Here is a 144179-nt window from a genome sequence, read left to right as displayed (position 1 = left end):
ACTAGTTTGTTGTGGTTTTCATTGATGATATACTGGTCTATTCGAGGAGTTTTGAGGAGCATGAGGCACACCTACGGCTGGTACTTCAGACACTTAGGGAAAAGAGATTATATGCCAAGTTCAGTAAATGTGAATTTTGGTTGGAGAAAGTGGCATTTATGGGGCATGTAATTTCAGGGGATGGTATTTCAATGGATCCTAACAAGATTAATGCAGTAGTAAATTGGATCAGGCTGAAGAACGCTCACAAAATTAGGAGTTTCTTGAGACTGGCAAGTTATTACCGTCGGTCTGTTGAAGGATTCTCAACATTATCAAGGCCTCTAACACGTTTGACTAGGAACAATGTCAAGTTTGAATGGGATGACAGTTGTGAACAGAGCTTTCAGGAACTAAAACAGAGGTTTGTTACTGCACTAGTGTTGATCATTCCGTCAAGGGGTGACGGTTATGTAATTTACAATGGCGTGTCTTTGAAAGGGCTCGAATGTGTATTGATGCAGCATGGTAGGGTTGTAGCTTATGCCTCCCGACAGTTGAAAAAGCATGAAAAGAACTACCCTAGCCACGATCTGGAATTGGCTGCAGTGGTACATGTGTTAAAGATTTGGAGGCATTACTTGTACGGTGAGAGATGCAAGATATTCTTCGATCACAAAAGTTTAAAGTACTTTTTCACTCAAAAGAAGCTGAACATAAGGCAGAGGAGGTGGTTGGAACTTATTAAGATTATGACTGCACTATCGGTTACCACCCAAGGAAAGCAAACGTGGTAGCTGATGCTCTGAGTAGGAAATCAGTTGGACCAACACTGGCAGCAATGGAGGTCCAGCATCCGATCCAGATGGATCTGGAGAGACTCAGTATAGAGTTGGCAGAGAGTGATCCTCAGGCATTTATTGCCAACCTGTAGCTGATGCTCTGAGAAGGAAATCAGTTGGACCAACACTGGTAGCAATGGAGGTCCAGCATCCAATTTAGATGGATCTGGAGAGACTCGGTATAGAGTTGGTAGAGAGTGATCCTCAGGCATTTATTGCCAACCTGGTAGTGGATCCTACTCTACAGGAAAGGATTAAGACAGCTCAGAAAGATGACACGGAATTAGTAGAGTTGATAACTAAGGTGCAGGATGAACAGGGGGAGGAGTTTAGTATTTTAGATGACAGAGCTCTGCGGTTCGGTGCCAGATTATGTGTACCAGTAGATGCTGATATCAGAAGGACAATTTTAGAGGAGGCTCACGGGTCTTTGTACATGGTTCATCTAGGTAGTACTAAAATGTATCGGAGTCTTATTGGTGGAGCGACATAAAGAGGGAAATTGCCGAGTTTGGGCAACAGTGTCTGACGTTCCAATAGGAAAAGGCTGAGCACTAGAGGCCAGCAGGTCAGTTGCAACCTCTTTACATCCCAGAGTGGAAGTGGGATCATGTATCTATGGATTTCGTGACAGGTTTATCGCTGGCACCGCATGGTCAGAATGTTATTTGGGTGGTCGTTGATAGATTGACGAAGACCACTCACTTCATTCCTATTAAATTCAACTACTCTATGGACAGACTGGCGAAATTATATATTTAGGAGATAGTACGATCACATGGTGTGCCAGTGTCTATAGTATTAGACCAAGACCCACGTTTCACGTCACGATTTTGGAGGAGCTTTCAAGAGGCTCTGGCGTCTCAGTTATCTTTCAGCTCGACGTTTCATCCTCAGATTGATGGCCAGACTGAGAGGATGATTCAGATATTAGAAGATATGTTGCAAGCGCGCGTGCTGGATTTTGGGGGTAGTTGGACCCAGAATATGCCGCTGGTAGAGTTTGCATACAATAACAGCTATCAGGACAGCATTGGCATGGCACCTTATGAGGCGCTCTATGGTAGGAGATGTCATTCTCCTTTATACTAGGATGAGATGGGTGAGAGGCGAGTGCTGGGACCAAAAATAGTGTAGCAAGCCTATGAAAATGTCCGGCTCACTTAAAAAAGAATCAGTACTGCTCAGAGTCAACAGAAAAGCTACGCCGATATGCACCGCCAAGAGTTGGAATTTGAAGTTGGGAACCATGTGTTTTTTAAGATAGCGCCATTGAAGGGAGTTATGAGGTTGGGAGGAAGAGTAAGTTGAGCCCTAGGTTCATTGACCCTTTCGAGATTCTTGAAAGAGTAGGGTTAGTTGCCTACGGGCTGGTTTTACCACCAGCTTTATTTAGAATTCACAACGTATTCCATGTTTCCATGTTAAGGAAATACATCCTAAATCCCTCCCATGTCATCAGTTATGCCGAGTTAGAACTCAGTGATACTTTAGCTTATAAAGAACTCCAATGCAGATTCTGGACAAGAAGGAACAGGAATTGCGCAATAAGAAGATTCCTCTAGTGAAATTCCTGTGGAGAAATCATGTGGTAGAGGAAGCCTCATGGGAGCTTGAGGAGTAGATACGATAGAAATACCCGCACTTATTTAGTGGAGATCAGCACTAGGTATACAAGTAAAGTAAATATAGTATGGTTTAAAGTTATAAAAGCAAGATGATATATGTGTAAGTAGTATTGTAGATTATAAAATAGGTAGTATTTTGGTTTTGGGAGAATTTTATTTATGTATTTGTAATCTCCCGGGACCCTGAATGTAACCACGGTATTCCTCTGCCACAAGTGAGGTTAAGTAATAAAATAAGTAACCCATTTTCTTTTAAGGATGGTGTTAATACAGATAATTAAATTTTGAGGACGAAATTTTTATAAGGAGGGGAGAATGTAGAGACTCGAAGAATTATAGTAATTAAATAATAAAAGAAAGGAGAGGAAATGATTTTTAAAAAAGGGATTTAAGTAGGGTCTCGTCGACAAATGAAGAAGTGCTCGTCGACGAGCAGGGTTGTTGGGCTTGTTGAGGGGGTCATATGACTCGTCGATGAGATATTACAAAGAAAGATTCTTTCAGAGCCTGAAACTCATCGACGAGAAGAAGGTGTTCGTCGATGAGACTATCGCTTGGACTCGTCGACGAGGCCACGTGGACAATAATGCTATAAAAGGCCAAGAACGCACTTGTTTGCGGGGAAAAATTTCAGAAACCCTCTCTCTCTCTCTCTCTCTCCTATGATTCTCTCTCCTTCTCTCTTTGATTCTAGCTCCATCCTTCGCCGGTTTGACAATCCTAAGTCGCCACATTACTCATGGGAAGATTCTGTACACATCTACTAGAGTGATTTGTAGGTCTGGCCAACTTGGGAACCATCCCAAAAATTGGGTAAGTTAGTTAATTTCGGTTTTATTGGGTATTTGGTGCTTCTAGACTGAGCAGAATATGTTAGGAAAGATAATACTGAAGTTTTGTTGGGGAAATGTTACTTTTAGGGTGTTGTGCTAGGAACACTGCAGGTGTAAGATTAGGGTGTTTTGTGAGATTCTCAGTAAGGCAAGTAAGGAGATAAACTAAGTCAGCTTTTTATGAAAAATATATTTATTAATTTACAGCATTTAATTTTAGGTAAATATGTATATTGTAGAATTATGTTTGGAAATACTGTTGTTGATCAGGGATATAATTTTAATGTATTTTACCATAAATATGATTTTAGAATAGATTTTATGTTTTGAATATTACCCTATTTGTGTGGCGTGAGTAACATTTACCATGAAATTAAGTTAATGGAATATTATGTTTTCCCAGAAAAAATCATGTATTTTCAGCTTTTAGGAAAAACCATAAAACAGGGCAGGAACTATGTTCTAAAATATTATGTTAAATAGTACAGAGGTTTTATGATTCAGTATATTAGGATATGTCAGCACAGATGTCGTGATTCATGTTATGTTATGTCGGCGTAGATACCGAGATTCATGCCGGCACAGATGCTGTGATTCATGTTGGCGCAAATGTCATAATCATGTATGATAAGACGAAATTCATGAAATATAATCATGTCAGATATTATTATGAAATATGAAACAACTATGTTCAGTATATGAAACTTATTATATATGATACCATAACCATAATGGTATGGTTTAGTTCAGTTTTAAGAGCACGGCACCGTAGCTATATGTTCAAAATGTTGATAGTGCTACCACACGACCAGTAGTGTGGGAGATGGCAGTCTATGTGGCTTCAGTGTAGAGTGGAGTTGTTCCCCTGGCAGTTCGGTACCAGGTGGGAAAGGCTCATCGTACTTATAGACTTATGATTGATCTAGCATGGTTGGCCAGCCATTGCTAGGTCCTGCCTTCGGGCTACACAACCTAGTTATGTGGGAGTAAGACATGACATCGGCTAACTATCCATCATGAATATTATTTCAGTATTGTACAATTATATAAGATAATTTTCATGTATAGAAATCTAGTATGCTTTATTATGATATGGCAAATCATGTTTTACTCAGTTCCGCTACAGACAGATTTTACCAGATATGCTATTTATACTATTTATATGTATAACATGAAAATGCTCATAATGCCACACACTGATATTAGTTTATTTCCCTTACTGAGAGGTGTCTCACCCCGACTATATAAACATTTCAGGAAATCCAGGTAGAGGAGCAGATAAAGCTCCGCGACAGTAGAGTCCGACCAAACTTCCCTGTCAGAAGGGTGAGTTGTAGAGCCAGGGTTGGATTTATTTTTGGGAAGTGACCCTAGGCTACTTTTGGTCTTTTGTGAATGATTGTATATATATATATAATAGTTTTAGTTGGACTCTGGTATTATAGTTGGTTGTATGGTATGTTTGTAAATTACGTTTCCTGTTGCTTAGGTATCAGAGTTGCATTTCCGGTATATCCTTGGTACCCATGGGACTAGGTTGATTATGTTTTATCAGCTGAACAGGATATTATGATTATTACATTAAATGTTATTATGGAAAAAGAAAAAAAATTAAAAATTAAAAAAAATTATTATTTACGGTAAAATAGGTAGGTCGTTACACCCACTCAGTTTGGACCTCGTATACTCGAATTGGACATTTGGGTGCTTAAAATGAATTAAGTTTACTAAGTTCGCCTCTAAGCGCATAATTTTCAATCGAAGAGGAGTTTTTGGGCACCGTTAGCTCCGACACGTCCATCTCAATGTGATGGACGTGTCGAGACTGATCCCACTCGGTTTGGACCTCGTATGCCCAAATTGGATACCTGAGTGTTTAAAATGATCTAAGGTTACTATATTTGTATTCTAACTTTGCTTCTAAGTGGGGAAAAAGCTCCCGAGGAGGAGTTTTTGGACACTGTCAGATCCAGCACATCTAAGTCAATGTGACGGATGTGTCGGGACTAACCACACTTAGTTTGAAAAAATGAGACACAAAACTTGATAACATGTATCGAAATATTCAACTTTTTGAATATATAGATAATTATATAATATCTAGTTACATAGACCCAAGTGTGGAGAATCAACTAGTTGAGAAAGCGTTCAAGCTTCGACTGTATTTCCTAGCAAGATTTGATAGGAAGATCATTATGCGTTTTATGAACCAAAAATCCATGTACAACAAGTACAAAAGTATAGACAAAAATTGGGACATTGATCGTTACCATAACATAGGTATAGATAACACATCCACAAGAACTTAGGACAGTTAATCACGTGAAACTAGGTGAGATGGGTACAAGATTTTTCTTTCTTCCATGCAAGCTTCTTGTGCAGTCGCTTATGATGATCTGCAAATTCCATGAATAAATCCCTTAGTCACTTAGCTATCGTGTATTCTTCAGTTCCTAACTGATAGAGCTTTAATTCTTTGCCAATTCTAGTATTTGTGCTCTGTAATTCCTTCTTCAAGATGAGAATCATAAAATCAATTATGCAATTTCACAACAGAGCTCCAACACTAGCACAAAATCTCACTTTTATACTTGATGATATTTCCTCAAAAAATAATAAAATTAAAAATGAAAGATTTATTTAATAGCCCTTACGAAAAGTTGTTGTGAGAACAACAATAGGGCAGAAACACTGGAGTAATGCAGAAAATCAATAAAAAGCATGTCTTTATTTATGTCCAACCCATGCTACACAAGAAAAACACATGCTTTCTAAGCAAATTGTTATGGTCAACAATACTGAAATGCAGTGTCATGGCACACCAAAACATATAACCTTTTTAATATTACAAGATACAAGCCCTTTTATCTCTTTTGCCCTTAAATATGCATAATATAGTAAGCTAAGAACTTGCCAGGGATGTGACGACTAGAAAATTTTCATATTTAAAATTCTCTGATACCACCTGAAATAAATATTTTCATACAGTGGAAGACCTCCAATACACATCACCAAAGTACTAATTATCCTAATATAACAAAATCATTTTCAATATCACAATTTACATATCCCTAAAAGAATAGACTGAATATATCAGAAACATAATACAATAAAACATATATTCTAAATTAAACCTTCTATCCCACTCATGCTTCGCTGCGTTACTTTGGTTACTGTCATACTCTACAGGGCATCTGAAAAATGATATATAATGATGGAGTGAGACACCTCTCAGTAAGTGGGAATAAATTATTATCAGTGTGTGGCAAATGAGTTTTAGAGTATCATATCATGTTCATATAAATATTAATTTAACTTAAAATTCATAGTAATTATACTCATATCTATATACATATATATATATATATATATTTCTCAAAAGTGTGATCATACTCAGTAAATATCTCTATGTACAAAATAGCATATCTTCCAAGTACAATCATATGAGTGTATCGCGTCTACAATAAGGAACACATTCATATCACTGTCATGTAATAACCCCACATGATCGGGTTGTGCAACTCAAAGGTGGGACTTAACCCTAGTTAGCCTACCAAGTTAAGTCAAAATACCTCATCGTAGTACGATTGGCCCACTGCAGCCTGGTCCGGACCTAAGGGCAGTTAACATCTCTCCAAAGGCTCAATCGACTTCCATTACCAACACGCTCCTCGGGCTGTGTGGTTGCACTAACTCAATCACTAGCAACAGTACCGTGCTCTCATATCATTAACCAACCGGGTTCTTATTTCCACCACTCAGTATACATAATAATATCTTTCCAAAAGATTTTATTTCTCATAAATAAGCTCAAGCTCATGAGTATCCATGTGTAAATAACACATCTCGTCTGTAACTCATGGTTGTTCATCATATTTTATCATGTCTGTGTATATCTTATTTTAACATATCAATGAAATTTGTGTCTGCATATATATCACATTTGATCATATCTGATAAAACTAGTATGTATATATCTCATCTCAACATATTTGTATTAAGCATATATGTATATAACTCATATCATTATATCTGTGTAAAACATATTTGTACATATCTCATATCAACATATCTATTTAAAACATATCTGTTTTTATCTCAACATAAATCACGTCTCATCACATAATATATTCACATATTCATTTTGCAGTAATCAAAATCTTTTCTCATGCCACACAGGTTTTTCAGTAATATTTAACAATATAATAATTATCCAGTAAAACACAGGATAGCCCCAAAACTATTATTTCTTATATGTCTGATAAGTCAAAATATCACATATAATATTTTCATACCATACTTTAATTTAATCGATTAATTTCTAGAAATTTCTAACATAATTTAATTCCCCTTACCTGCTTATTGGGAACGTGCCTGCAAGTATCCTAAACCGACGCCCTCGGCATTCGCACAAATCCCTATATTCACATACCTAAGTTTAATAAACTCAACCTTGAAATTATAAATATCTAACATTCCTAGGCTCACACGGTCTCGTTAACCGGTTAAATTCTCAAAAAAAACGCGGGTATGATCCACTTCCCATATTTAAATTTAATTTCTAACATATTTAAAAATATCAATATGATCAAATTCTCGCAGTTTAATTTAATTCCAAAATATTTTTAGAAATTTATTTTAATCAAATCTCTGCAATTTAACTAAATTCCAAAATATTCCCCAAAAATTCTATTTAATCAAATCCCTGCAATTTAACTTAATTCCAAAATATTTCCCAAAAATTCTATTTAATCAAATCCTTGCAGTTTAATTTAATTCCAAAATATTCCCAAAAATCTAATATAATCAAATCTTGTAGTTTAATTTAATTCCACAAATATTTCCAAAAAACTAATATAATTCAATCCTACAATTTAATTTAATCCCAGGAATATTTTCGAAAATCTAATATAATTCAATCATGCAGTTTAATTTAATCTCATAAATATTTCTAAAAAACTAATATAATCAAATACTACAATTTAATCGGTTAAATTTTTAAAACAACAAACATAATTTGTACTCCTCATCTTAGCCTTAGAGCAGTACCTAAGATCCCCAAATCAAAAATCTGCTCCAATTAACTTGCTAAAAATCGAAGTCGGGACCTCGTGGTGATGTTTGATTGTCGATTTGGCTTACGGATAGGAAGAAATTGAAGAGAGAGAGTGAGAGTTTGATGAGAGAGAGAGGAGAGAGTTGAAACGAAGGGAGGGAGAGAACTATGAGAGAAAGGGAGTAAATGAGAGATTTTATTTAGGGGGGGTGTTAAAGAAATGGAGAGATCAGGATGCTTCCTGATCTCTTAACATATATATATTATATATTATAAAATTATTATATTATATCATATTATATTATTTAATTAATAATTATTATTTATTTAAATAATTAATTTAAATTTTTATTTATTTATTTATTTATTTTTTACACTCCCAAGCACATAATTTTCTGGGGTGTTACAAGTGACTTTTCTTTCAAGTTCCCAATTAATGGTTTAAACAATTCATGCCTTGGTATCTTTTCAGTTATCATCCATGGCCTGCAGAAAAGGAACAAAGCAATGAAAGCTAACTGTAGAGACCCAAAAAATAAGAATAATAGAAAAATAAAGAGAAAAGGGAGAAATGGTTCAGTGAAGGACCAAACCGTCGACGGTTTTGTGGGAGCTCAGAAAACCATCAACGGTTTTGTGTAACCGCGGCCTAGTAACAGTAAAACGGTGAAAAAAGGAAGGGTTAAAACCCAAACTATCGACAGTTTTGGGAAATCCATCGACGGTTTTGTCTGGCAGTAGCTTGAATATAAAGCATTCTGCAACTCATTTTTATTAAGGAAATCAAATCTCTCTCTCTCTCTCTCTCTCTCTCTCTCTTTCCAAGGGCTTCGGCCAACTATCTCTCTCTCTCCTCAATTTATCTACGAATTTCAGCTTGAATCAACTGATAAACGTGTTTTCGGGATCCCGGCAGCAATTCTCCACAATTTAATTGGAGTAATTTCGTGAATTGGGCATTTCAAGCATCACTCCAAAATTGAGGTAAGGAAGTTATTAGTTATTGGAAATATGTGGGCCTATGTATGTTGAATGGTTGTTATTCTGGGGTTAAGTCGATTGGATAACAATTTATGAATACAAGGATTTTGCACGTACGCCGCAAGCGCAAATTAGGATCCCTATGGACTTCGCTCCACGAATCAGGTAAAGGGACAAATTATATCAGGTATTTTCAGCTGGCTCAGATGCCATGATTTTTTAGCCGGCCCAGATGCCGTGATATTTCAATCAGCTTAGATGCCGTGATATTTCAGTCGGCTCAAATGCCATGATATTATAGCCAGCCCAGATGCCATGATTTTTCAGCCGGCCTAGTGCCGCGATCAGATATATATAAAAGTTTATTCATGAATGTTAACATGACAGACTTTACATAGAAACATGAAACAAATTATATTACAGTTATTTATGAAATGTACTATATGATAGCAGAACCCTGATGGCTTTATTTAGTTTCAGAGTACGGTACTGTAGCTATCAATTTAGATTAGTGTCACCACACGTCTCAAATAGAGTGTTGGTGAATGGATAGTCGATTGAGCCCAGTGTAGAGTAATGTGCCCCCTGGCAGTCCGGACCAGGCTGGGCAGGCCAATCGCACTTACAAATGAGTCAGTTTTGGCTTAACATGGTAGGCTAACCATTGCTAAGTCTCGCCTATAGGCTGCACTACCCAATCATGTGGGGGTAATACATGATAACAACTAGTTATCCATTCAGGAAATAATTTTAGCAGACGATTTAGATGTATACAAAAATTTATTATGACACAATATGTTTATGTTGAAATATGATTTCTAAAAACTTATACAAAATAGATTTACTTGATTTATCAAAAGCAATTAATTATGTATAGTATATGTTTATAATACAATAAAACTCATGTTTCCACACACTGATGTTAATCTATCCCACTTACTGCTAGGTGTCTCACCCCAGAATTCAAACATTTTAGGAAATCCAGATCAACAAGCAGAGCGAGCTCCGAGTTAGAGGAGACTATAGTACTGCCCTAGTTGCAGGGTAAGTGTTTGAGTTGGGAGATGGATTTTGTGTGTCCCTAGAATATTCTATGGCTTCTTTTTGGGGATGTATATGTATATTTATGGAGACAGTAGAACTCTGGTATTGTGTATGAGGACAGGTTCATTATGTATTCCGCTGCATAGTTAGTACATATGTATGGACAGGTATATCCCTGATATCCACTCTGGGTCCAGGTTGACTTTGTTTATAGTTTATGGTATCAGAGTAATAAATATAAATATATAAAAAAAAAACAGCAGAATTTTTGGGTCATTACAATGTGGTATCAGAGCCTAGGTTGTTAGGTTGTAGACTTAGTTCACAGCGAAAAAAAATACGAGAGTATAGTAATAGATCTTAAAGAGGATAGGAAATCGGTAGATTAGGATTATAGTGAGTCAATGTTGGAAGTTAAGATGATAATTTAGGGTTTTGTCTTGCAACCCAAAGGCAGGAACTTTGTGGTGGTTTATGAGCTTTTCCTAGAATGACGATTTTAGGATAACTATGGTAAACTATTGTCGAGTTTTGTTTTTAAATTGCATGATTGAATCTTAAATTGAGAATAAGGAAGTTAGGTTAATTGGTTATTTGAGATTCTTAGTGAGATTAATGTATTAGTCATGTTATGAAGTTAGGATTTTCAGGATGGACCCTGGGAATGACAATACGAATGCTGGTGGTGGTGATGGTGTGGGGCCTTCCAGTATGGGTGGCGGTGATTCTGATACAATATTGCGCAATGTTTCCCAGCAAGTAATGACAGAAATAGCACGGAATTTTAAGGAACAGGACTGCCCACCAGCTGATCGGGGTTGTACGATCAGACAGTTCACTCGTATGAACCCTCCAGCTTTCTGAGGAGGAGCCGACCCAGCTATAGCGGAGAATTGGATTCAGGAAATCGAGAAAATACTGATGGTGCTGCACTGCATTGATGAATAGAGCGTTCTCAATGCCACATTTAGATTGACTAGTGAGGCTGAGCGATGGTGGAGAGTTGTGAAATTACTGGAGGAGCAGAGACCAGTACCTATAGTCATAACCTGAAGCTGGTTTAAGGAGATGTTCTTCGACCGATATTTTCTTGCCACCACTAGAGAAGTTAAGGTGGAGGAGTTCCTGAATTTGACTCAGGGGCACATGACAGTTAAGCAGTACACAACAAAATTTGTTAAACTATCCCGCTTTACCCCATACATAGTCCTAGATGAGGCGAAGAAGGCAAGAAAATTTGAAAGAGGCTTGAGGCAAGAAATTTATGAGTAGGCGGCAGTTTTGAAGGTGCAATATTTTGTTAAACTGGTAGATAGGGCCTCCGTAGCAGAGACGAGCAGGCAGATAGGTGTCGAGGTGTAGAGTTAGAGGAAGAGGCCCATGCCTCCTGGATTTCAAGCAGGTACTAGCCGAGGCCTGGAGAAAAGGCAGACATAGCAGGGGATAGAGACAGAAGACGGGAAACCATGGGTTTTAGGGAGAGCAGACTTATCCTATTTACCCTAGATGTGGCAGGAGGCATGTGGGAGAGTGTCAGGCGGGAAGGAATGTCTACTACTAGTGTGGTACACCGAGTCACTTGGCACGAGACTGTTGTGCGTAGCCGAGCGATACTCCCGCTCCCAAACAATTTTGAGGGAATATCCAGGCACCTTGAAGTGGCCAACAGAGGAATACCGCGCAAGTGCAGGTCTATAGACTGACCCCAGGAGATACTGAGGCAGCGGACGATGTGGTGACAGGTATTATTACTATGCTTTCAATTAAAGCTATTATTTTGTTTGATTCAGGGGCGATACGCTCTTTTGTGTCTATGGGGTACATCAAGTTATGTGGGGTAGAAACTCAATTGTTAGACACTGAGTTATCAGTAGCCACATCGATAGGATTAGTAGTGAGGTGTTGAAGGGTACTTAAAGGGTATCCAGTGGATATTCAAGAGATAGTGCTACGAGCTGACCTCGTAGTGTTAGATATGCATGGGTTTGATATGATTTTAGGAATGGATTGGCTAGCCACTAATTATGCCAGCATCGACTGTCATCAAAAAGAGGCGGTATTCAGACCTTGTGAAGAGTAGGAGTTCATATTTGTGGGGTCACGCGTGCGTTCCTCACCATAGCTAGTGTCAGCTATTCAAGCAAGGAGGCTACTCTTGGACGGATGTCAGGGGTACATAACTTTTGTGAAGGAAATGCCATAGAAAGAATTGAAACTTACTGATATTTCAGTAGTGAAGGAATTTTTAGATGTCTTTCCAAAGGAGTTATCTGGATTACCTCCTTATCATGAGATTGAATTTGCCGTTGATTTTCTTCCAGGGACGGCACCGATTTCTAAAGCTCCCTATAAAATGGCTCCAACAGAATTGAAAGAACTAAAAGAGCAGTTGCGGTACTTGTTAGATAAGGGATTTATTAGACCGAGTGTATCACCCTAGGGAGCACCAATTCTATTTGTAAAGAAGAAAGACGGGACAATGAGGATGTGCATCAACTACAGAGAGATAAATAAAGTTACAGTTAAGAACAAGTATCCTATTCCCCGTATTGATGATTTGTTCGATCAGCTTCAGGGAACACGGGTTTATTCTAAGATTGATCTACGATTCGGGCACCATCAAGTGAGGGTCAAGGCGGAGTGTGACGACCTGCTTAATTTTCACTTTTTTTTTTATATTATAAATACAATATCAAAAAATTGAGCAGATCATAATCTAATTGGACCCGTGGGTACCAGGGATACATCAGAAACACATCACGGAAGCCTATGCAGCAGAAGACATAAATCATAAACACCTCATTATACCATACTTCACAATACTAAAGTTACTACAATCATTGTATATATACACAATACTCAACCCAAAAGATATCTAGGGTCATCCCACCAAAATACATCTGATCCTATCAAAACACTTACCCTTCTGGAAGGGCAGACCAACCGTACTAGATCAGCGGGGCTTGACCCACTCTCCTATCAGGGACTCCTAAAATGTTTATAAAATTCGGGTGAGACACCTCTCAGTAAGGGAAATAAACTAACACTAGTGTGTGGCAACATGAGCATTTTTGTGATATACATATAATCGCAACATAATCAGTAAAACTGTATATACATCATTTCTGGGAAAACATGTATAATCAAACATGGCAAAACATAATGGTTTCCATAGCATAATTTGTGATACCCCATGGATGAAAAGACTTAAAAAGATTAGATGTTATTACCCATATCAACAAGATGTACCTTTCTTTTCGGGAGCTTTCCCATAAGAACTCCACGGTTAAGCGTGCTTGCCTTGGAGCAATATTGGGATGGGTGACCTCCTAGGAAATTTTCTCAGGAAGTGTGTGAGTGGGGACAAAACACACTAAAAAGGACACGTGTTGATCTGTGGGGCCAGTCATTAGTCCGATAAGGCCCGCCCCCTATTGTCTGGTCCAGGTGGAGGAGGAGAGATGCAGTGCTCCCTGACAGACCCAGGTTGGGGCGTAACAAATTATAGTCAACACCCAGCCGGAAGTGTGATGAGATTCACATCACTTGGGTTTGGAAAAGTGGGTTCGCGTTCTATAGGCGGGGGAGAATGTGATACCCAATGGATGAAAAAACTTAAAAATATTAGATGTGACTATCTATATCAACAAGGTGCACCTTTCTTTTCGGGAGCCTTCCCATAAGAACTTCATAGTTAAGCGTGCTTGGCTTGGAGCAATCTTGGGATGGGTGACCTCTTGGGAAGTTTTCTCAGGAAGTGTGTAAGTGAGGACAAAACACACTGAAAAGGACACGTGTTAATCTGTGGGGCCAGTCATTAGTCCGACAAGGCCCCCCTGTTGTATGGTCCAGGTGAAGGAGGAGAGACACAGTACTCCCTGGCAGACCTAAGTTGGGGCGTTACATAATTCATCTCATATAAATAATAATATGAAAACAATCCTGGTAGGTTAGCTAGCGTTTGTCATGTATTACCCCCATATGACTGGGTTGTGTGGCCCGAAGGCGGGACCCGACAATGGTTGACCGACTACTGCCAAGTCAAAAGTACAGTATGTAAGTCTGATGGATCTGCTAGACCTGGTCCGTACACCAGGGGCGCTCACACACTTCTTAAAAAACACATCGACCATCCAATATCACACCATTTCGTACAGCGGCGTTAACACAAATATCATGATCATGGACACATAACAACTGTACCGTGCAAGTGCTAGCCTAGACCAAGTCAACCAGGTTCTGATATCATATAACATATACTGAAACTGTGATACATGGATATTTCGTATCATTAATTTTCAAATCAATCATATCATTTTACATATATACGTATATCATGAAAATCATCGGCTCGTATGCCAGTATTTCACATTTTACCATAGCTCGGCCTGTACGCCGACAAACCATATCCACAGCTCAGCCTGTATGCTGGCAAATCATATCCATAGCATAGACCGTACGCTGGCAAATCACATCCATAGCTCGGCACGTACGCTAGCAAATCATATACATACCTTACCCCATACGCTGGTAAATCACATCCATAGCACGACCCGTATGCCGGCAAATCATATACATAGCTCAGCCCATACGCTGGCAAATCACACATATAGCACGACCCGTACGTCGACAAAACATATAAAAATCTTGGCCCATATGCTAGTTTTCCATTATAAAAATCCGTATCATTAACACATTCCCAGAAAACAGTTTTTCATGACAATTTCTACTTATGTCACACTAAACAAGTTTTTCGTATATTCAACATACCATCATCATTTTCAACAGTGTATTCTAAATATAAATCATATATATAAATGTATTTATTTTCCTGAAATCAAATGCTATAGTAATATACACATTTTTTATAAAATACTAGTTTAGGTTATCCCCTTACCTAAGTCCTGAAAAGCCCCTAAAAGAACTACTCCTTCACCCGTAGGATTCCCCGTTCAACACCCTGAAAACAACATTCCCCAGAACTAAAGTATAGTATTTCTATGCCTACAACACTTTTTATTACTGTCAAATAACCAAATAGTGAGTAGAAAGTCTTACCCTAGATTTGGGATGGTTTCCAACTCAGCCCCACCGACGATCCGCTCTGGCAAACTTGTAGAGAACTTTCCCAAGAGCGTCGTGGTGACTTCAGATCGTCAAACCGGAAAAAATTCGACCCAAAATCTTAGAGAGAATGAGGAGAAATAGAAGGATGAGAGAGAGAGAGAGAGAGAGAGAGAGAGGTTTTGGGCAGGAAAATGTACTGAAAAATCACGTTTAATGCTATTTATACTACAGGATTCATCGACGAGTCACGTCACCTCGTCAAGGAGTCCTGTAGAAAGTTCGTCGATGAACTTCAACCCTCATCAACGAATTTCAGGTTTCCACAAATCCTCTCTCGGTATCTTCTCATCGACGAATCCTATCCTCGTTGACAAGCTCCTCTTATACCCTCGTCAACGAGTCCCCTGTGTTCATTAACGAGGAGCTGAAAAATTCCTCTAGATTATCCTATCCAAAATTCACATTCGTCGACGAAGTCGACTGCCTCCTTCTGTTCCTGTTTCCATTTTTCTTTCTTTTTATTATTTAAATACAATTATTCTTCAGGTCATTACATTCTCCCCTCCATATAAATTTTCGTCCTCGAAATTTACTATTCATGTAACTCATCATCCCTTAACAGGAAAAATGCCCACTTATTTTATTACTTACCCTCACTTATAGCGGAGGAATACCGTGGTTACATTCCGCATCCTGGGAGATTATATATACAAAATAAAAATTCTCCCAAAACTAAAAATGCTACACTAATTATACCAGTATGTACCTACAAAAGAAATATTACCTAACTACTTAAGTTTCTTGAAATAGCTGTGGGTACTTCTGTTTCATCTGCTCCTTGAACTCCCAAAAAGCCTCTTCAACTGTATGATTCCTCCATAGAACTTTTACCTGAGGAATCTCTTTGCTACGTAACTCCTGCACTTTCCTATCCAGAATCTGTACTGGTACCTCCTCATACACCAGTGAATCACTGAACTCTGATTCACCATAACTGATGATATGAGAAGGATCTGGGACGTATTTCCTCAACATAGTAACATGGAATACGTCGTGGATCCTGGACAACACAGGTGGCAAAGCTAGCCTGTAGGCTACCGGTCCCACTTTATCTAGAATCTCAAATGGACCAATAAACCTTGGACTAAGTTTACCCTTCTTCCCAAATTGCATAACCCCTTTCAACAGAGCTATCTTCAAAAACACATGATTACCTACATCAAATTCCAGATTCCTGCGGCGATTATCAGCATAACTTTTCTGTCGGCTCTGAGCTGCACTAATCCTGTTTCTGATAAGTCGAACTTTATCAAGCGCTTGTTGTACTAGCTCTGACCCCACTACTCGCCGCTCACCCATCTCATCCCAAAACAAAGGAGAATGACATCTCCTACCATATAGAGCCTCAAATGGTTCCATGACAATGCTGGTCTGATAACTATTATTATACGCAAATTCCACCAATTGCATGAATTGAGTCCAACTACCCCCAAAATCCAACACGCACGCTCGGAGCATATCCTCTAATGTTTGTATCATCCTCTCAATCTACCCATCTGACAAAGGATGAAATGTCGTGCTAAACGATAATTGAGACCTTAGTGCTTCCTGCAAGATTCTCCAAAAACGTGATGTAAAATGTGGGTCTTGATCTGATACAATCGATACCGGCACCTCATGAGAACGAACTATCTCCTGAATGTAGATCTCCGCCCAACGGTTAAGGGAGTAGCTAATCTTGATAGGTAAAAAGTGGGCAGTCTTAGTCAAATGATCAATAATCACCCAGATGGCATTCTGACCATGTAACGTCGTCGGCAGTCCTAACACGAAGTCCATGGATATATGATCCCACTTCCACTCTGGGATGAATAATGGCTGCAACTATCCTGCCGGCCTTTGGTGCTTAGCTATTACCTGCTGGCACGTCAGACACTGGGCTACATACTCGACGATCTCTCTTTTCAGACCACCACCAGTACAACTCTCGCAGATCTCTATACATCTTCGTACTAACTGAATGAATTGTATACAAAGATCTGTAAGCCTCCTCTAAAATAGTCTTTCTGATCTCAATATCGGCAGGAACGCATAATCTAGAATGGAACCACAAAGTCTCGTCATCTGCAATACTGAATTCCTCCCCCTAACCACTCCGTACTCTGTCTATCACCTCTGCTAACTCTGGATCTTCCTTCTGAGCGACTTTAATCCTTTCAAGCAGAATAGGCTACACCATTAAACTGGCAATGTGAGCCTGAGAACCACTTTCAACTAACTCAATGCCGAGTCTCTCCAAATCCATCATAATCAGATACTGGACCTCCATAGCCACCAACGCTGGTTCCCTGGATTTTCTTCTCAATGCATCAACTACCACATTTGCTTTCCCTGGGTGATAACTGATGGTACAATCGAAATCCTTAATTATCTCCAACCACCTTCTTTGCCTCATATTCAATTCCTTCTGCGTGAAAAAGTACTTTAAACTTTTATGGTCAGAGAAGATCTCACACCGCTCGCCGTACAAATAATGTCTCCAAATCTTCAAGGCGTGTACTACTGCCGCCAATTCAAGATCATGTGTAGGGTAGTTATTTTCATATTCTTTCAACTACCTGGACGCATACACCACCACCCTGTCATGCTTCATCAATACACAGCCAAGTTCCTTCAAGGACGCATCACTGTAAATGACATACCCCTCACCCCCTGATGGGATGCCCAATACTGGTGTTGTGACTATTCTTTGCTTCAGTTCTTGAAAACTCTGCTCACAGCTGTCGTCCCACTCAGCTACCACCCAGGGAAGGCTAATGTGGTAGCGGATGAGTTGAGCCGTAAATCAGGGTGCGCATCTATATCAGCAATAGTAACCGCACCTCAGATAATGATGGATTTAGAAAGACTTAGTGTAGAGCTGGTAAAGGGTAATTAACATGCATTAATTTCTCATTTGGTACTGCAACCGACTCTGCTTGAGAGAATTAAGATGGTGCAAATGCAAAATGCAGAATTAGTAAAAATCGAAGATAGAGTGCATAGTGGACAAGAAGCTGATTTTATTATTTCAGTTGATGGAGCTCTGAGGTTTCATAGTAGGTTGTGTGTACCTGATGACACCGGAATTAAAAAGACCATTTTGGAAGAGGCGCACCTTTCCTTGTGTATAGCACATCCAGGAAGTACAAAAATGTACATGGATTTGCGAATATCCTTCTAGTGGAGCAACATGAAGAGAGAAATTGCTAAATACGTAGAATAGTGTTTGACATGCCAGCAGGTGAAGGCTGAACATCAAAGACCGGCAGGACAACAACTTCACATCCCCGAATGGAAGTGGGAGCATATTTTTATGGAGTTCATATCGAGGTTACCGTCGGCACTTCATGGACAGAACGTCATCTGGGTTGTTGTTGATAGATTGACGAAAACTACCCATTTGTTTCCCATCAGAGTTAACCACTCCATAGGTAGATTAGCATAATTGTATATACAGCAGATAATTAGATTGCATGGAGTGCCTTTGTCCATCATTTCTGACTGAGATCCATGTTTTACGTCTCAGTTCTGGAAAAACTTACAAAGAACTTTGGGATCCCAGTTGACTTTTAGCATGGTCTTTCATCCTCAAACCAATGGACAGACAAAGAGGACTATATAGATTTTGGAGGATATGTTGCGTCCTTGTGTACTAGATTTTGGAGGCGGCTGGATTCAGTACTTGTTACTAGTGGAGTTTTCTCACAACAACAGCTATCAGGCAGTATTGGGATGGCCCTGTATGAAGCATTGTATGGTCGGAGGTGTCGATCTCCATTATATTAGGGTGAAATTGGTGAAAAGCAGATATTGGGGCTAGAGATGATACTGTGGGCTTCTGAGAAAATCAAGCTTATTCAGAAAAGAATTAAAACAGCTCAAAGCCGATAGAAAAGTTATGCAAATACACGCCGACGAGTGCTAGAATTTGATGTAGGTGATAATGTGTTTTCTTGCAAATTGCACTAATGAAAAGGGTAACGAGATTTGGGAAGAAGGGTAAGCTTAGCCCTAGGTACATTGGGTCGTTTGAGATATTGAAAAGAATTGGCTCAGTTGCCTACAGGTTAGCATTACCCCCAGCGCTATCTAGAATCCACGATGTATTTCATGTGTCCATGTTGAAGAAATACATCCCAGATCCATCACATGTAATAAATTATGAGGCACTAGAGATTGGTGATACCTTATCCTATGATGAAGTGCCCATTCATATCTTAGATCATAAAAAGCAGGAATTACGTACCAAGAAAATCCCATTGGTGAAAGTACTCTGGAGGAAGCATGCAGTTGAGGAAGTCTCGTGGGGGCTAGAGGAGGAAATACGTCAGAAGTACCCACATCTATCTAGTGGGGTCCAACATTAGCTAGAATGAAAGGTAATAATTTAGGCAAAAATTTGTTATATGTAAGTAGATTTTTGTGCAGGTTAATTAGTTGAATGTAATAGTTTTTCGTTTTGATTGGTTTTGGGAGAGTTTTGAATTGGTTATTGTAATTTCCAAGAACTGTATATGTAACCATGGTTATCATCTGCCATAAGTGAGGGTAATTAATAAAATTCCAGAGTTTTTCCTTAAGATTGGTACTTCTTCATATGACAGGGTATCTCTAAGCTCCAGTGACTTATGAATAATCACATGCAAAGGGTCTCGATCTGACATGATGGACACTGGCACGCCATGCAATCTGACTATCTCCTATATATACAGTTCTGTCAATCTACCCTTGGAGTAGTTAACTCTGATGGGAAGAAAATGGCTAGTCTTTGTCAATCGATCAATGACTACCCAGATGGCGTCCTGCCTATGAAGTGCTAACGGTAACCCTATGACAAAATCCATAGAAATATGCTCCATCTTTCATTCAGGGATGTGAAATGGTTGTAACGATCCTGCTGGTCTTTGATGCTTAGTCTTTACCTGCTGACATGTCAAACATTGCTCTACATATTGGGTAATTTCTCTCTTCATATTGCCCCACCAGAAAGGTACCTACAAATCCCTGTACATTTTCGTGCTTCCTAGATGTATTGTATACAAAGAATGATGCGCCTCTTCTAAAATAATCCTTTTAATTTCAGTGTTATGGGGTACACATAACCTGCCACGAAACCTCAAAGTTCCGTCATCTGAAATATCAAAATCGGCGCCTAGCCCACTCTGTATTTTATCCACAATCTTTATTAACTTTGCATCTTTCATCTGAGCAGTATTAATCCTCTCTAGCAAAGAGCTGAAGTACCAGATTAGTAATAAATGCCTAATAATTGCCCTTTACTAGCTCTACCCCAAGTCTTTCTAAATCCATTATGATCTGATGCTACGCCACCACTACTGATACTGAGGCACTCACTGCCTTCTGACTCAAGGCATCAACTACCATATTAGTCTTCCCTAGGTGGTAACTGATGGTACAGTCATAATCCTTTATCAATTCCAGCCACCTCATTTGTCTCATATTCAACTCCTTCTGCGTGAAGAAATATTTTAAACTTTTATAATTTGTAAATATTTCACACTTTCCACCATACAGATAATGCCTACAAATTTTCAAGGCATACACCACTGCAGCCAACACTAAATCATGCATAGGGTAGTTCTTCTCATATTCCTTAAGTTTTTGAGAAGCGTATGCCACAAATTTTCCCTATTGCACAGAACACACCCTAGCCCCTTCTAAGACGCGTCACTATAAATCACAAATCCACCCTCTCCTGATGGAATGGTCAAAACTGGGGCTGTGACGAGTTGTTGTTTCAGTTCTTAAAAACTTTGCTCGCAATCATCAATCCACTCAAACTTCACATTCTTCCTCGTCAACCCTGTCAGAGGACCTAATAGTCTATAAAATCCTTCAACAAACCGCCAGTAATATCCTGCCAAACCTAAGAAACTTTGAATCTCCTGAACATTCCTTGGTCTCGCCCAATTCCCTACCGCTTCTATCTTGTTCGGGTCCATTGAAATACCGTCCCTAAATACTACGTGTCCAAGGAATACAACTTTCTCCAGTCAAAATTCACATTTCTTAAGTTTAGCAATCGAAGTACTAGCTTCAAATGATTTTCATGCTCCTCAAGACTCCTCGAATAGACTAAAATATCATCAATGGACACTATTGCAAACTGATCCAAATATTCATGGAAAACCCTGTTCATCGGGTCTATGAATGCAGTAGAAGCATTAGTCAATCCAAACGGCATAACCAAGAACTCATAGCGGCCATACCTCATTCGGAATCTTGTCTTTGGAACATCCTCTGCCCTGATTTTCACCTGATGATACACTGATCAGAGATCAATCTTAGAGCAAACTTGAGTTCGCTAGAGTTGGTCAAACAAATCATCAATGTAGGGAAGAGGATACTTATTCTTAACTGTCACTTTATTTATCTCCCAATTATCTATACACATCCTCATTACCAATCTTTCTTTTTAACAAATAACATTGGATGGACCCAAGGTGACACATTGGGCCTGATAAACCCCTTATCCAATAATTCCTGTAACTACTCATTTATCTCTTTCAATTCCACTAGTGTCATTCTATAAAAAGCCTTAGAAATTGGTGCCATCCCTGGCAATAAGTCTACAGCAACCTCAATTTCACGATTAGGAGGCAATCCACGTAAATCCTCTAGAAACACGTCAGTGAACTCCTTCACCACTGGAATATTTTTAACCTTTAGTTGTACCTCTGGTGCTTCCCTTACACAAGCTAGGTACCCCTGGCATCCCTCTAGAAGTAGCCTCTCTGCCTATATAGCTGACAATATTTGTGATGAGGAACGCACACATGACCCCACATGTAGTAACTTGAACCAAAAAAATAAAGAAATAAATAAAAGAAAAGGAAAAGGAAAGGAAAAAAAAAAAGGAAATTGGTTTGGCTAGGAGAAAATCGGTGCCGGTTTTGTGAGGATCAGAAAAATCATCAACAGTTTTCCTATAGGTAAACAACCGAGAGTGGGTTTAAGGCCAAATCGTCACCAATTTGGTCAAGCCCAGAAAAATCCGTGACGGTTTTCCTACAGGATTGTTTATTTAAGGGCTAAGTTATGTGTTTTATTTCATAATTCTCACAATCCTCTCTCTCTCTACTTTTTGGAAGGCTCTCTCTCTCTCTCTCTCTCTCTCTCTCTCTCTCTCTCTCTCATCTCTCTCACTCTCCTAAGCCTCCCAGATCATCTTTCGGTGTTCCTCAATCCTCTCTCCCTTCTTCCAGCTCGTAAGATCTCATTTTTCTGTTGGTTTGGAAAGCTAGGATTTTGGGTTTTCGGTCATTTCGAGTGGTTTTTGAGAAAACAGGTAAGGGGTTATATTATGTTAGTTGTTTTTGAATTATGAACCGATTGAAATGTAGTATATGCTTATGTACATTTGATTACAACTTTTACTTTCCAATCCAACCGTTCAAAATGAGGTTTTCGAGCCTAGGGTTCGGTTAATAAATATTATTTTTGAAACCAACTGATTAAATTTGAATATGAGACTACTGGATTGAAGTACTGGATTTCCTAAACGTGTTGACTAGTTGGAATTGTTGGTTTCAACTTGTTGTATGTGTTTTATTAAGGTTCAAAGTGAGTAGGGTTGATTATCTCCATTTTCCTTTATATACATACATATACATATATATATATATATATATTAATCAAATTAAATCAATGGAGATAATTAAACCCGTCGTTTCAACAAAGCAGATATTTAATATAATATAGCACGTTTCAATCAAAAATATAATTATGATTTATTATATGGAAATTGTGTGGCCTGAGAATGGTTTAAATGACTTATATAAACAGAATGTTTTTCCACTGATATTATACAGTATGATATGACAGCTATAAGTCAACATTTGATATAACGGCTGGGAGTTGGGTTTGATATAACGGCCGGGGGCAGGGTTTTATATAATGGCTGAGGGCCGGATTTTACATAACGGTCGGGGCCAGGTTTTATTTTATGGCCAAGGACTGGATTTTATTGAATGACAGATTTTATACGAAATGAGTTGTAATACAGTTTTTATTGTGTAAATTGTCATATATGATTCTAAAACCCTGTGGATATGTGATATGTGATATTGTGAGACGGTATAGTAGCTATATGTTGGCAGTGAGTGCAATCACATGGGGATGAAAGTGTGATATGTGATAGTCGATTGGAGACCTGGGCCGTAGTACGACTCCGAGGTTTGTGTTGAAGGCCCCATCCGAGGCAGTTCTAGGTGACCATAGGTAGGCACAATCATACTTTCAACCTTATTTCTAACTCAGTTATGGTCAGCCTACTGTGAGTTGAGTCCAGCCTTCGAGCCGCACAACCCGTCATAGGGGAAGCATGTCGTATAAGTATGTGACAACGTGACAACACTAATTTGGCAGTCCAAGTTGTGTCTTTTATGCATATATGGGCAAATTTACTATAAAATGGGTTATATTGAGCCAAAAGTTTACTATTCTAAAATTATGTATTTTTAGATATATGTTGCAGTACAGTTTTAAAATGTCATTTTTATATACAGTGAAGTAATGGAAGTTTTATATTCACACGGGAACTCATGCTAGCCACACACTGATAATAATATAATTCGTCTTACTGAGAAGTGTCTCACCGCATTATACAAATCATTTTTTAGGTCCTTCGGGAATCATGCTTAACTTTCTACAAGACAGTGTTTAGACATTTTGAGGGTGATAGACAGAGCTGGTGAGCCACCAGCTGTTTCATTTTGTTGTTTTGTTGGGTTGTATATATAAACTAGTAGTTGTATGTATGTATTTGGGAACAGTTAGAACTATGGTAAAGTGTTTTGAGATTTTAGCATTTTCCGTTGTATGGGTTAATTCCATTAATGATAGGTGCATCCGAGTTTCCCTGGTTAGGGCGGGTTGCAATGTATATATATATATTTGTATGTGTGTGTGTGTGGTATCAGAGAGTATTTGATATATTTAGCTGGTTAAAATTCTCGGGTCATTACAAATGGTATTAGAGCGATTTATATGTTTTACTAGCACTCTAGGCCCACATGGTGGGTCGGAGCGTTACACCACCTATCTGTACTCTTATTCCCCAAGAAGTCTAAATACTATCTTTTTCTTATGACAATCGATGCTAGCATAGTTAGCGGCTAGCCATTCCATCCCCAAAATCATGTCAAACCCATGCATATCCAACACTACAAGATCAGCTAGTAGCACATTCCCCTAAATATCCATTTGATAGCTTTTAAGCACCTTCCTATATACCCCTACTATTCATATCGGTGTGGTTATAGACAAATTTGCATCTAATAGTTAAGTTCCCACCCCACACAATTTTACTATACTCTAGAGATATAAATGAATGAGTTATTCCAGAATTAAATAAAACTATTGCTTGCTTTGAAAATATGAAAACGTTACCTGTCACCATGTCATCAACATTTTCTGCCTCTCCTAGTGTAAGTACATAAACCCACGCCTGGGCGGTGCTCCTCTACTGGTTACCTCGAGGTGCTTGGTTATCTCCCCGAAATCGATTAGGAGTGGGCGCATTACTTGGCGGCACATGACATTATCATGTCATATAGGCGTGCCTACCACACCGATAGCAAGCATTCGTCTCAACTCGACAATCCCCCTGATGCCTCCTGTTACATCTAGGGAAAGTAGGGTATGATAGATTACCCCAGTACACTTGACTTCCCATCTCTAGTCTCTGATCCCCACTATTTATGCTCCTTCTCCACTGACCATCATTGGTACCTCCTTGAAAATCAGGAGGCATGGGCCTCTTCCTCTAGTTCAAGTTCATAAACTCCTCTACCTTGACATCTCTGGTGGAAGAGGGAATGTATCGATCATAGAAAATTTCCTTAAAATGATTCCATGTCAGTGTTGTTGGTTCTGGCCTTTGTTCTTCAAGTAGTTTCACCGACATCCACCAACGATTGGCCTTCCCAGTCATTTTAAAAATGGCATATGGAACCCTCTGCTCATCCGCATGGCAGAGACTTGCTAATATTTCCTTCATCTTAACTTCTCTAGTGGTGGCGGGAAAGTATCAATTGAAGATTATTTCCTTAAATCGGCTCCAGGTCATGGCTACTGGTATTGGTCTCTGCTCCTCTAGTAATTTCACAGCTGTCCACCACCGCTCGGCCTTACATGTCAACTTGAATATGGCATAGAGAATTCTCTGTTCATCGGTGCAGTGCAGCACTGTTAGCATTTTCTCAATCTCCTAGATCCAGTTCTCTGCTATAGCTGGGTCGGCTCCCCCTAAGAAAGTGGGAGGATTCATACGAGTAAATTGTATGATCATGTAGCCCTAATCAACTGGTGGGTAGTCCTGTTCCTTAGAATTTCGTGCTATTTCTGCCATAAATTGCTAAGCCACACTATGTAGTACCTGATCAGAGTCACTGCCACCCATACTAGAGGCCCCCACATTGCCACTACCTCCAACAATCATGTTGTTACCTCCAGGGTCTATCTTTAAATTAGGGTAGAAAACAACCTTAGAATCATATATCATAACACGATCCGTGCACTTATCTAACTAAGAAACCATAAAATATTCTCATATATCCATGATCCCAATTTAAGATTTAGTCTTGCAGCTGAGAAACAAAACTCGACGATAGCTTACCATGGCTTTCCTGAAACTGTCGTCTCAGAAAAATCACAGAAACCGCCATAGAATTCCTATCTCTAGCCTGCGAGACGAAACCCTAAATTCCTCTTTATCCTCCAATAATGGTTTACTAAAATCCTGATCTACCCATTTCCTACCCTTATTAAGATCCATTCCTATACTCTAGTATTGTTATCCACTGTCTACTAAAGTCTACAGAACCTAGCAACCTAGGCGTTAATACCAAACTGTCATGACCCAAAATTTCTACTATATTTTTCTTTTTTTATCATATAAAGCTCTGATACCAAACCGTGTCGCCCAAAAAATTATACTATTATAAATATAAAAATACTCTAATGTTGATAATAATATCCACACAGTCAACCTGAACCTAGGATGGGGTACCGGGTATATACCTGTCCATAAGTACATACTATTACTGCAGTGGAAAATATAATGTATCTAAGTCTTCTATACAATACCAGAGTTCTACTGTCTCCAAATATATATTCATCCCCAAAAATCCATAAAATACCCTAAGGATTACACAAAACATATCCCCAACCCAAAACACTTACCCTGACTATCACAATACTAAGATCTCCTCTACCTCAGAGCTCGCTTCGCTAACCTATCTGGATTTCCTGAAATGTTAGAATTCTGGGGTGAGACACCTCTCAATAAGATGGGATAGATTATTATCAGTGTGTAGCAACATGAGTTCTAGTGTGCTATAAACATATATTGTATATAGTCATCTATACTGAAATAACTGTAATTGATAAATCAAGTAAATCTGTACTCATATTGTTATAGATCTAGTAAAATCATATTTTTCAACATAAGCATGCTATATCATAATAACTTTCTATATACATGTAAACCATCCACTACATCCGTATAATACTAAAAGTTTTCCCCTGGATGGAAGGCTAAGTCATGAATTAATCCTGCATGATTCGGGTTATGCGCGGCCCAAAGGCTGAACTTAACTCTGGCTAGCCTACCAGGCTAAGTCAAGCTATGTCTATATCTGTAGCTATAACTGTAACTGTATGCTTGATTGCCTACCCAGTTGGTTCGGACTCGAGGGGGTAACTATACTCTTCTATGGCTAATCGGCGTCCATCCACCTACACTATGTCTAATAGTGTGGCTGCGCTGGATGTCTATTTTGTATAGCAACGATACCGTGCTCTGTATCGAAACGATCCATTAGGGTTCTGCTATCATATAGTACCTTCATATAGTATAACTGTAACATAAACTTTTCCTCCTAAAATGTATCATTTGCATATTTCTATATAAAATATGTCTTATCATGATTTATGAATAAATTGTCATATTAATATTGTTTATGGCATCTAGGCCAGCTATATTTTCACGGCACTGGGCTGGCTATATTGTCATGGCATCTAGGCCGGCTATATTGTCACGACACTGAGTTGACTCTATTATCATGGCATCTAGGCTGGCTATATTATCACAACACTAGGCTAGCTATATCTAAATTATCATAATGTACTATACAATATCATAATTTCTGTACTGTTTATAGTTTTTTCTAAAAATCGTTATCAAATCATGCTTATGTTTGTTCCTCGTATTCATATATTTTAGCTAAATCTTGAAATAATTACTATCCTAACATCCCTAGGCTCACACGCTCCCATTAACCGATTAAATTCTAAAGAAAACACGGGTATGATCCACTTCCCATATTTAAATTTAATTTCTAACATATTTTAAAAAAACACCAATATAATCAAATCCCCACAATTTAATCTAATTCCAAAATATCCCCAAGCTCAGGCATATATTTAAATCATATAAATATAATTAAATTCATATATTTATATTTAATTAGGAATATTTTAAAATATGTCTGATATAACCTATTCTCCTTACCTTATCCCAAGAGTGGTGCCTACGACGCCCAAATGACAAATCCACTCTGGTTAAAATGTTGGTGGTTGAATTTGGAACCCAGGGATATTTTCCGTTCTTCAATTGGCGTCAGTTTCACCGAAAAATCGAGGAGAGAGAAAGTGATGGGCGGAGGAGAGAGAGAGAGAATCATGCCTAGGGGGGTTCTGTTTCTCAGATGAAAGCAATTTGATTTCAACTTCAGGAGACCTCAAAAAGGTTTCTTTATATATATATATATATAATTTAATTAATAATTATTATTTAATTAATTAATTTTAAATTTTAATTATTTAATTTAATTTTTCTATTTATTTTGTTTTGGATCACTACATTTTAACTTGGTTTTCAAGGCTCAAGTAAGAGATGAATCACCTGTGGTAATGGAAATCCTCGAGCGCTGCTTTGGAAAGTAAAATGATTTTGGAGCCGGGATGACACCCAGATAGATTTTTGAATCTGTTTAGATACCTAACCAAATCCTAGTTTGAATCATGTATCGCCCGTCTCTTAAATTACTCATTCAAAATGTACATGATTTTGGGTAGCATTGGTTTTGTAGTGCATGCATCTTGGCCACTTAGGTGACTTAGAATACTAATGGGGCTGACATGTTTGTCTGGCACGACACGGTGATTCCTTTGCCATCTCTGTCTCTGTGGGAAGATCTTACCTTTAGGTTTGAATTATTTGTAAGCTAAATTACTTGTTTTAATTATTATTGATGGTTCCATAAACTGTTATTAATACAAGACAATTAGTAATAGTTTAACAAATTTGTCGCTAATAATAGCCTATTAGTAACGGTTCTCATAAACCATCACTAATATAGTTGACTTTTTTCCAGTCAACAAATGCATTATTAGTCACGGTTCCACAAACTGTTACTAATACCAGCATATTAGTAACGGTTTCCATAAACTGTCACTAATAACAGACTATTAGTGACGGTTTTTCTAAGTCGTCACTAATATAGTGAAATAAATAAATTTTATATTTTTTAAATAAAAACACTATTAGTGACTGTTTAGCAAATTCGTCGCTAATAATAGGCTATTAGTAATGGTTCTAATAAAACGTCACTAAGATTGTTGACTTTTTCCAGTCAACAAAAATATTATTAGAGTTGGTTATATAAACCGTTACTAATAAAACATTATTAGTGACGGTTTATAAGAACTGTTACTAATAATGCATTATTAGTGACATTTTTTGGGACTTGTCACTAATATTGTTGACTTTTTTACAATCAACATGCATTATTAGTAGTGGCTTATAGAACCGTGACTAATATAATACTATTAGTGATGGTTATATAGTTGTCACTAATAAGTGGCTTTTAGTGATACTTTCAATTTGTCACTAATACCCCCAAAAAACGTCGCTAATATATTTCTGGGATAGTTTTCGTGTGAAAAGTGGTTTCCTACGATGGTTTGAGCGGGAAAAGTGGGTTTTATTGACAAAAGTATTAGTGACAGTTTCAATTTCGTCACTAAAAGTTCCTTATTAGTGACGGTTAGGAGCTTCACTAAAAACCAGTTTTTTTGTAGTGTGTGGCGTTACCAATGCTCTACAAGTCACATATATAAGATTGTACTACTATCTTATGGCTTGAAGGTTTTCATCCTAAATCCCAATGGTAAAGGTTGCTTAATCACCCTTTGATCAACCAAGTACCTTCTTACAAGGGGATGTATTTTTTTTTTTTTTTATCTATCTTTCAACTATTCTCTTTAATCTTAAAGGCTTATTTTTCCAATCACTTATCAATAATGGGGTTCATTACCAAGTGGTGCTAGGGGGTGTTTGAGGAATCAAATCAAGCTATCATGTTGGGATATTTGCCTTTAGTTTAGGGAACCAATACAAAGTGTGCATCTTGCTACATGTATGTATATTCTATGCTAAAATTCTCATATTTTATTGTTTGGAGTGGAATTGCTCTAGTGAAAACTTGACATGTCCTTATGAGCCTTATATGGGCATGATATTATCACCACCACCACCACTCCAAGGTGGGAGAAAACCAAGTGATCATCACCACCACCTTGAGGAGCTTGGTTGTTTGAATTATTTTGGTGAACCAAGGGAAAATTAGAGCTATTCTTCTAGTTCCATATACCACATCAAATTAAAGATGGTGTCCCAAAAAAACTCTTTGACTCCTAATTCAATAATAGGAGTAGCGTGAAGAAAGCAAGAAGTGAGCTTAATTCTTAGGTCTATATATATATATTTGTGAGAGACTCTCCTTGAAATAGAGGTAAGCTAAAACTAGTTCCTTTATGGCAATTGTGCGATGAGGGGTCCTAATATGGGCTTATGATAGTTGTGGCTATTTGAAGTAAATGTTAGAAGAGCACCAACATGCTTAATCTTTCTCAAATATTAGATACACAACTCTTTGCCTTAAAGCCACATGAAGTTGTTTCTTCAATATGAGACAGCCCACATTAAATACTATTTCGCAGTGACAAAAGAGCACGTTGAAGAAATTCCTTTATAATTGTAATTTTTTTTAATTGAGGTGATTTTGCATAATTGTGATCATTCTTATGAAAACCATTTTTTAATGGTAGGCTTGGAAGACTAATTGCAACTCCTAAAAGAAGATTGATGTTTTTTCCTTTAAAAAAAATAATTAAAAAAAAACCTTGAGCATGTATATGCTAATTCCTTCCTTTATTGAAGGGGGCAAAATGTGTGTCCATATGTTTAAATATATTTGAAAATTTATCTAAATGTGCGCGACGACCATGAGACTAATTAATCCCATATCCTTATTTTAAGTCCTCTTTGTAAAGGGTTTGTTATAGGGTTTAAATGAGCCACGGGCAATAGATAGTGTCCATACACATTAAAAAGAGGGTGACATGTATAAAAATAAATGTAATGTATATATGTATACAAGATGTCTCCAGAAGAGATCTAAACTTGAATGCATTCCAACCCCTAGGCTTTGTTTAGCACAAATAATTGGGCTTAGAACTAGTGACTTAAATTGATTGAGTAGCATAGTTTCATTTATTTTTTGGCACAAATTTTGAATCTGAAATTTAAATTTCATGTTAAATTAAGTAAAACGTAACATTTACATGCATGTTTCAAAGGAGGGAGATAAGTGCGACGCCCCGATTTTTCGTACAATTTTTTTTTTCAATAATAAATGAATAATCACGTCATCTACAACACACAAAAATCGGCCACGTCAACAATCCTACTATCATTCATACAACCCAACCCGCATTGGGTACCGGGTAAAAAGTTATTTTATTATACAACCTAACAGCGGAAGACAATATACACATATCAGTTAGAATATAATACCCAGAGTATCAATATATACAAATACATAATACTATCTCATACCCAAAAATAATACAACCATAGGGAATCACACCTCCCTAGTCCAAACTCACCCTGTATATTAGGGTCTCAGCTCCCTATGATCACGGAGCTCTACCACTTGGCCTATCTCTGTCTCCTAAAAAATTTAGATAATTTGGGTGAGACACATCTCACTAAGAAGGAATAAATTATTTACAGTGTGTGGCAATATGAGTACAATTATAATACACTTTACTTTTCAAATCACCATTTCATCTGAGAAAATACACTGATATACACATTCTCATAATCATATAAATATACAACACAAGTTTTTATAAGCTTTAAAATCACTTCTCAAATTCAGTAATTTCCAAACACATATTTACCGCGAAGTTCCTGAGAATAGGGAAGATTACCCGCCTATACAGGTAGCTTTCCTCTGCCCTAATATGTTATGCAACTGCGTATGGCCACATCTGATACCTATCAGGGCACTCACCTTACTCAGTAAGCCCTTAGGTGGAGAGTTTCACTTCGCCTCAATTATATATGTCATTAACTCACACAGTTCATTTCTCAATTTCAATTTTTTCTTTCATTTCTCATTTTAGCCAATTTTATCATTCTTTCACTTTTCATTTCCACTTTACTTTCCGACTCATGAGTATCCTCAGTATCAAATACCAACATCGCGTCTGTAACTCATGGCCACCTCGAGGATCTTTCTATACACGCCATGCTTCCCCTCATGGTCAAGGTTGTGTGGCCCGAAAGCTGGATCTAACCGCGGTTGGCCGACCCGATTAAATCAAATATCATATCACATATCGTGTCTGTAGTACGAATGGGTGGCCTATAACCCTGAACCGAACTCAGGGGGCCAACAACCCTACACAATGGCACAGTAGACTGTCATGCCACACGCTCTAAGAGTCCGTGTGGTTGCACTAACACCACTCGCAATGGTACCGTGCTCAATATCATAACCATCCAACAAGATTTACCACCACATACCCGCAATCATTATGCGGTATTGGCATTTTATCATTCATATTTCACGTATTTCCACATTTCTCATTTTCATATTGCAAAATTAACATTGCAATATTTTCATTTCACATACTCACATTTCAATATAAGTATTCTCAACACATTTCATCATTTAAATGATATTTTCTCAGTTCATAATTCATCTCATCTCATACTATCATATACATTTATTATTCACAATTACTCAATATTTCTCAAAACACATTTCCATATTTCACCTTTCTTCATTTTCTCAGAAAATACATTTCTTCAGAAAATACATTTCTGCACATTTTACTTTCATCATTTTCCCACATTTCAATTCTCATATTAAAACACATTTCCAGTATCACATATTTCACAGGATAAATCATCAAACTCAGTTTAAACATTTCTCAATATAAATCATATGCCACACAAATTTCATCTGATATTTATATCATAATAAATTTCAGGTAAAATAATATATGCAATTTTCACATATTGCTCAATCCATAGTTTTCATAAAAAGATTGTTATAATTTATTCCCCTTACCTGACTTACTAAGAGTCTCGCTAGAATCCCAAATTCTAGGCCATTGGCGCCCGAAATTCAACTCCTGTAATTTGCATTTTTCCAGATTAATTAATTTATTTCTCCAAAATAATACTCATTTAGCCTTCCCTAGGCTCCATATACCTCAAATAAATATTTAAACTATTATTTAACACTCCCACTTAGTTTTCTGAATTTTGCCTACGGGTCTCAAAATTACACCCGCGACGCTCACTCGGGTCCTAAATTCCAGAAATCCTACTTCAACCTCAAATACTCAATATTTTAGCTTTTCTAAATTAATGCTAACTAATTAAAAATAAGCCCCTTAATAACGTCCGCATCCCAAATTTGGGGTTTTAACCCGACAGCCCCACGAGAATTTCGTCCCGTTAGACTTGTAGAGAATTATCCCTAGATTCTCGTGGTGGTGTCCGTTCGTTAATTGAGCTTATATTTTGCAAGAAATTAAAGAAAAAGGGAAAAATAGCTTATCCCAGGGAATATGCCTACACCGCTCCTAGCACCGATCCGCTCTGGTAAAAATAACGGCAGCAGCGAATAGAGTCTAGTGGTATCTTCAGATTTTCGATCGGGAAAAAATCCGTCATGAAATCGAGAAGAGAGGGAGAGAGAATGAAGAGAGAGAGAGAGAGAGAGAGAGAGAGAGAGAGAGAGAGAGAGAGAGAGAGAGAGTTCAGAGGTGCGTGTGAAAAGAAAAAAAAAAAAAAAAGAAATGAAGAAGAAGAAGAAGAAGAAGAAGAATATAGGGGGGGCGTGAAGTATAATTGAAGAAGTCACCTGAAGCTTCTTTGAAGCTTCAAGTGATTTAATATATATATATATATAATATATTTAATTAATATTAATAATAATATATTTTATTAATAAAATAAAAATAAATTTTAATTAATTTTTTTCTTTTTCTTTTAAATCCGATTAATTAATTAATTAATTAATTTTTTTAAAATTTTAATTTTTAATTTTTTGAAATCAATCCACTAATTTTTTATATCTCTTTTTGAGGTTTTTACAATAAGAGTTAATATTATGTGACTAGCACCATCATCATCAACTATACTAATTGTTATTCCACGTCGCTGCTTGCTACCAATATTTAGTCACCATAATTGGTCGCTACCATTGATAAAAACAACTATCACTTGTGATAATTGTTAACCATCATGACCTTCACTGATAATCATTCCTTGTAACCTTGTTTACTTGACCACTAATTCTTATTATTAATTGCCTTCGCCAACTGGCACCATTAATGACCACCACTAATCATCATCACCCTTTCTATTACTAGTTACTACGTATTGTGATCACAATCTTTGATTAAATATTGGCCACAATTGTTGGCCTTAGAGTCGAGTCTAGAGGGGGGTGAATAAGCTCTTTTGCGTACTTTCGCTTTTCTCTACAAAATATAAATCTTGACAAGATACAAACAATTATATCATAATATATAAAATATAAATCATGCAAAAGACATAAATAAAAGAATAGGGAAGAAAAGTTCGACAAACAATTTTAACTTGGTTCAACCTCTTACCTACATCCACACCTTGAGACACACTCAAGGATTCCACAATCCACTATCAACCTCCTTCACTGGCAGAGAAGCCTTTACACGTTGCTCACCTAGAGCCTTTCAGTAAGGTTCACCAAGTGTTGGCTTTTTGAGTCTGATCCCTATTTTGATACTGGTAAAGCACCAGTATCTTATGTGAGCATTTAGTGTGTGAGTAGTTTTTCATTTCAGCACGAACATAAGGTATCAAAAAATAGAAGCCAAGACAGAACTTAAGGCCCACATAACAGCTTGGCGTATTCAATGAAGAGAAGAGTAAAAAGAAGAAGAAGATGTTTATTCTTTATTGTAATTGCATTTAAATTTCTATTATCTAGTCTGTAATAATGCATGCATCTGCATGATATGTTTGAATGCTCAGACAAAACCGTATACTGACCGTAGGGAACCAAAGGTCATAGACAGACCTTAGGACATTGAATTTTTCATCGAAAATCTATTTCATAAAAGTTAACATCATACAAAGGTTTTAAAATGTCCTTAGGGTTTAAATTGGGGCCAAAACAGGTCTTTAGTCAAGTGAAGGTCGATCGACATTGGGTTTTTAGGCTTAATTAAAAGCTTCGGGCGACTGACCAATTAATGTGTTATAGCCCTCGGTCGACCGAACACACTGTTGGCTAAAAAGTCAAATAGTGACTAAAGCCTCGGGCGACTAAACTAAAAATGAACGTAGCTTCCATGATTGACCAAACCCTGGTCACTGACTTTTCCACTTTCCCCGGGCGACCAAACTTTTAGTTCAAAAAGGCCCTAAGCGACCGAACCTTATGAATTAGTAGACCGAACCATGCACTGGGTGCCCGAACCTACGAAGGTTTGGGAAATCGCCTTGTCCCAGCCAACCGATTCTCCCCATAGTCACCCGATCCCAAAAACAGCTCTGTGTTTGTTCGGTCGACCGACCCTAAGGATTAGGCGACCGAAACTCTCGGGTTGCCAAAAAATAATAGCGGTAATTAGGGTTAAATTCTAATTAAATTATTTCAAAAAATCCCCAATATGTCCCCAATGGTTATATTTTTCAGAAAAATTATAAATACCTCTTCCATTTGTTTAATTAGCAACTTTGATTAATAAATGTTTTCCCTCAAATTTTTCACTTTATCAAAGTTCCCCCATACACACTCTTATTTCAAAAATCTCTTTGGGGTTAAATTTTTACACTCACCAACTCTCTTTATTATTCATTGGCAAATCTTTTGAAAGAGAGTATCTTTATTTTAAGGCATTTATTTTTTCATCCATGCTTTCATAGATAAAGTTTTATATTGCAAAAATCATTTGAAAAACCAAAACCATATGGTCTCCTACTTCTCATTGAAAATATTTATGGAGAAATATTTTTATAGGGTTCAGATCTTTGAGCATTTTATCGTATACATTATTTTTCAAAGATTGAAAATGTTATTTGATAGCACCCTTACTCTACTAAGCATAATGCATATCATTAGAGAGTGCATGTATTTGATCTTTTAATGTGTACATCCATGTTTGTATTTAGAAGCGTATTAATATGTGCAAAAATGTTTTCATGTATCGGTTGAGTTCAGCCTATTAATTGAATTGGGGAGTCTTAGCCTCATAAGTGAGACCGATTCGATTCAACCCAAAAATTGAACCGGAGAGTCTTTGCCCCGAAAGGGAGACAAGTTGGGTTCAACCTTGTAATTGAGCTAGGGTTTGCCTTACCCCCTAAGGAAAGGTTGTAACGGTTTCTGCTCCACCCGTTTAAGTGAGCAAGGATAGTGTAATCCTTGGGGGGTATGCCCAAGGTGGGGACATAGGCTGGTTTGGCCAAACTTCGATAACAAATATCATGTGTGTGTGTGTGTGTGTGTGTGTCTCTCTCTCTCACTCATTTGCTTTCTGCACTTTAATTTTCATATGTGTATGCTTATTTATTTACTATTATAATTATTTGCATGCACACATTTGAGTTAAATGAGATATGCCGCACATGTATGTTTGAACGTATGGCTTTATCATTTTTCATTCACGCTATTATACTGAATGAGATATGAACTGTGGTGAATCAATGTAAACATTTAAATTAGCCGAAATATTTTTAAAACCCAATTCACCCTCCTCTTGGGATCACACCAATTCCAACACCAAGAACACTTGCAATTTGGTTCGCCAAGAACTTTCACACGAGAACCAATCCCTATTGCTCATAAAGAGCCTAAACAAGGGAACTAATCCCTTTAACACTTAATTCACAAAGAACCCTTACAAGATGAAAAAGAATTACAAACAAAGTTCCTTGAATGAGTGGATATTTGATACAACACAAACCTCACACAAATCTCTCAAATAATAAATCAACACAATATTAGAAAGCAAGAGAGATTTTGAGCACTTGAGATGATGAACTAAATGCAAAGTTCTTGTGAATGACATTCTAAAGATGTTAATTACTAATGTCAAGATTTAAACAAGTCTTTGGGCTTGTATATATAGGCAAATTGACAAAATAGTCGTTATATGGTCTTTGGGCATTTAAAAAAATTAAATACTTTGGAAACTAGCCATTTTTCGCTCGTTGGATTTCGAGTCCCGACGCAAGCCGTCGACGGTTCCTCAGGCAAAAAATCATTCAACTCTCAGCCTAAAACCATCAATGCACCTAGCCAAACAGTCGACGGTTAGCCCTATTTGTTTATCAAAATCTTCTCATATGTGAAAATCTTCAACACAAAAGTTATGAGAATTTTTCTTAACTTTCCGTATATACCAAGATCGCCCTTTTTGGAGTTCTCAAGGAAAAGTTATGCTCTAAATACTGAAGGGTATTTCAAGAAATTCGAAAGAGGAATTTGAGTGGGGCATAAATGAGGTTTTAAACCCAATCATGACCAACTCTTTAAAAGATTATAGCATTAATATGATTTAAAACTCGTCTCATATAAAAATACATTTGAGTAAAGGATATTTTTATAAAACTCTTGTTTTGACTTTGAAAATTCATAAATATTGAACTTATGATTCAATGATATCCTATGTACTCTTATGAACTAGTATGTACATGCAATTTGCTCAACTCTTGCTAAATGAACTTGCTCGAATCAAAACTACAAGAGTTTCGTATAATAAACACTACCTCAAACACTCCTCATTATACATATGACTTTACATTTGCTTTGATGGTTGTGCTTGAGTTCTTTCGAGTGATTGTCATATCATAACTCGGGAAAAAAAAATAAGAAAAAAAAAAAGAAGATAAGGAAGCTGAGCTTCCTGCGTAGAGAAAGAAAGAGAGCTCAGGCTCTCCGTCGCCTCTCCGTCTCCACCTCTTTTTATTCCCTCATTTCTTGACGGATATTCGATCAATCGGGAAACAGAAGATGCCATTGGATTCCTAACTCCGCCACTGACATTTCTATCGGAGCGGATTTGTCGTGGGAGTGGCATAAGCACCATTCTTGGGGTAAGGCAGTTTTTCCCTAATTTCTCAATTTCTTGTTAGATCTTCAGTTAAATCGACGATCAGGTACCACCATGTGGTCTTAGTCATGATCGTCATCATTTTGACATAAGTAAAGTTCCAATTGGGGTTTTCTAGGCCCCACTCCAAAGCGAGAGTGAAATTTGGAAAATTTGGTAATTTGGCTATATTTAAGGGTATAATTATTTATTGGGTATTTAAGGGCCTAGGAAGTATTAAAATAATATTTTATTTATGATTAATTTAATGGGATTAAGATTTTTGATTCAGGGTCTGGGTGAGTGCTGCAGGTATTTTTCGGGATTCCTGTTGGCGTAATTCAAGAAATCTAGTAAGGGAAAAATATATATTAAATTAGAATTTTTGGGAATTTAATAGAAAAGAAATTGTGTTATATATACGTGTATATGTTTCGGTATTGGTTTAAAATGCCAACCATTTAAATTATATTTTTCGAGTTTAGGGTTGTTTATTATATATGTATATGCGAAAATGAACTGATGAAAGTGGAAAAATATTTTCAGGGTAATTATGTAAGGAATGTAAAGTATTTTCGGTATAAAAACGTTAAATGTTGGTTGGCGTATTTTACAGGCAATATATGAATTTAATTGCTAAACTGTGTGGCATGAAATTATGTGCAAGTATATGTTAAATGTATAAGATGCAGGTTAAGTAAGTAATGCATTGTGAATAAAACATGATATGGACTACGTTGCTTGTGTGTGTTAATGCAACCATGTAAACTGAAAAATACTAGGTAAATAGTTGAAAAATGTTGGATAAAACAGCTGAAAGATGCTGGGTAAAACAGCTGAAAGATGTTGGGTAAATGTGTAACAGCTGAAAAATGCTGGGTAAAACAGTTGAAAGATGCTAGGTAAATGTATGATAACTAAAAAATGCTGGGTAAAATAGCTGAAAGATGCTGGGTAAAACAACTAAAAGATGCTAGGTATGAAATGAAATGAAATGAAAATGGAAATGAATAAAACGGAAATGAAGTGTGAAATGTGAACAATGTAAAATGGGAAAGAGTCACTTAAAGTGAAATGAAGTGAAATGTTAAAGTTATGAACATGAACAGATGTGAATGGTTGAATAATGACAGAAAGAATAATGTATTATGATATTAGAAGTACTTATGTACGTAGAATGTGCTATGATTTGGGCGGGGCGTACTCTTCGCTTGAGGGCTTACTGAGAAAGGCGAGTGCATTGGTAGCTTCAAATGTGGCAGTAGCTGCAAAATGTATTAGGACAGAGGGAACCTACTTGTATGTGCGGGTAGATTTCCTTATTCTTGGGAGCCTTCACCGATAAACTTTTGTATGAACTATGTGAGTACGAGATCAATTTATCACTTAAGGGCTTACTGAGTAAGGTGAGTGCCCTGGTATGCTTTAACTGTGACCTTTGGGTTGCCTAGGTATCAGAGCAGAGGGGTGCTACTTGTATAGACGGGTAGTCACCCCTATCCTTGGGTGATTTCGTGGGTTAAATCTTTTGCATGTGTTTGGTTAGGATTAGAGAATGATTTTAGAAATTATGTTAACGATTTTCAAATGTTAAATTTTATGTTGTTATACAAACTCATGTTAGCCACACACTGTTCTAATATATTGTTTCTTCCCTTACTAAGATGTGTCTCATTCGAATATAAATGAATTCTTTTTAGGACCTCCTTGAGATTGAGCTTAGAGAGCTTGAGGTTTTATAACATTATTGGGAAATAGAAAAAGGGAAAGGGTATATTTTTATGTTAATTTTTAGATTTATAAATTTATGTTTTTGTTCTATGTTTTAAGTTTTTGAGATAGGAATGGTTGTGAATACAAGTGGATGATTAATTCATTATGGTTGATAGATAGGGATAGTAAACTTTGGTATTATGTTATATGGAGATTATGTTTATGTTTTCCGTTGCGTATATATTGAATTATGGATTATCAGGATTTTATCAGGTATAACGCGCTGAACCCGGGTTTAAGGGTACGGGGCGTTACATTATAGTATCAGAGCAATGTTCAGTCGGAAGTGTGATTAATTTCACCTCGCCTGGATATGGAAATGTTAGAGTACTAGGTTAGGAATGATTTATACCAGAGTATAGGATTGAGTTGCGACAAATATAGGAATGGGTAGATTAAGATACCAATAGGAGTTCTGAGTCGTGTTTCCTAAGTTTGGGGGTAAAAATCCCTTGATGGTCTTCTGTGTCTTTTTGAGGAAGTAGTTAGGTTCAGAAAATCATGATAAATCCATTGATGGTGATGTTTCCGAGTAGAGAAATAAGAACTTGGAATTTGAACTCAAAGGCTAGGTTTATTTATTTGTAGAGGAAAATCTTTGAAGGAAAATAATTTAAGTGTTGTGGTTTAAGTGGTTTGTGGTTAGTTAGGTGTTTGATATTTAATTGGAGGATATGGAAATATATGGTATGAGGTTGGTTCGTTGATTTCTGAGGCTAAGGAAATGATTAATTAGTAAAGAAATTTTGAGGACGAAATTTCTTAAAGGAAGGAATAATGTAATAACCCGGGAAATTTTTTTTTTAAAATTAAATAATTTAAAAAAATAAAAAAAAATAAATAATAAATAAATAAATAAAATTAAAAAATTAAAATTTAAAAAATAATTAATTTAATTTAATTTAATTATTATTAATTAAATAATATGATATAATATAATAATATAATATATTATATTATAATATAATATTATATATATATATATATATATATATATATATAGGTTAACTTAAAGTAAGTTTAAAAAAAAAAAAAAAAAAAGATAAGGAAACTGAGCTTCCTGCGCAGAGAAAGAAAGAAAGCTCAGGCTCTCCATCGCCTCTCCGTCTCGACCTCTCTCTCTTCTCTCATTTCTCGACGGTATTCAACTGATCGAGAAACATAAGGTGCTGTTGGATTCCTAACTCCGCCACCGACATTTCTATTTTAACAGATTTGTCGTGGGAGCGGTGTAGGCACCATTCCTGGAGTAAGACAAATTTTTCCTAATTTTTCAATTCTTGTTAGATCTTCAGTTAAATCGACGATCAGGTACAACCATATGGTCTTAGTCGTGATCGTCGTCATTTTGACATAAGTAAAGTTTCAATTGAGGTTTTTTAGGCCCCACTCCAAAGCGAGAGTGGGATATGAAAATTTTGGTAATTTGGCTATATTTAAGTGTATAATTATTTATTGGGTATTTAAGGGCCTAGGAAGTATTAAAATAATATTTTATTTATGATTAATTTAATGGAATTAGGATTTTTGATTCAGGGTCTGGGTGAGCGCCGCAGGTATTTTTCGGGATCCTTGTTGGTGTAGTTCAAGAAATCGGGTAAATGGAAAAATATATATTAAATCAGAATTTTTGTGAATTTAATAGAAAAGAAATTGTGTTATATATACGTGTATATGTTTCGGTATTGGTTTAAAATGCCAACCATTTAAATTATATTTTTCGAGTTTAGGGTTGTTTATTAGATATGTATATGCGAAAATGAACTAATGAAAGTGGAAAAATATTTTCAGGATAATTATGTAAGGAATGAAAGGTATTTTCAGTATATAAACGTTAAATGTTGGTTGGCGTATTTTACAAGCAATGTATGAATTTTATTGCTAAATTGTGCGACATGAAATTCTGTGTAAATATATGTTAAATGTATGAGATGCAGATTAATTAAGTAATGCATTGTGAATAAAACATGATATGGACTACGTTGCTTGTGTGTGTTAATGCAACCATGTAAACAACTGAAAAATATTAGGTAAATAGTTGAAAAATGCTGGGTAAAACAGCTGAAAGATATTGGGTAAAACAGTTGAAAGATGTTGGGTAAATGTGTAATAGCTGAAAAATGTTGGGTAAAACAGCTGAAAGATGTTGGGTAAATGTATGACAGCTGAAAAATGTTGGGTAAAACAACTGAAAGATGTCGGGTATAAAATGAAATGAAATGAAAATGGAAATGAATAAAACGGAAATGAAGTGTGAAATGTGAACAATGCAAAATGGGAAAGAGTCACTTAAAGTGAAATGAAGTGAAATGTTAAAGTTATGAACATGAACAGATATGAATGGTTGAATAATGACAGAAAGAATAATGTATTATGATATTATAAGTACTTATGTACGTAGAATATGCTATGATTTGGGTGGGGCGTACTCTTCGCCTGAGGGCTAGCTGAGAAAGGCGAGTGCATTGGTAGCTTCAGATGTGGCAGTAGCTGCATAATGTATTAGGACAGAGGGAACCTACTTGTATGGGCAGGTAGATTTCCTTATTCTTGGGAGCCATCGCCGATAAACTTTTGTATGAACTATGTGAGTACGAGATCAATTTATCACTTAAGGGCTTACTGAGTAAGGTGAGTGCCCTAGTATGCTTTAACTGTGACCTTTGAGTTGCCTAGGTATCAGAGTAGAGGGGTGTTACTTGTATGGGCGGGTAATCACCCATATCCTTGGGTAATCTCATGGGTTAAATCTTTTGCGTGTGTTTGGTTAAGATCAGATAATGATTTCAGAAATTATGTTAACAAAATGTTAAATTTTATGTTGTTATATAAACTCATGTTAGTCACACATTATTTTAATATATTGTTTCTTCCCTTACTGAGATATGTCTCACCCGAATATAAATGTATTTTTTTTCAAAACCTCCTTGAGATCGAGCTTAGAGAGCTCGAAATTTTATAACATTATTGGGAAATAGAAAAAGGGAAAGAGTATATTTTTATGTTAATTTTTAGATTTATAAATTTATGTTTTTGTTCTATGTTTTAAGTTTTTGAGATAGGATTGATTGTGAATACAGGTAGATGATTAATTCGTTATGGTTGATAGATAGGGAAAGTAAACTCTGGTATTATATTATATGAAAATTATGTTTATATTTTTCGCTGCGTATATATTGAATTATGGATTATCAGGATTTTATCAGGTATAACGCGCTAAACTTGGGTTTAAGGGTTCGGGGCGTTACCTGTCCACTTTGATCTTTCCTTCTTTGAATTGACCGCTTGATATTTGCCTATGAGAATGTTCGCTTGATCTTTGCACTAAAACTCGTATCTGTGTGATTTTGCCACTTATACCTGCCACAACTTAGTATGCAAAAATTAGTTTAACTTAAAACCGTTAATGAGTTGTTATAATCAAAATACGACAATTAGAATCATGCAGCCACTAAGGCTAACAACAACTATTGCCACTTTTGTTGTTTATGAAGAGGAAACTCTAAGAATATAATTTAAGGTTGAAATTTGTTATGCAAACTAATTTTTATTCTAATCGAATCAAAATTATAATTATAGTTCTATGCTCAATTTCAGTTGTTAGATTCATTGGAACATTTGGTTTTATATGCACATGACAAAATATAAACTTGTCGTTGAATTTAAATTTAGATTATAATTCTACACTAATTCCAATTCTTAAAATCCAAATGGACCCTTATTTGGGTTTAAATATACAAATATAAACTTACATCCACCAAATTTTAGCATTCTTAACAATTTCCATTAGGAAGAGATGTGAGAATGAGTCGTGGTCAAACTAAAATTTTGTCAAAAAGAGTGTAAAAGATTAAAAAATTGTTAGTATATCATATAATACATTATTTAAATATAAAAAAAGACCAATTTTGAAGTAGATATATTAAAAAAAATAAAGTTTATTTAATGAATTGCAAGAAAAAAAATTATAGAATAAATTGGTGGCAAAAAAATATCTTTGTGCTTAGAACACATCTTATTAATTCTTGCCAAATTATTAAACAAACCAATTCAAAAAAAAAAAGCAATTTACACTTGGTTTTAATATTTTTGGATTAATTTTGATACATTTCCAAAATATTTGTCAATCTCATTTCAATTTCAACAAAGATTAAAATTCAGCATTCTCTTCTCTTCTCACCCCATTTTTTAGGCCATAATCTTCCTCTCCAATTTAAAAATTATATCATTTTTGGGGTCAAATACACAATACAAAGTTTATTTCATGCCACGCAAATTTAAAAATAAAGTATAAAATTTATGGTCTAAAAATAATGTTAAAATTTTCATAAATTGCCCTCTTGTTTTTAATATTTATTCTTTTGATTTTAGTTTTCATTTTTTGTTTTCCGCCGAATAGTGTGATAATATCAGAAAACTGATGGTAGTAAATGCTTGGTTTCAACTCAAATGAAGTGTTTGGACCGAGCTTGATTTGAGATTATATTAAGTTTAAACTCAAATTTAGGCTTAAACACTGTATATACTTGTTTGATTTACAAACTTACGAACTTTCTTTATTTCTTGACTAAAATAAAAATATATTAAAAAAATCTATATTTTGAATCTAGTAAATATCCTACTTTCTCACTTTGTATTTACTTTATTTTCCCCAAGCTAACAATAGATAGATTGATGTTATATTTTAGGTATGTTTCTATTATTTTGTGCATATCTATCCCAAAATGAAATTCAATATTTTGCTTAGTTGAGAAAAATAGTTTTGTTTTTATTATTTTTAAAATATATAAACTAAAAAAGTAACATTTTTAATTTTTGTAAAGGCTAAAATTATTTTTTACATATAAATAATATTAATTTAGATTCTTTAAAAAAATACTAAAAATAAGTTGAACCTTAATATAGATATTTTGTTATAAAATAAACAAGTGTATATCTAAATGAGTAAAAGAAAATAACATTCACATTTAAACTTTCTTTAAAGGATCAACACTGGAATGAATGGTAGATAAAAGTTTATTAGACAATATATATTTTTATCTTGAAAAATACATTCACCTCTCTTCAAATTCGCCAAATAGGTGTATACATGACATTAACTTTTCTTAACATTTAAATACGATGACGCTCATACTATTTTGGTTAGCAAATCTTTCATAATGGGATGATTTATTTGTTTTAACAATGAATTTGATTCTCGTAATGATTAGTGAAGCAACTTTATTGTCAAAAAATTTACAGACCAATAAAACCAGATACCACTTAATGCAAAGTTGTATGAACCAATATTTGTGAAAAATATATATTATTGAAGAGATGCATTGAGCAAAACATTTGCTATTGTGTTTATAATTTAAATTCTTCGGTATTTTAGCTACTAATTGCAAAGAAAGAAAAATACAATTGGTTTTTTGTTAATTAAATTAATTTTAATTTATATAGGGAAAATATTCACTTGGGTCATCATAAGTAGAAAAGCTAATCTACATTTTTAATAATTGTGTCTGTGACAAATTTTATTTATTTATTTATTTTTCGGTATAAAGAGAAATGTGATTTATCCATTTCTCCATTTCATTTTAGTCTTCTTTCTCAATTTTATATAAATAATTCACCAGCCCTCTCTCTCTGTCTCTCTCTTCGTTTGGCCCAGAACCCCGTTTGCTTCTGAGCTGCAACACCAAAGGAACAAGACAAAGTTGCAGAGGCACGGACCCCCTTCCGGAGCAGCACCAACCTTCACCGGAGAAGCTTTCGCCCTTGGATCGTCTTTCTTGCAAGGCCTTGGCTCTCTTGCAACTGTGTGGCTCCTCAAATGGCCTTCCATGGCTCCGCCATCGCCGTCTTCTCAGTCGGTGGCCGGAGGTGATTGACCAATCCAGTGGAACCGCAGGGGGCATTGGTTGGCTAATTCTTCTGGAATATTCTGTAAGATTTGGAGTATTTTTATCTATCTTCGCATTTTATTCAAGACCTAGGTTATGATTGCTGATATTGATTTGTAGGGTTTTTGTTTTAACAATTGTAGTGGTATTCTCCTTTTACACAGCATTGTGTTCATTTTATGATTAAAACTCTTGGGTTTTGATGCTCAGTTTGATAGTGCGATGAATGGAGGGTTGATTAGCGTATTTAATTCGTGTTTTACTTCATTGCCTTCGTGTTTTCTCAAGTTTTGTGGATTCTGCTTCTTTTATGTCTGACAAGTTAAATTCATTCATGTTATGTGCTGGTTTTAGATGAAAAATAGTGTTAGGATGTTTGTGTCATTTGTGCTGTAAGGGGGAAGATGCGGAATCAGACATAAGCGCCAATGAGTCTGTGGCTCAAACTGAGTGCGCAAGTTAATTTTGATTGTATCTGAATCTGAGTTGAAACCAGAGAAAACACTTCAAATGGTTTTTCTATTTTCATTTATTGATCAGAAAATGGAGCCTTTCCCCTAATTTTCCCAATTTCTCTAAATACGATGAGCCATTAACTAAAATATTAGTAGACTGGTTGGAGACTGGAAATGAAAGCCTGTCTAGTGTCCATTCTATCACATTGTAGGATTGCAACCTTGAGAATTTCATATGGCATGCAATCTTTGTTTCTGTAATAACCAACGTTATATAGAATGTGGAATATTCCAGTTCATGGAAACAGAACAGGATTATGGCATGGGATATGCTCTAAAATAAAGAACATTAAGGGTAGACTTGTATCAATGTATTGGTGAAAAATTTATAGTGGCACTTGTATATTTGGGAGAGGACGTTGAGGTGTTTTTAGATCTAGTAGATTTTTTCTTTTAGAAAGTAGATTAATGACTTAAAAATAAAATCATAATTCTAGAAAATTCTCTATTTTATTGTTACGTGAAAATATTGAATTAGAACTTTGGATTGTCAGATTTAGCATTCTAGAATGAAAATGTACCACATTTGAGAACATTTGTACCAATTTGTGGTTCACTATGGTGTTAGCATTTTCTGATAAGTATGTTAACGATGATTATAGCTATGTGATACTGTTACTGTGCAGATAGGTTCACCGATTGGCACCTGAAAGGTTCTTTTGCCTTACCTTTTGCTTGAGTTCAACTGTGTTTCTCCCAGCTATTTATGAAAGGAACTGGTAGCATTTTCTTTTGGAGCATTGTCAGATGTTCAGTACCTTTACGTGTACCGACACACACAAAATTTCTATTACGTGTAGAGGAAAGTATAGTCAGTCATGCACAAAAAGTGAGAACAAATATAATTGAAGTGTTTCAAGCGCTTCATTGTTCCATAGCATGACTTTTGTTGTCTTTTTTTTTTTCTCCTTCCCTTTGGGTTATTTTGCTTCTTGATCACAGGTGATTTGGTTGTTTCAGTGTGTCACCCTGTATGTCTTTGCCTTTGTTGTGTTCAACTTGTACATTTTACATTGCATGTCATGATATCTTGTTATTATCCATGTAAAGAAAGGCAGTCTGGGTGACCACTGAACAAAGTTGAGCAAAGCTCCACCTTGCTATTCAATTACACCAACTTGGGATCAGTTTCATGCAATCCTCTCTTTCTCTAGGGTGGGTTTTTGGTTCCTTCTTGAAACCTATTAGTTAAGTACTTCATTTGCACTATATAAAATGGAAAAGTATGAGGAGAGGTGGTTGGACATTTAAACCTGTGTAGTGAGCCTCTACATTCCATTGCTGAAAATTAATTGCTGTGAAACTATGAAATTATTTGCTGAAGAGTACGCATTAGGGCAATGAAAATTCAATATGCATATCCCAATAACTAGATTTGGAAAAGGTAGTTGGACTTGGTAGGGCCACCAACAGTACAAGAAAATTTTTGCAGGAAATGTGAGTCTAGGAAATGGTTGGAACCAAATTGAAAAAAAAAAATTATGCTGTAGATATGATCCTGGGTTATCTAGTTCCAGTTGAGGAAATCCTTGCACGTTGGAGTGAGGTGTTTATTATCCTTATCTTCAAGAAATAAGCCTTGACTGGACTTTCTTTTCACGGGTTTTTGCCTTATATGGGATCATTTCACCCCTTTTTCACTAACAATGAGTTGCTAGATATGGCAGTCCATTTCCAATTTGTGTTATTTGTTGCTACTGAATGTTGTAAGCCTGTTGACAAAAACTATTTTAGGGGATTATCACAATGATTAGGCTGTGTTGCACGTGCACTGGAATCCTAAATGGAAATTCTTAAGGAGTTAATTGATAAATATGTGAGAAGCCTGTGAGAGATGTATATAAAATTGCAGTGAGATATTCTGGAAACATTCTTAAAATGGAGTTTTTTGTGCTTGCCATTTGTGTAGAAGGACTCCAAATTTTGCTCACTAGCAGTTTTTGTAATGCTTCCTTTTTATCTTTCATATCCAACTGTTTTGCTCCAATGAATTTTAGGAGAGAGATTCCAAAAATGTTCTGTAAACATTTTCTTGTTGAATATAGGCATTTATCTTCTTATGTTCTGGGAGAGGTTCAATAGAAAGTTGTATGCGTTTTAGAAATAATTTTTTTTTTTAATGTCAGGAAAATTTATTTCCCCTTTTAACTTAATGAGGCTTCTTGATACCCACTATACACATGATATCTTCTAGGCTTTTTTTTTTTTTTTGTCTGCCTGTGATGTATTTATAATGTGGGCTAGGCCTTCAATGTATTAAAATACTCAAATGGGAAACATTGTGATGTAGGACAATAGGGAGATGGACGAGGAGAGAGAGAAGGAAGAAAGAGAAAGGGAAGAAAAAGGACGAAGTGGAAGAAGAAGAAGTAGAAAGAAGAAGGCTGCAGTATGTTGGGAAAGGGAACAAAGAAAAAGTAGCAAAAAATTCAGATTGATGTCTAAATTTTCATACTCTACATATGACTAGAAGTACATCATCACACATTAACCTTTTAAGTAACTAAAAAAATACAAAACAAGCAACATATTCATTTTTTTAAGATTTCAAAAATCCATTAAAAACTAAATATAAGTGCAAATGGAGGATAAGACATCCTCCACAATTCATCTAACTATGATAATGCTGCCCTTCACTCCCTTTGAAGATCAGACACTGACATCCCCCACAAAATCCCAAATGAATGTACCTGCAAAAGAGCAGGAAAATTAACTATATCCTATAGCAAGAAAAAGAGAAGTCATCTGAACCTTGAAGATCCTCACATTCCCCTCAAGCTGCAGCATCCAAAATATAGTATACATGGCACAAGTCCTTCTTCTTCTACTTTCCCCAAAAATTTGTGATTCACTAATAAGAAACACAAGTTCTGTGAAGCCACCCAGGCTTCACCAAAACAGGAGACAAAGAGTGCCCCAAAGCTTTCCTCCCATGCACCAAAGATGAAAAAAGTGCAGGGTAGTCTCATTGGATTTGTGGCGCAACATGCATATATATGGGCCAAGGGCCTTAGAAGGCCTTTTTACTTGTAACAAGTTATTTGTATTAATCCTGTTAAGGAACCTTGAAAGGACCTTAAAAGGACCCTTTGCTTTCAAACTGATCTGATTTGGAGGAAAAGGACTAGGTTGCAGCCTGAAGGTTTCAAAAGATGATTAAAGAAAGACTTTGAGGGAAAGGAACCTGAACCAAATCCAAAATTCTCCCCTAGTTTGAGGAATGAAAGAATCCAACACACTTAGTAAAGAAGTAAGCTTATCAACCTTTCTTTCATTTAGACTCTTGAAGAAGTGGAAGCCCCAAGATAATGAGCTCCTTTTTGAAAAGTAAAAAGCTATGATCGGTGTATTGTGCACAATGTTTAATCTAAAAAGATGAGGCACCAAAAACTCCAATGAAGTCTCTACCACCCAAATTTTCTCCTAAAACCGAATGCAATTGTTACCCATTTTGAAACGAGTAAGGTTAAACTTGGTAATCAATTAATTAATAGTATTAGTAGATTTCAATGTCTTGGATCTATTATGCAAGCAAAAGGAGAAATTGAAGAGGATGTAATATGTGAAGTTAAGGCAGAATGGGTTAAATGGAAGAGTGCGTTAGGCATGTTGTGTGATCGTAGAATATATTTAAAATTAAAAAGAAAGTTCTATAGGACGACTATAAGGCCAGCGGAACTAAAAAATATGTACAAAATGTAAAAGTTTCTGAAATGCGAATGTAATGTAGATGAGTGGAATAACATTAAAAGATAAATTGAGGAATGAACATATTCACAATAAGCTAGGCATAGCACCGGTTGAAGGCAAGATAAGGGAGGGACGAAATAGATAGTTTGAGCATTTTAAACGCAGACCAAGCAGCACATCTGTGAAGAGGAGTGAGTGGTTTATTGTTTCTAGTATAGAAAGGGGTTATAAGCTCTAAAGCTAGTGGAGGAAAATGCTCTTGATTGGTGGATTGGCAGAAAATGATTCATATAGCTGACCCCACCTTGTGGGACTTTAAGGCTCGTGGATGTTGTTGTTGTTGTACTTTGAAACGTGTAAGAGGAAAATAACAAACAAGCAACCTTGGAAACGAACTTTCAAGGACTTGTATGAGAAACATTGCCACTCCCTTTAATATCCTACCCATTTTGATGAATTTCAAACTTACTTTTAATAGCCTGATGCCATACGATGGTATCCTCTAGGGGGAACCCCCATAACAGTTTTCCAATAAAAGAGAATTTTAGAAACCGCATTTCCAAGCCCCAAACACCTAGTCAGACCTAGGTCTCCTAACCACATCTCAACTAACAAAATGATCCCTATTATTCTCCCCTTGTTTTAACAAATGAATCCTAATTTCCCAAGTCAGACTAAACGAATTTTTAAAAAAAATTTTATTCTTAAATTTAATTCAATTAAAGTATAAGTTTGATTATATATAATAAATAATCTTAACTATATTGATAAAATTAATTTTTATACTTATATATATTTTAAAAATATTTTGGAGATACTCTATCCTTGCAAATTTGTTGATTTAATGCCTAATTTTTTTTTTAAAAAAATATTGTATCCAACAAAATGATATAAACATATGTCTTATACACACAAAAATGCACGTATATATACAATAAAAAATAATATAGAATCTGTTTGTTAAAAGATAAATTATATAAAAAGCAGTATATTCTTGAAACCTAGCTTTATCAATGTTAGAACCAATTTTATTAAAAAAGTATTTTTATTAAGGGGTTATTCCTTATTTGTCTAATTGTAATTTATTGTGATATCATTATAGTGCATTTTAGAAATTTTTGCTAAGATATAAAAGTAAGTGAAGGAGAAGTTTAAGCAAATCATATTTTTGTTATGGTCTTCGCCCTGTTTGCAGCCATCTCAGGCTTGCTCGACGAGGATCTTGGCTAGGCTCCAAGCCTCTTCTCTGTAGAAGGGTTCAATTTAAGCTTTTCTTTGAGTTGTCTCTTGAAGGGTCGAAGTATTTGGGTCTTTGCTTAACCGGTGGCTTCTGCTTTCATTTGGCTAAAATCACCTTCACATGATGGCATCACCATCGCAGGGCATCGAAAATTTTGATCTTCTATACTTATTCTTCTTCTTGATCCTCTCTGTGGCCGCACCGCGAGTCACCAGCATTAGTGCTTGTGGTGGCTGGTGAGTTCCCTCCTTATAATCCTACAATCTTCTGCTGTCTTTCTCTCTTAGTGATTGGAAATATCAATATCGTTATCGTCCTCCGCCAACATTGGACGCTTAGTTTTCAGACGGCTTTGATTTAGGTTCAGTTTGAGCTTCAAATCGAGTGGTTTTGTTCTCTTTCGATAATCTGATCTTGCTGTCACTGGATGCTATTTCTGAAACCTTGCGTTGAAGGTCTTTGACGCTTTGTATCTGAGGATAAAGATGCAGCTTGATCAGTGAAGAAAGATTGATATTACCCAGCAAAAGAACAACTGCAAAATCTTTTCTACGAAATTTTATAGTCTCTGTATTATTTCTTTTGCATCTCTTGAAAGATCCGAGGATTCTAAACCTTGCATCGGGGCCAAGAAAGACGAGGCTTTAGGGCACTGGAGAGTTTGGGGATTTTGTGTGAAGGTTTTTGGATTTGAATCTTGATTTTTGGATTGAAGAATTCTTGCAATCCCTCGTTGCTTAAATATTCTTCAATTAATTCTTGTTCCAAGCATCAATTTTCCTGCGTCAAAGGTATTTTTCAGGCAGTTTTCTTTACCTTTTTAGTTCCAGCCATCGGTGAGGTCTTCTCTTCTCTTGTTATCTCTAGCTGTGGTGATTTTGTGTTTAAAATTTGTAGGCTTAATATATGCATTTTTTTTTTGTTTTATTTACAAATCATGGGACATAACAAATTTTTCAGAAAGTACTATTGCATGGATTTTAGTCTAGCTCGGATTCCCACCCAAATTGTATGCTTCAAATTTTTTTTATGCAGTGTATTGTGTGTGTGTGGTTTCTACTAGTTGTAGGGCGTGACTTAGAAAATTGTCTATGTGCAATAAGTTTGCTAAAAACAAAAAAATTGCAAACGTGCACTTCGCCTGTGTAACACAAATTCTTTGTACACATGGCGGTCCCAAGCCCGGATAAAGGAGCAGGGCTGTGCTAGGTAGCTGACAGCTAACGTAAAATTTTGTCAGATCTTATTATCAAGGATTCTTACCGAATTCACCTAGATTAAGGGAATAGACCGGATCAGTATAAAAGGGAGAGGGTTAATAAGTTAGCATATGAAACTAAGATAAGATTAGCAACTTGGAATATAGAGAATTTTACGGGAAAAATATGGAAATAGTGGAAATAATGTTTAGAAGGAAAATTAACTTAATCTGCCTTAAAGAGATGAAACGGGTAGGAAAGAAAGTTAGAGAAATTGAAAAATCAGGATTTAAACTTTGGTACACTAGTAAAGAGAAACATAAAAACAGGGTGGGTATTATTGTGGATAGAGACCTAAAAGATAATGTAGTAGATGTTGAAAGAATAGGAGATAGGATCATTAAAATCAGGATAGCTTTAGGGCTGGAGAAAGTGAATGTCATCAGTGTGTATACTCCCTAAATAGGCTTAGCAGAAAATCTGAAAAGATAATTTTGGGACGATATGGATATTATTCTACAAGGGATACCAATGTCTGAAAAGACATTCATAGGAGCTGATTTGAATGGTCACATTGGTAAGGATAATATAGGATATGAGAGGATACATGGAGACCATGGATATGGAGATAAAAATGAGGCCATCAATACAATCTTAGATTTTGCCATCTCTAACAATTTGGTTATATTGAATACTTGCTTTATAAAAAGAGAAGATTACTTAATAATTTTCAAGAGTGGGTACAACAAAAGCCAAATAGATTTCTTCTTAACTTTGAACGAGTTGTAAGGATTGTAAAGTTATTCCAAGTGAAAGCTTCGCTACACAACATAGAGTCTTAGTATTAGATATTCATATTAAAAAATGGAAGAGAAGAAGTAGCAAAAATCAACACAAGAGGACTAGATGGTGGAACTTGAAGGGAGATAATATAGTAAAAATCAAAGTTAAAATGAACAAAGAATGTGATTGGGCAGTAAGGGATAAGGTTGATGCAAATACTGTTTGGAATAAAATGACAAATTATATTGTAAGGACAGCAAAAGAGGTTTTAGGTGAGTCCAAAGGAAGGTACTTGGGTAGTAAAGAAAGTTGGTGGCGGGATCAAGAAGTCTAAAAAGTCGTTTAGACAAAAAGAAATTGGTATAAAATATGCCAAAATTGTAGAAATATAGAAAACCTCTAAAAATATAAAGCGAGAAAAAATGCAAAAAAGACTATGAATGAAGCTAAACATAGAGTTTATGATATGTTATATACTAAACTAGATACAAAAGAAGGAGAAAAAGACATTTATACACTTACTAGAGTTAGAGAAAGAAAATGTAAAGATTTAGGTGATGTAAAATGTATAAAGGATGAGAATGATAATGTCTTATTTAGAGAAGAAGACATAAAAGAGAGCTGGTGGAGATACTTTGATGAGCTGTTTAATGAAAACCAAAATGAAATATTGAACTTGGAAGTGACAAATGAAGAGAAGATTAAAAATAGGAGATTTATTCGCAAAATTAGAGTCCTTGAAGTGATTGTGACATTAAAAAAATGAAAAATGAGAAATCTATAGGATTAGATAAAATACCAATTGAAGTTTGGAAATGTTTACGTGATAAAGGAATTATTTGGTTAACTAATCTATTCAATAATATTATAAAAACCAAGAAAATGCTAGAAGAATGGAGGAAAGGTACGTTAGTACCTTTGTATAAAAATGAAGGTGATATTAAAAATTGTAATAATTATCATGAAGTTAAGATTATGAGTCATATGATGAAATTTTGGGAATGGGTAATTAAATATAGAATAAGATAAGAAATGAAAATTACAGAAAATCAATTTGGTTTTATGCCTGGGAGATCAACAATTGAAGCTATTTATCTTTTAAGAAGTTTAATGGAAAAGTTTAGGGATAAAAAGGACTTGCATATGATTTTTATTTACCTAGAGAAAGCTTATGATGGAGTACCTAAAGAAGTGCTTTGGTGGGTATTAGAAAAGAAGGGAGTTTATAGTACGGAGGTCATTAAGGATATGTATGATAGAGTCGTGACTAGCGTTAGGACTATAGGAGGAGAGTCTAGGGAGTTTCTTATCACAATAGGTGTACATCAAGGTTCTACTTTGAGTCCTTATCTTTTTATTTTAGTAATTGATGAAATTACGAGGAATATCCAAAATGAGATTCGTTTGTAGATGATATTGTGTTGATTGATGTTAGTTGGAGCAGAGTGGAATCTAAGCTAGAACTTTGGAGAGCCACATTAGAGTCTAAGGGTTTTAGGATAAGTAGGAATAAGATAGAATATATGAAATGTAATTTCAGTAATGTAGGAGTAGCAATAGAGAGAAGATTAAACTGGATAATCAAGAGATTATTGACACTGTGCATCAGGTGTGTTGTGTGATCGTAGAATACCCTTAGAATTAAAAAGAAAGTTTTATATGACGACTATAAGGCCAGCTATGCTTTATGGTTTAGAATGTTGGGCAACCAAGAAACAACATGTACAGAAAATGAAAGTTGCCGAGATGCGTATGTTAAGGTGGATGAGTGGTTTTAAAATATAAAGTAAGAAATGAACATATACGCAATAATTTAGGCATAGCACCGGTTGAAAACAAGATAAGGGAGGGGTGATATAGATGGTTTGGGTATTTGAAAAACGTAAGCCTAGTAGAGTACCTATGAGGAGTGAGTTAGTTATGGTTTCTGGCATGAAAAGGGGTAGGGGTAGACCGAAAATAACTTGGAATGAGGTAGTAAGGATTTAATAGCCCTTAATCTAATAGAGGAAAATACTCTAGATTGGATGAATTGATGGAAAAGGATTCACGTAGCCAACCCTACCTAGTGGGACTTAGGGCTTCTTGTTGTTGTTGTTTATTCTTGTTCTAAAAATTACTGGAAGATAATTTGTTCCGATGGGCCTTAAAGAACACCACATATATAGATCATGAGAGATGTAAGATTTAAATTTTTGAATAGGATATAGAGAAAGAGGATGCAGTTCTTATTGTGTGATGTTCAATCTCAATAGTCATCTATATAAGGAATAACATAATATTAATGAAAATCTTTAAAAGTTTTTTTCAGCTCCCCTGGGTCCACCACTGTCTCTATGGTACTTAAAGAGTCCATAGAATTTATTTTTTTGTTTGTTTTTGGGAGGGGGTGTTGTTGTTGGAGGACATCTTGTTCTCAAGATTTTATATTTATTATTATTTCTTAATAAATTTCTTTTTTCTGTCTGAACTAATAGAACAATCTAAGGTAGGGTTCTCATGACGCCACAAGGGTTGCATAAGGTGCATTTGCAAGGCCTGTTAATCATACATAAACAAGGCCCCATAGTCCATCCACAATGTGAACTTACAAGTTTATCTTGGTGCCCCATATTGAGTCTTGCTTTAAGATTTCCCTGCCAACTGATCACACCACATAGGAATGATTTATTCCAAGATCGGGCAGCAGGTGCAGCAACAGCCTGTCCATCCGTTGTCGGTGGGACATCATCTCTGTATGGGAACTATAGTTCCAATGGCAGAGGCGGCTAGGGTTTTGTTGGGGGAATGGGAGTGTTGTGAAGATGGGATGGAGTGGGCTGGGGTGCCTTACCATCAATTTGGACTTGTGCTGGATTTTGGGTAGTCTAGGATGTGAGGACTTGGGCCGGATGAATGTATGGGATGAATGTCCAAATGCCTTAGGTGGTGACCTGGCCCAATTTCCAGCCTAATAGACCTTGAATAAACTTGTAAAAGCCAGCATTCTCTTGAAGCTCATAGAAGTTTTGATCTTAACGGGCTTCTTGCCAGGCCCACAATTCTAAGTATAAAAAGGTAATGAGCCCATTGCAGATTTTATAGATGGACTATATAAGCCCATTATGGCCAACTCTCATATGGAGACAGCCCTTCCCCTTCTGCAGAATAGGTTCAACATCTTACTGCTGAAAAGGGATTCAAGCCACTGCACAACACGGGTGATCGGTAGTGTGGATCCAGCGGGGCAGCATCCAACCAGGGACGGTAGCGACTCGGTTAGTCTTGGGAGTTGATTGGTGCTTCTGTGCTTTTGGTTCAAGAGTGTTGCTGCCAGGATGAGGGCTTGATCAAGAAGATGACCTCGGTGTTAATTGACGGAGGGGCCTGCACTAAGGTCCATGAAGGTGGTGGGGATGATATACAGAGGTTTACTGCTGATGAGGGGGATAATTTTTTTTGGTAATGGAAGGAATTTTGAGAAGGTTACCATTCGCCGGGTGGAGGAGTGAGATAATTTTTTTGGTAAAAATGTAATAAGCAATGCTGAAAGTACTTTGTGTGTTGAAAATTTCCAGAATATTCAGAAGGGAGATACTAATATGAGTTGCAAAGGCAATGAAATGGAGAAATGGAGTGATTGTTAAATAATCTGGAACGCCCCGACCTGTCACGTGGGGCCCAGGGTGCTACTTTAGTAATATCTGTATTCATGATACCATAATCATCATATAAAAGAAGTAGAAATAAAATAAACATCCACCAAAACATTACGAGAGTTCTAGACTACTTTCTACACAAAGGTCTCCAAATATCCATATTACAGCCCAACAAAAAAGACATAATCAAACTTTGTCCATACAATCAACGTACATAAACTATACAACCAAACTCAGCCCCTCTAGCCTGCTAAGAACGATCCTTGGTGGTTCCTAAAAAGTCAAATGATCATTGGGGTGTGACACCTCTCAGTAAGACGGATTAAGTTAACATCAGGGTGTGGCCAACATGAGTTTCAGTAGATTTAGAGACAATTCATTTCCCTTTTTAACCCAATATAGCATTTGTGTATTGTACTCACACCAACACAGTTGAAATACACCTTCCTTTCCACAGTATAAACCAGTTTAGTAAATAGATAACACCATTTACATAAATTAACATATATGCATAAAAGACACCCCTTTAGACTTAACGACATGATTAACCCCCATGACGGGTTGTGCGGCCCGAAGGGTGGATGTAGTGTGGGTGATCAACCCAAACTAAATCAAAGTAACCATATCCAAGTACGTCTGTAGGCATCTGCAAGTTCATCTGCAGGTCTGATTGCCTTACCACTTCCTGATCCAGGCCCAGGGAAGGTACAACATCTCTTCCTAGGCCAATCGGCTGAAACCCCCCTACACTTCCACTACAGTGTGGGTGCACTTGGCCAAACAAATCAATAGCAACGGTACTGTGCTCTCAACACAACTGGTCCTCAGGGTTCGTAAACCATATCATGCAATTTAAGTAATAAAAGCTGTAATATATTCTCACTGTTATTATTTCATATAAAACCTGCCATTATATCACATCCCGACATTCAACCGTCAAATAAAAAATTCGGCTCTCAGCCATCATATAAAAACTCGGCTCTCAGCCGTTATATCAAAACTCGGCTCTCAGCCATCTTATCAAAACCCAGCTCTCAGCCGTCATATCAAAACCCGGCTCTCAGCCATCATATCAAAACCCAGCTCTTAGCCGTCATATCAAAACCTGGCTCTTAGCTGTCATATCAAATCTTGGCTCTCAGCTATCATATCAACTCCCAATATTTTACACAAGTAATCCCATTATTTTTCACAACCAGTGTAAATCACTATTCTACGATATATTTTCACAACCATACTCAGTTTTGGTTATACAATAAACAATATAGATTATTCTCATGCCACATGAGTTTAGTATTAAAACATAATCAATTAAACAACCAGGAAAATACAATATATTTAGTTCGTATGACAAAACTAAGCTTTTCACGGTGCATTTTATTCAATCATCGTATAATAAACCCAATATTTGTAAAGTCCATTTGAACGGTTGGTTTCCGAAATAACCTTTGAAATCATAAGTATACATACATATAATGCAGTTTAATCGATTCAATTTTTTGATAAAAACCTGACTTATCTTAAGCTCTTTACCTGTTTCTGAAAAAGATACTGATTTCGTTCGGAAAACGGAAAACCCTAGCTTTTGGATCCTGTCGCCGAAAGCGAACCGGCAAGCCGAGAGAGGAGGGAAAGATGATTGGAGACCGATGACGGGCTCCGGGTGAGCCTACGAGAGAGAGAGAGAGTCACGAGAGAGTGAGAGTAGAGAGAGAGTCCCAAGAGTCACCTAGAAGAGAGAAATTTTTGAGTTATGAAAAATATACCTTGCTTAGCCCTTAAGTAAGCCAGTCCGCAGGAAAACCGTCAATGGTTTTCCATGTGGTCCCATGCTCTCCGTTGACTGTAGCTGTCGACGGTTTTTCTTGAGTTCAGTGAAACCATCGACAATTTTGGGTCATGTCAAACCAATTTCCTCTTTTTGTTTTCTTTTCCCTTATTTATCTCTTCTTTTATTTATTTTTCTTTTCTTTTCGAGGTTCGGGTTCCTACAATCTCCCCCCTTATAAAAATTTCGTCCTCGAAATTTGCTAACTGTTACCGATCACATCCTTAAGTAACGATACATCTTTACAGAAGAGTCGGTAGCCACTCACATAGCGGCCCCATCCCAAGTTTATTAGATACCCTCACTTATGGCGGAGGAATACCGTGGTTACACACAATGTCTCAGGGGATTACAATACCATACAAAATTCTCCCAAAGACCATCTATATACTAAAACTATAAACAAACTGATAAAACTAAACAAACGTACCTTACAGGCTTACACAACCTGCATACAAAACAACACTTACCTGTGCCGCCGTAATGATATGTCTAGCGCTGAGTCTGCTGTGGATATTTCCGTCGCATTTCTTCTTCCAACTCCTAAGAAGCTTCGTCAACTCCACCACAGCACCTTCACTAATGGTATGTCCTTAGTACGCCGTTCTTGTATTTTTCGATCCAAAATTTGAATTGGTACCTCCTCTTAGGATAGGGTATCTCCGACTTCCAAGAATTCATAGCTTATCATCACGTGTGAAGGATTTGGGACGTACTTTCTCAACACTGACATGTGAAAAACATCATGAACTCTAGACAAAACTGGGGGTTAACGCCACTCGGTAGGCGACTGAACCAATCCTTTCTAGAATCTCGAATGATCCAATGTACCTAGGGCTCAACTTATCATTCTTTTCAAATTTCATCACCCCTTTCATCAGAGCAATTCTCAAAAATATCATATCATCAATCTCAAACTCCAGCTCTCGCTTGCGTGTATCTGCATAACTCTTCTGCCGATTCTGTGCTGTTTTAATCCTTTCTCTGATGAGCTTGACCTTCTCAGAAGTCTGCTAAACAAGTTCCGGCCCCAAAATCTGTGCTCGCCTATCTTATCCTAGTACAACGGAGATCGGCACCTTCGACCATACAAAGCTTCATATGGTGCCATCTCGATACTGGCATGATAACTGTTATTATATGCAAACTTAACTAGTGGTAGATTTCGAATCCAACCATCACTAAAATTTAGCACACATGTCCGCAGCATATCCTCTAGAATTTGAGTGGTCTTCTCGGACTGTCCATCAGTCTGCGTGTGAAATGCGGTACTGAAAGTGAGTTGAGATCCCAAGGCGTCCTGCAAACTCTTCCAGAACCGAGAGGTGAACGATCTCGATCTGAAATAATGGATACCGGGACGCCATGAAGTCGTACAATCTACTGCACATAAAGCTCTGCCAGCCTATTCATAGAATAATTGACTCTGATTGGAATGAAGTGCGCAATCTTCGTCAGCCAATCCACTATTACCCATATAGCATTCTGTCCATACACCGTTGAAAGCAACCCCATTACGAAGTTCATAGAGATATGCTCCCACTTCCACTTAGAAATACCAAGTGGTTGCAATGGTCCCGCTAGCTTCTGGTATTCTGCTTTCACCTGCTGACATATCAGACATTGTTCTACGAATCTGGCAATCTCCCTCTTCATGCCACTCCACCAGAAGGATTCTCGCAGATCTCTATACATCTTTGTGCTTCTTGGATGAACAGTATAGAGCGATGAGCCTCCTCCAAAATCGCCCTTTTAATCTCTGCGTCGTTAGATACATAATTGGAATATAGGGACACTTACGGGTAAAAATATGGAAATTGTGGATACAATGATTAGAAGAAGAATTAGTATAATTTGCCTTCAAGAAACTAAGTGGGTGGGGGAGAAAGCTAGAGAAATCGATAAATCAGGATTTAAACTTTGGTAAACTGGAAAAGAAAAACATAAAACTAGAGTAGGCATTATTATAGACAAAAACTTAAAAGATAGCGTTGTGGATGTAACTAGAGTAAGGGATAAAATTATAAAAATCAAGATGGTATTAGGACAAGAGATAATAAATATCATTAGTGCTTATGCTCCTCAAGTTGACTTAGCAGAAAATCTTAAGAGACAATTTTGGGAAGATATGGATAGTATTATACAAGGCATACCAGGGACTGAGAAAATATTTATAGGAGGAGATCTGAATGGACACGTTGGAAGAGATAATAAAAATTATGAGAGGATACATAGAGGATATGGATATGGAGACAAAAATGAGTCTGAGGAGATGATCTTAGACTTTGCTATGTCATATGATTTTAGTATAATGAATACTTGCTTTAAGAAAAGAGAAGAACACTTAATAACCTTTAAAAGTGGACAAAATAGAAGTCAAATAAATTTTTTTTTTAACTAGGAGGGTAGATCGTTTATCATGCAAGGATTGTAAAGTTATTCCAGGTGAAAGCCTAACCAAACAACATAGAGTCTTAGTGTTAGATATATGTATTAAAAAATGGAAGGAAAAAGGATAAAATAAACCAGTGTAGGAGAACTAGATGGTGGAACCTAAAAGGAGAAAATATAATAAAATTTAAAGATAAAATGATCAAAGATGGGGATTGGACCTTAGAGGATGGGATAGATACAAATACTCTTTGGAATAGATTAGCTAGCTCTATTAAAAAGAAAGCAAAATAGATTTTAGGTGAATCAAGGGGAAGATTCTCGAATAGCAAAGAAAGTTGGTGGTGGGATAAAGATGTACAAAAAATCATAAAGACAAAAAGAATTTGGTATAAAACGTGGCAAAAATGTAGAAATAGAGATAACTTTGAAAAATATAAGGAGGCAAGAAAAGATGCAAAAAGGGCCGTTAGTGAAGCTAAATATAGATCATTTAATAGTTTGTATGATAGATTAGGTACAAAAGAAGGGGAAAAAGATATATTTAAACTTGCTAAAGCTAGAGAAAGGAAGAGCAAGGACTTAGGAAATGTAAAATGTATAAAAAGTGATGATGATATTGTCTTGGTTAAGGATGAAGATATTAAAGAAAGGTGGCGAAGTTACTTTAGTAAGTTGTTTAACGAAAACCAAATAGAAGGCTTAAACTTAGAATTGTCAAATGAGGAAAAAACTAAAAATATAAGATTTATTCGCAAAATTAGAGTTAACGAAGTTAAGTTTGCACTAAAAAAGATGAAAAATGGGAAAGCTATGGGACCAGGTAACATCCCAATTGAAGTTTGGAAATGCTTGGGTGATAACGAAATTATATGGTTAACTAATTTATTTAATACAATTGTAAAAACTAAGAAAATGCCAGATCAATGGAGGAAAAGCACTTTAATACCTATATACAAAAATAAAGGAGATAATCAAAATTGTAATAACCATTGTGGAATTAAACTTACAAGTCATACGATGAAACTATGGGAAAGGGTAGTTGAACAAAGATTAAGGTTAGAAACGAAGATCTCAGAAAATCAATTTGGTTTTATGCCTGAGAGATCTACCACAGAAGCTATTTATTTTTTAAGAAGATTAATGGAAAAGTTTAGGGAAAAGAAGAGGGACTTGCATATAGTATTTATTGACCTTGAGAAAGCATATGATAGGATACCTAGGGAAGTTCTATGGTGGGTTTTAGAAAAAAAAGGTGTATGTTGTAGGTATACCGATGTCATTAAGGATATGTACGATGGAGTAATGACTAGTGTAAGGACTATAGATGGAGAAACTAGAGAATTTCCAATTACCATAGGTGTACATCAAGGATTTGTTTTGAGTCCTTATCTTTTTGCTTTAGTGATGGACCAATTGACTAAGAGTATTCAAAAGGAGGTTCCATGGTGTATGTTGTTTGCAGATGATATTGTATTAATTGACGAAACTAGGGATGAGGTAGAGGCTGAATTAGAATTATGGAGAGAAACTTTGGAATCTAGAGGCTTTAGGATAAGTAGAAATAAAACAGAATATATGAAATGTAATTTTAGTAATGATAGGAGGAATATTGGAGACAAAGTTAAACTTGATGATGAAGAAATAAATAGCACTTGTAGATTTCGATACCTTGTATCTATTATGCAAGCTGAAGGAGAAATTGAAGATGGTGTAATGCATAGAGTCAAAGTAGGTTGGGTAAAATGGAGAAGCGCTTCAAGTGTGCTATGTGATCGTAGAATACCCTTAAAATTGAAAGGGAAGTTTTATAGGATAGCTATAAGACCAACTATGCTATATGGATCGGAATGTTGGGCGATGAAGAAACATAATATCCAAAAAGTAAAAGTTGCCGAGATAAGAATGCTTAGATGGATGAGTGGTATAACATTGAAAGATAAATTAAGGAATGAACATATTCGTGGTAAGTTAGGTGTAGCTCCTATAGAAGATAAGATATGGGAGGGACGACTCAGATGGTATGGACACTTGCAACGTAGGCCTTATAGTGCACCTGTGAGGAAGAGTGACTTAGTTATTGTAGGGCGCAGAAGAAGGGGTAGGGGTAGACCTAAAATAACTTGGGAGGAGATAGTGAGTAAGGATTTAATATCCTTGAATCTATCAAAAGAAATGGTCCATGATTGCATAAATTGGCGGAAAAAGATTCATATAGCCGACCCCACTTAGTGGGACTAAGGCTTGGTTTTGTTTGTTTGTTTGTTTGTCGTTAGGTACACACAGTCTGGAGTGAAATCTGAAAATCCCATCATCAGAGACATTGAAGTTTGTTTGTTGTTGACTTCGTACTTTCTCCACAATTTTTATCAATTCTTTGTTTCTTGTCTAAGCGGCCTTAATTCTTTCCTGTAAGGTCGGTTGGATAACCAGACTAGCCATGAACGCCTGGTGATTCCCTTCTACTAACTCCACACCCAAACTTTCTAGGTCCATCCTGATCTGATGCTGAGTTAGAAGTGCTGAGACTGACGCACCCACTGATTTCCAGTTCAAAGCATCAGCTACCACATTAACCTTTTCTGGGTGGTAGCTAATGGTATAGTTGTAGTCCTTTATCAACTCAAGCCATCTATGTTACCTTATGTTCAACTCCTTCTGAGTGAAAAAGTAAAGATCTTGCACATTTCACCGTATAGGTAGTGGCTTCAGATTTTTAACGCAAAAACTACTATTGCCAATTCCAAGTCGTGTGTAGGATAATTTTTCTCGTACTCCTTGAGTTGGCGAGAAGCATATGTGATAACTTGTCCCTGCTGTATTAGGAGTTTAGGACACAGCCGAGTTCTTTCTGAGATGCGTTACTATAGATCACGAATCCATCATCTCTTGATGGAATGGTCAGAATTGGGGCAATGACTAATCGCTGCTTCAATTCCTGAAAGGATTGCTTGCACTCACCAGTCCATTCAAACTTCATGTTCTTCCTTGTAAGTTGTGTTAGAGGACTTGATAGCCTCGAAAATCCCTCCACGAACCGGCGATAGTATCCTGCCAGATCCAACAAACTTCTAACCTCATGCATGTTCTTCGGTCTCGCCCAATCAACTACCGCCTCTATTTTGCCTAGATCCAATGAATTTTCCTCCCCGGACACTACATGCCCCAGAAATGCAATTTGTTTCAACTAGAATTCGCATTTCTTAAATTTAGCAAACAACTTCTTTTCTCTAAGTTCCTGAAGTACCAGTCTCAAATGAGCTTCATGCTCTACAGGGCTCCTCGAATAAACCAGGATGTCGTCGATGAACACAACTACGAACTGATCTAAGTACTCGTGGAACACCCTGTTCATCAGGTCCATGAATGCCGCAGGAGCATTCATCAAACCGAACGGCATAACCAAAAAATTTGTAATGACCATATCTAGTGCGGAAAGCCGTCTTTGGTACATCCTCTGATTTAACCTTCACCTGATGATACCTGGATCACATATCGATCTTGGAGAAAATCTGTGTGCCTTGTAACTGGTCAAACAGGTTGTCAATACGGGGTAACGGGTACTTATTCTTTATTGTCACTTTATTGATTTCCCTGTAGTCGATGCACATTCTCATCGACTCATTTTTCTTCTTTACAAACAACACCGGTGCTCCTTAGGGTGATACATTCGGTCTGATAAACCCCTTGTGAAGTAGTTCCTGTAGTTGTTCCTTTAACTCCTTTGGTTCAGTCGGAGCCATTCTGTATGGAGCCTTAAAAATTGGTGCCATTCCTGGGGTTAAATCAATGGCAAACTCTACCTCGCGATCAGAAGGCAATGCTGGTAAGTCCTCAGGGAAAACATCCGAGAACTCCCTCACCATGGGAATATGTTCCTGCTTAAGTTCCTCCCTTGGTGCTTTTTTTACAACCGCCAGGTACCTCTGGCATCCCTCCAGTAGTAGCCTCTTTGCTTGAATGACTGAAAGGATCGGTAGTGCAGAGCGCACACGAGACCCTACAAATTTAAACTCCTGCTCTCCAGGAGGTCTGAACACTACCTACTTCCTATGGCAATCAATACTCGCGTAACTGAATGCTACCCAATCCATCCCTAAAATGACATCAAAACCCTGCATGTAAAAAACAATCAAACTAGTAGGCAGCATTCTCCCCTGTATTTCCACTAGGTAGTCTCTGATCACCTTACTACACACTATAATTGACCCAGTCAGTGTGACCACCGCTAACTCGACATCTAACAACTGAGTCTCTACCCCGCACAATTTAACCAATCCTCGAGATACGAAAGAGCGTGTTGCACCTGAGTCAAACAATACAACAACACTATTTGAAAAAATGGAAATAGGTACTTGTCACCACCTCGCCGGCGTTCTCCGCATCTCCTGCGTAAGCGAGTACACCTGCGCTTGGGCGGTGTCCCTTTGGTGACCACCTCGGGGTGTCTGGTTACCTCCTTGATACTGATGCTGTGGGGGTGCGTTATTCAACGTCGCACAGTAGTCCCGCGCCATATGTCCAGCCCTACCGCACCGAAAGTAGACAATTGATCCACCTCTGCACTTGCCCCAATGCCTATGGTGGCACTTGGGACAGGTAGAGCGTGATGAATCCCCCTGATGGGCTTGATGTCCCATCTCCTGGCACTGGCCTGCGAAATTACCAGGCCTCCTCCATAAACTCTGGCTAGTGTTGGTCTGAAATTCCTGAGGTAAAGGGCCTCTTCTTCTGGTTCGCTACCCCCTCACCCTCCTGAATATTGGCCTCCACTGCCATGACCTTGTCCACCAGTTCAGAAAAACTTTGAGTCAACGACGCCAGCACCTGCGCGCGTATTCCCTGCCTCAAACCTTTCTCAAGCCTCCGACCCTTCTTTGGCTCGTCTGGGAACATGTATGGGGTGAAGCGAGATAACTCCACAAACTTGGCCGCGTACTGTTGTATGGTCAAGGGCCCTTGAGTTAGATTTAGGAATTCTTCCGCCTTAGCCTCCCGGTTGGCAGCGGGGAAATACTTGTCTAAGAAAACCTCCCTTAAACCGCTCCAGGTAATAACCGGAGGTCTCGGCCACTGTTCCTCTACCAGCTTTACCGCTCTCCACCATCGTTTAGCCTCCCCCACTAATTTAAAAGTACCGTACTGGACCTTTTACTCCTTTGTGCACTGCAGCACACCCAACAGTTCCTTTATCTCCTGAACCCAATCTTCAGCTGCGATTGGGTTCGCTCCTCCTGCAAATGTCGGCAGACTTGTCCGGGTGAATTGCTCAAATGTGCAGCCCCGATCAAACGGTGGCTGATCCTGCTCTCAAGAGTCCCTCCGAATCTCCTTCCTAACTTGCCGCGCTATACCTTGCAGCACTGCCGAGGCATCGACATCCTCCTCACTGGAAGTTTCCACGTGATTATCGCCTCCGACATCAATGTCCTTTCCCCTAGAATCCATCTTGAAAATAGGATAGAAATTGACTTAGAAATTCCACATTTATCATGGTTGATGTAGGTATTGAATGAAAAAGTTAATATAATATATGAATTCTCAGTTTAAAGATTCATTCACACAATCCTGTCACAAAACCGTTGATGGTTTCATAGAGAGTCCCAAAACCGTCGACGGAAAACTTGAAATACAGAGAGCCTATTTTGAAGAAAACCGTCGACGGTTTTATATTTCCCCACGAAATCGTTGATGGTTTGCCTCCTACAAATCATACTACCCTCTGTTGCGACGGTTTTATATTTCCCCACGAAATCGTTGACGGTTTGCCTCCTACAAATCATACTACCCTCTGTTGCTCGTATACACTTAGTCATTTCAAAGTATCGACCTCTAATCACAACACCGAGACTACACACATACTCAACTGACCTAACGTTCCAGCTTAAGTTCCCAAGTTTCAATCTCTCAACCCAGAAACGAAACCATCGATGGATTTACTGTGGTTTTCCTGAAATCATCATTCTAGGAAAGACATAGAAGACCATCAAAGGATTACCGCCTCTAAGCTTCCAGACCAAAACTCAACCTAACCTACCCATTTTATTCTTATCTTATCTCAACCTATACTCTGGTAATCATCCGCTATCAAAGTCTGCAGAATCTAGCAAACTTAGGCTCTGATACCACCTGTAACACCCCGACCCACCATGTGGGGCTCGGGGTGCTACTTTAGTACTATCTGTATTCTTGATACCATAATAATCATATAAAAGCAACAGAATAAACATCCGCCAAAACATTACCAGAGTTCTAAACTACCTTTATTCACAAAGGTCTCCAAATATCCATATTACTGCCCAAAAAAAAAGGCATAATCAAACTTTGTCCATACAATCCACGTACATAAACTATACCACTAAACTCAGCCCCTCTAGCCTGCTAAGTACGATCCCTGGTGGTTCCTGAAAAGTCAAATGATCATTGGGGTGAGACACCTCTCAGTAAGATGGATTAAGTTAACATCAGGGTGTGGCCAACATGAGTTTCAGTAGATTTAGAGACTGTTCATTTCCCTATTTAACCCAATATAGCATTTGTGTATTGTACTCGCACCAACACAGTTGAAATACACCTTCTTTTCCAGAGTATAAACCAGTTTAATAAATAGATAACACCATTTACATAAATTAACATATATGCGTAAAAGACACCCCCTTTGAATAATGACATCATTAACCCCCATGACGGGTTGTGTGGCCCGAAGGCTGGACGTAGCGTGGGTGATCAACCCAAACTAAATCAAAGTAACCATCTGCAAGTACGTCTGCAGGCATCTACAAGTTCATCTGCAGTTCCGATTGCCTTACCACTTCTTGGTCCGAATCTCAGAGAAGGTACAACAACTCTTCGCAGGCCAACCGGCTGAAAACCCTACACTTCCACTACATTGTGGGTGCACTTGGCCAAACAAATCACTAGCAACGGTACCGTGCTCTCAACACAATTGGTCCTTAGGGTTCTTAAACCATATCATGCAATTTAAGTAATAAAAATTGTAATATATTCGCACTGTTATTATTTCATATAAAACCTGTCATTATATCACACCCTGGCATTCATCCGTCATATAAAAAACCCATAAAAACCCGGCTCTCGAGCGTTATATCAAAACCTGGCTCTTTGTTGTCATATCAAATCCCGGCTCTTAGCTGTCATATCAACTCCCAATATTTTACACAAGTAATTCCATTATTTTTCACAACCAGTGTAAATCACTATTCTACGATATATTTTCACAACCATACTTAGATTTGGTTATACAATAAACGATATAGATTATTCTCATGCCACACGAGTTTAGTATTAAAACATAATCAATTAAACAACCAGAAAAATACAGTATATTTAGTTCATATGACAAAACCAAGCTTTCCACCGTTCATTTTATTCAATCACCGTATAATAAACCCAATATTTGTAAAGTCCATTTGAACGGTTGTTTTCCGAAATAACCTTTGAAATCATAAGTATACATACATATAATGCAGTTTAATCGGTTCAATTTCGATAAATACTTGACTTAACTTAATACCCTTACCTGTTTCTAAAAAAGAAACTGATTTCATTCTAAAAACGGAAAACCCTAGCTTTTCAATCCCGCCGCCGAAAGCGAACTGACAGGTCGAGAGAGGAGGGAGAGATGATCGGAGACCGATGACAGGCTCTAGGTGAGCCTACGGGAGAGAGAGAGTCACGAGAGATAGAGAGTCCCAAGAGTCACCTAGAAGAGAGAGAAATTTTTGAGTTATGATAGATATACCTTGCTCAGCCCTTAAGTAAGCCAGCCCGCAGGAAAACCGTCAACGGTTTTCCCTGTGCTTACAAAACCTTCGACGGTTTGGCAGTCCCATGCTCTCCGTTGATTGTAGCCGTCGACGGTTTTTCCTGAGCTCAGTGAAACCGTCGACGGTTTGGGGTCTTGCCAAACCAATTTCCTCTTTTTCTTTTCTTTTCCCTTATTTCTCTCTTCTTTTATTTATTTTTCTTTTCTTTTCCGGGTTTGGGTTCCTACATAATCATAGTGTTGATATTAGTGAATTTGTGTAAGAGGGCAGTTTGCTTTTGGATGAGGTCCGAGATCAGCCATGGCTATGATTCTGAATCATTTGATTTCTTGGGGATGTATTGTATGGCTGCCATCTCGAATGGAAAGTTTGGAGGGTACTCTAATAATTAAGGAGGATGGATTTGGTAAGGAGCAGCAGTGTAAGGAGGGTTGATCCAATGGACTTGGAAGCTCAACAATTGACGGAGATGTAGGATTTTGGCTTTTCGATCCTGAAGGCATCGAAATTCGCTTGGATGGAGGTAAATTGAAATTGACAAACGGACAGTGTGAATTAGAAAATTTGACGTGTTTGGTGAACTACGAGGGCAAGGGCTTAAAGAGGGGGTTTCTTGTGTGACTTTTGATCAGTAAAGAGAAATTATATTTTTTGATAAGAGAAATTATATTAAAAAGAGGCCTCGAGGGGATGCCACCCAAGTGAAAAGGAAAACAATAGGAGAGAATCATCCCTTACTGAAAGTGTCAAGAAAATTAAGGATTACAAAGACGACCCTTCGAACCGGTCCATAATGCCAGCTACAGATCATAGCCATCCACTGGTCCATGACGGACTGAATAGGAGAAATAGTTCCATCAAAGGCTCTTCTGTTCCTTTCTCTCCACACTGCCCAAAAAATAGCAAGGGGGATGAGGGAGAGAGATCTTATTCCTTTCTTATTTGATCTGATCCCTTTCCAAGCCAACAGCGTGAATTAGAAAATTTGAAGTTTTAGGTGAACTATGAGGGCAAGGGCTTGAAGAGGGGGTTTCTTATGTGACTCGTGATCGGTAAAGAGAAATTATATTAAAAAGAGGCATCGAGGGGATGCCACCCAAGTGCAAAGGAAAACAATAGGAGAGAAACATCCCTTACTGAAAAATGTCAAGAAAATTAAGGATTACAAAGAGGGCCCTTCGAACCATCCCATAATGCCAGCTAGAGATCATAGCCATCCACTGGTCCATGACGGACTGAATAGGAGAAATAGTTCCATCAAAGGCTCTTCTGTTCCTTTCTTTCCACACTGCCCAAAAAATAGCAAGGGGGATGAGGGAGAGAGATCTTCTTCCTTCCTTATTTGATCTGATCCCTTTCCAAGCCGACAGCTTATCTTCCACCATAGCTGCAGTGACCCACTTTTGATTTACAATGGAGATGGCTAAGTTCCATAATTCTTGGTCCATGAACAACACAGAAGGATGTTACCAACCAATTCCTCCTGCTCCAAGCATAAAAAGCATCTATTGAAAATATAATAAATTTAGACCAATAAATTACATTGTATAATTATATCTAAGATTTAAAATCATAATACATAATCATAAAAATTATCATTAAATAAATAAAGTATTTAAAACTTCAATAAGAAAATAACTGGGAAAGTAAAGAAGGTTAAAGTTGAAAAATATAGAAAAGAACCATCAAATTATTAATCAATGCATCTCTTGGGGATATTAAAAATAAATTTTGTATCTTTATCATCCTTATTATAATCTCCCTTCCTTTACATACATTATCTAGAATGATTTATGAAGGGGGAAAAAAAAAGAAAAAATGAGGAGATTTTTTTTTTCTTAAAAATATATCTTTTGCTGTAACAGTCTTGTAGTGGTTAGCAGTTGTTACATGACAGCTTTAGTCTGTAGTGGCTGCTATGGCTGTGATTTTTCTTCCCACTTATCTAGTTGGCTGTAATGGTATCAGGAACCCAAAAAAACTGTTATGTAGTGCCTAGCGGTCCCTAACGGCCACTAAGACTCTGATTTTTCATCCATTGATTGAGTGGGGTGTAATGGTATTGGGAACCTGAAAAACCCGTTACGTAATGGTCATGATCACTATTTAAAACCATGATCACTCATCCTATTTTGCTTTGTAACCTCTTTTTCCTCTCTTCTATTATTCCACCCCCCTGGAAAAAGGAAATCATTATTGGGATTTCCTTATGCATTGTAAACCTTTGTGGGATACTAAAGGACATGGCAGTGTTTCCCACACCAGTTCCTGGAAGTTTGTTTCCCAGGTTTTTTTATCTATTTTTTCTTTTTACTGATATAATTTGCTTTTGGGAGGATATTTGGGTGAGAGAGAGTCTGTTGGAGCTGTTGGGGCCCCTTCTTTTTTAGACTTTCTGCCATTCATGTGCACCGATTTTAGCTTTTTTCTTTTTAGGGGGGGTCTCTCTTTCATGGGATGGGCGTTAGGGGGCTTAATGGTAGAGAGGTTGATGAGCTTACTTCTTTATTGTATGTGCTGGATGCCTTTGTTCCTACTGTGAGGGGAGATGCTCAGCCTTGGATTGAGCTTCTATGTCTTCCTTTACTCATCTTCTAAAGCCTTGATGGTTCCTTTTAAGATTTGGGCTTTCATCTAGTTGTTAACTTGATTAATATAAATGACTTGCTTTAGATAAGGAGACCTTATGTGGACCTCAGCCAGATGTTTGTATGCTGTGCTGTGAGTCAGATGAGACTAATGCTCATTTTTTATCCATTGTTGGGTGGCTAGATATCTTTGCAATGCTATGTTTTCTTATTTTAGTGAGGCTTGGGCAGCCATGCAGAATGTGTATGATTTTTTGTTCCTGAGATATTGGGGTTTTGGGAAAAGTGGAAGAGGGAGGGCTGTATGGACTTGCACTGTGTATGTCTTTTTTGGGACTTTGGCTCAAAAAGAACAACACAGGAAATTTTGAGGGTTGGGAGACTTCTCTTGATTTTTTTTTGGAGAAAGTTACTTTTCTTGCTTGTTTATGGGCTCATTCTTTTGGGAATTTTGGGGGTTAACGCTGTCTGATCTTCCATGTGATTGGAAGGCAGCATTATTGTAATTATTTGTTTTTGCACTGGATGCGTTGTCCTCTATCCCTTGCACCATTTTAGTCTTTAGTGGAATTTTTGTCATCTTAAAAAAAAATCATTGTTAGTCTGAACTCTGAAGGTTGGTAAATGAGAAATTTTTTAAGTTAATGAATGTAAGAACTGAAATGCTGCCTGCATTAGTTGAAATTTAGGACACACACTTCCTTTTTTTTTTTTTGTGCAATTTGTTCTTGCCAATTTAGGCCAGGTTTTGATAAAATGCCAATAATTTGGTTTCCTACTGTCCATATTGCATGGAATTCAAGCCTAGCGTACCTCACCACAAACTGCTATAGTTCACAGTTCAGAACATTCTGTGTTTTTCCAGAATCATATATTCATATCCTCGCACCCACACATGTATATTCTTATAGGGAGTATTTTAATTATACTTTCGTGTTAATTTTCCTTTTAGTGCTTTAACAGTTGAATCTACTTCTTGCTTTCATGACTAAGTGATTTTTTTTTTGATAGGATATATGGACTTAAATAAGCCTAACCAATCTTCCAAAAAGTATAAGACTAACTAAATATACCACATTCTTAGAACTTGAATACCCTATATCACTTTTCTTTATTTAATATCATTGTTCTAGAATACATGCCCAAACACGCACATTGTATATATATGTATGTATATATTTATCAATTGCATGGCTGACTGACAAATGACTGTGGCAATAGTGCCTCTGTTGTGAGTTGTCCTTTCGATGTTCAAAATAAAACCTATTTTGTAATTTTAAATGCTTCCGTTTCTGAATTCTGTTGAAACTTATAATACTATAGTTATGTTGATCTTCTGGTTATAACTTTTGCGATTTATCTATGGTTTGATGCGTTCGATTTCTTAATGCACTATTACGCAAGCAAATACCTTCTTACAAAGTTGCAATCAAACCTAGTTTGCTAGACTGAGAAATGATGCTAGATTTACCTAGTTGATGTTGGACTGTCCAATAGATGACTGGAGATTCTTTTTGCTTTAGACCTCACTGGACCATGAAAATCTTTATGGTCATCAAGATCGGATTTTGAGCATCCTATTCTTGTTCTCTGTCAATAAGTATCATGGGTAGCCTATTGTTAAGCTCCATTTCATGCTGAAGGTGTGGTAAGGATGAATGAAAAGATATTAAGAACACGTCTGAGCTCAAGTTAGGTTCATCTGATAAACTAGACCTTGCTTTTGAGGTTTGGTTTGTCCTGTGAGCACTTTGAGCTTGGTTGTATACCTCTATAATAATATATATTAGTTGCATATCTTGTAGGGTAGCATGGGTTTTTTTTTTTTTTTTCTTTTCATTTTTAATCAGTGAAGAGAAATTTTATGAAAAAGAGGCATCAAGGGATGCCACCCAAGTACAAAGGCAACAATAAGAGAGAAACATCCCTTACTGAAGAGTATCAAGAAAATCAAGGATTACAAAGGAGTCCCTCCCAACTAGCCAGTATGCCAGCTAGAGATCATAGCAATCCAAGGTTCATGCCAGCCTGAATGGGAGAAAAAAGTTTCTGCGAAAGCTCTTTTGATCCTTCTCTCTACGCTGTCCAAGAAATAGAAAGGGGAATGAGGGAGAGAGACTTTCTTCTTTATTTGATTTGATCCCTCTACAAGCCCATAATTCACCCTCTGTACCGTAGCTGATGGCGAAGTCCCCCATTTTAGTAATCCATGAATGAAGCAGATGGATGTAATTTTTTCTTGCTCCAGGCATAAAAAGCATTTATTGACAAGAGCCTTTTTTTCCCATGAAGATTGCCCATGGTAAGGATCCTCCCAGGAGTTGCTTCCCATGTGAAGAAAGTAACCTTTGTTGGGGCTTCCATTTACCAAATGAATTTCCGAGCGAAGTTAGTGCTGCAGTTAGCTGGGGAGCTAAGATGTTTAAAGAATTAGTTGACTCTGAAATTTTGATTTTTGTTCAAAACCCATCTGGGCTCATTGGAAGTGGTTTAACACTGAGTGTTATAGAGTTTGCTGTAAAATTATGTAAGAGTATTAAGCTCCCAATCGAATGCATTACTAGTCATGGAATATTCCAAACCATCCCCTGATTGGTATACTCCAGGTGTTGGCTAACAAGGGCATCTTTGTCACAAGCTAGCCTGAATATGGAAGGGAAGGAGGAGCTGAGCTGGGATTTTCCAGACCAGATATCATGGTTGAAGAACATATCCTCTCCATTCCCCACATGAAAGTAAATGTTAGATAAGAATTTCTCTCATCCTCTTATAGTATATCTCTAAACACTTGTGTTGTTAGGTCCTTTTGATTCTTTTGAGTCCAGCCATTGTGATAAAGATTGTACTTGATAGCAATGACATCCCTCTAGAAGTGATTTTTCTCTATCATGAATCTCCAAAGCCATTTCCTCAAAGGGCCTTACTAAAGATAAGAAAGGATTTGAGGCCAAGATCGCCCTTTTGCAAAGGTTGTTTAACCACCCCCATTTAACAAGATGACATTTAAAAACCTCACCCGTGTTTTCCTAAAGGAATCTTCTTTTGCCCTCCAATCTCTTGGCAACAACATTGAGGATAGGGAAAAGAGACATGAAGTAAACCAAGAGATTGGACATAGTAATTTTGATGAGCATGAGTCTACCACCTTGTGAAAAAAAGTTCCTTTTCTAACCAGCAAGTTTCGTTTCAAACCTGCTAGCTCGAGGGTCCTAAACATTTTTATCCTTGAACTTGGCTCCTTAGGGGAGGCTGAGATATGTAATAAGAAAGGCTTTGAGCTTACAGCCAAGGGGAAAGTTGCAAGCAAAGACCCGCGATCACAAGTCCACAAGTCCCCATCAGAATGATTTCACTTTTGCCAATATTCACTTTTAAGCCTGAGACTGCTTTGAAATTGAGGAGAATGCATCTCAGATTAAGAATTTTCCCAGGCTCATCTAGGCTTGGCAAAATGGGTCATGACCCGACGGGTGACCCGTGACCCGCCCGGTTAAGATGGGTTCGGGTACATAAAAATCAACCCGTTTATAAACGGATCAACCTGTGACCCGCCCATTTATAAATGGGTCAATCCGGATTCGGATCGGGCCACCCAGCGGGTGACTCGTTTAGTTGGCTCATAAATTACCCACTAACTAGTAACCCAACCCACCCTACTGACTGCTGTGCTAAGAGATCAATTCAAACATAAAACCCTAATCTTCTAATCCTATTCCTTGGCATCGCGGCTTTGGCTACCTCCTGCTGGTGCACTGCTCCTGCTGGTGTGTTGCTGCAATCCACTACCTGAGCGGCCGAGCTCGAGTCCTCGTCTGATCATCTCCTCCACACTTCCACAGGTGTCAGGCCCCCCAGCTCCACAAACCACTCTTTCCACAAATGCAGTCCGGACGGGGGATCAGACTCGATAATCCTGGTGAACGCAGCGGACGTCAGCCATTTTGGCTACTTCTAGAGGTCTAGCGTCAAGGAGTTCATCGTCTTCGTCGGTCGTACCCTCGCCAAGCGAATGCCTTCTAGCCAGCGCTAATCCGTCTAATAGGACCAACACGAAGGTTTAACCCCCTTCTTCCTCTTCTTCTCCTCCTCCTTTTTCAGGTTTCAACCGAGGGATGAGATCTGGGAGATCTCTCCTCCTTCAATCGAGAGTTGAGAGATGAGAGGTAATTTAATTTTTTTGCTTTAAAATTATAAGAGAGATGAGAAATGTCAGATGAGCTTTGATAATTTAAATTTTTTGTTTTAAAATTTTAAAATAATTAAAATTTTTTTAAGCGGGTAACCCATGACCCGCCCGTTTAATAAACGGGCAGGTTAGGGTTTATACGGATTAAACGGGCGGGTTAGGGTTTATAGGGGTGTGACCCGTTTTAACAACCTGTTTACGACCTGACCCGTTTATGACCCGACCTATTTTTGACCGGCCCAGACCCGGCCCGTGAACCCGTTTTGCCACCCCTAGGCTCATCCTCACAAAAGATGATTGTGTCATGCAAAAAGAAGATGGATGATTTTCATGGAGTCATTGTTCCTTCCAATGCTAACCTCCTAGGCCACCTTCATTGGCATTAGTTATCATAAGACTCAAAACATCCATCACCATGATAAAGAAGTGGGGAGAAAGGGGATGATTTGAAGATATCAAAGGGCAGGCATTTACCAAAATTCAGAAAGATGGGGTAGAGATACACTGATAGATTCATTTTCTCCAAAATTTCCCAAAAAACCCACTCTCCCGAGAGTATACAGCATAAATTCCAGTGTACTTGTTCAAGAGCCTTCTTGATATCCAACTTGCGTCCTTCTCCTCTTTCCCCGCCCTTAATGTAGGCATCCACAACTGCATTGGCAATTAGAGCAGTATCCATGATTTGCCTACTTGAAATGAAGGGCATGCTGGTGCTTTCGGACAATTCTCGAAATTGCATGTTTGAACCTAGCTGCAAGGACTCTGGAAAAGATTTTGTATAGATTACCAACGAAGCTAATTGAGTGAAAGTCTTTGATGTTACAAGCCCCTGTTTGTTTTTTTTAGGAATCAAGATGATAAAGGTTGAGTTGATACTAGACATGAAGCCTTCAAAAAGTATAATGATATTCTGTTTGAGAAGGTCCCAATTCCTTTGTAAGAAAGCCATGTTAAAGCCATCATGACCAGGATCCCCATTGCAACTCTTTAGAGCTTGAACAATTTTCCTCTTCCTCAAAAGGCTTCTCAAGCGTCCAAGCTGTAGAGTGGCTCAGGTTTCTAAACACAATGCCATTTTTTGTTGGCCTTCACGACTGTGGTTTGGTATACAAGGCTTTGAATAAATTGCAAATGCCCCTTTTGATTTCCCTTCATCCACCAAATTCTCTCCGTCCGCATCTACTCTGGTTATCATATTAATTTTGCAGTGTGCATTAATTGTACAGTGGAAGAAACATTCCTATCCCCCTCCTTCAACTAGAGAGCCCTGGATTTTTGCCTCCAAGCAATTTCCTCTGAGCTGTGATGACTTGAGTAAGATCTTTATTGAGAGCAGGTCTTCTAAACCTGTTCTTTGCACTTAGACTCTTACTCATTTCCTTTTCATTAGCTCCTTAATGTTGTCAAGAAACTCTTCTTCCTGAGACTGATGTTGCCAAAAAATTTTGCTCCACCACTTCAATCTTTCTTTGAGCAATTTCAGCTTTGAGGCAACCACAAAGCTGATCTTCCCTTCATTTTGCAGCTCGAGATGCTAGTTATTAACCTGATCATCAAACCCTTCATGTTTAAACCACAAGTTCTCAGTGGAAAGGGGGTGGCCCCACTTGATTTTCATTGTGTCAATGAGGATTGGAAAGTGGTCTGAAATAGGGTGAGGGAGTAAGGATTGGTAACCCTCGGGAAGTGTTCCTTCCAATCAGTGGAAATTAAGAATCTGCCACTCCTTGAGATGAGGGATTCTCCCTCGAGTTTGATCACGGGAAAGGTCCACCAATGAGAGGGGGGGGGGGGGTCAATGACAGCATAAGCATTGATGAAATCATAAAACTCCTGCATGCAAATAAACTCAGAGGATCTCCCAATCCCGTCATGAGGGTATGAGATCATGTTGAAGTCACCCCAATTACCCATGGTTATCCCGTATGTGTTTAATTTCCACAAGCTCATTCTGTAAAAGATGTCTGGAAGGTCCTTCACCCAGACCATAAACCCCAGTGAAGTTCCATACAAAATTGTCTCGTAGACTCTTGATCAAGCAGGAGACTGAGAAGGCATCAATGGAATGGTCCATCAACTCCACAACCAGACCATTTCATATAATGAGAGCACCTCCCACATTATTTGCTGATCAATGAAATCCATTTACAGTTCTTAATTCCCCATAAACTGATGACCAACCAGCTATGAATGGAAATTCACCTTTGTTTCCTTAAAGCAAATGGCATCTCTTTTCAAGTCATTGAGAGATGATCTGATCGCAAATTTTTTGTTTTGTCGTTAAGCCCCCTCGCATTCCATGAGATTTGTTTCCTCAGAATAGGATCAAATCACAACCCAGCTGCTTCCAGCCTCTCCCAAATCAGAGTACCCTCCTGGCTTGTCATAATTCACTGAGCATTCCAATCTCTTTAACTCCCTACTTGTGCCTTTCTTATGGCTGGTACATTGCAGTTTTTTTCCTCCCCCGGAAGTTGTGCCTTCTTTTCTTTTCTTCTCCATATCCTCTAATTAATGCATCACTCTTTAAAGATACCCTGATAGTCTTACTAACCAAATTCATTTTGCAAAGCACCCAATTGGACACCTGCAGTTTGGTGTTGGTACTATCTAGTTCCATCTCATTAAACTCCCTCAAATATATTTTTTTCCTGCGTTTTTTTTTTTTTTGGGGGGGGGGGGGGTGGTGCTGTCGTCAGCATTCAGCAAATCTGTGACTGCAGTGGGGATAATTTTGCCAGATTTTTTACCTCAGAAACTGGATTCAGAGGCTCCTAATGGAACTTTTCAGGTGGAGGGAAGGAGGAAGATCTAGAAAGTGGGAAGCTAAAAGTGAAATCACCTGGACATGGAAGATGAGGGACTTGCAGAAAAGCCTCCAAATCCTTGAAACTTGAGCATGGGATGGGCTGAGGAGAGCTAGGCACAGGACATCCATAAGGAAGAAATTAGGGGCTGTATTACTCTTGGCAGCTTCTCGGACAACACGACATGTCCTCGCACACCACCTCCGTCATATTCATCTCTGATTTGGAAAAGTAAACTCTTATGTAGCCACTGCAGTGCGGGCAGGCACAGTCGACCTTCGAGTGAGTCTTAGTGGCACTTCCTTTGGGATCGACAGGGAGCTTTGATTGGTAAAACTCGAACAACAACCTCGACCACACCTTAGAATGAGCTGGAAGGCTAGGGATCTCTATGAACTAGATCCTTTGCAACTGTGAAGAACTTGGCCCAACTTTTCAAGTCGGGACCCTCTGGGATGATGACGACCTTCCAGCCTCCTCTGTTGATCTCGGTTAGGGAAAGGAACTTGCCAAAACTGTTTTCCTTTAGTTGGAGCAGCAATGTCTTCTCCTTCTATCTCGAATGACGAAGCCAGGAGGGGGAAAGGGGCCTGATGCCAAAGGAACTCCAGAAATCTTCCAAAGCTGCTAGAAGTCACTCCGTTTCTCCCACATTTGAGGAAGATGGAGACCGTTTTGCCCTTGCAATTTTCGTAACCCTGAGGAGGTTGGCCTTCTCTCCGTTAAGCACTAGGTCGATGGACTTCCTTTTGATGAAGATGGCTAACTTGCCATGTTGTTGCATGGTGGAGAGGGAGAGGGAGAGGGAGAGGAGAGGGAGAGGAGAGGCGGGGGGGGGGGGGGGGGCTGAGTTCCAAGTCTGTATCAAAGGGTAAAATGGGTTTTTAAAATGAAAATTTTTTATTCTTACTGCAAGTGTGGCTTATGATCGTGGGAGACCTCCTTCAATTTTATGGTACTTCATTTGCTTTCAGCTCATGCATATACGCTCATTGTATGTAGAAGTCACCTCCTTTTTGGTGCCTTATTTGTTAATTTACTATCAGAGCATAACAAATTGTGGATTACCATTGAAACCATTGAAAATATGTGCTTGATTTTCTATAATGTTTTATACCTATATTTATGGAAGGTTATCTTGAGGATATAGTTTTCATGGGGCAACTGGCAATCATATACTGTATTCCTGGATGATTGATAACTTAACCAGCTTTGATAGATTAGATTCTTTTTATTTATTTTGAACCTCACTTGTGTTCTTGCCTACCATTGAAAAGATGTACTTGATTGGCTATAATGTTTTATACCTATATTTATGGAAGGTTATTTGAGGAGATAGTTTTCGTGGGGCAACTGGAATCATATAGTGAAATCCTGGACGATTTATTACTTAACCAGCTTTGATAGATTGGATTCTTAATATGTTTGCGTTAAATCTTGAGATCATAGTTGTCAAATTGACATTCAAATTTGTGAATCAAATTCCTAATTTCAGGAATTGAGAATGGAGAGTTGAATCGTTGAAAAAATAGGCGAGAATGATAAAAAATTGAAATTTATGATGTTTAATAAGAAAAAAAAATCATATTTCATGCATACACTCCCTCTAACAACTTGACAATAAGAAAAAGTAAATAAAAAAGATAAATAAAACTGATTAAAATTCAAAAAACTAATAAAAAACTAACTTTTGAATCTTGAGAAACCAATCCCAAGCTAACCAATTAGTTGTCTGCCCCTCTCAATGCTGAAGTGCAAAACACTATACGATGGGTTTTCTTCTCCCAAAACATTCTTCTCATTGGTAAAAGAAATGGTAGAAATGCAGAATAGCAGAAGATCTACGAATTGGAAGATAAAGTATTTTCTTGTGTTGTGGAGGGCATAAGTTTAGAGAGGCAATAGTTGGTACTTGTGATCTTGTTGAACTGAACTGCATGAATCATGCAAAACAGTTTAATGTGGTGAGTTGTTTGATTCACCTACAATTCAAGCCATTTCAGATTTGCCTGTGCAATTCGAATATGTATTTTGCAGTAGAGTTGATAAAAATATGGGACAGAAGTTACTTAGAGAGGCAATAGTTGGTAATTATATTTTGCAGTAGAGTTGATAAAAATACGGGACAGAAGTTACTTAGAGAGGCAATAGTTGGTAATCGTGCAAAAAAAGGAATTTTAAAGGGTTTTTTTTTTTGGGTTTGAAAACATTCAGGAGTTGACTGGATCTGGATGTGACCTGACTGTACATAATTGCAATTGTGCGATTCAGTTTAATACTGTGATTCATGTCGTGAATTGTTCAATTTCACCTATGATTCAGGCAATTTCCAATGCTCCCCTGCAATTCAAGTATATTTGGGGCAGAATCAGTGCGAAGGTTTGATTCACAATGATGCTTGAGATCAAATTTTCTTAATGCGTTTGGGAATCTGGTGTAGCTTTCATATGCGCGTGGTTGTTGAACTATTTCCCTAGCATAAATTATTTTAATTTGTTTTTTTGATAAAAAAAGAATTGTATTGAAAGAAATAAAGAATGTACATCAGAAAATTAGAAAGAGAGGAAAAGAAAAAAAGAAAAGACAGCGGGAATGAGAATTCCTCTCTTTACATCAATAGAAACTAGTTACAAAGAATACAAGCTAAACAAAGAACCAACCTCAAAGTAACAGGGCCAACCAATCCCCCTGCAAGTCTTCCAGAGAAACATGATGAAAAAAACATTTGCCGGTACTCACAGCTACGCAAGGTATACCATACAAGGTAACAAGTTTAAATTTGGCAAAGTAGAACCGTCAGGTTTGATTGTTTGATAGTACTTTGGTTTGTTTATGTACAAAGAAAATCTTGAAGAGATTAGGGTTTTGTAGAATTGATGTATTTATTATCTTAAGAAAAGAGCTGATTTTTAAACACATGGTAATGATAGGGTTATGCATGAATCCTTGAATTGTTAAAGACTAAAACAAGTTCGGCATGAATAAATAGTGTTCCTGCCACATTGGGTGGTAACTAAAAGTGCATACTGCCCCCTGTTTCATTATTGACAGCTTACAGATATTGTCGCCTTTGCATATGCAGCCTCTTACACATGTAGGGGTAGATGCTACAGTGAAAAGGACGGATGGTCTAAAGTTCTAAGTTATACTGTGTCAAATCACTTTAGTTTCCTGTTGAGCATCAATTGTTACTTTGTTTAGGAGTTCTGATTTGGCGCCTTGCCTTTCTGCATGACAGAACTGTGACAATTGAAAATTTTCTGAATGGATAGATAATTTGTCTGCCATTTATCATTCTTTTATAAGTGCCACATTTTTTAGTTAAGCTTCTACTTCTTAACAACATATCCTAATATCTTCTCAGTGTTTCACTTCTGAGACTTTGAAAACACTTCTAACATCATTTGAAGTCCATTGCCTTGGTAATTTAGTCAAAATCCATCATTTGATTGACTAGTATCTGCTCAAACTAGCAAATTGATAGCAGTTGTAGTCACTAGCTCATAGAGAAACTTGGAATATCACTAGCTCATAGAGAAACTTGATACTAGGAATGAAGTTAGATCACTATGTAAGTTTGATCTTTGATTTTTGAACTTATTCATGCTTAACTAGAATTTATTAAATAATCAACTCACTGGACTCAGAAATATTATCCTAGGTTCCCATTCATCCTCTATTTGTAAATGTGTTGGTGTGAATGATCAATACATTGGAAGTTTCTGAATTTTTGTTAGTTGATTTCATTCATCTATTATAAAAAAAAAATGGTTAACTTGATATAAGGTCTTAACTTGTTATAATCCGCAAGGTGTAATTTACTTAAATTAAGGTTTCTTTGTCATTTTAATAATTTTTATTTATTCATTTTGGTAATGTAAATTAGGACTTATTTGAGATAGTGACTTCTGTAGTTCCGCCCATAATCTACACAAAAATATTTCCAATGAATATCTTTGTATGGAAAAAAAAAAAATATTTAGAATTTTATGCTGACAATAATTATCTGAAATGAAGGGGAGCTTAGGCGCAACAGTAAGGTTGTCACCGTGTGACCTGGGGGTCACAGGTTTGAGGCGTTGAAACAACCTCTTGCAAAAATGCAAGGTAAGGCTGCGTACTAAATACCCATTGTGGTCCACCCCTTTCCCGGACCCTGCATAAGCAGGAGCTTTGTGCACTGGGCTGCCCTTTTTTTTTTTTAGTAATTATCTGAAATGTTGTGAATGAACTCGGATTTGCATAGCGGAAATTAAATGCAGCAACCAATGAAGAATAAATATGGAACACACACACGCAGTATATTTCAAAGTAAGAAGAACAACTCAAAGAATTACATGGTTCGACAATGCCTACATCCACAGGAGCAATTTGCAAAGTTTCACCATAAGTGTCAAAGAACACAATACAATACTTCTTACAATGATGTTCTCTACATATGTAACATATATTATGTATATATAAGCCTCCTCGGAGATTTCCCCCTGAAACCCAACCGTATTAACGTCCATTTATTCAAAATTTGAAATCTGTTTTGGGCATCCCGAGCCAAATCATCGACGGTTTCAGGCAGTATGTAAATTGCACTGCTGCACCCTGATTTCCTTCGTGCTTTCCATTAGAATGTGAGCCATATTTCACAACATGAAATGTTGCCATTTCTTGACAACTGATGGTTTACTGTTTCTTCTTTTTTCCCTAGGCCTTGAGAACTAGAGAGTAACTGTAGGTTGATGCTGGTTGCTTGCTTTATGGATTTGGCATCTGTTTCCTTAATATTTAGACATTGCATAATTGGTGTTTTGACACTGAGTATTGTAAATGGCATTGCCAACTCGTTATTTGCCCCCCTCTCCCTCACAAAACACATGGGTGCGCGCACACACACACACACACAAATCTGAGTTCACTGTGCATTGTCTGTCATTTTGCCCTCATTGTACTCTTCCGTTTAAATTTTCCTATTGATTTATTTGTGTTTTATTTATTTATGAAGATAAGCTAATTCGATCTTTGAAATTACTTATCTTGATTATTTTTGTTAATGAATATCACATTTGTTTTGCACATTAATAAAGAAAATGTCTGTGCTAAATATATATACACACACACACACACACACATGCACACATATATGGCTTCAGCCTGTTTTCACAGTTTTGGGCGACTTTTAATTGTTGAATTGTGGCAGGGCATTGAATTGCTGCATCTGCAGTCAGATACTGTTTCATACAAGAGGATCTGATGGAGCTGAAAGTTTCGTCTCCAAAACCAGGTCTTTCTCCTTCTGATTGTGTCAGCGATCCTGAAGAGAAAGAAGTCAGTGATGATGATGATGACGATCGCAACCATAAGCATCGCAGGCGGGACACACGGTCTCAATCTTTGGAGAGAGATGCTGCAGAACAAGTTTTCACAAGGCCTTTCAGAAGGCGAAATAAACCCTTTGAAAATGGGCATTCTTTCAGAGAAAGTGATTCTCAGTCTAGTGAAACCTGGAAAAGCTACAACAGTGCGCCTCTGGAGAAAGACTTGTCTGCAAAGTTTGAAAAACGACGCACTGGCCTAGCTACATTAGCTCGGTCATCTTTTGACTTAAATCAAAGAATCAGGGTAAACCAATCATTTTCTGGAGACCCTGGTCTTGGTAGGGGAAGAGGAAGAGATTCTGGTACTTGGAACCAACGTGATTCTAGGTTCAATTCCGTTGATATTGCTTCTCAAATGATTCAGCAGGGATCTGTTCCTCCAAGTCTATATGCAGGAAGGGGAATGTCTAGTGTTTCAAATGCACCGAATGCATCCTGGGGCACATTTGGATTAATTCCAGGAATGCCAAATGGTGGTCTGGATACACTTCATTCTCTGGGTTTGCAAGGAACACTTAGACCACCTATCACACCTTCTTTGAGCATGGGCATTCCACGACAACGGTGTAGAGACTTTGAGGAGCGTGGATTTTGTCTTAGAGGGGACATGTGCCCAATGGAGCATGGTGTCAATCGGATTGTGGTTGAAGATGTGCAGGTAAATTGTGATATTTTGAGCATACATGCTATTATTCGAATTTCAATTGCGAATTTAATGTTACAAGATGCGAGCAAAGACACAGGGCTGGCCGGTAGCAATTTTTTTTTTTTAAAGTAAGTATTTATTATTAATATTATTATTGTTATTATGGTTTTAATAAGTAAAAAATTCAATTGAAGGGCTCCAAGGTGGTTCTAATCCAAGTACAAAGGAAAAGAAAATCGAGTGCATAGTCAGAGGCCCAGAAGATCAAAAAGTGTGTATGTCTGGACGGTTGTGCTCATAGAACCAAGTACATTGGATTAAGACTAAGTCACCTACTTTGGTTCTTAAGAGAGCTGTCTCAATTCCTTCAGTGACCCTTCCATACGTTGTGGAAGGATCAGAGACGAGGCCTTTTTTCTTTGCGTGCAGGAATTTCTGTTTCTTGGATCTCCAAACACAATTCCTCCCCAACAGATCCTGCTAATGCCAAAGAAATGCCAAGAGAAAGAGCAAATTCCTGCGGATGTATGGTCCAAGGACAATATAGTGATTCACTGTTTCTGTAGCGTTCTTGCTGAGAGAATCTGTTCACTAGGACTTTACCCTTCTTTTGGAGGTTATCAATTGTCAAAATTATAATTACTAGAAAACACTAAAACACCCTAGCTAACCACGTACTGGTACAATCATTCCAAAGCAGTGGAACATTTTCATTCTAGAATGCTAAATCTAATCTAATGATTTATAAATAGAATTTGACAAAATGGGAGAGGTTTTAATGTTTCAAGCCTCACTTCCTGAAGAAGAAACAATGAGCTCACCTGTTGCAGCAAAAAGAGAATATATGAAAATTATGCCACTGCACACAAAATATCATGTCGAAAAAGGATGTTGCCACTACTCCCACACCAAAACAGAGTAAAACCTAGGAACACCGACACTTCTAAGAAGCTAAAGTGTTGGTATGGGGCATGTGTTGGACACTGATGCGTCCGACACGGCCCAGTACATGTTGAAAATTAATTTCGATGTTTTTATTTTCGAACATGTCTTGTACACTCCTGGACACAGCATGACAGAGACACTTCTGCGACAAAACATTGTGTTTTGTTTCCTTTGTCCCTACATATAAAACAAAAAAAAAAGAAAAAGAAAAGAGAGACAAGCATCAAGACTTGATATTACTCCCAAATTTGGAGCTTTAGTGCAAGCACAACCAGATCATCCTCATCATTGGCTGTTAGACCCTCCAGCATACTTTGCTGGAGATGTCATTCCCCAGTTTAAATCTTGCTCTGTTTCTACTTGGCTTCTGCTGGAGCCTCAAAGGCCAATGAATCATCGAATCCTCTCAGGCTATGGCTCTTCCTGCTTTGTTCTTGATCAGACTTCTAACCCTGCCTCTCACTGCAGGATATGTGGTAGAGAGAGGTTTTGGGTTTTGACGGAGAGAGAGAGAGAGACGGGTTTTGGGTTTTGATGGAGAGAGAGACAGGTTTTTTGTTTTCATGGAGAGAATAGGTGGGGATGAGGATAGCAATAGATAAAGTTTATGGGTATTTTGGATATTGCTATATGGGTTTGAATGGGGAAATGATGAGATATTGGATTTTGGTTTGGCGTGCTTGGGAATAAGGGGAGGGGACAGGGGAGCAGCAATAAAACAATTTTCTGTTTCTCTTTTACCTTTTTTTTTTTTTTAAAGTTTATTTGTTTTAAAATAATTTGATTGGTGAACTTATGATAAGTGTGCATGCATGATGCCTATATTTCATTTTAAATTGAACTTACTCAACACTTGTCACCTTAAAAGAAGAATATGTCTATATATTTCAATATATATATTATATTAATTAATTAATTAATTAATGTATCACGACCGTGTTGTATCCTCATTGTTTTCAAATTCCCTGTATTGCCATATTAGTATCGTCTCGTATCGGCGTATCCAAGTCCCATGTTAGTATCAGTGCTTCCTACAGTAAAACAAAGATATCATTTCACCCTTTTCCTATCCACCTCCAAACTCCCACTCCATATGGTTCTCTTTTATCATTGGAGGCTTGTTGGTTGTGACTGGAATAATTTAAGGACAATGGCTTTCCTCCACAGATGATCACTGTCAATCATAAATATCCCAAGCCAATTGCTGAGAAGGGCCTCTTTATACCAAGTGAGGGATTTGTATGTCCTTCACTTTTGATTGGTTGCTCAATTGCCACCACATTTCATGAAGTGACATTTAAAAATTAAAATGAAACAAAACAAGCCTTAAGTCCCCCTAGGTGGGGTTGGCTACATGAATCTTTTTCTTCTAATTTACATGTCCATGCGCAATTTCCTCTGACAATTTAAGGGTTTTTAAATCCTTACTATTTCATTCCAAGTTATTTTTGGTTTACCCATGGTTTTAAATCGTGGTAATGGGTAGCGTAACGTAACAGTAACGGGTGTAACGGGAAGCGGGAATAGCGGATGTTACATAACGGGAAGTGGGTGTAACAGTTGTGAATTTTTTTGAAGCATGCACAACCGTGTGCATATTAGCATACTTGCATGTTTTAAGCTTTTAGCCCTTCTTAGAAAGAGTTTTAGTGTATTTTGGATCCTTTAGTTCAAGTAACTAAGTTACATTTGTTTTAAACCACCATTGATAGAAAAATTACATGTGTGTGTATTTATACTTCTCATTGTTCTTATCTGTCATAAATTCTTATGTGTGCTAAATTAATTAATAAAACAAAATACATTATACACTCCATTAATCTATTAGACACATAGACATATGAATAATACAAATATAAGATAGCTAGAAAAGAAAAAAAGGTTGAAGTTGAAAAATATATAACATAAATATGTCATTACTAAAAATAAAATATTTTGCTAACAAGTTAGTATTTTTAAATTGTTAATTAATGCATCTCTTATGAGTATTTAAAGAAATAGTAAATTTTGTATCATTGTCATCCTCATTATAATATTTCCCCCCTCACCACATGGTATATGATTTATGAAAGAGAGAGAAAAAGTGAGAAGAAAAAGTATAAAATAAAATAATTTTTTGGGTGTAACAGTCTTGTAGCGGTTACGTAACGGCCGTAGCGGCCTTTACATAATGTTTGCAGTCTGTAACGGCCGCTACAGCCTTGATTTTTCTTCTCACCGATTTCGCGGTGTGTTAAGGTATCGGTAACCCAAAAAACCGTTATGTAACGGTGTTACGTAACAGTCGCGGCCATTATTTAAAGCCATGGGTTTACCCTTCTTCTTCTGCCACTAACAGTAATGGACTGACATTTGAGATTCTCATCCATATTATGACAAAGGGATCTCTTTGTATGTCTTCCAATCCATTGGCAATGGACAGAAATTTGGAGGAAGACATGTTGAGGATGAGTACTCTTAATGAGAGTTTGTTTACTGCCCTTGGAAAGATATGCCTTTACCTGCAAGCTTCTTTTTCTGTTTTGCCACAATGGCATCACATGTGTCATTTGCCTTAAATTTATCCCCAATAGTCAGCCCAAGCTAGTTTAGAAGAAAGGCCCCAATTTTGCAACCAGCATCCCATTCAAAATGATGCTCATGATTATTATTCTTTTTGTTTTTGTTTTGTGTGTGTGTGTGCATGAAAATTTTCTTTTTTTTAAATGTTTGTTTTGAGGGTGCATCTGGCAGTAATGTGGTCATGCCAAGTCGCATAATGTGCTATTGAAAAATTTCCTTCTGAATTTCTTTTCAGAACTCTGTTTATGGTTGCAGGCTTCGCTGCTAGCTTACTGCTATACCAGATGTAAGTTGGCCTGACAGCCATCTTTGATGTAAGCTGAACGTACAGCGGAGACGGGGATAATGGCTTCTAATTTATTCTTCTTGAATACCCAACCTGGGTTGGGTAGTATATAGCAGAGACGGGGATAATGGATTTTGATTTATTCCTCTTGAATATCTAACCCGGGTTCACTTAACTAGGGTTTTGTTTCTTAATATCAGTTGTCATGGTTATATTTGTGTTTGTACCTGTACCATGACATTTATATGTCAAGTTCAACCTCAATTTAGTTCGGTTAGGTTGGATGCTGTCCAACATGTTGTATATGTTGCATATATTTTAATTCTGTTAGCTGAATAATTCTTTGCAAAATCAACTAAATATATAAATAAAATGACTTGACCAAATCTAACTCACAAACTTTATGAGCTCTCCGGGGTTGGAATGCTTATATTGGAGGTCAGGTTGGCCATGGGCATGACTTCGGATAACCCATAACTTAGTCCAACCTGTCTGAGTTGCAATCCTTGACTGAATTTTGTGTCCATTTTTTGTATGGGTGCATGTGCATACCTTTGGGCAAACGTGCATGGTATCATGCAGGTTTTCCTGTCCTCAAGATAAAATGCTGGTTCTCCTTTACTAGCTTGGTGGCTGGGGGATTGAGAAACCCTTTTTTTTTGGTTTTTTTTTTTTTTGGGTGGTGGGGGAGGGGTAGTGTTAAAGTTCTTTTCCCCTCCTGATTGCAGAATCTTCATCTGTAATGATCTTTAACTCTTCTGAGATGTAATTAAGAAGTCCATGTACAATGTTGCCACTCCTGGATGTCCATGGACAATGTTGCCTCTCCTTTTCATGTTCTGTTCCCGTTCCTGATTGCAGAATTTCATTTTGCAATGATCTTTAGTCTTCTGAGATGTAATTAGTGGAGAAGTCCATGGACAATGTTGCCACTCCTGGGTGTCACGTGTTTTTTTTTTTTTTTTTGCTGCTTATGTATAATGTTTGTTAATAAGTTAAGCGTTTGAGCTGTAAATATGAAGGCTTATGTGAATAGATGATTTAATTTTCCCCTTCATTTGAAATACCAAGTCTTTGCAGGAGGCTCCCCATCTGCAGAAGCCCCTGCAGACAACCCACTCCCTGCTCCCCTTTTTTGGGATGATGTTTCTTGATTTGTTTAAGTTACCTTGTTTTGTGGATTTCCAATGTATATACTTGTTCGTGTTTTGAAAAGTGATGTAGTGCTTTTTTTGGGCTATGATTCCAAATTTTCTCAAAGCAACTGTCTCTGTATTCTTGAGAATTTGTTTAAACTGCTGCAACTAATTTGTTGTTTTGTAAATTGCAGAGCCTTTCTCAGTTTAACCTCCCTGTCTCTCTTCCAAGTGCACACTTACTGGGAACACCTGCTGGACCCGGTCCTTTATCTTCAGTTAGTCCCCCATCAGGTATATTGATGAACAGTAAAGGCTTACATAACAAAAACAACAAGCCAGGAATGACTGAAGATGGAGTAGGCTTAAATGGTGCCTTTACTGGTTCTGCTGGTGCAAGTGGTGCTGATTTATATGATCCTGACCAGCCTCTCTGGAATAATTGTCCTGAAACATCAAGTGCACTCCTTACAGTGCATTCACCAAAGATTGATGAGACTGAGTCCCTGTTGGATGCTGATCTTTCTGCTAACTATCATGGCAGACTATGTGACAGTGGTGATAATGACCGCTCGGTAAGGAGTACCAGTACCACTGTTGGTTCACAGAATACAAGCTCTTCTGTATGGGGAAGGATTGGTGGTTCAAAAAATAGAATGGAACTGAAAGAGAAAATAGACTCTACAGTAAGCTCGTTAAATTTTCGTGAAAATGAATCAATGGAGGATCAAGAGGTATTTGACGGTGTTCAAGGTACTGCTCGTCAAGGAAAGCGGATTATTTCTGAGAGCATTGGTTCAAAAGCCATGGATTTTCCTTCCAGGACACAGAGTGATTCTGCCCGTAATATCCGAAAACCATCTCAAAAGGCATTACGAACCCTTTTTGTCAATGGTATTCCCCAGAAAAACAACAAAAAGGAAGCTCTTCTTTTGCATTTTAAAAAATTTGGGGAGGTTGTTGACATCTACATTCCATCAAACAGCGAAAGAGCTTTTGTCCAGTTCTCTAAAAGGGAAGAAGCAGAAGCTGCTCTAAAGGCGCCTGATGCTGTGATGGGTAACCGCTTCATCAAGCTATGGTGGGCCAATCGGGATAGCATTTCTGATGATGGTATAAACAGCGGCAATGGTGCATCTATAGCCCGCCGTGGTGCATTAATGGGTTCAGTTGCACCCAATTTGTCTGTTAATGCAGAAAAAGATAATCCCCAATATGGAGCTCATCAGGTTAGTGTTGTCCATGCTTCTGATGCACCTGTAGCTGCCCCTGATCATTCAAAAGCCGTTGGCACAAATAGTCCCAGGGCTCCTCCTTTGCAGAAGAAGCTTGATAATTTAGAGCTGTTGAAGGAGGAGCTTCGCAAGAAGCAGGAAATGCTGGATCAGAAGCGTAATGACTTCCGGCGCCAGTTGGATAAACTTCAGAAAGTAAGACCTGGTTCACTTACCATCAAATCTTCCTAAATCCTAAAGATATTATATATATATATATATATATATATATATTGTTTATTACGCATGTTTCCTACATTTCTCCATTGTATTATACACTTTGTTGGTACGGCTATTATGCATGAACTTGCATGCAGATAAGACGATTCGAATGGTTTCTAGTTTGCACATACTGGTATTGTTTATGTAATAGCTGGGGAAAAAAAAAATGTAAGAGAAAAAAAAGGATATTACAGTGACAGCGGTGGAGTTCATTAGATTTACTGATGTGGAGTAGCAATTTGATTGAGGTAAATGGCATTGCTGCTCTGAAGGCAAGAGGACCAAGAATGGAGGAAAAAAACTTATGGCTCATTTGGTTCATGGAGTAGCTATTCCTTGGAATAAGATAGAATATACTGAAAATTTTGTTGAATGTAGGTAATAGCTATTCCGTATATGTTTCTTACTATTTCATTCAATGTGTAAGAAGAAAGGAGTAAACATTTCCATGGTGAAATTTGGGAATAGTTATTCCTTATCTATTCCTTGTTTTGTACTCATAACGAGTCTTGCATTGTTATTTGTTTTATGATATCAACATAATTTTCTGTACAACTAATTGTAACTAACCTATTCTTAATAATAGACTTTCCGTGAACCAAACATAGAGCATGTAAAATCTTAATTTAATAGAAGGGCCATTCTTGAATAATTTTGAATGGAGAAAAAGTTTTATGTATCCGACCAAATACTTGGCATAAGGACAAAAGAGGAGTGGGGTGGGGGGTGTTTAGAGCAAGTATGTACTATTTAACAATATTAGCTACCATTATTTCTACTGGCTATCCTCAAATTTTGGTTTCTTATAGGCCACGGGATTGAAGGGTGAAGTAGCTGTTGAGCAAGCTGCTAAGAAACAAAAGATCGCATTAGTTGGTGGTGTTGCTAAAGATGCCACCCCAAAGCCTGCTGATGCAGAGACTGCTGTGGCTTCAATACAGGCTGAAATGATGATAGAGAAGAACAAATCAGGGGAGACTGTTGCATCACATAGCCCTAAAACTAGTTCAGCTGCGGCACTACAGGAACCTACCAACTTGAAGCAGTCAATTCGTCCATTAGTACCTGTAGGGACTCCATTTCTGACAAATAGATTCAAATTGGACAACCGTCCTACAGGATTTAAAGTTATTCCACCTTTACCAACCGGTTTTGAAAATGTAAGCCTCTCTCTCTCTCTCTCTCTCTCGTGTCCTGTCTACCATCCATGTGCATTTTGCATGTATTTTTGTATCTGCTCATGTTTTGTAGTTATCTTTTCAGACACTGAATTGTTTTCATCTTTCTGGAAACAATGAAGGCAGTGTGTTTTTTGTGATTATTATTATTATTATTATCATTGTTGTTGTTGTTGTTATTATTATTATTATAAACATAAGAGTAGGGGAAGGCTTTCACTGGTATTATTTTTTTAAGAAATTTTCAATAAATGCAGGAAGAGAACTTTTAACTCCCTGTGCCTTTGCTTGTGCGTGTGGTGTGATTGCATTTATAATATATAAATATAATTAATGGTTTGAGCATAAATTTGCACAACAGCTGTGGTTTTGAGTAAATGCCTTGCAATAATATAATTAATGCTTTTTAATGTAAGCTTCTCTTTCTCTGTGCACGTGTCCTGTCCAATGAAGGCAGCGTGTTTTTCTGATTATTATTATTTTTTATACAGATGGAGTAGAGAAAGGCTTACACTGGTATTATTTTTTAAGAACTTTTCAGCAAATGCTGGAAGAGAACTTTTAACCCCATCTGTGTGTGCGTGCATGGTGTGATTGCGATTATAATATATAAATATAGTTAATGGTTTAAGTATAAATTGAAGCAATGAAGGCAGCGCATTTTTCTGATTATTATTAATGTAACCCTCTCTTTCTCTGCGCACGTGTCCTGTCCAATGAAGGCAGCGTGTTTTTCTGATAATTATTATTTTTTATAGAGATGGAGCGGAGAAAGGCTTACACCAGTATTATTTTTTAAGAAATTTTCAATAAATGCTGGAAGAGAACTTTTAACTCCATCTGCGTGTGCGTGTGTGGTGTGATTGCGATTATAATATATAAATATAGTTAATGGTTCAAGTAAAATGAAGCAATGAAGGCAGCGTGTTTTCCTGATTATTATTATTATTATTAAAGATAGAGTAGAGTAGATAAAGACTTACACCGGTATTATTTTTAAGAATTTTTCAATAAATGCAGGAAGAGAACTTTTAACTCCCTCTGCGTGTGCGCGTGCATGTGCGTGGTCGTGTGGTGGTGTGATTACGATTATAATATATAAATATAACTAATGGTCGTGCGCCTTGATAAGCTTATAAAGATGATGCAGCCCCCCGACAACAGGGTGGCTAGCTTCAGGGGCTTAATTAAATATAAATCTTCATAGTAGAATAATCCATAGATAAATTGAATAATGAGCAGCAAAATATAGGACAAACAACGTTTCTTAGGGGTCAAACTTGACTGTTCTTTTTCCAAAAAGAATGAGAGCGCATAGTGGCCGACTTGCTGAAAAGCCAGGTAAAACCCCCACTTGGCTAGCCCTTGATCGAGGAAGTATCCACACAAGATGATTGAATCGGCATAATCTAAAGGATTGAAGTAGGTTAGAATAAGAAAAAGTATAAATTTGCACAACAGCTGTGGTCTTGATTAAATCCTTTGTAATAAAGGGTAAAGATAATGTAACATTTTGAACAAGTTTTTTTTGACCAGTGACATTGAATGTGGCATCACGACCCAAAGCATATAAAAGGATTGTTTGCTTGAAAATAGTGGCTCAAAAAGTGGGTTCAAAAACCTTTAGCAGTACCTTCACTTCAGATTCTAGCCTAGGATGTGCTTGACTTGGTTGCTGCTTGATTAGCACCAATCTTCAACTTTCAGTTGAATCCCTCTTATTTATTATTTTCTATTATTTTTAAGTATTCAGCCAGTATTATCTTTAAGGAACACTGGGTCTTCTCCTTACAGAACCCTCGTACAATTCTTCATCTCCCATGATCATGTTAGCATATGATTTATTTTTTAAAAGTTACACAATGCCTTCTTTTCTAGGTTGCCGTTTTAAAGGAGCATTTCTCATCATATGGTGACCTATCTACTGTGGAGCTAGATGATTTTGAAGCACATGATGGTGGTAATGGTTTAGAGGCATCCAAAAACTGTTCAGCTTGTATAACTTTTGCAACACGTCAGTCGGCTGAGAGGGCTTTCCTAAATGGTAAATGCTGGCAAGGCCACAATTTGCAGTTTATGTGGCTGATGTCTAGTATGGTGAACAATGAGCATGCTATCGGAGAAAAATCTCCTGATGTCATCAATGAGCATGCTGTCAGAGAAAAATCTCCATCTGCTCTTAAGGTGCCTTCAGATGCTGACGTTCCTGTAGGAAAATTAGCATGCACTGTTACCGAGGAAGAAGCTAACAAAGGAAACGGAGAAGCTGAAAGCTCAGAAAGAACTAAAAGTGGCGTTGAGCATATTGAACGGGATGAAGAATTTCAGTCCAGCCCATCCCTAACATCACATGAGAAACAGTTGCCTGAAGGCAATGTTTGTTGATGATGGCTTGTTTGTCTTAATTGTACAGTGAGGTAAAATGTTAAATCTATTGATATCTAATTCCAGGAGTGCTGTTTTGTGAAATTCTGAAGTCTGTTTTTTCAATTATTCTTGTTTCGTGCATGGTACATAAAAAGGAAATAATGACTTCTAGCTATTGATAGCCGTTGGTTAGCTGAGTAGCAAATCTTGTCTTTCCTTTAAATGTACAATTATGTTGAGGACCAGGGATTAAAATTGATAAATTCTATTGCAATGAATCGAAGGGGTTTTAATGAAAATATTATGGTTCTTTATCCTTGCGGTTTTCACTTGATTGTATTGCAATGAACTGTAGGGGTTTTCATGAGAATATTTAGGTACTTGTGTCTACCTGCTAGTTTTACTTGACTAGTGTGTTGGCCAATTATGACTATGAATTTTTCTGTGACTTGGAAATTTGGAATCTTTAATTGGTTGAAGTAACGTTTTGGTTGCCTTTTACCTTTGTGGGCAATTTATTTATTTTAAATTGAACATATTGCATTGGATTGGTTCTTTGATTGCTTGTTTAAACATTATTATGACATCCCAGTTAGCTGTAATGTTATACGGAACTACACTTATTTTTAATGGTGTTTTCATCCATGATCAATTAAGATAATTAATTATGAATACTCTTCGAATTAGAACAATAAGTCATTGCATGTCATGGCTTGAATGAAGATGAAATAGGCTTTTTGTTGTGGGGGATGCTTGGGGGTCTGTATGAAGTTAAAATTTATTTATTAGTTTTTTTACAGTACGATGTAGTACGATTCTGCTTTGTTTTACTTACTTTCCACTACATTTAAATGCAAATAGTGTTCCTTTCATTTTCTTTGTATTGGATTTTATGTTTTTTGGGTAATGTAAAAAATGCTACTAGGAAGTTGGTTCAATATTTGCACCATAAATATGTATGTTTCAGCATTAGATTTATAGCGCTGTAAATATTAGAATGTTTATTGGCAAGTAGTGCACTGGGCCAGGATAGGTGTTTTTAGTTTGAGTTGGCATGCGGCCTTGGTGATTCCTTCTCTTAATATTTGCCTTCTCCATTTATTTTGATTTATTTTATTTTATGATTTTACCATTTTAGGTTTTATCTCTTGGCAACAATGCCTTTGCATCTTTTTTGTTTAATTGAAATTTGGTTTTAATCACTTTGTTTGCCGCGTCTTCTACTTCTTGCACTTCAGGTGTAGTCTTTACTGTTTCCTACTGTTCAGCATCATCATGAACCCCATGCAAACCCCAACCACACAACACCCTCCCCTTCCCCCCCTGCAGCGGTCATGATGGTATCTTGGTCATATGTGAATATGACTATTGAACATCAAGTATTTTCTGAGTAATGTATTTCCTTATTTGCCAGCATTTTCTCCCCAATCTTCCAATTATGTTCTCTATCAGATATTTCACTTGCATTGCATTTAAGTGCCTACTTCGTTATTAGCATTTAGAGACCTTGGAGCCTTTTGGGTTTCACTACCCCCTCTGTGAGATGCATGTCAAATTTCCAGTCTTGTAATTTGATATTTTTGTGTGGTTCGTTTTCCCAATTATATGCACAACAGTTCTGTTAATTCTGTGTTGACATAACTAGTATACACTTACCAGGTAGAGGTTTAATATGAAATATGTGGATGCTTCTTATTCTTGGATTCTCAAAATTATATCAACTGTAAGTTTTCAGATGTTTTGTCAATTTCAGGAATGAAGAAACCATCTGCAGTGATTTCCAGATACTCTTGTTATTAGGGGTTTGTGAGTAGAACAGGAAGATTACCAAACCCTCATTCTAAAATTGTTGAAGAAGTTAGAATTACAGTTTTGACATTGGGATTTCAACACGAGGCCTGGATCTTCATGATTGGAGGAGTGGACAATGACCAATATATTTGCATCAATGAGGTTCACTATCTAACCCTCTTTTATTTCTCTCGAGAGAATAATTGAAATTCTTGCTGTAATATGCACAGATAGCTATGAAGTCAAATCGATGCGCAGTTTTTATAGTAGCAATTTCCAAATTGGTTTTTTGGTTAGGTTGGAAACATTTTTCTTGTTGAAAAATGTGAAAAAAAAAAAAAAACCGATCTTTCCATTGTGCTGCTTGTCAGTTTTGGATTTGCTGTGTTTCTCATTCAGTGCTCTCCTGACAGCTAAGAAGTTGTAAGAACTGAAACAGAAGGTTGGAATGTCATAACAGCCAATCTAGCATGGCCTTTTGTACAATTTGATGTTCTCTTGCATAAGGTTTCAAGTTATATTAACTTCAACGGTTTCTTATCCATAAGATAGAGCATGTTTTACTATTTATTTATTTTTTTTTTTGGGGGGTGAGTGTATGTCGCAGTAAAAAATTTCAAGATTCATCATCTCATAGGGATTACAAGGTTTATTTTTCTCTAGTTTTTCAACAATTTATTGAAGCGTGGGCAAATTGACTTGGTTTCATATGCCTTTTAGAATGAGTTTGCATTGAGGATCTGACACCCCTTGAAATTATGAATATGACACGACACAACACCCCGTGAGTTTTGGGTGAGTGCAAAAAAGAAAGTCTTGAAATGGTTGTAGAATGAAAAGATTAAGTGGAGGGTTGTTTTTGTCAATGAAGTTCTAATGTAGGGGTTGTTTGGTGGTTCTCAAAAACCTGGGAGGGTGGTGGTTGTCAGTTGCAGTGTCAAATGCTCTACATGGAGTATCCGCGTGTCATCTGGTATACGTCGATCTTAAAGTGAAACATCATTCACCAGCCCAGCCCAGCCCAGGTTCTTGTAGATTTGGCTTTTCCCGTTTCAGGATTATTTGCTACTTTTTAAGGAAGATTTTGCTCCATGTTTTGGCCTTTACCCCCTTCTCATGTGCGTTCTGCTGCATGTGGAATGTTTAGTTGATAGTGGCAATGAAATAAATTGAGAATGGCGCAGTTAATGCTTAACACAATGTTAGCACATAATGGGAAATGTATTAATACCATTCTTAGAGAAATAGATCTACAAAAAGTTTGTGTTATTTCCGGTAGCATATAATATAGTCTATTCCAAATCCCACTTAGGAAACGTCTATTCCACTTTGGACTGGTACCATCTTTTTTCTGGTTTGCTGGATAATGGTGCGGCTTTTTTGTTTTGCTTGTGTGTGTGTGTGTGTGTGTGTGTGTTTTTTTTCATTAAATTATTTCTGTATTCTAGTTACAACTCTATTCTAGTTGTTTCTTTCTTATATATTGTAGGTGCTTATATCATTGTGTATGTTTTTTTATTTAACGATGAAAAAACTTGTTCATGTATCTTACACTGCTGACCCCTTTGCCTTTACTTCACTCTTAGCCCATTTATACCAACTGTATTGTCATTGGCATTCCTATATTTTAGTATTTGATAGGGCTTACTCATTAGTGAGTTGCTGGGTCAAAATAGACCTAGGAGAACGTAATAAACTTGGGCCTGGGCTTGGATACAAGAAGTGGGCCTCGGATAGATAGGATAGGAGGTAATCTGACTCCTCCTATTCGATACCTTCCTTCTTTCCACTGGCAAATGTTAGAATTAGACATTTTTAATGCGAGCTTTCTAAATTTCTAACTGTTGGAATAGCCTCTGGGTCTTGTTAAGTTGGGTTTCTTGCAAGTGGGTTTAATCCAAGCAACATAAGATGCATATATAATTTCATGTGTATTTTTTTTGTTTTTGTTTTTACAATTATATGTTAGGATGTAGTTATCTCGTGTTTGGGTTAACAAATTTACTGATTAGAATTTTCGTTTCAAGCAGGACAAGCTTTCTATTTCTTTTTCTTTTTTTTTTTAATTATTAAATATGCACAATATAAGTTTTATGTCATTATAATTAAACCTTTTCCATGCTCTAAAATGCATGAGGCAAGAGTCAGAGCAAGACTAACATCCTTCAACTAATTACTTGAGAAATTTATGTTCTGCTAGGATTAAGGATTTTATATGAAAAAATAATAGAAAAGTATGTCATATATATATATTTCCCTCGCATTCCTTTGTCATAAAAAAATGAGAGGGAAGAATAGGAAAGGAATGGAAATATATATTAAAAAGAAATTGAGAGAGACAAGGGAGAATAGTACATAGTGTATTTAAATTTCTGAAATTTTAAATTAGTGATATGATATAATATTCCAATATAATCTTTTGTTTAAAAAGAAATATTGGATTAATAGTGATATGGTACCATGCTATCTAAACGAAACTTTAAAGGAAAAATGACTTTACTTGTGTAGATATATACAAAATGAAGACAGCAGATTTCATGGACTATTTATGTTCACAGCGTAATCTTTTTCTTCTTAAGGTAGGGTAACAAAATTTTCTCTGTTTTTAAAGTTTGACTGTTTTTTTAGACTACAATAACTATTTTATTTTCACTCCATTCCAATTTACAAATTATATGCAACTTAATTAGCACAAATTTAAACATGAAATATTTTTCTCGTTTAGTTTTTTTATTTTTTTTCTCCCCATGTATCATTTATAAAAAAGTATAGCTAAAAATGTAATATCATGGAAGTAAATAAATAATGAACTAACGAAAATAAGATAAATACAAGTAACACAAATATATGAGTTCATTTTTAATATGCCGTTAGGAACTATTTCTTTTGACCATCAATATCTAATCGTCAATCATTCGCATGTCTTTTGGATTACACCCAAACTATAAACAATAACCCCCTTGCTGGTTTGCGGAATGAGAGTAGAAAAAGGATCTTGGTAGGGATGGAATCAAGGTTGTTGCAACGTTTTGAGGAGGGTTCAGAATGACGAGGAATAATAAAAATAAAGGTTCGATGGAGTCGCGATTAATCTATTATTTTCATTAATCTATTATTTTTTTATGTACAGTTAGTTTACCTAATTATTACTTGTTAAATGATCTCTAGACTAATCATAAGTTAAGAAACTAGTAGTCTCGGTTTGCATTACTAGAGTTGGGATCGGAAGTTCAATTATGCGAGAAGAAGATATTAGTATCCTTTCTATACCCGTTCTATGAACAGTATCTAATTAATCATAAATTATCTCTAAACCGAATTTAGTATTCTTTAATTAACTCAAAAAATAAATAAATGTGAAAAATTTAGAAGAAAATGTGAAATAAGATGCGATTTAGGAATGTCTAATAAGACTTCCAAAGGAGGAGATTGTATTAGATAAACACCTTAGAATTTTACCTTTTGTTTAATCATTGGGATGTACACACATAAATAGAATATATACAAATAATAATCAAACAAATTCATCAAATTTGAGCAAAAAATGTCTTTAAAATATTCGCAGGTTTTCAAATCTTTTTTAAAGAATTTTATAAAAAATTTCAACATTTTTTTTGCAATTCTCTGGAATTTTTAAAGATTTTTTCTCCATTTTATTTTTTTATTATATTTTATTGTTCTATTTTTTTTTTGTTATTTGAGTAAAAAATAACTTAAATAATTTTTATATTTCTTTATGATTTTTTTTTTTACAATTTTCTTTTTTTAAAAAAAAAATAAAAAAAGTTAAGAATTAATTTTTAAATTAAAGAAATGAACTGGGCGATTCAGAAAGCGTCAGACCAGCTCAGCCAGTCTGAACCAGGTTAATGGGTTAACTCAGGTTGACCTGGGTCAAATTGGGTGATTCGTTTGGGAAAGAGGGGTGCCACGTGTTAGCTAGTGGAGGCGACACGTGACGCTAATATTTTATATATTTTTTGAATTTATTGCAGTAGGATGACATCAGCATGACGTCACAGCCCAGGTGGCAAACTACGACAGGTGCTGGACTTTTGGCGCGGATCACTAATGTGGCATCGATCCGACTGTCGAGATAAAACACAACTTGAATGGTTAGGATTGCGCTGCATCGATCCCCAAGCACATGGTCTTGGTTATGCCATGTATCACTATTCGTGTGGTGACACGTGTCCTACTAATTAATATTTATTTATTTATTTTATTTTAAAAAATTTAATATAAATTTTTTTTCTTCTTTTCTTCTCTCTCTCTCTCTCTCTCTCTCTCTCTCATTGTTTCCTTCAGATCTCTTTCTCTCGCCCATTCTCTTGAGCTCTCTACCTTCAAATTTGAGCTTGGATCGGTGATACCAAAGGTGAGATTTTTTAGATTAGTTCCTAGGTACAGTTAGTTCACCTAATTACTACTTATTGATTGGTCTCTAGACTAATCATAAGCCAAAGAATGTTGTCTCCATCTACATTACCATAGTTGGGATTGGAAATTCAGTTATGCGAGGAGAAAGTATTTGCACCCCCTACACACCTGTTCTACGAACGCTACCTAATTAACCATAAATTATCCCTAAACTGAATCTAGTGGTCTTTAATTAACTCCTTAAAAATAAATAAATATTAAAAATTTAAAAGAAAATGTTAAATAAGGTGCAATTTAGGAATGTCAAATAAGACTTTCAAAGAAGGGGATGCATTTACCAGAGTTGAGATTGTGCGTTCAGTTATGCAAGGAGAAGGTATTAACATCTCTTACATACCTGTTCTACGAACGGTACCTAATTAACCATTAATTATCCCTAAACTAAATCTAGTGGTCTTTAATTAACTCCTTAAAAATAAATAAATATTAAAAATTTAGAAGAAAATGTGAAATAAGGTGTAATTTAGGAATGTCGAATAAAACTTCCAAAGAAGAGGCATGTAAGAGATGCTAATTTAGATAAACACCCCTTATAACTAATATATGTGAGGTTTGAAACACTTCTTTATCCTTTGTTTAATCATTGGGACACAAAGAAAGAAGAAGAATATATACAAATAATAATCAAACAAATTCATCAAATTTGAGAAAAAAAAGTCTTTGAAACATTTTTATGCAAAATTTTTTAAGAATTTTCTAAAAATTTTCTAACATTTTTCTGCAATTCTTTTAAAGACTTTTTCTCCATTTTATTTATTTTCGATATTTTATTTTTCTATTTTTTTATTTGAGTAAAAATAATTCAAATGTTTTTTTTTAAAATATTTTTTCTAATTTTTTTGGTTTTTTTTTTTTTTACTATTTTCTCATTTAAAAAAAATAGAAATAAAATTTTAAATTAAAGAAAAATACGTGGTTCAGATGGGTTAGACTTGTTCAACCGATATGAACCGGGTCGACAGTTGACTCGGGTTAAATTGAGTTGACCCATTTGGGGAAGAGGGCTACCACGTGTTAGCTAGTGGTGGTGACATGTGACCTTGATATTTTATTTTTTTATTTTTTATTATTGTTGTTGCCAAAAATTGAATGACTTTTTATCCAGAATCGATCTTCGACCGCGACCACTTGAAAGGGGATAAAACAAGAATAGCTTGGAGAATTCGAGGTGCACTCTGGGGATCACTCTGATGCTTAAGTTTGGAATTAAAGAAGGTTCAGATTGCAACAGTAAAGAAGAATGGATAAGACTGAGATGCTTACCTCCTCTCGAAGTACCTTTCTATAGGGGTAGAGGCATGCCCTCTTTTAATTTAGTATTTATGGGTGCATTATTATGTTTATGGGGGGTTATGGATAATTTAAGGGTATTTATGCTAGGAGTGTAATGGTGGTTTCCTAATTATGGTCCCTTTTGAATATGCTGATTAATTTTGGGTATATCAGTTGCCCCCCTTTTACTCTTGAATTTTTGAAATGATATTCTTTTATTTGAGAGATTTTCAAATCGTTTACCTTGTGTATATGATTATGGCCCCATCTAAGCCACGAAAGTCGATTAGAGGGGTCTTGGTTTACTCCAAGTTGATTTGGGGCTTCCAACTCAATCCAAGCCAATTGGTCAAGGCTTCACTTGAGCCGATTTCAAGGTGCCCTAGCTCAATTCTAGGTGATTTTAGAGGTCCCAACTCATTCTGAGTCGGTTCCAAGATGTTCTAGCTTAATTTGAGTCGTCTTCGTTGGTCAAGGCTCATTCGGAGCCGATTTAAGGGGTTCGGCTCAATCCAAGCCAGTTTCGAAGTGCCTCGACTCAATTTGAGCCGATTTTAGAGTGCCTCGACTAAATCTGAGCCAATTTTAGGAGTTAAGGCTCAATTCGAGCTGATTTCGTAACTTTTGGATCGTAACTTTTGGCTTTATTTTAGGCCATTGGAGGAGATTTTGGGCTTTCTTGGGTGTTCTATGTGGTGGCTCCTATACATATATTTTAAGGCAATTTTTTATCAAGTAATTATACCTTTTTCAGGGTAGCTTTTTGGATGATTTTATATAAGCAACCTTCTGTCGAATAACTTTTTTTGAAGCTACTATAAAGCAGCTCCTTGTTGAGCGGGTGCTGTTATCTACTGTGCAGGTTTTGTAGTGGGATACCATATGAGTTGCGCTCATTAAGTGGGCATGCTTTTAAGCCTCATGAGCAGTACTCATCAGATGGACCGTTTCTGATAAGCAATGCTCACTCTTGGGTTGCTTAATGAGTTTGTGCTCACCAAGTGAGCATGTCTTCGGGCCTCATGAGCGGTGCTCATCAAACGGGTCATTTTTGGTGAGTAGTTCTTACTTTTGGGTTGCCTTATGAGTTGTGCTCATCAAGTGGGCATGTCTTTGGATCTTATGAATGGTGCTCATTAGCTGAGCCATTCCTGGTGAGTAGTGCTCACTCTTGGGTTGTCTTATAAGTTGTGCTCATCAAGTGGATGTGTCTTTAGGTCTCACGAGTGGTGCTCATCAGTTAGGTCATTCTTAGTGAGCAATGCTCACTCTTGGGCTGCCTCATGTGGTGTGCTCATTAAGTAGGCATGTCTTTGGGCCTTATGCGCGATGCTCATCAATTGGGCCATTCCTGGTGAGCCATGCTCACTCTCTCAAGTTGCTTCATGAGTGGTGCTCGTCAGTTGGGTATGACTTCGAGCCGCATGAGTGGTGCTTATCAGTTTAGCCTTTCCTGGTGAGCAGTGCTGATCAGTTGGACATGCTTTTGGGCTTCATAAGCAGTGCTCATGAGATGGGCTACTATTAGTGAGCGGTGTTTACTTTTGGGTTGCCTCATGAGTTGTGCTCATCAAATAGATATGTCTTTGGGCTTTAGGGCGGTGTTTATCGGTTGGACCTTTCCTAGTGAGTTGTGCCCACTCTTGAGTTGCCTTATGAGCTGTGCTCATCAAGTGGGCACGTCTTTGGGCCTCATGAGTGGTGCTTATCAAATGGGCCATAAGTGGTGAGTCATGCTCATTTTTAGATTGTCTTATGAGCTGTAATCATCCAGTGGACATGTCTTCAGGCCTTATAAGTGGTGCTCATTAGTTGGGCCATTCTTGGTGAGTCGTGCTCACCCTTGGGTCGCCTCATGAGTAGTGCTCATCAGATGGACATGTTTTCGAGCCTTATGGTCAGTGCTAATCAGTTGACCCATTTTTCGTCAGCAACGTTCACTCTTGAGTTGCCTCATGAGTTGTGCTCATCAGATGGGTCTATCTTTGAGTCTCATGAGCAGTGCTAATAAGTTAGGCCTTTTTTGGTAAGTTATGCCCACTCTTGGGTTGAATTTTCTTATATTTAAATTCTTGCAAGTGTTAGGCAGTTCTTGGTTGGAATTACTTCCTATGTGGAAGAATGATATTTTTTATTCCCAAGCTAGTTATATCATCTGCTTTAAGGAATGCATCTTCAACATTGAATTGGGTATCTTGCCCTTCCATACTGCCAAAATCTCTCGTGGAGCATTCAGTGGAACTGGATTTGTTCGTCCCTAAAATACTGGGCTCGTCAGATTCCATGGAACTTGGGATTTTAAACTTCTCAACTTCATTTTGATATTTATCTGAAGCATTTAGGTCTTCAACAATAATACTGCCTTTTAATTGCTCATAAAAAAATTCATCTTAGGTTTTAGCAAGAAGGCTGTCATAAGCAAAACCTTCATATGATTGTCTTTCTTTGATGATGGCATCATGCTAGTTAACCTCATTTGTTTCATCCTGTCTACAAGAGAGTTGATTCCAAAGCAATGTAGTTCTATCATCAATGTGAAGTGATTGCTTCTTTTGTGGATTTATCAAAGCTTCGGCTAGTAAGGTAGTGCAAATAATTGCATCATAATTGAATCGAGGCTTTGTTTGGGTGATCTTATTATTTAACTCTTCGAATGCATTTCCAGATGAGAAATGATGGTCTTGAATTCCATTGCTGGAGACTTGGTTGTACACCTTAACCTCGAATTTTGGTGGATGCTACTGGATATAGAATCATTCAAAGCTCGCACTTTCTTCGTCTACAAGCCTCTTCTTTTCAAATCTGTTTCATCATCACACTACATCGAATAATCATCTTCATTATTGAGACACATGGAAAATTGTCCGCTTTCCCAATCCATATCTCTATTTTGGTCTAAAGTGTCTTCACAATCAATTTTGTAATATGATGACTCATCTGAAGACATTGTGTTATTGAGATCTTCTAGCTCTCTAGAGAAATCAACGATTTCCTTAAACCATTCTAGTGTGCCTTCTCCAATATTTTCAGCATTGTCTTTTGTCTTCTTAGTATAAATTTCAATAAAGAAATCCATGCTTACCTTTTTTATTAGAGGAAGGACCGCTGATCTACCCAAATCCCCTTCACCAATAGCCGGTTTATTATCAAGGATCACATGCTCAGTGGTGTCTTCTTCTTTTGTTGTGTTACTCATTGGTTTTCCTCTACATGGAGTTAGACCTCCCAATTTCATACCCTCCTAGGTTTTTAACTGCCGTCTTGTTGTAGACATGAAACACTTTAATGGAGGCAAAGGAGTATGTTGGTGATTGCTACGAGAACAATAAGTATACAAGCAAACCTTTGTAGCTGAGTCTCCTTCGGACTTTGCTCCCCTAGGAACAAGCACAAGATAAGCCAAAAACTTTGAATCCTTCTAGTTTGAAGAGCAAGTTGCTTAGTGTGCATGATTTATATCTGTTTCAAGCTGGATGTCTTTGTTAATGTTCTTACTGGTTTGTCACCCAAACCAGAGCTAGGTGCTGAACAATTTGAATACCTTCGGCCTAAATACTTGCTATCTGAGCTAGTTGATATATTTCGGTTACTCACCTGTGAGTGCTCCTTCCTTGTGGTGATCATTGCCTCCTCATTGGGTCTAGAACACGCTCCATATGATCCTTTCTTTGAGAAGCAAAGCTCTCTAGCAATGTGATTGCATTGAGATCATTGTCAATGATAAAGGCAACAGGACCACTCCTTCCTACGATGCGTTCACTAATACTGAGCATTTGATCGGCAATGCGACTAGGAACCAAGTTGCCATGAACTCCACCAACACTATTTTTTATTCAAAGCATTTGATCGAAAGGAGGTTCAGTGACCCTTCGGCGCAAAATGACATGAAATTGTGGCCATTTAAGGTGAATTTTGGTCTTGGCGACAAGCTAATGATTGTCATCACTTACAAGGGTGAGGAGAAGTAGTTCAATGCTGAGGAGATCTCGTCGACGGTGCTAATGAAGATGCGGGAGATTGTAGAGGCTTACCTCAGTTTGACAATCAAGGACGCTAGCGTAATTGCTAGGCATAACATTATGTGCATAATCAACGAGCTGTCAGTTGTAGCCATTGCTTACAGGCTCGACAAGAAATTGAGCTCTATGGGTGAAAAAAAAGTTTTGATTTTTTATATTGCCAAAAAAAAACCTTCAATGTCTCACTGCTCACCATTGAAGAGGTTATTTTTGAGGACATGGCTACAATTTGGAGACATCCATCTTGATGGCAAAATTTTCATTAATCGGATGGTGGACCACTCTGTTAAGGAGATTAAGAGTATCCTACTGTATCCAATCTAGCCGAAGAGATTCTAAAGAAGATGGAGCAGGTGGAGAATAATGTTCAACATTTGGTAGCAACTGGAATATTCGAACCTTTAATTAATCGGTTATGTGAAGGCTATGATAATGTCACCTACATCCCTTTTATTCAAACACAATATTTTGTGAATTTCAATATAACAAATATTGAGATTTGCAAGCAAGCTTGTTTGAAGAATTGTTCTTGCAAAGATACTATGTTTGAGCATATAATTGGCATTGGCACTATTGGATCAGAATATTCATAGGAAGGAAGATGCTGTTTAGCACTCCATGTCTTCTCATTGATTGAAGGTGCATCAGAAAGAAGATTGATATTTATGAAAGAACTCTTGATGACAGTAACAAAGTTGTCATGAAGCTTCATAATGGTTTCTAAGCAGTCCTTCTTGGCTGAGGTTGAGACAATAGGCAGGACTCACCATTTCACTTTGGCTAGATAAGTTAGGTATTGTGTTGAAATCCGTGTTGGGCTTTAACTTATGAATATATGAGCAATGGATCATTAGATAATTGGATCTTCTTAAGAAGCAACATTTTCTCTGTTGATTGGAATACTAGAAGGGAGATCATCCTTGACATAGCCAAGGGGATGCCCTATTTGCATGAAGGATGCCAATAGAAAATAATTCACTTGGACATTAAACCCCAAAACATATTTTTGGACAAACATATCGATACAAAAGTTTCTGACTTTGGATTATCCCGGTTAATTAAACGGGATTAAAGCCAAGTTGTGACAAAAATAAGGGGAACTCCAGGATATTTGGCACTTGAATGGCTAAGTTCTTTCATTACAAAAAAAAAAAAAAAAAAAAAGTTGATGTTTATAACTTTGGAGTTGTGATGCTGGAAATAGTGTATGGGTGGAAATTTTTTTATTATTTTCAGGCAAAAGGGATGGTACCAGGCTTGCAAGCATTGTATAATTTGTCAGTCTTGAATGGCAATGCATGTAATGCCCCGACCCACCACGCGGGTCCGGGGTGCTACTTTAGTATCGTTTGTGTACATGATACCATAATCATTATATAATTTCCGCGGAAATAAATAAAAGTCTCCGTAATCCATTACCAGAGTTCTATGTTACTAATATATAATAGAGTCTCATGATGCTCATAATATAAGTACAATACCAAAAACTAACTCAGTCCATACACCCATATTACATACTCAGGGGCTTCAAACCCAACTTAAATACAATAGAGTTCTTACTGACACTCACAAAAACTAACTGGCTATCACCTTGCCTCGGAGTTCGCTAAACTCGACCTCGAGATGGTCCTGAAAAGATAATTTGTATATTGGGGTGAGACACTTCTCAGTAAGGTAGATTAAGTTAACATCAGTGTGTGGTCAGCATGCATTTAGTGTTTACAGAAACATCCACCCTCCATATAACCGAAAATAGCTATTTTACATTGTACTCACTGTACATAGTTGAAAATACTCATTTCGTTTCCATAGTATAAACAATTCAGTAAATAAGTAACATCGTTTATATAAATCTACAGATATGCGTAAAAGATATTCTTTGGGACTAAACACCATTTACTTCCTCCATGGTACGGGTTGTGCGGCCCGAAGGCTGGACTTGGCCTTGGGGGATCAACCCAGACTAAGTCAAATCATACGTCTGCAAATACACCTGCAGGCATCTGCAACTTGCTTGTGAGTCCGATTGTCTTATCACTTCCTAGTACGGACTTTCAGGGAAGGTACACCCTCTACAGAGGCTAATCGGCTAAGACCACTCTTCACTTCTATCCAGAGCAGTGTGGGCGCACATGGCCAACTATTGAATTTCTAGCAACGGTACTGTGCTCATAACATAACTGGTCCTTAGGGTTCCTAAAGCATATCATGCAATTTAAGTAATAAAAATTGTATTTCAACTCATTTCGTACAAAACCTGTCATATTATAAAATCTCGGCCCTCGACCGTCATATAAAACCCAGCTGCTGGCCGTCATATAAAACTCGGCTCACAACCGCTAAACATAATCCTGGCCCTCGGTTGTCATATACCACTCGGCTCAGCCGCTAAATAAATCCTGGCCCCCGACCGTTATATAAAACTCGACCCAAGCCTACTACATCAAATTCCTATATTTTTCACAAATAGTTACAGTATTTCACAAATATTCACAAACTCGGTTATACATTAACCTCAAAATATTATTCATCTACCACACAATTTCAATATATAGTATATCCCGTTTATATCGTCAAACCAAACTTTCCACTGTTCATTTTTACTCAAAATACCATATCATATATCCTAGGTTTGAAAAGTCCATTTTTGAACGGTCGGTTTTCGAAATAACAACTGAAAACATAAACATACATATATAGCATTTTAATCGGTTCAATTTTAATAAAATCCCGACTTAACTTAATCCCCTTACCTGTTTACTGAGAGAGTTCCTACAACGCTTCTATAGCCCACCCTATAGCGATACGAAGCCCAAAATCTTGAAAACACATTTCCCCAATTTAATCAACTCAAATCCCAGATTAGCAACCATTAAACATCCTCAGGCCCCATACACCCTCTTTAACTAGTTATATGCTAGACAGATAGCTCATTTCTACCATTACCTCAACTTTGGGGTGATGCTTGGAAATGCCCCGTTCAAAAATTCACTACGCTAGACTTGTAAAGAATTTCCCTTGAATCCTCGTAGTAACTTCCGATCATCGATTCGGGCGACGAACGACAAAGAATCGTAGAGAGAAGGGGTGGGGACACGTTCCTAGAGAGAGAGAGAGGAGAGAGAGAGAGAGAGAGAGAGAGAGAGATATTTTTAACTTTCTTAATGAAGAAGTAACTTAAAAATCTATTTATAAGTCGTTGACCCGGTCACATTCGTCAACGAAATGGAGCCTTCGTCAACAAATTGTAGAAGGGAGTTCGTTGACGAAAAAAAAAAAGGATTCGTCGACAAATCTAAAGCCTAAAATTTCCTGTTGTTCGGGATCTCTTTGTTGATGATGCTTGAACTTTGTTGATGAACCTCAGAAGGGCATTCGTTGACGAAAACAGGGGATTCGTTGACGAACCCTACTGCTTTGCCCTTTTTAAATTCTCTTTCTTCTTTTCTTATTTATTTCTTTTATTTTATGGGTTTGGGTTTCTACAATGCAACCATCCTCATAGATTCTACAACTCTTTTTATTCTTGCAGACGTTCTTTTTTACAATCAAGATGCTCTAACAGAGTTGAAGGAATTGGCTGCATCAACAATTGCAAACATTGTATTGAATCCTAGGCATTGGGAATTAGCACCTATCGATAAGAAAAGGGCATTCGATGCAGTCAAAATCAATGATTTTTAATCTTTTGGGGCTTGTCTCTTGCAACAGGTTCTAACCTAGAATTAGGTGATGTGGCTATGGTCAAAAATGGAAAACCTCCTAGTTCCTACAGATGGCGCCAACTTTTGTTGCCAAAAATTGAATGGCTTTCAAGGATTGACCTTCGACTATGGCCACTTGAAAATGGATCAAACAATAATAGCTTGGAGGACCAGGGTGTACTTCAGTGATCACTTTGATGCTTAAGTTAGGAATTGAGTAAAGTTTAGATTGCAATAGTAAAGAAGAATGGATGACTGAGATGCTCACGTCTTCTCGAAGTACCCTTTTATAGTGGTGGAGGCATACCCTCTTTTAATGTAGTATTTATGGGTACATTATTATGTCTATGGGGAAGGGATATAGATAATTTAAGGGTATTTATGCTGGGGGTGTAATGGTGATATCCTAATTGTGGCCCCTCATGAATATGCATATTAATTTGGGGTATATCAATTTTTTTTTTTTGAATTTACTGTAGTAGGGTGACATGTGTCCTATTAATTATTATTTTTTTTATTTTTTATTTTTTTAAAAAATTAATATAAAAACTTTTTTCCTTTTTTCTTTTCTTTTCTTTTCTTTTCTCTTCTCTTCATCTTCTCGTTCTCTCTCTACTCTTCGAATCTCTTTATGTCTCCCCTCACTTTCTCATTCTATTCTCTCCCTCTATCCTCCCTCTCTGTTTCCTTCAAATCTCTCTCTCTCTCTCTCTCTCTCTCTCTCTCTCTCTCTCTCTCTCTCTCTCTTCACACGAGCGCGTGCGCGCACACACACACACACACATTAATCTCTTTCTCATTCATTTTTGATTCTTCATCCCTTGATTTTTTTTCCCTTTTCTCATCCTTACTTTATGTTTCTCATTTTTGTAGGTTTCAAGAGACTTAGGGAGATGAGCAGAGAGCCTTGAGCTCTTTGCCTTCATATTCGAGCATGGATCGGTCATACCAAAGGTGAGCTTTCTCCAATTTTTCAAATTTTTTTTTTATTCATTTTTTTTGTAGGTCTAAACAAATGAGGAAGACACAAACAGAAAGTTCTAAGATCTTAGATCCAAACCAAAGATAAGTCCTCCTTCATCTCCACTCTTATTTTTCATTTTGTTTGAATTTTCTTCATCTTTCTCGCGATCCAAACGAGGGTCCATGTATTGATCTAAACTTCAACCTAAGTTATGCTAAATTGGAGTTAAGTTTGGGCTGAATTGACACTGGACGTAGATTTAGGTTAAAGCTTTGGGTTAAGTTATTTGGGTCACGGGTAGATGACTTTATTAATTTGGATTTGGGCTGAATGAGATTAGGCTTTATTTCAACATCAATTGGGGCTTGGTTAATTTGGGTTCATGGATGGGCTTAAGTTAAGGTAAATGGGTCAGTTGACCCAGGTCAATGTTGACTTGGGTCTCGGGTCCAATCATTTGAATCTGGGTTATTGGACACGAAAGTGGGTATGGGTATGTGGATCTTGATCTTTCGAATACGAGTGAAATACCTAAGCTGTTTGGTGAATTTTGGGGAAATTTTTAGGCTTTTTCCCTTTAGATCATGTTGAAATCTACTTTAAAATTCTACTCACATAAAATTACGAAATTTTCAACTCAAGAAATTGAAATAAAATGAAATGGAATTTAAAGAACCAACCTCTGTCTTCTATCTCCTCGAATTGGCAATCTTCTCTTCCTTTTGCTTGAACCTCTTGAATTCTTTACTGTCATTCTTCCACCGCTTCTACAATTCAAGCCTCTTGGTCTTCCATCTTTCTTCACTTTCCCAATTCCAAACACATAGCTGTTTCCTCTTTTCTTTCTCTGTCTCTATGTGTTTGTGTTCTACCTTCTATAGTCCGCTATTTATAGATATGGAGGATCACTCAATTAACATTGATTAGATCAATCAATACCTAATTTGATCAATCAAATTTAGTTTGAATTGACTCACATGCTTAGTTTACAATTTCCACATGTAATTGCATATCTTTCTTTTGTGCTTGCAAGTTTGAAAGTGAAGATGTTGACCCACCATTTTATTATTTCATACTTTTCATTTCTATTTTTTTTATTTTCAATGTAAAAATTTCATTTGCCATTGCCATTTTTTCTGTATTTTTCTCATTTTATTGTATTAATGAATATTTATCCAAATTATGTTATATAAGCCTCTGATAGAATAAGGTGTCTACAAAGGTAAGAATGCAATTGCTTTTAGTTTATAATTATGTAACATGAAATGACTATATGCATCTCATTTTTGATTTCCTTTCAACCTTACGTGTTCTTTAATGACGATTATAATAGAATGAAAAATAAGTCTCTTTATATATATAATTTCTGAATCTAGAACAAAATTTCCTTTCTTTCTGCATGTCTTATATACCATAAGGGAAAACATGCGGGCCCCATGTGGGCTTCATAATTTATTATTGCCCTCCTTATGTTTTTCCCCTCCTTTCTCTCCAAATGGGCCCACGTGAGATCCACTAATTTTCAAATAATTTTTAATTTTTTTTAAAAAATATTTTCTTTTTTATGGCCCCACATGGGCCCTACTAAATTCAAATTAGAAATAATTTTTCTTTTTATTAGACAAAATTTGAATATTCCATCATTAAAAAAATTAGAAATAATTTTTCTTTTTATTAGACAAAATTTGAATATTCCATCATTCATGAATTTCACTAAATAATTTTTTTTTAAATAATCCCGACTCAACAACTTTCGGTTACTTTTAAAATTTTTTAATAATTTTGTATTATAAAATCAATTCAAATTATTAGTTTCTACTTTATTCATTATTTGTTTATATTTGCATCTAGTAAAAGTATAGAATTATTTTTAATTTATATTGTTTGAAAATACAAGAGTTTATATATCATGTTAGATTTCTATTTACATACATTACACACATCAAAATTAACATAAATTATTGAAAATATTTTTAAAATATTCTATATAATATATACAGTACAAAATAATTTTTCTTCACTAAAATTATAGAATTAATTTTAATTAATATTATTAAAAAATATAGAAATATATATATATATATATATATATATATACCATGTTACATTTTTGTTTATATATATTATATACATTAAAATTAGAATAAGTGATTGTTTTCTCACTTACGTCCCACCAAAAGGTTTTAATATTAAAACATTAAAATTATATATAAATATAAACTTTTATATAAATCCATAAACACATGTAATTTAAAAAGTGTTCAACTTTCCATATATTATAAAATAAAATATTTAAATTTTACTCAAATATTACATTTTAAACCCTCATTCAATATTCTTATGATTTATGTCTGTATTTGATTTTTCTCAATTAATTTTACGTTTAAATTAATTTTACATTTATATATATGTCCATAATATATTTTAAAGTTTTATGTACAACATACATACTATTATATATTCATATGAATTGTTTAATATTTGTCAATTATGTTGAATAAATAATACAAAATAATGTGTTAAATTATGATATTATTGTCAAAACTAATTATCGAAATACATATATACGACAATTAATCTCACTAAAAACAGCTTATGGCTAAATATTATTTGTACCCATCTTCTTTTCCCTCTTTTCTTCTCTGTTTTCTTTTCATCTTTTTGTTTTTTTTAATACACGACAGTTGGACTCCCAATAGAAAAAAGGCCCTACAGCTAGTCTCCCTTTAGGAGTCATCTTCGACAATTGTTGGTGAAAATTTTTCCTTTGATTAAACAGATTTAATTACTTCTTTAAATAATTACTTCCTATTGTTAAAATTGTCGGTTGATCAAGGAAGTTAAACTAATCTATTTTTTAAGTGACTTAATTAGTAATTAATTACACTAAAAATATTTCAAAAAGTTATATTTAAATATTGTTTATATTTTATGTGTTTCAATGTAATGTTTAGTTCCATGCTAAAATGATATATTGTTGCTTTTTCCAAGTTCTTCGCTAACCGAGAAAGTTAGGTCGATATATTTTTGTCGTGATTTAATTAACAATTAGTGTCACTAAAAACACACAAAATTATACTTAAATATTTTTTGTGCTATATGTATTTTAAAGTACTGTTTAACGAAATTGTCTATTCTAAATATGTTTTTCCTATACACCTTTAATAGTAGTAAAATTGTATTTACGTTTAAGCTCCATGCTATAAATATATATTATTGCAATTTTCATTGGTTTTAATATTTAGATTTATTTTTTAACTTATTTCAGATTTATTTTATTTTTTTGAATTTTTTTTATTTTTATTTGATCTCACACGGCCCCACTAAATTCTTCTCTCTTCTTACCATTAATTTTTAAAAAATTATTTTTAAAAATATTCTCTTTTTATTAGGAAAAAAAATTAAAAATTCCAACATAATAATTTGACTTAATAATTTTTTGCTCATATAATTACACTTGCAAACAATTCTTAATAATTTATACCAATGCCAAGTTTGGGAATGAGATTACGCGAAGGGAGGGTACTATCACCCTCAAACTCCTATTTTATGAATGGTACCTAATTACCCTATGCTTACCTTTGAGTTCAACCCATCAAGACTTTAATTTTTCATTTTTGCTTGCATTTATCTACCTTTTAAGTATCAAATAACATAAGACGATGATCACTCTCATCTCGAGATCCTTGACGGTATGCACAGGGCACCACCTTGAGGTTTGTCTTCATATGTATTTTATCATATGAAGGTGTTTTAGTTTAAGTTTTACTCTCACCTCAACTCTTAAGGTATGCACAAGACACCATTTCAAGTTCTGTTGTTGGATTGTTTTACTGTGGTGTTTTTTGTGTTTTTATTGATTTCAACTCATTCACCACTCAGATATAATTTTGAAGCACATCAAGCCACAAATTCAAGCACACCCACATTTACATGAAATAAAATATCTGATAGAAGAAACCTAAAATGAAGTGAGCTCACATACATACCACAAAAAAACTAAAAATACTTTTATATTATAAAATTAATTCAAATGATTAGCTTCTACATTTTTAATTTTGTTTTTTTATATTTACATCTACTAAAAGTATAGAATTAATTTTAATTATTCTATGCGTTTCAATGTAATGTTTAGTTGTACGCTAAAATAATATATTGTTACAATTTTGTACCGAAAAAGTTAGTTTAATCTATTTTTGTCATGATGTAATTAACAATTAATGTCACTAAACATATATAAAAAAAATTATACTTAAAATATTTTTTTGTGCTATATGTGTTTTAAAGTTACTGTATAACAAAATTATCTTTTCCGAATATGCTTTTCCTATACACATTTACTAATTGTAAGATTGTATTTACATTAAACCTCTATGCTCTAATTATATATTATTGCAATTTTGTATTATTAACATTGATCTAATATTTATATTTATTTTTTAACTTATTTCATATGTATTTTTTTTCCTTTAATATCAGAGTAATCTTTTTAGTTATTATTTAGTTTTGTAAATTTTCAAATGTATGACTTCAATTCAACATTAATTTTATAGTTTTTTTTTCTACATTTTTTTATCATAATTTTTTTTTACATGTATATATATATATATATATATATATATATATATATATAATATTATACATTTTTAAATCATTATTCCTATAGGAATAGCCTAACCAAGAAACTTGACCAGCCTTCTGGATGTCATTGAAGGTTAGAATGGAATGAAAAATCATATATCAAATAGATGTGTAAAATTACGAAGGTCAAATTTTTCTCATTCTTTTCTTGCATACCAAATCAATTCATTAAAATATAACTAATTCAGCTCCTGGAGGTAATCTGGTTTTTAGCTGCTTGGCACGAGTTTTCACTGCTAACTTTTGCTTGAGGTCCCTACAATCAAATTTGCGTCCTTGAAAATCCACACAGCAAGTATCGATTACTAACTTCTCAAGTGACACGGCCCTTTTAAGCAAATGTAGCACTAGCTCGAAATCTAAACCACATCCATAAAACCCACATAGTTCAATCACCTTCACGCATGGATGAATTCGTCCGACTCCCCTCTCATTTGCCTTTTTGTGTGAATTGAAAGACCGCAACCCAAAAATCTGCCACAAGGAAATAAGTATAATAATTTAGCTAGGGGTCTTCTTTGCATGTATAAACATTGAGATATTAGGAACTTAGAATAGTCACCTTTAGTATAAATCTATGCAACAAAGGGGACGCTTTCAGTAGCGAATCACAATAAATAAGGTTTTTAATAGCATGTGCACTCAATAACAATTCCAATTCCTTGAGATTTTTTAACTTAGGAATCTTGGGGAACCTTCTAAAACCCTACCAATTCAATTGAGAATCAAAGACAACACATCAATAAACACTTTATTTTTAAAATAAGAGAGAGAGAGAGAGAGAGAGAGAGAGAGAGATGAATAAGAAAATGGTTAACACTAATATGCCGAAGAAAATTAACAAAATAGTTTCAAAGACAAACCTCCAGTTTCAAGTCCAATAGAAGTGTTTGTAGTTTAGAGAGATATCTTTTGAAATGACAAACATTTTCAACTAGAAAGCAAGCGTACCATCCCTCAATAGATGCCTCAACTAGGTGAGGTAGATTATTAACTAATATACGTATCTTTTGTCCCGAATACTTAAATGACATAAGACTTGTTGCAGAAATCTCAATATACTTTAAGGAAGAGCAAAGTCTTATCTCTAAGCACTTAAGCTTGAGCGAAGGACTGGAAACTTTAAGATGTACAAGGGATTTTGAGGTTGTCACACTTAACACTTCAAGCAACGGGCAATGAGATAAAATGTACTCAACAACCTTGCCAGTGACTTCCACGCCATTCAGATGGAGAACAACTAAAGAATTAAGGTTGTAACTAGCAAGAAACTGAGTTGTAAGAATGTAGCTTCCATATTCAAATTGCCTTTTTAAACTCGTAAAATCCAAACGAAGCTTTCGAACTCTCTTTTGTAATGCAAAGTTGATCCAACTATCAATATTGCATTTAGAACTATTCTCATTCACATAAAAGCAAACTGTGAATTCATCTATACTGGTACCTTGATGCTTTTTCAAAACATTATTCACCCAATTACCAAACCTAGACCATTGAACTTCGAGTGGGTTCGCCCACCAATGCATAGAACTGCCCATCACCAACTGTGAATTATCAAAGTCCAATCTACTCGTAAATTTCCACAAATTCATCCATCTATGGGATAAGATACTAGTTCTTGCAGTCTCTTTCAAACTCAGTAGAGACAAGATAGAAACCAGAATGTCGTCCGGCAAATTACTAAAAAAATCCTCCTCCATTGAAGTGTCACACTGCGTTTTAGGCAAAAATATTTAGCACAAATTAGCAAGGAAACACTTGGAAAGGGAGAAGGGAAGCAAACTCATATCCAAGAACTGAGAAATTTGGAAACACCATAAGAAATATTCTCCAAGATTATAGGAAAAAAAGAAAAGAAATATAATATCATTACGGGGGACCAAAGATTACCCTTTGCAGTGCAAAATAATTAAATGAGGTCTGAATCGCCAATAAAAGAAGTTTATTAAACTTTATGCAAGCTGGAAAAATTGAAAAAAAACCCGAAAGAACATTAATAGTCAAGCTAAGATCAAAAGCTAAGAACATGAGTCATTAACGCAAACAACATATCATATAGCAAATAGGGACAAGATCAAGCAATTAGGGACAAAATGGATCATTGTGCACCAAAATATTGAAACTTGATGGTTAATTTGAGTAAAACTAGAATTACATAGAAGAGCGAAAAAATGTCTTACCATTGCTAAAATGCTTTGCACATGTAACGAGCATTAATATTATGTTGCTCATGTTGAGTGTTGGTTAATGTTTTAAATGGGTAATAATCTATTCACACACACACACACACACATTATAGGCTTATGAGAATTGCCTATATTTGAACTAATTTCTAAATTTAAAAATGGTAAAGCAAGCTCTCAAAAGCTATAAGAAGGCATGTTGATCATAATATTTGACCTAAACTATCAATATGGGACAATATAAAGGAAGAGAAGAGGAACTATCAATTCATGGCTCTACATTTTAAGTGTTAATATGCAATGAGTACATTACTATGATTCAAGTTTAAGGTGTGTTTACAATTGTATGCAAATTGAGATATTGGGATCATGACATTAAAATCACGTATCCACAAGGCAACAGTAAATGAATTAAATTATATGATTTTCCTAAGAATTCATTTCGCATTCTATTATTAATTTTAGCAACTGAATTAATCGTGAGACCATGGCATATATGTAATGTCATCGGACCTATGTTCAATACAAAATTTATGTGAAAGTAATTAATAACAATAAAAAAGTTCTAGCATTATATATTTGTATAAATAATTTTATTTTTTATTTTTAATTTTAAAAAAATTTACTAAAAATGTCACATTATTTTTTAATCCTACTTTATGAAGGGTAGTATGGTATTCGGATCATTAACTTTGATTCAAGTGGGCTGTGAGTTGAGTTTCTTCCAAATCACATAAAACCCAAAAATAGATTTATATAATCTTTAGAATTTTTTTTTAAAAAAAACCTGTCTATTTATAATTATTTTAAAATGTACAAATAAAAAAAATATTTTGTAAAATAATTTTTTACATTTACTACGAAAACTAAAAATCTAAACACAGGCTAAAATTCAAACAATCCTCTAAAATTTTTACAAAAAATAAAAAAATATTTTTCACAACTCATCATTTTCTTTTGCTTGAACAAACGCAGCCTTAAGAAGAAACTACCGAATCAAATGTACCAGCGGGAATGCACGTACCGGTTCAGAAACGGAGAAGAAGAAAAGCGGAAGGCTGAAGTGAGGATTGTCAGAAGAAGAAATTTTGCAATTACTAATTTGCCACCTCTAAGGGCATACTTAAAACAATTTCACAATTATTCGATAATAATAAAGAAAAGCATTTCAATCATTATTTGATAATAATAGAAAATACAATGAACCAAATAAAATATAATAGTAAGAAATAAATCATGAGCACAAACTTACTTTACTTTTTCCTATGCCTCCCGTACCAAAGAGAAAGCCTACAATATAAAACAAACCAAAAAATAATTTTTAAATATTTTTTGGTAAAATGAAAAGATACAAAAAGAATAAAACAAATGAGCAGTGAGCAGGTCGGAGGGTTCGGAGAGAACAGAACCTGTGCAGCCACTAGCCAGAAGAGTGCAGCAGTGGAGGAGCTTGATCTCTGAGGCGGTGAGGGAGCTTGAGGGGCCTGACGACTGTGGTGTGGAAGTGTAGAGGCGTACAGCAGTGGAGGAGACGATCAGAAGCTCCGGGGAGTGGATCGCAGCAGGCCAGCAGCGCACCAGCGGGAAGCACTGAGGCAGACAGAGACGCAGCGTCGCAGAGGAAAAGGATGTGTGGATGACTGGTTTAGGGTTGAGCGGTTGAGGCCTTCAGGGTTATTTATAAGCCAAATAAACGGGTCACCCTAATAACCCGACCCGAACCCGATTTAACCCGTTTATAAAGATTAAAGGCGGTCCTAGAGGTTCCGCTGCAGTACACAACTTAGTATATACATTTTTCTGTGAAAAGTTTTTTTTTTTTTATAATTTCTTGAGATAAATTACTTAACTAAGCTTAAAACCACACATGGACATATATATAAACGAGAAGATTGCTGCGGCGACTCGACTGTTGCTACGGCCAGGGTGCTGTCCAAGACATTATAACAAAATTGTAAAGCTCAAAAAATTGATCCGATGAAAATTAAGAAGAAAGAGTTAGAAACAATTTGATAAAATTTTAGTTCGATCGGATAAGAAATCATTATTCGATTGACTTCATCAAATTGATCGCGCAGCCATCGATGACTCCACTGTTGCAACAATGAGACCAATGTTCAAGGCCAATAAATGAAGCTTCAAAGTTCTAAATAAAGATCCAACTGATGAAAATTAAAATTTGAAGATTGTATTCATTAAGTTAGCTGCACAAACTCCAGCGGTGCTGTGTTACAAAATTCTTTCTTTGATCTAACTCGCTTTCTCCTGTTTCAATCAAATTGTTATTGCAAATTTTCTTGTTCTATATATTCATTCTCTCTCTCTCTCTCTGCTTCCTTGTTGCTTGTTCATATTTATTGTTCTTATCTTCAGAGAAAAATTCATGTTCTAAATTGGTCATTCTTTTTTACTGAATCTAATTAGAAAAATAGGATTGGAAAATCATACTACAATATTGAGATTCCATAACAATTCTAATCAAACATTTTTTAGGACTATCCTTTCGTATAACAATGATCACTTCTATCGTGCTTAGACAAATTAAAATCAGACTTAAGGTTGTAAATGTCAGGAAGAAAACATGTCGTTGGTGTTGAAATATGTCCCACTTGAAAAGGGCAATATGAATATTTTTGGGATTAATGAATTAAGGAGATTATTGGCTTTTAAAATTCAGTGATAGTTAATGAGAAGTGGAAGAGTTTTTCCTATTTATGCCTACTTTTATGAGGAGTGGTATAAGGGTTTCATATTGAATGTAAGAAATTTGTCTTCTCTCTACCCATCTCTTCTTTTCATTAGTTTTCTCCCATATGATAGAAAGGGGGTTAAACGAGAGAAATAATTTCTACAAGTCTTCTTCAAGATTGATTTACGTTATAGCTGATTCTGGTATGTTTGATTATGGATCTTTTATTTTCCGCATAAAGGTGATACATGTGATGATCATGATAGTTAAAGAATTCTATTTCAGCAAATAAAATTAAAAAAAAAATTCTTACATGTGGTATCAAAGTCATGGTTGAAGCTATCATGATTTTCCTTTTAATATAGAGATCAATTTCATTATCATCTTTCAATCTTGCTATTATTTCACATCCCAAATCCTCAATCGGAAGATATAGAATTACAAATCTTTGATAAATTCAAAAGTAAAATTTCTAAATATTATTCATCTCGTTAAAAACTCAAAAGCTATTAACTTTGTTAACAAAATCTAACGACGACAATGTCGCAAGATCCTCGTGAGCGATGGTGCCCCTGGGTGGGCAAATGAAAATGATTTGATGATTTTTGGGAAAATAGGAATTAGAGTCGCTAATAACCTTTTGGAGTGTGGTTAGAAGACATGATTACTACCCAATTAAGAGTAGAATCGGTCTTCGTATACCAAAGTAGGATTCGGGAGTTCGGTTATGTGAGGAGAAGGTACTAGAACCCCCTACACACTCGTTCTATTAACGATACATAATTAATTGACAATTATCCCAAACTAAATTTAATAGTCTTTTATTTTACTCCCTTTGAAAAATTACAAAATACTAAAATACATGCACCGAAATAGGCCACAAAAATATTCACATAATTTATATAATGTAAGTAATCTCTTAAAACTAAGGTACGTAATACTTAAAAAGCCCGCACCCCTTTTTTGAAATCATAAGAATAAAAATCGAGAAAATATTTTACGAAAATAACTCTAGATTTATTTCAAAAATTTTATAAAATTTTTCTAAATATTAAACAATATTTGTCAAATTTTTCTGGGAGATTTTGAGAACCATTTTCTATTTTTCTAAATGAAAAGTGTATAAAAATATTTTTATGACCTAAAAAATTTTTTTCAAAATTTTTTGTGATTTTTCATGATTTTTCTATATTTTTCTGAATTTTCAAATAAATTAAATAATAAGAAAACAAATAAGAAAATACAAGATACCAATTTTAGTGGGTCAAACGGTTCGCATAGGAATAGAATGAGTTTGACTTTCAAATATATAGGATGCAAGGGACATTATACAAAAAATATTAACAGACAATCAGACATTTCAAATAACTCAACATGAAAATAAGAACAAAAAAGGAACAATGAAATAAAATAATAACCAGCTTTTCAAGACTCCTAATGGTAATTTGACTAGTTATAATTAAGATGAATGTGTCATGAAGAACCTGAAAAATTTTCAACTTCATCGGACGAGTAATCGTCGTCTGATCATCTACATCATGAGGACTGCGCAGGTGCCGGTGAACCTGTTGCTGCTGCGGTGAGTCGACTATCAAAGAAATAAAAATAAAGTTCTAAAACTCAAAAAATTAATACAACCAGTAAAAATTAAGAAAAAAGGGTAAAAAAACTATCTAGTAAAATTATAGCTCGATCGGATAAGGAATCTTTGTTCGATTCTGTTCAAGGCATTATAACAGAGCTATAAAGCTAAAAAAATTTATTCGAATGGTTAAAATTAAGAAGAAAGGGTCAGAAATGACTTGGTAAAATTTTACCTCGATCGGATAAGAAATCATTGTTCGATTGGCTTCATCAAATTGATCTCATAGGAGTCGATGACTCCACTGCCGCAGTGGTGAGACCAATGTTCAAGGCCAACAAACGAAGCTTGAAAGCTCTAAATAAAAATCCAATCGATGAAAATTAAAAATTATGAGTCATAACCAACCTGATAAAGATTGAGTTCATTAAGTCAGCTACAAAAACTCCGGCGGTGCTGTGTTGTTGCTGCTGCTGTTATTCTGGCGTTAATGTCGCTGCCGCTGCTGTTGGTTGTGAAATCCAACTGAGAAATTGGAGGAATGGGGGAGGAAGAGAGAGTGTAATCCCTGAAATTTAAGAAAAATTAGAAGAATTGAGGGGAAAAATTAGTATTGACCATAGATCGGACCTAGGTTAGTTGCCCCAATTTCAGAGTAGATGACATGAGTTAGACCTGAGGCAATTGCCCCCATCTCAGAGTAGACGAATCAAACTGCACCTGAGTTAGTTACCCCTGTTTTAGAGTAGATGAATCAATTTGTTCTTGAGTTAGTTACCCCGGTTTCAAAGTAGATGACTTGAGTTAGACTTGGGCCAGTTGCTCCAGTTTCAGAGTAAGTGGATCAATTTGTACCTGGGTCAGTTGCCCCAGTTTCAAAGGAGATGACTTGACCTAGACTTGGGCCACTGCCCCAGTATTTAGAAATTAGTGAAACAAGGATTGCTTTTAAAGAATGAAAAAGGGATGTTCAAAGACTATACAATGAAATAGGTATGACTGACTAGTGCTATGTTATGTATGTTGTATAACATAAGGATATGTATGCACGTCACATGATGTGTATGTATGTTACCTGATAATGATGCATGTTGCATGATATGCATGCATGATGCTACTTATGATGCTAGATCATGGTGATATGTATGGATTTTTTTATGCATTAATGCATGAAGTATGTGATGATATGCGAAAAGTTTTTCTCCAACATGCCTATAATCAACAAACTACTCTGATCTCGGCCATATATATTTTCGAAATCCAACCTGACATGGATGCCCTTAAACTCGTCATGACATCTACCTAGTAAATTCATTTGTGCCTGATCTTGTCCATCTTGCATTTTCTCAATAAGGACCTTCTTTGGATTGCTCCTTAATGTTTTAAAATCAATTTGAATTTTAAATAAATATGCAATCAGATAACTCAATCTCATTAGGGATATGAATGGAATGCTTAAACTTACTTGTTTTTGCATGACTTTCTATGTTTGTTTAATAGGAGACAATTTTACCAGTACTTTGACTCTAATGCAACTTTTTTGCTAGATTTAGAGAATCACATCAATGGGCAAACTTTTTTATTTTTCTCTCTCTCTTTTTTTCTTCTTTTTTATCAGCCTCCTAAACATAGCTCCTCCACTATGTCACCACTCAGAGATTCTTTCTTGCTTTGTATTCCATGACTTATTTCGTACTTTCTATCTTGAGTTATAACTAGTATCTCATTAAGTAGTTTGATTAGTATTCCAATCTCAGGATGGACTTTAAAGACACGAGACGAAATGTAGGCTAAGGATTTAGGTTTCAATAAGAATAAGGAAACTAGGCTAAAAAATCTCATCCCATAATACATTTTCTGCCCCAGTTTGTGGCAAAGTATTTGCAAAGTATTAACTGAACTTGTCATTTGAACAAGTTGCATACGTACCTTTCCAGGATCAGGTCAGTAGTTCAGACTCAACATCAAGTCTGAAAATTCATTTGAGACAACAATTGTAACGCCCCATACCGCCATGTAGGGCCTAGGGTATTATGAGACCAATCTGATGTCTCTGATACCATTCACGTAGCAGAACTAATTAAACAACCTCAAGCAAAATACTAGAGTTCTATATACATATATAAACAAACCCATAAAAGAGTATACCAAATCCTCCATATTACATATCCGGGAAAATTTTAACATAAAAACTGTACATAAACTTGTTCCTTTAAAGACTTACAACTAAACCTCGCCCTAGAGCTTTCTAAGCTCGATCACCAGAAGGACTTGAAAAGAATAATAATTCGACGGGGTGAGACACCTCTCAGTAAGGAAGAAAAAGTTATAAATAATGTGTGACAGAGAGTTTAATATATACAAAAATAATCATCTATTATTCAATATCATTAGCACCAAAGCATCCACATCATCAATTACATCACTGACATTTGATAACCTACACACATTCATAATTATATTTACTGATAATTCCCGAGAATAGGGAAGACTACCAGCCTATACAAGTAACTTCCCTCTATTCTAACACTAATGTTAGGGCACTCACCTTACTCAGTAAGCCCTCGGGTTATGTATCCAGGCAAACTCTCTGAGAATAAGGAAGATTACCCGCCTATATAGGTAGTTTCCCTCTGCTCTGGTATCACAGAATATTATCAGGGAACTCGCCTTTCTCAACAAGCCCTCGAGTAGAGTATTCTATTTTACCATAATACTTATGTAATTAAAGTTACACACATCCAATGCTAACATTTCACAAAGATCCATGTGTATACACATATCACAATCAATCCACACAGGATACACACATATTTTATGCACACCCACAAAGGGTCCATATCCACACAAGTGTCACGATCCACACAGGACTCACATCCACGTAGGATTATTCACACAGTCTTCATTCACACCCACACTGGGTTCATATCCACACAAAATGCAACGTCCACACAGGACTCTCATCCATACAAAACACACGGTGTACACAGGACTAACATCACACAAATTACACGGTCCACACAAGACTATCAACCATACAGGTTATAAATTCACACACACACACACACACACACACACATAAAACAAACTCCTCATTCCACTACCAATGTTTTACCCCTTAATATAAATATCTATGTAACGACCTCCTTATACCACTGCCAACGCTATATGGCGATTTATATCAGGTACGATATAACGACCTCCTCATAACACTACCAACGCTATATCACAATTTACATAAACCACAATACATATCAATAGCAAAACCAACCACTCAAGCACATCCACGCATTTGCCACAGTATACACAATCAGACAGTATTCACAACCAATCAGTAATTTCAATCAAACAGAATTTGCAGCCCAAACAGTAACCACAAGTACACAATATATCATAATCATGCAGTACTCGTAACCATTTAATTATAAAAGTTATTTTCCTAGCCACACGATTTTTCCCAAATACCATATATTTAATTAAAATCATCCTTAATCCAAAAGTCTAACCATTCAGAAAATTATACCTAAATATATATAATTTTATACTGGAATTTAACTAGTTCAAAAATTAATTAAAAGGCCGCTATAACATTTTCCCCTTACCTAATTTCCTAAATTACGCCCACAAAAATCTCAAGACGTCGCTTGCAGTATTCACCCGAACCCTAATTCAAAAACCCAAGTTTATCAACCCAAACTTCAATAGAATGTTATCTTATCATTCCCTAGGCCCTATATATTCCACAATAATAATAAAACTTTAAAAAACCCTACTTACCCTAGTTTTGGAGTGTTGCCCAAATACTCCAAATTGAAAATTTGCTAAGCCTATGTTGTAGAGAATTTTCCCAGGAATCTCATGCTAGCTTCCAATCGTCGAATCGGGCTAAATCCGAGCCGGAATCGAAGAAATAAGTATAGAAACCGAAACCCAGAGAGAGAGAGAGAATGAGAGAGGAGAGAGAAATTAATGGAAAAGGGGTTCCATGGCCTTTTTATAACCAGGCCTTCATCGACAAGACACGTGGGTTTGTCGACGAAGGCAAGAAGAACATTCGTTGACGAGGTCAAAAAGTTCATCGACGAAGCGTTTAAAAACCTGAACTTTCCCTACTCTCGGTAATTCTTTGTCGACGAGACACTTGTACTTGTCTACGAAAGCCAAGAGGATGTTCATCGATGAGGAGAACATATTCGTCGATGAGTCACTGCTTGAAACCCTTTTTAAATTCTTTTCCCTTGTCCTTTTATTTATTTTATTTTACTTTTCCGAGTTCGGGTTATTACAACAATATATACCAATCTATTTGCATTTGGACTATAATGTAGGTTGCAGGGTATATAGGTTAGAGAAGAAAAGGGTTAAATAAGGCTCAAAATTGTCGATCTTATCAAGGATAATCATTGGTCAAAGATCACATATGAAGTATGTCCCTTGTTTCTTTCTTTCTTTCTCCTTATTATTTTTTTTTTCTGCATCTCCTTCTTTTATTGCATCTTTTGCTTCTCTTTTCATGAAGGAATCTTAACTCCATTTTGATTTGGAATCCATTTGGGATTAATATTTTTGAAACTGCCCCAGTGTAGGGTGTGATCCTTTGACGAGTTAATCGAGAATTGAATTTTTCTAGCTCAAAAGGGCTAGCAAGGGACTTATTTTTCTTTTGAATTTCTTTTGGGTAGCAGAAAAATGACCTGTCATCCTTTTGGTAGTGACCATTGCCTCAAATGACTTGTCAAACACTAGGAGTCCCAAACCCAGGTTAAATTTCTGATTAACTGACTTTTAAGAAGAAGCTAGCTTAATATTCAAGCTTAAATTGGTTAGCAAATGGCAAATCAATGTTTGGTTTTTTTTAGGAATACTGGTTGACCAAAGATGGTCACCCCTCATTTAATCAGAATATAACCATTTTACTCTTAAGACATCAATCATAATTTAGATAGCGAGAGGCTTTGTTCATCAATTATATCAAGCAAATGTACGACAAAGCTTGATAAGTCATTTCTGTCTACTTCTTCTACAATTCTTCATTATTTTGAAATCCACATCCAACAAGGCTCCTTGATAACATCTTGAAGTGGCGTCCTTACTAAACTCCAACTTGGAGGCTTTTCCTTCATCATTTTTTTTTTGACCCATTGAATAGATTTCCAAAACCAACTACTCGCTCCAAGTCCTTTGTATTGGCAAAACCGTTCCTTATATTACTTGCACGAAATGCAAGAAAAGATAGACAAAATTTGGCACAGGGTGATGATTTGAGGAGGATGTGATGAGATGAGATTGAAATGCATTCTTATTTCGTTTAGATTCAAAATAATTTAAACAAAAGGATTCATGGATGTAGTCCTTTGGTTATCACCCTTAGGTAATCAAGGACATGATTGACTTTCCACCATAACTTTTGTATCATGTGAGCTTACTTATAAAGTTGAATACCAACCAATCTTCCAATCTGATGGCATTTACTACATTCCTACTGTGATCGGGCAACAAGTTCCAATGATTCTAACATTTTTCTTGGAATTACGAGGATGTAGACAAATGTCTTGCTCTACTCAATGTTGGAACCCCAGATCTTAATTTTGCCACCTTGGCCCACCGATTTTATAGACAATTGGTATGTAATTACTAATCCCTTGGAGAAGAATTCTTATGCATGACTATGCGTGAAATTATGCATGAAACGCATGAATTCAATGCTACCTAAAAAACCATTTGGCTAGAATTCTGGGAATGACTTTGGGATTGATCTATTTTCCCCTTTTATGGATGTAGAGTATCTTGGGAGATAAAATTTGAATCTTTGATGAAGGAATTGAGCTTTTTCAAAATCTTGGCCAAGTGATATGGACATCCAATATGGATGTAGAATATATGACATAAAGTATTTCAAAACATATATACGAATCTTTGATGAAGGAATTGAGGTTTTTCAAAATCTTGGCCAAGTGATATGGACATCCAATATGGATGTAGAATATATGACACAAAGTATTTCAAAACATATATACAAAAGACTTGATTAAATCATGTGGAGAAGGATAAGACGCCTGTCCCAACCCCAGGTAGGTCTATTCATTTGACAAGGTCCTTCAAGGCTTTAACCTAAAGAATGAGATCTGATGGTCAAGTATGTGTGGTTAGGCTCTACTTCTTATTGATAATAGGTTCCTAGTATGAACCCCATCCTCTCCCGAAGGGTTCAGACAAAGCTTAAACTGAGCAGAGTGGTTCACGGGTCCCAACAAGTTTTGCTACGAAGGGACAAATGCTATTACACTCCTTTCTAGCCCTAATAGGTGAGCCCGGGTAGAAGGTTTGTGAAAGTGTGTGAATTCATAAGCTTAGCCTGATCCCACTATCCCTGCATATCATTCAACATTCAAATATTCACAATTAATCACATACTCATAATTACATATCTAAAAATATCTACAATCAAATCTTCACAACTGTATAAGCAGATATAGAAACAAATCTACATTAATTCACAATTATTTCCTTGTTCACATGCTTGTTCAAACAGATACAGAAACAAATATTCACAATTAATCAAAGATATTCACATGCTTATTCAAACAAATATGGAAACAAATATTCACAATTAATCAAAGATATTCACATGTGTAGTGACCTGAATTTTGTACAGCGAAAGACCTCAAATTTATTGGAGAAATTGGTTTGGTGTAAGGCCAAACCATCAATGGTTTTGGTGGAACTCAGAAAACTGTCGACGGTTTTGAGTTACCGCGGCTAGGTAAAGGTAAAACAAGGAAAATGGCATTGGTTAAAAGCCAAACCGTCAACGGTTTTGTCTGGGTACAACCATCTATAAATAACCCTAAGTTCATTTTTCTTGAAAAAATAAAATAAAATCCTCTTTTCCTCTCTCTCTCTCTTTAGGGTTGTGGCCTCCCCACTCCCTCTCCTCAAATTTTGGCCCGATTTCAACCTGAATTGAAGGAGGAACGTCATTTCGAGAACTTGGTGACATTTCTTTGCAATTTAATTGGGGCGAATAAGCTGGTTGAGTATTTCAGGCACCACTCCAAAACTAGGGTAAGGATGATGTTTTTAAAGTTTAATCTATGTTATTTGGAGTGTGTGGGCCTAGGGAATGTTAAAATGGTTATTATGCTGGGGATTGAGCTGATTAAATTAGGTTATATAAATATAGGGTTTTGTGCGAATGCCGCAGGCACGGTTTTAGGATCCCTACAGGCTTTTCTCCAGGAATCAGGTAAGGGGATAAATTATATCAAGTATTTTTAGAAAATTTACTAGTTAAAATGCAGTATTTAATTATAGAAATTATATGTATGATTTTTTTTTGGATATTCAGGTTTATGGGAATGAAATTTATGAATTAATGCATGTTTTTGGGGAAATCTATTGTTTGGACTGAGTAAACCCTAGAAGCAGACTTAATATTATTTTCAGCAAAATATGTTTTCCCCAGACAGTTAGTATATTATAGAATAACACTCATTCGTGTGACATGAGTATGATTATTTTACAATATGCATATACAGACCAAAACATTTTATGATTATACAGAACAAGTGCAGTTTGATAATGATTTTCAGAAATGATATAGACATTAGAGAAAATATGATATTATATAGTATATTATTATAGTTCAACTTGGCCAGTGTCGTGATAGTTTAGCCGGCCCAGTGTCGTGATAATTCAACTAGCCTAGTGCCGCGACAATTCAGCCAGCCCAGTACCGTGATAAGATATATATATATATATATATATATATATATATATATATATATATATAGTTTATTCAGAAATTATGATATGATAGATTTTATACAGAAACATGAAAATGAGTTATATCAAAGAGTACAAGAATGAAAATGCAAGCAACAAGTTCAAGAGTGTCATGGGAATGAGTACTTAGAACCAATGTATTTACATTTTCATATGATTTAATTTGAGGCTCTACATATATCCTAGAATGACCTTAGGACTCATGCATTTCATGAACATCATTAAGGGACTTTCATGGACTTAGAAATATTTTTAAAACCCCGTAAAATATTTTTATAAAAGAACCAAGAAAGAGAGCAAAACATATTTTTTTGAACTAAAAAGGAAAATCCAGGATTTGGTAACTTCAGTAGCTTGAACTTAATGTTCAATAGCCTGAAGAATTTTTTCAGGAGACCGAAGATTAAGTTCAGTCGCCTGAAGAATTAATAGTGAAACACAGAACCTGGTCGAGACACCTTAGTAAACTGAACTCAACTTCAGTCGCCAGAACTTGTCACTTCAGAAGACTGAACCTTAACTTCAGTCGCCTAACCCTGTGTCCAGGTTAAATTTTCGAAACTCTAAAGAATTTCAGTCGCCTGGGCCTTAACCTCAATCGCCTGAACTTGCGGGAAAGTTTAAAAATTTAATTTTTAATGAAAGAACACGCGAGCTATTTCTTTGATCCAATGGTTAGGATTGATTCTAAGGGTAAGACACCTATTTATACATCATCTAAACCCTAGTGCTGAAGCTAAGACTTTTGGAAGAGAAGAGAACAAACCTTTTGTAGAGATTGCACGTTTAGCACAACTTTGAACACACTGCTGAAACCTTTGCCTGGGATTTCAACGTTCTTACATCGAATCTGAGCTAAGGCTATCTCGTTTGTCAAAAAGCAATCTAGCTATCATTGTGGAATCATTTTGGTATTGAGGTTTGGTAAATCGATCTACACGTTGATATTTCTTTTCATAGAGCTCTTCATATAAAATGATTTGTTTGATTGATATATATTTTTCAAAGAACTTCTCATTTCAAAATCTATTATTGAAATAAGCTGAGTGATTGATAGTGAGTATACTTTCATATAGATTATTTAGATAATCTTACTACTTGATAAAGGGTTTCGTCATTGGTTAAATAGTTTGATTCAAGTGTGTATTCAGTTAAAGGATCTGTATTTTAGATATATTAAAACACTTGATTAAATGTCCTTGGTATTCATAAATATTTATTTTATTGAGGGATTTTTCTTTGGAAAACTCTATATTCAGTTTTTTATGTTTGGAAATCATATTATATATATATATACATAGATTTGGATATTACAAAGATTGTGTTGTGATTGAATAGTTGAAAGAAAGTTTTTTGATTTTGATTGATATAATATTCAAGATAAAGTTTTTGATAAGTTCACATTAGATATTCATGCATTTTTGCAAAGTGAACTAGAACCCAAATTTTTCTCCAAAGTTTTTAATTATATCATTACTTGGGAGTTTTGGTAAAAAGGGAAATTGTTTGCTGAAGCATATTCATTCATTAACGAGTGCATCGTTACATACATTATGAGTTTCAAGTTTCATCATATGATTATGTATTAGGAATTTCAATTGTACTCACTAGTTTTGTTAGAAGCTACTTTGAGTGTTTTATAGATTTCATTGTAATCACGGTTCAGGTTGTGAACCGGGTTTGAGGAGAGAGCTGTATCTCTTATAAGAAGCGGAGTAGGAGGAAGTTGTACCTCTTATAAGCAGCAGATGTAAGGGAAGCTCCATCCCAATTTAAGGAGCAGAGATTATAATGGAATCCTTGAGTGGGTTGCTCAAGGCGAGAACATAGGCTTGGTTAGCTAAACCTCATGAAAGCACATTTGCATTCTCTCTTCCCTTATCTTTTTAATTTCCGCAACGCACCTCATTACTTATATTGCATGTATGCATGTTGAATAACCTCATACGAACTTAATAAGTAATTGGTTAAATTTAGAAAGAGGGACTAAGAGATAAATAGGTTTTAAAGAATTTAAAATACCCAATTCATCCCCCCTTTTGGGATTACACCTAAATCAACAACGCTGATGGATTAGTTTAGTCTCAGAGCACGGTACCGTAGCTATTATGTCATATTTGTGCCACCACACATCTCAGATAGAGTATTGGTGATTGGATAGTCAATTGAGCCCAGAGAAGAGTAGTGTGCCCCCTGGGTAGTTCGGACTAGGCTGGACAGGCCAATCGTACTTATAGACGAGTTAGTTTTAGCTTAGCGTGGTAGGGCAACCATTGCTAGGTCCCATCTACGGGCTGCACAACCCAATCATGTGGGGATAATGCATGATATCAGTTAGCTATCCATTCAGGGGAAAAGTTCAGCATTATACATATATAGCAGATGTTTTACATGTTTTTGGAAATTTATTATGATATAGTATGCTTATGTTGAAAGTATGATTTCACCAGACTTATATAAGTATGAGTACAGATTTCCATGACTTATTAGTTATAGTTTAATATATATATATATTATAGGTAAATTACTTGCAGTATATGTTTATAACATGTTAGAACTCATGTTACCACACACTGATGATAATCTATCCCAACTTATTGAGAGGTGTCTCACCCCAATAAATATTTCAACATTTCAGGACCACGGGGGGATCAAGCCTAGAGCTCAAGTCAGGATTAGTTAGTGGGGTTTGAAGATAGTGCTGGTGAGATACTAGTATGTATATGTATATGGATATGGTTTGTATTACTTTGGGTTGTAGTATTAATTGGTTTTTAGGGAGACATGTGTATATATGCTAATGTTGATGGCCGCTAAATCCAACTGAGAAATTGGAGGAATGGGGGAAGAAGAGAGAGTGTAATCCCTGAAATTGAAGAAAAATTAGAAGAATTGAGGAAAAAAAAATTTAGTATTGGCCACAGATGGGCAAGGGAGCTGCTGCTCTTCTTCTTCTTCTTTTTCCTCCTCCTCTTCCTCTTCCTCTGGCTGCGTCTTCCTACTGTGTTCAGCCCCAACATTGTTCAACTCTCAGCTCCCTTTTATAAGCCAAAGAAAACCCTAATGAACGTGGGTATGCAGCAGCCCTTGTATTTAACTTACATGGGCTGCATGGCCCATGCAAAAATATATTTTTTTAATCCCTTTTATTCCTCCAAATATAAAGGAAAAGCCTGGTAAAAAATGTGAACTTAAATTCCCAAGAATAGGAGGGCCTAGACTCAAAAATAAAACGGACTCAAATTTCTTTAAAATAACTGCAACCCAAAAATAATTAATCGAGACTGGAAAAATAAAATAACTAGGACTCCAAATAAAATGGGACTCCAGTTTTAAAATATCCGACACTTAATTTAAAAATACTGGGACTTAATTTAAAAATATCCGACACCCAAAATAAATAACTAAGACTCAAAATAACAGGAATTCAATTGAAAAATAATTGGGATTCAATTTCATCGTGCTCGGGACTCAAGGACTTAATTTTGAAAAAGGGCTCCATTTTGAAATAGCCGAGACTCATTTTAAAAATAACTTAATTTTGAAAAAGACTCAATTAAAAATAACCGAGACTTAGTTTGAAAATATTGGGACTCATTTTAAAAAAACTTAATTTTGAAAAGAACTTAAAAATAACTAGGACTCAAAATTTGAAATAAAAAAGGACTCAATTTTGAAATAAATCGGGACTTGATTGGATCCTCGCATTCCTAGGAATAAAGTCAATTTTCATTACGAAGGGTCTCCTCAGAAAGGCCTGGTTAAAATTGGGGTGTTTATAACTGCCCCTCTTTATAGGCTTCGTTGCTTCAAAGTAACAGTAGGAACTCTTTTATGTTATCTTTAGCAACAAGCTTATAAAGATAAAAGACACCTATTTTAGTTAGGCCACACAACTACCTAAGGCCTTCAGATTAATCATGTATGTTTGCTTTTGCCAATTAGGGATAAAAAGAGTGATTAGGGCAACCTAGGACTGTTTAGTACAATTCTTGGGAAGATGATCACTCGGGTGTAGGATTCTGAGTCCTGAGAACATAACGATGACTTACATCGGGTTTGAGAACCAGAGTGCCAAAGTTCATGAGGATGACTTGCACTGGGTTTGAAAACCCAAGTGCCGAAGTACACGAGGATGACTTGCACTAGGTTTGAGAACCCAAATGCCAAAGTTCATGAGGATGACTTGCACTGAGTGTGAGAACTCAAGTACATGAGGATGACTTGCATTGGGTCTGAGAACCCGAATGCCAGAGTTCATGAGGATGACTTGCACCAGGTGTGAGAACCTGAGTGCTGAAGCACATGAAGATGACTTGTAATGGGTTTGAGAATCCGAGCGCCAAAGTACACGAGGATAACTTACATCGGGTTTGAGAACCCGAATGCTGAAGTTCATGAGGATGACTTGCACTGGGTTTGAGAACCCGTATGTCGAAGTTCATGAGGACAACTTGCACCGGGTGTGAGAACCCCAGTGCCAAAGTTAATGAGGATGACTTGCATTGGGTTTTAGAACCCGAGTGTCGAAGTACATAAGGATGACTTGCACCGGGTTTGAGAACTTGAGCATTGAAGCACATGAGAATGACTTGCACCCAATTTAAAAACATGAGTGCTGAAACACATGAGAATGACTTGCACAAGGTTTGAGAACCCAAACGCCGAAGTACATGGTGATCACTTGCACTGGGTTTGAGAACCCGAGTGCCAAAGCACATGAGTAAAGACTCGAAAAATTATAATGATTAAATAAATTATGAAAATAATAAATAGGATAGATAAATAAAGGATAGAGGAAAAAGGGAAAAATTTTAAAAGGAAGAACAACAGACCTTGTCGACAAATATTTTGTCTTCGTCAATGAGTGTTCTTCTAGTGATCATCGACAAAATTCAGTCCCTTGTCAACGAAGAGATCTTGAATGAGTGAATTTCAGATTTTAAATTTCGTCGACGAACGCACCCTCTTGTCGATGAAGTCCCTTCTGTGACTCGTCGATGAATCTTGTCTTCTCGTCGACGAGGCCACATGGCAACATTGTGTATAAAAGGATCCAAAGTTGCTTCTTCGTGAGGAAATCTTCTTTTCTTCATTTTTTCTCTCTCTAGATCATTTCCTCTGCTGTCTCTCTTCAAATCCAACCCAGATTCAGCCCGAATCAACAAACGGGAACCGCTACGATGTTCTAGGGAAGATTTTCTACACATCTAGCGGAGCAGATTTCTAAACTGGACTTTTTCGAGAAATGCTCCAAAGTTGAGGTAAGGGTTAGGATTCTTAGTTTTTGGAGTTTAAATATTTATTTGAGGCTTATAGGTTGGGAAAATGATGAAATAATAGGCTATTTGGGGATTATCTGATTGAACAAGGGCTTTTGATTTAGGATTCGAGTGAGCGCCACAGACATCATTTTGAGGTTCCTGTTAGCGTAGTTTAAGAAAATAGGTAAAGGGAATATATTAAATTAGGAATTTTTATGAAATTAATCGGTAAAAATGAAAAATTTATGTATATATGTATATGATTTTCATGTGAGTTCTGAAAAGCCACCTGTTTAAGTTGGTAAATTTCTGAGTGTAGGGCCGTGTTACTAGTTATATTTGTGAAAAAAGGAAAGATAAAATGGCAAGTTTTCTGGATAATTGTGTAAGAAATTAAATATATGTTTTTAATGTATTAACGATGATTATGGTTTGCTTATTTTCAGTAAACATGTGATTATATGTTGTTAAATTGTGTGGCATGAGTAAAAGGAAATTTCTGTGCTGAACTATGATATATGTATGAGATGCAGGAAATACTGAAAATGTATTGATAATCAAAATAGGATATGGTTTATTATGCATGTGCTTGAAATTGTTAAATGACAATGTATGGTTTGAGAACTCTGGTAAACTGGAAATTAGCAAACTGGAAAATGGGCACAGTACTATTGTGGATATATTTGGCGGAGCCAGTGCACCCTCACGTCTTAGATAGAGTGTAGAGATGGGATGGTCGATTGTGTTGGGAAGGGTAGTGTCCCCCTGGAGTCTAGACCAGTGTGGGAGCAGCCAATCGTACCTACATATTGTAGAATGTGGTTGATTTAGCTTTGGTAGGCCAACCAGAGTTAAGTCCAGCCTTTAGGCCGCACAACCCGTCATAGGGCGGAAGCATGACTACGATCTTCGATCGGTATAGAGAGTTATAAATGCATAATCATTATTTTAACTAAGGGTGATATGGAAATTGGCAAACGGAAATGATATGGACAAGAATGACATGGAAATTGGCAAATGGAAATGATATAAACAGGAATGATATGGAAATGGATTATAAGAAATATGGAATACGAATATGAATGTAATGAATGAAATGGAAATAATAGATATAGAGTAAAGAAAGAAATGTATTATATATGGTATTATTACATGTATTTGGGGCGGGGTATACTTTTCATCCGATGGATTGTTGAGAAAGGCGAGTGCCTTGATAGGTATCAGATGTAACTGTTGGCTACATAACGTGTTAGGGTAGAGGGAAGCTACTTGTATGGGTGGATAATCTTCCTTATTCTCGGAAACTTCTGCCGGTAATCTTTTGTATGAATGTGTGAGTATGAGATAAACTAATCACCTGAGGGCTTATTGAGTAAGGTAGGTGTCGTGGTATGTTTCATTTGTGACCGTAGGTTGCCTAAAGTATCAGAGTAGAGGGGTGCTACTTGTATGGGCGGGTAATCACCCCAATCCTGAGGAATTCTCATTAGTAAAATAGCATGTGTTTGAGTAGGAACAGAGAATGGTTTTATAATTATGGTTTCATTTGAAAACAATGAATAGATATGTATATTATACACAAATCTCATGTTGGCCACACACTGCTTTAATGTATTTCTTCCATACTGAGATGTGTCTCACCCGATAGTTGAACTTATCCTTTTTTTGTAGGACCATCATGGGATCGGGCTTAGAGAGCCCAGGGTTGTTGTAGCATTTTTGTAGAAAGAGAGGATATAAACTTTGATTATGTTTTTGGGTTGTAATATATTTATGTTTTCAGAGATGCATATGGATGTTTGTGAATACTGGATGTTGGGTTATGTTTTGAAATGTATATAGGTATAGAAATTCTAGTATATTTTATTGAGGATATGTTGTTATTTCTGTTGCGTAATTGATATAGAGCCAAGTATTATGATATCAGATACAACTGAGACATATCAAAGATATATTTCGTATAACACTCCAAACCCTAGTTTTGGGTTTGGGGCGTTACAACATGAGGATGACTTGCACCGGGTTTGAGAACCCGAGTGCCGAAGCACATGAGAATGACTTGCACCGGATTTGAGAACCTGAATGCCAAAGTACATGGTGATGACTTGCACCGGATTTGAGAATCTTAGTGCCAAAGCACATGAGAATGACTTGCATCGGGTTTTAGAACCCAAATGCCGAAGTACATGGTGATGAGTTGCACTAGGTTTGAGAACCCGAGTGCCGAAGCACATAAGGATGACTTGCACTGGGTTTGATAACCTGAGTGCTGAAGCACATAAGGATGATTTGCATTGGGTTTGAAAACCCAAATGCCGAAGTACATGATGATGACTTGCTCTGGGTTTGAGAACCTGAGTGTCGAAATACATGATTGTAGAGACCTGAAAAAATTAAATTAATAATAAAATAAAATAAAAGAAGGATTTTTGGTTTGGTGTAGACTAAACTGTCGAAGGTTTGGTGGAGAGACCAGAAAACTGTCGATGGTTTTGGTGTTACCGTAGCCGAGTAAAAGGGTAAATGGTTAAAATGGTTTAGTTAAAGACCAAACCGTCGACGAATTTTTAATCCCTAAGGAAATCATTGATGGTTTTTTCTGCAGTGTTGAATTTAAAGGGGTCCTGCAAGTTTCATTTTTTTTAAACAAAACATAAATCTTTCTCTCTCTAAAACCCTACGGCCTTAACCCCTTCTCTCTTCGATTTTAGCTCTGTTTAAGCCCAATTCGATGATCAGGAACCACCACGAGGATCTAGGGATGATTATTTACAAGTTAATCGAAGTAGATTGTTGATTTGGAGTTTTTGGGCACCACTCCAAAACCAGGGTAGGTAAGATATTTTAGGGTTTAATTGCTTATTAAAAGTATTTGGGCTTAGGAAATGTGTTAAATGATAAATATTTTGGGATTGAATTGATTGAACTGAGAGAAAATGTGATTTCAGGGTTTGGAGTTCCGAACGGCATGGGTGTGGATTTAGGGTTTTAGTAGGCCTCTTAGTAAGTTAGGTAAGGGGAATAAATTATAACATTTATTTTGGGAAATGAACTGGTTAATTTAAAGTATGTGAAAATGAGAATATGGTAAATAGTTTTCGAAACTTATGAAATAAATATTTTTCCTGTGATTGTTATATTATGATTATCAGTTAAAATTGTGTGGCATGAGGAATACGAAATAATGGATTTATATTGGGAATGTGCTTTATATTGATATATATGCTTTGCATTGAGAAGAAATGAAAATATGAGATATATTGATATGTTTGATACAGATATGAAAATATGAGAAATATAAATATGTTTTTATAGAAATGATGAAATGCGATATATAGAAATGTTTTTACTGGAAATGATGGTATATGAAATACAAAGATATGTTTTACATAGAAATGATGAATTGAGATGTACATTTATATTTACTATAGAAATGATGAAATGTGAAATGCACAAATGTGTTTTATACAGAAATGTTGAATTGAGATATATATAGACATGAAATGGAATATATACAAAAATGATGAGAATTATATAGAAATTATGAGAACTGTACAAATAAGATGTGATATACATACATGATGAAATGTGAATACAAAAATGTGGAAATGAGAACCCTGATGGACCATAGAAATATTGAGAGCACGGTACCATTGCTAGCATGGTGATAGTGCAACCACACGTAGTGTGGCAAGATAGTCGATTGGGCTAGTGAGAAGGGTAGTGTTTTCCCCTGGAGTCTGAACTAGGGTTGGGCAGGCCAATTGTACTACAGACACGTTCCCTATTTTGATCTAACCGGGTAGGCCAACCTAGGTTAGGTCCAGCCTTTAGACCGCACAACCCGGTCATGGGGGGATACATGACGACGAGATTGGAATATCCTCAGGATGGTTACTTATTACAGACATGAAAATGAATAACCATGAGTTACAGGCATGTAGTGGATTCTATACTGGTGGAAACTCATGAGCTAGATTATGAAAATTAGAAATGAGCAGCCATGGGTTATAGACACGTTGTGCAATATACTGGAGGAAACCCATGAGTTAGAATGTGAAATGAATATGAGAAATGAAAGAATATGAATTTAAAGATGAGATATGAAAGTATATGAATATGATTTGAGAAATGAAAGTATACATATATGATTATGAGAAATAATAACTTATGATTATAAGTATGAGAAATGATATCAAAGCTTATGAAACTATGTTTTATATCTATATGATTATGAGTACATATCTGTATATTTTCTCAGATGACATAGTCATTTAAATAAGTGTAATATGGTATAACTAAACTCATACTACCATACACTGTGAATAATTTATTCCGTCTTACTTAGAGGTGTCTCATCCAGAAATTTAAACTTTTTAGGAAATTAGGACCGACAAGTAGATAGAGCTCCGAGATAGAAGGGAGCTGGTACCCTGGTAGGCAGGGTAAGTGTTTTGTGTTGGGGATGTACTTGTGTAATCCCCTAAAGTATTTTGTTGAGTTTGGAGATGTGGATAGACATGTTTATATATGGATGGATAGTCCTCTGGTATTTGAATTTGGGATAGTATGTAAATATTGACTTCCGCTATTAGGTATATTTGTATGTGATAGACTGATTACCCGGTACCCCACTTCGGGTCAGGTTATCTTGGTATATGTAATCAGAGTTTTTGACATGACAGGTGATGATGATGTTTATAATTTATTGTTTTAAAAAGATGGTGGAAAAATTGGGTCATCACAATGATGATGACTTGCACCGGGTTTGAGAACTTGAGCCATAGTATAAAGAGGGTGACTTATATCGGGTGTAGGAACCTGAACTATAGTTCATGGATGACTTGAATCGGGTGTAGGATCCCAAGATATAGTACATGGAGGGTGACTTGCATCGGATGTAAGAATTCGAGCTATATTACATGGAGGGTGACTTGCATCGGGTGTAGGATCTCGAGCTATAGTTCATGGGAGTGACTTGCATCAGGTATAGGAACCCGAGCTATAGTTCACAGGAGTTGCTTGCATCAAATGTAAGAATCCAAGCTATAGTTCACGAGAATGACTTGCATCGAGTATAGGACCCCGAGCTATAGTACACGGAGGGTGACTTGCATTAGGTATGGGAATCAGAGTTATAGTACACGGAGGGTGACTCGCATCGGGTGTGGGAACCCGAGCTATAGTACAAGTAGGGTGACTCCCATCGGGTGTGGGAACCCAAACTATAGTACACAAAGGGTGACTTGCATCGGGTGTGGGAACCCAATCTATAGTACACAGAGGGTGACTTGCATCGAGTGTAGGATCCTGAGCTATAGTTCATGGGAGTGACCATCGGGTATAGAAACCCGAGCAATAGTTCACGAGAGTGATTTGCATCGGGTATAAGAACCCGAGCTATAGTTCACAGAACTGACTTGGATCGGATGTAAGAATCCGAGCAGTAGTTCACAGGAGTGACTTGCGTCGAATGTAAGAATATGAGCTATAGTTCATGGGAGTGACTTGTATCAGGTATAGGAACTTGAACTATAGTTCACGGAGGGTCACTTGCATCAGGTATAGGAACCCGAGCTATAATACACCAAGGGTGACTTGCATCAGATGTAAGAATCCGAGCTATAGTACACGAAGGGTAACTTGCATTGGGTGTAGGATGCTGAGCTATAGTTCACGAGAGTGACTTGCATCGAGTCTAGGAACTTGAGCTATAGTTCACAGGAGTCATTTGCATCGGGTATAGGAACCCGAGCTATATTTCGCGGGAGTTACTTGCATCGGATGTTAGAATCTGAGCTATAGTTCATGGGAGTGACTTGCATCGGATGTAAGAATCTAAGTTATAGTTCACGGTAGTGACTTGCATCGGGTATAGGAACCCGAGCTATAGTACGCGGAGCATGATTCGCATCGGGTGTGGGAACTAGAACTATAGTACACGGAGGGTGATTCGCATCAGGTGTGGGAACCCGAGCTATAGTACACTAGGGTGACTTACATAGAGTGTGAGAACTCGAGCTATATTACGCGAAGGGTGACTCGCATCCGGTGTGGGAACCTGAGCTATAGTACACGAAGGGAGACTTGCATCGGGTGTGGGAACCCAAGCTATAGTACATGGAGGGTGACTTGCGTCGAGTGTAGGATTCTGAGCTATAGTTCACGGGAGTGACTTACATCGGGTATAGGAGCCCGAACAATAGTTCACGGGAGTGACTTGCATCAAATGTAAGAGTCTGAGCTATATTTCAAGGGAGTGAAATGCATTAGATGTAAGAATTCGAACTATAGCACATAGAGGGTAACTCACATCAGGGTTGGGAACCTGAGCTATAGTACACAGAGGGTGACTTGCATCAGGAGTGGGAACCCAAGCTATTATACACGAAGGGTGACTCACATTGAGTGTTGGAACCTAAGCTATAGTACATGGAGGGTTACTTGCATTGGGTGTAGGAACTCGAGCTATAGTACACGAAAGTGACTTGCATCGGGTCTAGGAACCCGAGCTATAGTTCACGGGAGTGACTTGCATAAAATGTAAGAATCTGAGCTATAGTTCATGGGAGTGACTTGCAGCGGGTGTAGGAACCCGAGCAATGGTACACGGAGAGTGACTCGCATTAAGGTTAGGAACCCGAGCTATAGTTCATGGAGTATGACTCACATCAGATGCAAGAATCCGAGTTATAGTATACAGAGGGTGACTCGCATCGGGTGTAGGAGCCCAAGTTATAGTACATGGGAGTGACTCGCATCACGTATAGGAACCCGAGCTATAGTACATGGGAGTGACTCTCTCGGGTGTAGGATCCTGAGAGCCAGGTGAAATGAGATAGTCAAGACAAGATGGTCGGGATATTTTAGAAAAGATTGCTTGAATTTTGGAGGTGCGAATGCCCTTGGTATTTGGAGAAAACATCAAATGTGACGTAAAGACCAGTGCCCTAGTCTCTAGGGTAGACAGAACAATTTGGGAAAGAGTTGCATGGTTTGGAGAATCATTGCCCCAGTTTCAAAGTGGACATTAAAATTTGGACTAAAGCCAGTGCCCCAGTTTCAAAGTAGATGAATCAATTTAGACCTAGGTTAGTTGGTCCAGTTTCAGAGTAGATGACTTGAGTTAGACCTGGGCCAATTGCCTCAGTCTCAGAGTAGATGAATCAAATTGTACCTGGGTCAGTTGCCCCAGTTTTAGAGTAGATGAATCAATTTGTACCTAAGTTGGCTGCCCTAGTTTCAGAGTAGATGACTTGAGTTAAGCCTGGGCCAATTGCCCCAGTCTCAGAGTAGATGGATCAATTTTTACCTGAGCCAGTTCCCCCAATTTCAAAGTAGATGACTTGACTTAGACTTGGGCCAATGCCCTAGTATTCAGACATTAGTGAATCAAGGATTGCTTATTAAAGGATGAAAAAGGGATGGGCAAAGACTATACAATGAAACGAGTATAACTGACTGGTGCTATGTTATGTATGCATATTTCTACTTATGAAGCTAGAATGCTGAGATGTATGCATGATGCATGATATGTATGCATGTTGTATGACACAAGGATATGTATGCACGTTGTATGATGTGTATGTATGTTGCATGACCCATGTTGCACGATATGCATGCATGCTGCTACTTATGATGCTAGATCATAAGGATATGTATGCATTTTTTTTATGCATTAATGCATGAAGTACGTGATGATGTGCGAAAATTCTTTCTCCAACATGCCTATAATCAACAAACGACTCTGATCTTGGCCATATTTTCGAAATCCAACCTGACATGGATGCCCTTGAAACTCGACATGACATCTACTCCAGTAATTTCATTTGTGCCTGATCTTGTCCATCTTACATTTTCTCAATAAATACCTTCTTTGGATTGTCTCCTTAATGTTTTAAAATCAATTTTAATTTTAAATAAATATGGAATCAGATAACTCAATCTCATTAGGGATATGAATGAAATGCTCAAACTTGCTTGTTTTTGCATGATTTTTTATGCTTGTTTAATAGGAGACAAATTTACTCGTACTTTTACTCTAATACAACTTTTTTGCTAGCTTTAGAGAATCACATCAATAGGCAAACCCTTTTATTTTTCTCTTGTTTTTTTCTTCTTTTTTTATCAGCCTCTTAAACATAGTTCCTCCACTATGTCACCACTCAGAGATTCTTTCTTACTTTGTATTCCATGACTTATTTCAAACTTTCTATCTTGAGTTATAACTAGTATCTCATTAAATAGTCTGATCAGTATTCCAATCTTAGGGTGGACTTTAAAACATGAGAAGAAATGTTGGCTAAGGATTTAGGTTTCAACAAGAATAAGGAAACTAAGGCTCAAAAATCCCATCCCATAATAACATTTTCTACCCTAGTTTGTCGCGAAGTATTTGCAAACTATTGACCGAACTTGTCATTTGAACAAGCTACCTACGTACCGAACTTGTCATTTGAACAAGCTACCTACGTACCTTTTTAAGATCAGGTCATTACGTAATTCAGACTCAACATCGAATTTGAAAATTCATTTGAGACAACAATATATACCAATATGGTTAGGACTTTCATTTGGACCGTAATGTAAGCTGCAGGGTATAGGTTAAAGAAGAAAATGGTTAAATAAGGCTCAAAATTGTCGATCTTATCAAGGATAATCATTGGTCAAAGATCATATATGAAGTATGTCTCTTATTTTTTTTTCTTTATTTCTCCTTCTTTTTCTCTTTTTTTTGCACCTTCTTCTTTTACTGCACCTTTTTCTTTTCCTTTCATGAAGGAATCTTAGCTCCATTTTGATTTACACTCCATTTGGGACTAATATTTTTGAAACTGTCCTAGTTTGGGGTGTGATCTTTTGACAGGTTATTCAAGAATTAAATTTTTCTAGCTCAAAAGGGCTAGTAAGGGACTTATTTTTCTTTTTAATTTCTTTTGGGTAGCATAAAAATGGCTTGCCATCCTTTTGGTAGTGACCATTGCCTTAAATGACTTGTCAAACACTACGAGACCAAAACCTAGGTTAAATTTCTGATTAACTGACTTTTAAGAAGAAACTGGCTTAATATTCAAGTTCAAATTGGTTTGCAAATGGTAAATCAATGTTTGGTTCTTTTTAGAAATGCTGGTTGACCAAAGATGGTCACCCCTCATTTGATCAGATTATAACCATTATACTCCTAAGACATCAATCATAATTTCGATAGCGAGAGAATTTGTTCATCAATTGCATCAAGAAAATATACAGCAAAGTTTGATAAGTTGTTTCTGTTTACTTCTCCTACAATTCTTCATTATTTTGAAATCCACATCCAACGAGGCTCCTGGACAACATCTTGAAGTGGTGTCCTTGCTAAACTCCAGCTTGGAGGTTTTTCCTTCATCATTTCTTTTTTTTTGGACCCATTGAATATATTCCCAAAACCAACTATTGGTTCCAAGTCCTTTGTACTGGCAAAACCGTTCCCTATATTACTTACACGAAATGCAAGCAAAAATAGACCAAATTTGGCATAGGGTGATGATTTGAGGAGGATGTGATGAGATGAGACTGAAATGCATTCTTATTTCATTCAGATTCAAAATAATTTAAGCAAAAAG

General features: G+C 36.5%; 3 protein-coding genes across 6 annotated transcripts; 1 reads left to right on the top strand and 2 right to left on the bottom strand.

The window, feature by feature from the left end:
* Positions 1-45289: 45289 nt before the first annotated feature.
* LOC131168150 (zinc finger CCCH domain-containing protein 41) lies at positions 45290-96520 on the top strand. Of its 2 annotated transcripts, none has more exons than XM_058127401.1 (6): positions 45290-45646; positions 83450-84285; positions 89397-90632; positions 91508-91858; positions 93755-94293; positions 95997-96520. In XM_058127401.1, exons 2-5 carry the CDS (start codon positions 83503-83505, stop codon positions 94259-94261), a joined length of 2877 nt encoding a protein of 958 aa, XP_057983384.1. In that variant the 5' UTR covers positions 45290-45646; positions 83450-83502; the 3' UTR covers positions 94262-94293; positions 95997-96520. The 2 variants fall into 2 exon arrangements, with proteins under 2 accessions (XP_057983384.1, XP_057983383.1); XM_058127400.1 differs by having other exon boundaries at positions 45322-45646; positions 95979-96520.
* Positions 65246-65994, bottom strand: LOC131167547 (uncharacterized). The gene is made up of 3 exons (XM_058126349.1): positions 65905-65994; positions 65639-65825; positions 65246-65541 (listed from the first exon to the last, which is right to left on the bottom strand). Exons 1-3 carry the CDS (start codon positions 65992-65994, stop codon positions 65246-65248), a joined length of 573 nt encoding a protein of 190 aa, XP_057982332.1.
* An 18634-nt stretch (positions 96521-115154) lies between the features above and the next one.
* Positions 115155-118909, bottom strand: LOC131168694 (F-box/LRR-repeat protein At2g42730-like). Of its 3 annotated transcripts, XM_058128322.1 has the most exons (6): positions 118667-118909; positions 118510-118547; positions 116965-117035; positions 115938-116786; positions 115637-115780; positions 115155-115548 (listed from the first exon to the last, which is right to left on the bottom strand). In XM_058128322.1, exons 4-6 carry the CDS (start codon positions 116772-116774, stop codon positions 115243-115245), a joined length of 1287 nt encoding a protein of 428 aa, XP_057984305.1. In that variant the 5' UTR covers positions 116775-116786; positions 116965-117035; positions 118510-118547; positions 118667-118909; the 3' UTR covers positions 115155-115242. The 3 variants fall into 3 exon arrangements, with proteins under 3 accessions (XP_057984305.1, XP_057984303.1, XP_057984304.1); XM_058128320.1 differs by having other exon boundaries at positions 116965-118547; XM_058128321.1 differs by lacking the exon at positions 116965-117035 and having other exon boundaries at positions 118667-118903.
* Positions 118910-144179: the final 25270 nt, after the last annotated feature.

The sequence above is a fragment of the Malania oleifera genome, chromosome 11 (assembly GCF_029873635.1).
Source record: "Malania oleifera isolate guangnan ecotype guangnan chromosome 11, ASM2987363v1, whole genome shotgun sequence".
NCBI classification, from domain to species: Eukaryota; Viridiplantae; Streptophyta; class Magnoliopsida; order Santalales; family Ximeniaceae; genus Malania; species Malania oleifera.
This window is presented reverse-complemented; position numbering and strand designations above follow the sequence as displayed.

What these genes read in the sequence shown, in the direction of transcription:
- LOC131168150 (XM_058127401.1), top strand. Translation starts at nt 83,503, where the DNA reads ATGGAGCTGAAAGTTTCGTCTCCAAAACCAGGTCTTTCTCCTTCTGAT. An exon ending in TTGTGGTTGAAGATGTGCAG is followed by an intron (nt 84,286 to 89,396) that starts GTAAATTGTGAT and finishes TGTAAATTGCAG; the next exon opens with AGCCTTTCTCAGTTTAACCT. An exon ending in AGTTGGATAAACTTCAGAAA is followed by an intron (nt 90,633 to 91,507) that starts GTAAGACCTGGT and finishes GGTTTCTTATAG; the next exon opens with GCCACGGGATTGAAGGGTGA.
- LOC131168694 (XM_058128320.1), bottom strand. Translation starts at nt 117,102, where the DNA reads ATGTTCTTAGCTTTTGATCTTAGCTTGACTATTAATGTTCTTTCGGGT. An exon ending in TATTGGACTTGAAACTGGAG is followed by an intron (nt 115,781 to 115,937) that starts GTTTGTCTTTGA and finishes TTGAATTGGTAG; the next exon opens with GGTTTTAGAAGGTTCCCCAA. An exon ending in TGCATAGATTTATACTAAAG is followed by an intron (nt 115,549 to 115,636) that starts GTGACTATTCTA and finishes TCCTTGTGGCAG; the next exon opens with ATTTTTGGGTTGCGGTCTTT.
- LOC131167547 (XM_058126349.1), bottom strand. Translation starts at nt 65,994, where the DNA reads ATGGTGGAGAGCGGTAAAGCTGGTAGAGGAACAGTGGCCGAGACCTCC. An exon ending in AGGGAGGTTTTCTTAGACAA is followed by an intron (nt 65,826 to 65,904) that starts GTATTTCCCCGC and finishes ACCATACAACAG; the next exon opens with TACGCGGCCAAGTTTGTGGA. An exon ending in GGAGGCCAATATTCAGGAGG is followed by an intron (nt 65,542 to 65,638) that starts GTGAGGGGGTAG and finishes GTAATTTCGCAG; the next exon opens with GCCAGTGCCAGGAGATGGGA.